Source organism: Bubalus bubalis, chromosome 3, assembly GCF_019923935.1.
Source record: "Bubalus bubalis isolate 160015118507 breed Murrah chromosome 3, NDDB_SH_1, whole genome shotgun sequence".
In the NCBI taxonomy this organism is placed as follows: Eukaryota; Metazoa; Chordata; class Mammalia; order Artiodactyla; family Bovidae; genus Bubalus; species Bubalus bubalis.
In genome coordinates this window covers 162,597,682-162,729,065 of record NC_059159.1, presented here as the reverse complement: position 1 = coordinate 162,729,065, position 131,384 = coordinate 162,597,682, and the positions used below count along the sequence as shown (strand labels likewise).

General features: G+C 40.3%; 1 protein-coding gene across 8 annotated transcripts; it reads left to right on the top strand.

Moving 5' to 3' along the window:
• The first annotated feature begins 19,251 nt into the window (after nt 1–19,251).
• Nucleotides 19,252–130,293, top strand: ECPAS (Ecm29 proteasome adaptor and scaffold). Of its 8 annotated transcripts, none has more exons than XM_044940441.2 (50): nt 19,257–19,598; nt 28,825–28,928; nt 44,720–44,850; nt 54,397–54,513; nt 56,052–56,170; nt 57,482–57,631; nt 60,413–60,581; nt 63,215–63,354; nt 67,768–67,849; nt 70,586–70,705; nt 76,604–76,689; nt 76,921–76,999; nt 78,800–78,849; nt 79,869–79,935; nt 80,030–80,152; nt 82,507–82,610; nt 82,994–83,117; nt 84,327–84,407; nt 85,404–85,626; nt 86,053–86,144; nt 88,888–89,022; nt 89,827–89,989; nt 90,433–90,605; nt 91,866–91,967; nt 94,925–95,048; nt 96,838–96,983; nt 97,357–97,411; nt 98,373–98,487; nt 99,050–99,118; nt 99,838–99,955; nt 100,239–100,406; nt 104,218–104,297; nt 105,017–105,122; nt 105,907–105,954; nt 107,052–107,173; nt 108,759–108,909; nt 110,644–110,709; nt 112,022–112,111; nt 112,864–112,930; nt 113,623–113,714; nt 113,794–113,860; nt 114,094–114,285; nt 115,180–115,388; nt 116,238–116,281; nt 116,380–116,572; nt 118,103–118,241; nt 120,937–121,042; nt 121,249–121,337; nt 123,639–123,710; nt 127,047–130,293. In XM_044940441.2, the coding sequence occupies exons 2-50, from the start codon at nt 28,907–28,909 to the stop codon at nt 127,184–127,186; spliced, it is 5,520 nt and encodes a 1,839-aa protein (XP_044796376.2). In that variant the 5' UTR covers nt 19,257–19,598; nt 28,825–28,906; the 3' UTR covers nt 127,187–130,293. The 8 variants fall into 8 exon arrangements, 7 of the variants coding, with proteins under 7 accessions (XP_044796378.2, XP_044796376.2, XP_044796374.2 ...); XR_006550161.2 differs by lacking the exons at nt 19,257–19,598; nt 28,825–28,928 and adding an exon at nt 19,621–20,261 and having other exon boundaries at nt 127,047–127,802; nt 129,624–130,293; XM_044940440.2 differs by lacking the exon at nt 19,257–19,598 and adding an exon at nt 20,206–20,261.
• The last annotated feature ends 1,091 nt before the right edge of the window (nt 130,294–131,384 follow it).

Here is a 131,384-nt window from a genome sequence, read left to right as displayed (position 1 = left end):
CCAGCTTCCAGGCCATATCTTATATGGAAGTGAGGAGGAAGTTTGTGTGTGTGAAGGGGTGAGTCTGTCAGATTTTTATGCTTCCTCTAAAATCACCCCACATTAAAGAAACTAAAAAGCCATGGTCCTGCCTGCTTGTCTCCACCTCTGGGTTCCCGAGGCAGCCTTCGAGGTGTCTCCTTAGGATTCTGGGAATCTCTGAGCTCCTGCAGCTGTGAGCTGCCTCAGGGATATCAAGACCTTGTTTCCAGGTGCCTATGGTCCTGGCTCAGCTGGGACTCCAAGGATTCAAGAGCCAGAAGAGGCCATGATTTCCTGTCTGGGAGTGCTGACTATTGCCTGAAAAGAAAAAAAAGAAAGCTCTCCTGCCTAACCACATGTACTCAAAAAATTAAATATAGACTTACTATCAGTTCATTCATTTCAGTCGCTCACTAGTGTCCGACTCTTTTGACCCAGCATACCGCACTCCTAGATATTTACTCACCAGAAATGAAAACATATGCCCACAAAAAGAGCTGTGTGGGAGTGCTTATGGCTGCTTTATTAATGCATATGCCCCACACTGGAAACTATTCAAATGTGTGGCAACTAGTGAACAAATTGTGAAATACTACTCAGTAACAAAAAGGAGTGAACTGCTGAAATATACAGCAGTATAGCTGAATCTCAAAAGCTATAAGTGAGAGATACCAGACAAAAACCAGTATATACAACGCATGAGTCCATTTACATGCCATTCTAGAGAGACAGAGCTATAGGGACAGAAATGAAATCAGTGGTTGCCAGATACCAGGAGTGGAAGGAAGAGACTCAGGGAACTTGTTGGAGTGATAGAAATACTCTGTAGCTTGATTATGGTGGTCATTACATAATTGTGTATGCCTGTCAAATTATATGGGCTTCCCTGGTGGCTCAGATGGCAAAAAATTTGCCTACAATGCAGGGGACCTGGGTTCAATTCCTAGATGGGGAAGATCTCCTGGAGAAGGGAATGACACCCACTCCAATATTCTTTCCTGGGAAATCCCATGGAGAGAAGATCCTGGCCATTATATAAATAGAGTTGTAACCCTTAAATACATAAATTTTATTATGAGTGAATTATACCTCAATATAAATGAAAACATAATTTTATGTGACTGTTCACAGCAGCCTTTTTTGGTAATAGTTAAACACTGGAAACATCTTAATGACCAGCAAGTGATGAATGGCTACAAAATAAACAATAATGGAACAGCCATACAATGGAATACTTCAGTTCAGTTCGGTCGCTCAGTCGTGTCCGACTCTTCCTGACCCCATGAATCTCAGCACGCCAGGCCTCCCTGTCCATCACCAACTCCCGGAGTTCACCCAGACTCACGTCCATCGAGTCAGTGATGCCATCCAGCCATCTCATCCTCTGTTGTCCCCTTCTCCTCCTGCCCCCAATCCCTCCCAGCGTCAGACTCTTTTCCAGTGAGTCAACTCTTCGCATGAGGTGGCCAAACTACTGGAGTTTCAGCTTTAGCATCATTCCTTCCAAAGAACACCCAGAGCTTATCTCCTTCAGAATGGACTGGTTAGATCTCCTTGCAGTCCAAGGGACTCTCAAGAGTCTTCTCCAACACCACAGTTCAAAAGCATCAATTCTTCGGCGCTCAGCCTTCTTCACAGTCCAACTCTCACATCCATACATGACCACAGGAAAAACCATAGCCTTGACTAGACGAACCTTTGTTGGCAAAGTAATGTCTCTGCTTTTCAATATGCTATCTAGGTTGGTCATAACTTTCCTTCCAAGGAGTAAGCATCTTTTAATTTCATGGCTGCAGTCACCATCTGCTGTGATTTTTGAGCCCCCAAAAATAAAGTCTGACACTGTTTCCACTGTTTCCCCATCTATTTCCCATGAAGTGATGGGACCGGATGCCATGATCTTCGTTTTCTGAATGTTGAGTTCTAAGCCAACTTTTTCACTCTTTTCTTTCACTTTCATCAAGAGGCTTTTGAGTTCCTCTTCACTTTCTGCCATAAGGGTGGTGTCATCTGCATATCTGAGGTTATTGATATTTCTCCCGGCAATCTTGATTCCAGCTTGTGTTTCTTCCAGCCCAGCATTTCTCATGATGTACTCTGCATAGAAGTTAAATAAAAAGGGTGACAATATACAGCCTTGACGTACTCCTTTTCCTATTTGGAACCAGTCTGTTGTTCCATGTCCAGTTCTAACTGTTGCTTCCTGACCTGAATACAGATTTCTCAAGAGGCAGGTCAGGTGGTCTGGTATTCCCATCTCTTTCAGAATTTCCCACAGTTGATTATGATCCACACAGTCAAAGGATTTGGCATAGTCAATAAAGCAGAAATAGATGTTTTTCTGGAACTCTCTTGCTTTTTCCATGATCCAGTGGATGTCGGCAATTTGATATCTGGTTCCTCTGCCTTTTCTAAAACTAGCTTGAACATCAGGAAGTTCATGGTTCACATATTGCTGAAGCCTGGCTTGGAGAATTTTGAGCATTACTTTACTAGCATGTGAGATGAGTGCAATTGTGTGGTGGTTTGAGCATTCTTTGGCATTGCCTTTCTTTGGGATTGGAATGAAAACTGACCTTTTCCAGTCCTGTGGCCACTGCTGAGTTTTCCAAATTTGCTGGCATATTGAGTGCAGCACTTTCACAGCATCATCTCTCAGGATTTGAAATAGCTCAACTGGAATTCCATCACCTCCACTAGCTTTGTTCGTAGTGATGCTTTCTAAGGTCCACTTGACTTCACATTCCAGGATGTCTGGCTCTAGGTCAGGGATCACACCATCGTGATTATCTGGGTCATGAAGATCTTTTTTGTACAGTTCTTCTGTGTTTTCTTGCCATCTCTTCTTCATATCTTCTGCTTCTGTTAGGTCCATACCATTTCTGTCCTTTATCGAGCCCATCTTTGCATGAAATGTTCCCTTGATATCTCGAATTTTCTTGAAGAGATCTCGAGTCTTTCCCATTCTGTTGTTTTCCTCTATTTCTTTGCACTGATCGCTGAAGAAGGCTTTCTTATCTCTTCTTGCTATTCTTTGGAACTCTGCATTCAGATGTTTATATCTTTCCTTTTCTCCTTTGCTTTTCACTTCTCTTCTTTTCACAGCTATTTGTAAGGCCTCCCCAGACAGCCATTTTGCTTTTTTGCATTTCTTTTCCATGGGGATGGTCTTGATCCCTGTCTCCTGTACAATGTCACGAACCTCTTTCCATAGTTCATCAGGCACTCTATCTATCAGATCTAGGCCCTTAAATCTATTTCTCACTTCCACTGTATAATCATAAGGGATTTGATTTGGGTCATACCTGAATGGTCTAGTGGTTTTCCCCACTTTCTTCAATTTAAGTCTGAATTTGGCAATAAGGAGTTCATGATCTAAGCCACAGTCAGCTCCTGGTCTTGTTTTTGCTGACTGTATAGAGCTTCTCCATCTTTGGCTGCAAAGAATATAATCAATCTGATTTCAGTGTTGACCATCTGATGATGTCCATGTATAGAGTCTTCTCTTGTGTTGTTGGAAGAGGGTGTTTGTTATGACCAGTGCATTTTCTTGGCAAAACTCTATTAGTCTTTGCCCTGCTTCATTCCGTATTCCAAGGCCAAATTTGCCTGTTACTCCAGGTGTTTTTTGACTTCCTACTTTTGCATTCTAGTCCCCTATAATGAAAAGGACATCTTTTTGGGGTGTTAGTTCTAAAAGGTCTTGTAGGTCTTCATAGAACCGTTCAACTTTGGCTTCTTCAGCATTACTGGTTGGGGCATAGACCTGGATTACTGTGATATTGAATGGTTTGCCTTGGAAAATGGAATACTTCAGAACAATTAAAAGGAGGGTTTATTAAAACATGCTACATGCAGATAAATTTGCTGGCATATTGAGTGCAGCACTTTCACAGCATCATCTTTTAGGATTTAAAATAGCTCAACTGGAATTCCATCCCTTTCACTAGCTTTATTCGTAGTGATGCTTCCTAAGGCCCACTTGACTTTGCATTCCAGACTGTCTGGCTCTAGGTGAGTGATCACACCATTGTGATTATCTGGGTCATGAAGATCTTTTTTGTACAGTTCTGTGTATTCTTGCCACCTCTCTTAATATCTTCTGCTTCTGTTAGGTCCATACCATTTCTGTCCTTTATTGAGCCCATCTTTGCATGAAATGTTCCCTTGGTATCTCTAATTTTCTTGAGGAGATCTCTAGTCTTTTCCATTCTATTATTTTCCTCTGTTTCTTTGCACCAATCACTGAGGAAGGCTTTCTTATCTCTTCCTGCTATTCTTTGGAACTCTGCATTCAAATGGATATATCTTTCCTTTTCTCCTTTACCTTTTGCTTCTCTTCTATTCACAGCTATTTGTAAGGCCTCCTCAGACAACCATTTTGCCTTTTTGCATTTCTTTTTCTTGGGGATGATCCCTGCTTCCTATACAATGTCATGAACCTCCGTCCATAGTTCTTCAGGCACTCTGTCTATCAGATTTAATGCCTTGAATCTATTTGTCAGTTCCACTGTATAATCATAAGGATTTGATTTAGGTCATACCTGAATGGTCTAGTGGTCAGTTTTCATTCCAATCCCAAAGAAAGGCAATGCCAAAGAATGCTCAAATTACCACACAATTGCACTCATCTCACATGCTAGTAAAGTAATGCTCAAAATTCTCCAAGCCAGGCTTCAACATTACGTAAACTGTATACTTGCAGATGTTCAAGTTGGATTTAGAAAAGGCAGAGGAACCAGAGATCAAATTGCCAACATCCACTGGATCATCAAAAAAGCAAGAGAGTTCCAGAAAAATATTTAATTCTGCTTTATTGACTATCCCAAAGCCTTTGACTGTGTGGACCACAACAAACTGGAAAATTCTTCAAGAGCTGGGAATACCTGACCACCTGAGCTGCCTCTTGAGAAATCTTGTATGCAGGTCAGGAAGCAACAGTTAGAATTGGACATGGAAAAATAGACTGGTTCCAAATAGGGAAAGGACTACATCAAGGCTGTATATTGTCACCCTGCTTATTTAACTTATATGCAGAGTACATCATGAGAAACGCTGGGCTGGATGGATGAAGCACAAGCTGGAATCAAGGTTGCCAGGAGAAATATCAATAACCTCAGATATGCAGATGACATCACCCTTATGGCAGAAAGCAAAGAAGAACTAAAGAGCCTCTTGATGAAAGTGAAAGAGGGGAGTGAAAAAGTTGGCTTAAAGCTCAACTTTCAGAAAACTAATATCACAGCATCTGGTCCCATCACTTCATGGCAAATAGATGGGGAAACAGTAGAAACAGTGACAGGCTTTTATTTTCTTGGGCTCCAAAATCACTGCAGGTGGTGACTGCAGCCATGAAATTAAAAGATGCTTGCTCCTTGGAAGAAAAGTTATGACCAACCTAGATAGCATATTAAAAAGCAGAGACATTACTTTGCCAACAAAGGTTCGTCGAGTCAAGGCTATGGTTTTTCCAGTGGTCATGTATGGATGTGAGAGTTAGACTATAAAGAAAGCTGAGTGCCAAAGAATTGATGCTTTTGAACTGTGGTGTTGGAGAAGACTCTTGAGAGTCCTTTGGACTGCAAGGAGATCCACCCAGTCCATCCTAAAGGAAATCAGTCCTGAGTCTTCATTGGAAGGACTGATGCTGAAGCTGAAACTCCAATACTTTGGCTACCTGATGTGAAGAACTGACTTGTTGGAAAAGACCGTGATGCTGGGAAAGATTGAAGGTGGGAGGAGAAGGGGACAACAGAGGATGAGATAGTTGGATGGAATCACCAACTCAATGGACATGAGTTTGAGTAAACTCTGAGAGTTGGCAATGCACAGGGAGGCCTGGTGTGCTGCAGTCCATGGGGTCGCAAAGAGTCAGAAACAACTGAGCTACTGAACTGAACTGAACATCTAGATAAAATCTCAAAGTGAAAGAAGTCAAACAAAAAAAATACATAGTATATTATTCCATTTATATGAAATTGTAGAAAATACAGATTTATCTATAGTGCATGTATGCTCAGTCCCTCAGTCATGTCCAACTCTTTGTGATCCTCTGTCCATGGGATTCTCCAGTCAAGAATACCAGAGTGGGTTTTCATTTCCTCCTCCAGCAGTTATCTATAGTGACCAAAGCAAAGCATTGCTTGCCTGGAAGGAGAGAGGGTGTACAGGGAGAGAAGTAGAAATAACCACGAGGGAACTTTTGGAGGTGACAGACATATTCATTTTATTGATTGTGGTGATATTTTCATTGTGTACACATATGTCAAAACTCATTGAATAGTACTCTTTAAGTATGTGTAGTTTGGGGACTTTCGTGTTGGTCCGTGCTTCCAGTGCAGGGTGCCTGGGTCAGGGAACTAGAGCCCACATGCTGCAACCAAAACCTGGTGCTGCCAAAATACTAAACCTGGATAAAGCTTACAATTTTGTAATTCATTAAACCTAACTTTCTGAAAAGAATGAATATTTGAATAAGTGAGTGAAAGGCAGAAAGACAGGCTAATGGGTGGGCTAAAAGATGGGAAGGCTTAAGCAGTAGAAGAGTTGTAAGTGGTGACCAAGTCTACAGTGTGCCCACGGGAGTGGGTCACTGCAGTGGAATGAAGGGGAAGGTGAACCAGAAGACACATTCAAGGAAAGCAAAGGCCAAGTATGGACGGCTCCATCAATGGATAGTGATATCCAAGATCCTCCAGGACTTAGAATGGAGAGGAACACCTCACCTAGGTAGAGCACTGGTCCACAGGCAGCAGTGAGGAACCAGGATGATGCTGATTGTACCACCCGACCAGTGGAATGTGAGGTGTAAGAGATTTAGCACTTTATACGGAAAAGGGTTGCATGAAGAAAGCCATTAACAGACAAGGTAGGAAGTAGAAATGGGTTCTGTGACACTGAAGTTGGAGGGGTGTTCATAGCTACTAAACAGGTTCCAGAGGGCTCAGTGGAGGGTTTGGGGGTAAGAAAGAGAGGTTGGGTCAGCCTGAGAGAATGCACAGAAGCATGGGGTTTGTAGTGCAAGAATAGAAAGATTCTCTGCATTTCCTAGCCTGGGGTAAATTCAAGGGTGTCAACAGCTATTCTTCTGTCTGACAGTGTGTATAGCATTGTTTGCCTATGAATCTTCCTTGACTCATAGATCCAGTTCCAAAGGTGAATCCGGGCAGAGTCACAGTATATTTCTCTGGGTGGGGCTTAGAATTAAACGTTCTTTGAGCCCCTGAATACAAAACTGGACTCCCATGAAACATGCTAGGCACTCATGACCCAGGAGTCAGTTCTCATCTTTGGAGCTGGCTGCTTTCTAGACACTGGATGCCAGTTTTGCTCCAAAGGCCCCACTGGCTGGCCTCTGATGCTCTTGGGGACAAGAAACAAGGACAGGCTGCAATGTGGACAGATGATTTTCTGAATATGTTGACATTACCTAGTTACAGTGGATGTCCTTACTGGTTTAGGAATGTTCACCTTTGCATTGACCTCAGCTAGCTGTGTTCCTTTTTGCGTTACAACTTGGATTTCTCATTAATGACAATCTTTGTTCTTCCATATAACCTGTACTATATTTAAAGTACCTATAGTACTTTTTGAAAGTAAGTAGATAGGAAGGGCAGAGAAGGCAATGGCAGCCCACTCCAGTACTCTTGCCTGGAAAATCCCATGGGCAGAGGATTCTAGTAGGCTGCAGTCCATGGGGTCGCGAAGAGTCGTACATGACTGATAGACTTCACTTTCACTTTTCATTTTCATGCATTGGAGAAGGAAATGGCAACCCATTCCAGTGTTATTGCCTGGAGAATCCCAGAAACGGGGGAGCCTGGTGGGCTGCCATCTATGGGGTCGCACAGAGTTGGACATGACTGAAGTGACTTAGCAGCAGCAGCAGCAGATAGGAAGGGAGTGATAATCAATAATGTTTACTTAAGACAGCTCACATATTCAAAACCTAGCTTCTTAGCTTTTTTCTCATCTCCATACCAATCCTACCTTGATTTGTTGTTGTTCAGTCGCTCAGTTGTGTTCAACTCTTTGTGATCCCATGGACTGCAGCATACTAGGCTTCCCTGTCCTTCACCATTTCTGGGAGCTTGCTCAAACTCATGTCCATTGAGTTGGTGATGCCATCCAACCATCTCGTCCTCTGTTGTCCTCGTCTCTCCTACCTTCTGTCTTTCCCAGCATCAGGGTCTTTTCCAACGAGTCAGCTCTTCACATCAGGTGGCCAAAGTATTAGGCAAGAATACTGGAGTGGGTAGCAGTTCCCTTCTCCAGGGGATCTTCCCAATCTAGGGATCAAACCCAGGTCTCCCGCATTGCAGGCAGATTCTTTACCGTCTGAGCCACCAGGGAAGCCCCTACTTTGGTTAGTGATATTAGCTACTCTGTCACTTCCTGGAAACTTTCCTAAACTGGAAAATTCATGATTCGTCTTCCTGTTCTTGAGTCTATCTCGAATTGTGTCTTGAATTTGCAGCTCAGCTTTCCATCTCTACTACTTTTCATCTGGAATACTGCAATACCTGCCAAAATAGTTGCCTCCCTTTCTCCTTTCCTTCAATTGATTTCCATTTACTAAACATCTGAGTATATAAATGAATTGATATGTTATGAGTTTAATCCAATAGGACATTAACAATCAAGTAAATCACAATGGGTTATTTAATTCTGATGGGCTCATAAAGACAGAAGTTTCTCTGAGATTCAAATTTTTCTTGGTACCAAATTATAGGAAAAGCTATTCCTTGGGTGAAGGACACTGGAAAACATAACAGTCAATTTCTTCAAATGGATTTTCTTTTTAGAAATGAAAAAAAAAAAGTTAATAATGAAACAAAGTAGCTCTGGAAGCCTAAATAAAAGCCTAAAGCAGAGTCCTACCTTGGCAGGCTAGTGGATTTAGCTGAGCTGAAGGAAATGAGGCATTTTGGAAGGTAGGAAAACATTGAGCAGTACCTCCAAAATTATGAGGGGAAGGTATTTCCAACTTAGAATTCTATTGCAGTCATTCTGGTTGTTAAAGTGTAGATACAGATGTTTTCAGACATGCAAGTCCACACTGTTCACTTGCCAGACTCTTTTTTCTCAGGAATTTCCTAGATGAGAGGCAAACTATGAGCCAGGCTGCTGCCTTTGTAAATAAAGTTTTATTGGAACACAGCCAGGTTTCATTGTTTACGGCTACTCTCAGTGTTATAGTGGAGGAGTAACTTAGAAGCTGTATGATCCACAAAACCTATTTACTAGCTAGTTCTTTACAGAAAAAGTTTGCCAATAAGGTGCACTGTATCTCAATTATAAATAAGAAATCTCTGGTAATGAGAGTAACAGTTGTGAACTTTTTCAGGCTAAAACAAAGAAGTCAGAATGCCAAAGATGAAAGAGAGGACTTCTTTTTACCAAAAGATGTCTTTAAGTAGACTAAAGCAAGGTATGGAGAGGAAGTGACAGATTAAAGCTTTTTTTGAGGGGGGTGCACACAAAACAGCTTGCAGGTTCTTAGTTTAACCTATCACCCCATCCCCTTCCTGAAGTGGAAGTCCTAGTCCTAACCACTGGGCTGCCAGGAAATTCCCAAATAGAGCTAGGGAGAATGAATTTTTGCTCTTTAGACTAGTGGGATGTGGTTATTATTGTTTGTTTTGTTGCTCAATTTTCCCATTCCCTATCACAGGGTGGATCAGTGATCTAAACTAAGTCAATCAACTCTCTCATCCCAAGCTTTTAAACTTGACACTGTCAAAGAAATGAAACTTTGTTTGGGTTTGAATCAACTGAGGTGATTTTAATTTCTAAAGCTATGAGAAAGAGGAATTCAGAATAGCCTTGGGCTGATAAAAAGTAGCCACAGAGTATATTCAGTGCCTCGAAGGCTTGTGAATTCATTTGTGATGTGAATGAGAAAATTCAATTGCTTAAGACAGGAGTCTCTTACTAGGTATTAAAGAAACTATATCATAATAAGAAGAAATAGAGCTGACATATGTTGGAAATTTAAACATGATCTTTGTCCATTTAAGAGTTAATCTCTTATTCATTGTGCTCCTCTAGTCATCAGAATGTAAATTTTTCTAATCATCTCTTCTGTTATTGAGAAATATTAGGCCAACAGAGTACCTTGGGTTTTTGTTGTTATTGTTGTTTTTGTTTTTTTGACTGCACCTTGTGACATGCAAGATCTTAGTTCCCCGACTGGGGATTGAACCCATGCCCCCTGCAGTGGATGCATGGAGTCTTAACCACTGAACTACCAGGGAATTCCTCAACAGGGTACTTTGGATTCTGAGAGAATTTATGTCAACAATACATAAGTCTCACCTATTATCATTTCAACCTATGGTCTGTTTTAATTTCAACAAAGGTTGAATCAAAGCTTGGGATTTATGATTCTTATTCTGCAACATCTGGAAGTGAAAGGCTGTGTTGTTGCTGAATCATCTGGGGGCAGATCCTTGAGGGATGATCTTCAAGTTTCTGTTATGGAGATCCTGAGAACTGCCCAGTTTCTATCCTTCATGATGCTTAGTTTTTCTTTGTTTCTATAAACTACGTCAGTGCCGAGTGTGCTGTGCTTAGTCACTCAGTCGTGTCTGACTCTTTGCTGCCCCATGGACTGTACCCCGCCAGTCTCTTCTGTCCATGGGATTTTCCAGGCAAGAATACTGGAGCAGGTTGACATTTACTCCTCCAGCGGACCTTCCCGGCCCAGGGATCAAACCCATGTCTTTTCATCTGCATTGGCAGGTGGGTTCTTCACCACTAGAGCCATCTAGGAAGCCCAGACTACTTCGGTACTCTTCTTCACATATTGTTGTACATACATGAGCTTTTCTCTGTAGCAGGAACCAGAGAAACCCCAACTGATACTACTTAGCAACAATTTGTAGATAGTAAATAAAAGTGAGAGAGGAGATAAGATTATAGGCTACTCCCAGGTCTCTGGTTTGACCAACTGGATGCTGGATACACACAGTCTAAGGAATACCAGAAGAAGGTTTGAGAAAGGAGATGAAAATCCACCTTTTAATACTGACAAACATGTAGGACATCTAGGTAGAGATGACTTAACTGGAGAAGGAAATCAAGGATATTTAGTAATTGAAGAGGAGGGAGTAGGGATTGCAAAGAAGAGCAGGTGGCATGAGAAGAGGTCTGTGTTTAAAATCCAAAGAAATGATGATTTTGAGAGGGTGGCAGAGAAAGAAGACAACGAAGGTAACTGATAAGTAGAAAACAATCAGGAGAAAATGGTGAAGGAAAATCAACAGAGGAGAGTTTCGAAAGGGATGATGGAGTCAATACTACTTATTGAGCTTGGAATGAAAAGTAACCACTGGAGTTTGCAGTTGGCTGGTCTTCAAGAGATCAGTTTCAGGGAAGTCCAGGTGGTTGAGGAAAGAATAAGGTGCAGCCTGGATATGAGAATGGAAAGAAAAGTATTGGGGTAGGTTATTTTTTTAAGGAGACAGACTAGGATAAGAAGGAAGAACACTGAAGGCGCATTGTTCTGGAACAAGGGTCCTCTGGGAGAACATGATTTTCTTAGGATATAGAAACATGGATAGTTTTAAGAGACTCAATCTCTAGATGATATATATTCTTCCTTCAAATTGCTTTGCCTAAGAATTCCTCTAAAATCAAGGTTTCTATTTCACAATAGCCCTTCTCTCACTTTACAAAAGCAAGCCATGCCTCTTAGCCATCTCCCAGCTAACTAGGGTGGTTTGCATTCAGAGGGGAACAGTTCCATTACTGTCATCAAAGGGATAATTGGATATATCAAATTAGGTAATAAGGAAGTGAATGAAGGCAATTGGGTACCTTTTTTTTTCCTGTCAAAAGCTCCTGTTTTTTTCATTGAGATACATTTTCAATAATATTTTACTTTTTATGTTTAATAACTCAAAAGTTGTAACATTAAAAAATATGTTAATCAGTAATAGTTGAAGCCTTAAAAATGTTTGTAATGTATTCGTGTTGTTTTCATAAATTGTGTACTATTAATTATGATTACTTGGTCATAATAATTTTTTAAAAAACATAGAAAAAACTTTAAATATTCAAATTTATATACATATTTTTGTTGAAGAAAAGGATGACTAAGTAAAACAATAAGATTTTCAAGAGTAAAACTATATTGCATTAGTATAAATTATAAATTGCTTCCAATGCAGGGGATGTGGGTTCGATCTTGGTCAGGGATCTAAGATCCCATGTGCCATGAGGCCAAAAAAATTGCTAAGAATAACAAAGTTATTCATGAGTACAGTGAGTTCCATGAGGAAATGCAATTATGTAAAATTTTCTCATTACTAGGAATATAATCATATATTTTTTAAACAGATGATGGTAAACATCAAATCAATATCTTATTTAGAAAAAGATCTTGTTTAGAATCTATATTTTTTTAAGTGATAGAAGAGTACTCTTGCCTGGAGAATCCCATGGACAGAGGAGCCTGGTAGGCTGCAGTCCATGGGGTCTCGAAGCATCCGACAGGATTAAGTGATTTCACTTTCATTTTTCACTTTCATACATTGGAGCAGGAAATGGCAACCCACTCCAGTGTTCTTGCCTGGAGAATCCCAGGGACGTGGGAGCCTGGAGGGCTGCCGTCTATGGGGTTGCACAGAGTCTACATGACTAAAGCAACTTAGCAGCAGCAGAGCTTTTATTTTAAAATGCAATTATTTACAATAGAGTCCATTGTTACAATTCTTTCTTTTCAATTCTTTAAGTTATGAGAGAAAATTTTAGATGCCAATCAAAAAATATGTAAATGGGTTACACTGTTTTCCAAAATTTTAGGGGGAGTGGAGGAATGTGAACAAAAAACTATGAAGTCACTCTTTTAAGGAAATGAGAAGATAGAATCATCTGATATAGGGATAAATCCTATCCCTAGAAAATAGGTTGCCTCATTCTCTAGAAGGCAAAGTATGGTATTCTCCTGGACCAGGTAAACTTTTTGCCTTTTCCCAGTGATATCTGGGAGGGAAAAATAAAGTGGATGGTGGGGCTTGCCCAAGGTTGGGATTGATTGTCATCTTCTGTAAGATAGAAATCAAGGAAAGAAAGACTTAAAGGTTCTAATAAGAATTCATTGCCATAAACAGAAAGTGGTGAAAACGTCTGAGGTGAGAATGAGGATCTAAAACATACTCTATGTCCCTAAAAGTAAAGGCTTAAACTAATTAGGATTTTCTCTTCCTCATTCAATAACAAAATTGGAATCAGGCTGACCATAGGTTATATGGCAGCTCCCACAGTATTCAGGGACCTGGCCTCCTGCTATGGTTTGGCTTCAGTGGCCTTCAATGTCACGTTCACAACGTGGTGGCTGGAGCTCCATCGTGTCTAAATAAACTGAAAAGGCAGGAATTAACAGAAAGGACAGGAAGCAAAAATGACATATCTGCTGATTCAGATCTTTCTAAACAAATTATGGCTACTGCATTAGTTTCTAGATGAATTTGCTGCTGCTGCTAAGTCGTTTCAGTCGTGTCCAACTCTGTGCGACCCCATAGATGGCAGCCCACCAGGCTCCCCCCTCCCTGGGATTCTCCAGGCAAGAACACTGGAGTGGGTTGCCATTTCCTTCTCCAATGCATGAAAGTGAAAAGTGAAAGTGAGGTCGCTCAGTCGTGTCCGACCCTCAGTGACCCCATGGACTGCAGCCTACCAGGCTCCTCCGTCCATGGGATTTTCCAGGCAAGAGTACTGGAGTGGGGTGCCATCGCCTTCTCTGTTTAGATGCATTTAGCCATTCCACAATTGGAATTGCTTCAAAAATTCCTTTCCCACAATTTTCTATGTTCTTTCCACCTAGTCTTCTAATAAAGAAGTTTGAGGCTTCTGTATTTTCAAATTCATCTTTTTTGTGTGTTTTTTCCTCCTCTCAATCCTTCTGAAAGACATACTTTTAGCATTCCTCTATCTCTTAATTTGCTACTTCTCTAGTTTGCTGTGTCAAGCCTACTGTTTTCTTGGTTATTAAATTAAAAATAAAATGTTCAATGACTAAAAAAATGTACTCCAAATCTACAGGAATTAGTAAAACAGAAGAAAGATTCTATATGGTGGTTAGAGATCGATGTTTCTGAGCTTGAGTTTTAGAAAGTAGAATGTTTTGAATCATGACATGGTTTTATGTGCAGTGAAATATGTCTTCAATCAATAACTGGCTGAAAAGAGCAAAGATGAAGATCATTAATGTTGGGCCTCTGTTGGCAGATTGGATCCAGTCCCTGACTTTTTCAGTAACCAAAACAAATACCAGATGAGTCTTATTTATTTACACAGAATTTTGGTTTGTCTTGGACTTTGGGAATGGATAACTGAATCTTTTAGGGTAGTTGGATTTTCTAGATAGTTTAGAATTAAATCTTTAAGGCACCAAAATTGCTTACTTATTATAATCATTTTAGATGAAATTGTTTTGTAAACTATTCTAATTCCTTGATTTTTGATGCATGAAATTAGACATCATTTCATCTTTTTTTTTTTTTCGGCCGTGCCATGAGGCATGTGAGATCTTAAGTTTCCTGACCAGAGATTGAATCTAAGCCCTCAGCAGTGAAAGCACGGAGTCCTAACCACTGGTGTGTGCGTGCAAAGTCATTTCAATTGTGTCGACTCTTTGCGACCCTATGGACCATAGCCTGCTGGGTTCCTCTGTGAATGGGATTCTCCAAGCACGAATACTGAAGTGGGTTGCCATGGGGTCCGTCCTCTAGGGGATATTCCCAAGTCAGAGAAGGAGCCTGTGTCTTTTACGTCTCCTGCATTGGTGGGAAGATTCTTTACCACTAGCGCCACCTGGGAAACTCCTCTAACCACTGGCTGCTGCTGCTAAGTCGCTTCAGTCGTGTCCGACTCTGTGCGACCCCATAGACGGCAGCCCACCAGGCTCCCCTGTCCCTGGGATTCTCCAGGCAAGAACACTGGAGTGGGTTGCCATTTCCTTCTCCAATGCATGAAAGTGAAAAGTGAAAGTGAAGTCGCTCAGTCGTGTCCGACTCTTGGAGACCCCATGGAGTGCAGCCTACCAGGCTCCTCCATCCATGGGATTTTCCAGGCAAGAGTGGGGTGCCATCGCCTTCTCCACTGGACCACCAGGGAATTCCCTATTTCACTATTTCTTGATGTCAGGATTAGCACCATGAGCATCACTTATTCAAGTGAAATGATTTCAGGCTTATGGGGTGGGTAGTGCTTTGGTGCTTTATAAATAACCCCAGTAAGCTTTGCTTTTCAAGTTCTTACAGCTTCTTTTCATAGTTTTCCTGTATCTTCCCTTGTTTTTAGGGTGTATGTTAGAAGTTTTGTCATCCATGTACCTGCCCAGAAGAGTGCCCTCTAATATTCTGCTTCTAATCTACTTTGACTGACTATGGAAGCAAGATTGTTTATGTTCACTGTTTCATAACTGTGCATACATTTAGTGTGAATAGGACCTAGCAGAGGGGAGAATGACTTCTAAGGTATAAAACACATACATTTTTAGTTCTTGGATTTAGTGATGTATTATTATTTTTTTTAGTGGCCTTTTCCTGGCCCCCTTCTTAATCTCCCCGAATTACTTATCTGGTTTTTAAATATAGTTGATGTGTAATATTATGTTAGTTTCAAGTGTTAGTTAGTTAAGTCGCTCAGTTGTGTCCGACTCTTTGCGACCTCGTGGACTGTAGCCCACCAGGCTCCTCCATCCATGGGATTCTCCAGGCAAGAATACTGGAGTGGGTTGCCATTTCCTTCTCCAGGGGATCTTCCTGACCCAGGGATCAAACCCAGGTCTCCTGCATTGCAGGCAGACGCTTTAATCTCTGAGCCACCAAATGTACTACATAGAGATTTGACACGTACATACATTATGAAGTAAATGATCACCAAAATAGGTTTAGCAACTATCTGTCCTAATGCAAAATTATTATATTATTGACCATATTCCTTGTGCTGTATATTATATCCCTGTGCTTATTTATTTTATAACTGGAGGTTTGTACCTCTTAATCCCCTTCACCCATTTTACTGTCTGTTCTCTCCCCTCTGGCATTATGTGCTTGTTCTATGAGTCAGCTTTCATTTTTTCTTTGTTTTGCCTTTTAGATGACACATGTAAGTGAAGTCATACAGTATTTGTCTTTCTCTGTCTTCTTTCACTTAGCTTAATAGTTCAGTTCAGTCACTCAATTGTGTCTGACTCTTTGTGACCCCTGGACTGCAGCGTACCAGGCTTCCCTGTCCATCACCAACTACCGGAGCTTGCTCAACACATGTTCATCCAGTTGGTGATGCCATTTAACCATCTCATCCTCTCTTGTCCCCCTCTCCTCCTGCCTTCAATCTTTCCCAGCATCAGGGTCTTTGCCAATGAGTCAGTTCTTTGCATCAGGTGGCTAAGTATGGGAGTTTCAGCTTCAGCATCAGTCCTTCCAATGAATATTCAGGACCGATCTCCTTTAGGATGGACTGGTTGGATCTCCTTCAGTCTCAAGACTGAAGAGCCTTCTCAAGAGCCTTCTCCAACATCACAGTTCAAAAGCATCAATTCTTCAGCACTCAGTTTTCTTTATAGTCTCTCACATACATATATGACTACTGGAGAAAACATAGCTTTGACTAGATGGACCTTTAGCATAAAGCCACCTATATTCATCCATGTTGTTGCCAATGGCAAAAAATTTTTAATGGCTGAATACTATTCCTATATACATATACCCATTTCTTTACACATTCATCTATTGATGGACACTTAGATTGCTTCCATATCTTGGCTATTGTAAATAATGCTTCTATGAACACTGGGGTGCATGTATCTTTTTGAATTAGTGTTTTTGTTTTTTTCAGGTAAATATCCAGAAGTCAAATTGCTGGATTGTATGGTAGTTCTACTTAAAAAAAATTTTTTTTTGGCTGCACTGTGCCACTTGTAGGATTTTAATTCTGCGACCACGGATTGAACCCTAGCCGTGACAACATGGAGTGCTAACCACTGGACCTCAAGAGAATTCCCCAATTTTCAATTTTTTGAGGAACCTCCACACTATTTTCCATAGTGCCTGCACCAATTTCCATTCCCACCAACAGTCCATGAGGGTCTTTCTTGTCTGTTTTTTAAAATTGAAGTAAATTCTAGACAGGAAGTATCCCAAGGCTACTATTCAAAACCAAAGTGCCTAGTAAGATGATGATACTATTTAGTGGGGAAAATGTACTATTAATAGTTTGAAGGGAGAAGCAACTATTAAAAAAAAGCTTAGAAGCAGCATTATAAACTGCTATAAAGTACTGTATATAATGAAATGTTAAAGCCATTTTCCCCCTAACAATTCCAAGTCTACATACAGAAATATGTGACTTCATAAATATATAGGAATGTTTTACAGTAGCAATTTTGCAGAAACCTAAATGCTCATCAATAGCGGAATCATTAAATTTTGTCATGTACTTATCATGAAGGTTTTCTTTTTTTTGCAAGTCTTTGTAAAGAAGACTATCATGCAGTCATTTAAAAGAATAAGGTAGTTCTCCACATACAGGTCAGAGTGGTTAAGAATGCAAATTCTAGAGCCATGCTATTTGCGTTCAAATTCCTCCTTAACCAATTACTAGATTCTGGCACTTCAGAGTTGTTCCTCAATCACCCTATCTCATAAAAATTCCTACTTCATAAAATCATTGTAAGGGTTAAACGAATTCATCCAAGTAAAGCACTTTAAGTAGTGTTTGGCACAATTAGTATTAGCTATTGTTACTGATAAAGAAGGATACCTGTGATATGTTGTTTGAAAGGTAAAGTTACAGAACACATATCGTAGGATTCTATTTTTGTGAGAATGAACGTACCTATATGTGATTTGCACACATGTGGGAATCTGGAATTTATACATAGGAGGAATTTATAAGTTGCTAACTGGCCTTGTTTGGAAGTCAAAATTACAAACGACTTTTTTTTCTTTTTAAACTTAGATTTTATACTTTGGAGGTCACAAAGAGTCAGATACACTGAAGTGATTGAGCACACACACATATAGTTTGGAGGAGGGGTAGCTTTAAAAAGATCTATTGGAGGTTTTGGGAAATGAAAATTTCCCCATACTAGTCCTTAGTAGTCATGCTATACATTCATAGAAATGATCAGGAAAGGTTGTATACGCCAAGCTGTTAACAGGAATTATCTCCAGTAGGTAAGACGAGGGGATGGCCAGCAGGGAGGTGGGGGACAAACTACATTTTCGATATTGTGTTGTTTGCAAATAGTTCATCGAATTTCGTGTCACCATCAAACAAAAGAAGCAAAACGTCCTCAAAAAAAAGGGATTGGTTAACTTTAACATGCTATGAAGTCATCAACAAAAACAGTGGTGGTGGTGTAGAGCTTTTTGAGTTAACGTGGCACAATATTTACGGGGGGAAAACAGTGATACAGAACTTTTATCACTGAACCCCCTCCCCACTTATTTACTTTGGGGGCTTTATACATGTGTACACAGAGACAAGGCCTTGGAGGATGCACACTCAAGTGTACCCGTTAACCTGTAGTTTTCTCTGGCAAGTGGGATGGTAGGAGGGCGCAAGGGCTTTCTTTTACTTTCAATTTTAAATTCTGAATATTTAAAATTTTTGCAAAGATCGCGTATAATTTCTATAATAAAAGCAATAAAGGACATAAACGTCTTTACTGTTGTGTATCTTGTAACTTTCATAAGTTACATCTGGAATGATACGTATTCATTTTTCAAGACATTAACTAGGTTTTTATAGGTTTCTTTTAAGGATAAACACAATTTCGACTCACTTAGGATCTTAATTTCTTCTTATACACACAAAAAAATGTACCTGATCTTGTACCTAATTTGTTATACCAGTACTATCACTTGAAGCAAAGCAATTATGCAAACGCCTTAGCTAAGTGACGTCACGGACAAACAAGGCGTAAAGTTTAAATCACTATATTCAAACCCAATCACTCGGGTTACCAAAAAGAACGTAGGGATTACAACAAAAATGTAAGAAAACAGCTCCTGTGAGTATACAAACTTGCATTTGAACTTTAAAAAAATCCTAGTTTATTGAACTTTTAGTTGGAGTGGTGATCTTCCCTCACTTGGTAGTCCTAGTTCCTAAGAGCATCAGAAACCTACTCTATGACTGCCTTTAAGTATAAAGGAAGCCCAGCGAGCAGGGTCGGGGGCCGATCGCCGCGCCGGGGCTCGCCCGGGACTGAGTCAGCGGCAGGACTGAGAAGTTCGGCGGGAGGCGCAGGGCGGGGCTTCCTCCCGCCGACTCCGAACCCAGCTTTACTTTTCCGAGTCCACGTCTCTTCCTTTGGACGGGCGTGTTTCTCCAGGTCGGGACCAGCAAACGTGACAGCCACAGACCTTTACAGAAAGAGCTCCGGCCCGGCCTCGAGGATTTCCCCCGGCCGGGGCAGCCCGGGCCAGCTCGGCCAAGCCCCTCACGGACGGCGGCGCCCGGCTCCCCGGGGGCCGAGCTCGTCGCTCGCTTCACTTCTGGGCGCCCGCGTCGCGGCGCCGAGCGCAGCATCCCAGACATGGAGACCGGCTCGGACTCAGGTCAGAGGCCCGCGCGCTTGTTCCGCTCCGGGGCCGCCACAGGCTGCGCGGGCGCGGAGGGGCGGGTGAGGAAGCGGCTAGGCCGGGCCGCCCGCGCAGGCCGCCGCGTGCGGGGTCCGCGCGGGGAGCGCACGCGGGGCCGGCTCCCGCGCGCGGGGCGGGCGGCGGCAGGTGGGCAGGACGAGCCGCGAGCGAGCGAGCGAGCGAGCGAGGGCGGGCAGGCGGGCGCGCGAGGGGCCCGGCGGGGGGGCCGCTGGGAGGATGGCTCAGCTCTTTCTAAATATAAAACCGGCGTGAGTCGGGCGAGCGCGGCGCGGAGCCGCAGAGCCGCCGCGCGGGCCGGGCGCACGGGGGACTCGGCCGACGGACGGCGGCTGCTCCGCAGAGGCGCGGGGCTGCGGGAGCGCCCCAGCTGCGAGCTCGCGGGGTACTGCGAGAGCGACGCGTGCAGCGAGGAGGACGCAGGCGGCGGCGGCGGGCGGGCGGGCCTCGCGGGCGCAGCGCGGCCCACGCCGAGCGACCGGAGGCGGCTCCCGGCCCCCGCCGCACCGCGAGCGGCGAGCCCCCCGCGCCGCCCGTCCGCGCCCTCCCCCTCCGGCCCCTCCCTCCCTCCCCGGCGCAACATGGCTGCGGCCGCCGCCTCCGCCTCCCAGGACGAGCTGAGTAAGTGCCACGGCAAGCCTGCGGCCGCGAGCCGGAGCCGGCGCCGCGCCGGGCCGGGGGAGGGGGCGGCGGCCGGGGCCGGACGGGAGGGTCGGGTGGCGCCGGGCGGGACGGGCTGGACGGACGCACGGGCGGGCGGCGGCTGCGGCGTGTGGGGGGCTGGGGCGCTCGGGCCTGGTGGGCGGGCGGGCCGCCGCCGCCACCGCTGGCGTTTGTAGGCCTCAGCTTTGCACCGTCACGTTGCGAAATTGAAACCGGAGCCCCGGGAGGAGCCCTCTGTGTGCGATCCGCCTCGGCTTGGTGTGTATGGGGGTGAAGCCTAGCCCCCCTGCCCGCGGAGGCTGGGCTGGCGGAGCGGCCGGAGCCCCAGGGTGGCGGGCTGTGCCCACCGTCCCGTCTGACCCCTCCGTAGATTCCTCCGGTCTTGACTGTGGGGCGAGTTCTGGAAATAGCGCTTTCGGGGAGGGGGAGAAGGTGCCGTGTTGTGACACTATGGAAATCAGCGGAAAGGTCAAGAATAGGCGGTGACCCTCAGGTGGAGCAGGAAGGACAGGAGGGCAGAGAGGGTCGCGGCGCTAGCTGCAGGGGAAGCCTCGGGGTGACAGCGCTCTGGGAAAGGAGAGCCAGTGCACACTTGACCTTAAACGTTGCAGTTTTCCGGGGGACGGCGATCCACGTTCGGGGAGAGCGGTGGTCACCCTGAATCGCAGGCCGCTCCGCCCGCCGCCCGGGTTCGCCTCGGTGCTTTGTGGGAAGTGTAGTTCCCGGGCGCCGCAGGCCCACGCTGGGGGTCAAAAAAATCGAATCTTCCTAGGACCTGTAAGATAATTTCTGATTGCGTTTGGTGGTGTTTGGATGTAAAGCTTTAAGTTGAAGTGTTGGGTTTCTCCGTGCTGCCCTTCAGTTTATAATCAAAAACAAGAAAGGTATTATTTAGGGATGCTGTGAGTTTTAAATGGAATGAAACCTGGAACAGGTGTCGCAAGCCTTGGGAAGTTTCTGTTGTTACAGCCCCCTCTCTCAATTTCCATATGAAAGTAGTTGTACACATAATAATAATTTCTGTTTCTTTGGTCTTTGGCTGTTTAAAGCTACTTTAATATGCATGATCTCACTTTTCCCCTCGTAACAGCCTACTAAAGCAGGTAGGTAGAAATTATCCTTGTTTTAAAGAGGAGGCGCGTTTAGAGAGTTAAATTTCCTTCCTGCTTTGACACAAAACTGGTGTAGCAGCAGTGGTGTTTGGTCATTTTGAAGCTGAAATAAAGAATTGATGTGACCCTGGGTAGGATGCAGAGCCTGGGTAGATTGGGTCTCTTGCGGTGGTTAGAGATAGACAGGGGCTGATAGTCACAGAGTTGTTGCTTGCCTGTTATTGCCAAACTGGAGCACCACCAGGCCTTCTGGGGAGGTCAGCTCCCTGATCTTTTTTCTTCCATTTTTTGTTATTGTGATAAACGTACCATGAAATTTACCATCATAACCATTTTTAACTGTACAGGCCAGTGGTCTTAAGGACATTCATATTGTTATGCAACCATTACCACCATTTACCTTGAGAATACTTTTCATCTTGCACAACTGAAGTTCACTGCTCACTAAATCCCTCCCCCTCCTCCTCCCAGCCCCTGACAGCCTCCATTCTGCTTTCTGTCTCTATGATTTTGATGTCTGTAGATATCTCATGTAAGTGGACTCATACAAGATTTGTCTTTTTGTGACTGGCTTATTTCATCTGGCATAATATCCTTAGGGTTCATCCATGCTGTGCCATGTGACGGGATTTTCTTCCTTTTTAAGGCTAATATTCCATTGTATGTATATATCATATTTTCTCATCCACTCATCTGTCTGTCGATGGACACACTGGTATGTTTTATCTGTTGTGACTATTGCTGCTATGAATATGAATGTGCATGTATCTCTTTGAGATTGTGCTTCCAGTTCTTTTGTATGTATACCCCAAAGTGGGATTGTTGTATGATATGATAATTCTATTTTTAATTTTTTTAGGAACTGCCATCCTGTTTTCCACAGTGGCTATATCATTTTATGTTCCCACCAGCAGTAAACAAAGGGGTCCAGTTTTTTTCTAGAACCTTGCCAACCTTGTTATTTTCTGTACTTTTGATAGCAGCCATCCCAAGGAGTGTGAGGTGGTCTGACTTTTTAAATGGTTCCACTGCAAGATACCTGAATTCGTGTTATACCACTAAACACATTAAACTGTTAATTACTAGTTGGAATGGGGAATAAAACTTGAGGAAGAATTGGATCTCATTCTTAAGTGGCTGATGTATTTGTATACGTGCAGTGTACTCCTGTACATCAGGTACCTGTTAACATGTTTGTAGTTCTTCTGGTTAAGAAATTTATTGGCTTTAGCAGCTACTGGAAAAGTTAGGAGGAAGTTATTCCAGTCCTTGCCTTTTCATTGTTCTGTTTGGTCAAATCCCCAGTCATTGACTACAGATGTCTGTTGACTTGGTTTCTATGTTTAAGGAGAGATTAAATACTTGGTAGTTTATACCTTAGAATAATTTAACTTGAAATTACAGTCATAATATACTGCACATATATATAAGGAACGTAAATCACTTTCAGTTTCAGAAAGGCTGTAATAAAAGGAGAGATGGCTGTAAAAAAAAAAGAAAGAGCTAAGTATCTGAGTATTTGCTGGTTGTTATTTATGACTAGTAGATGATGTGTGTGCTGGATGCTTAGTCGCTCAGTCGTGTCTGACTCTGTATGACTCTATCGACTGTAGTCCACCAGGGTCTTCTGTCCATGGGATTTCCCAGGCAGAAATACTGGAGTGGGTTGCTGTTTTCTTCTTCAGGGGGTCTTTCGGACCTGGGGATTGAACGGCACATCTGCATCGGCACACGGATTCTTTACTATCTGAGCCACCAGGGAAGCCCCAGTAGATGATAATAAAAGCAAACTACTATATGCCAGCACTGTTCCCTCCCCCCGATATTTTATAATAAAAATCTTCACAAACATATAGAAAAGTTGAAAATAAACCTTCATATCCCACTACCTAGATTCTACATATGATGTTTCACATCACATATCTGTCCGTTTTCAAGCCACACTTTAAAATGTTATTTTAATTATTTTGTTATTTTTGTTTAAAAAAGAATTGTGGTAAGATGCACATACGTAACAAAATTTACCATCTTAACCGTTTTTAAGTGTACAATTCAGTGGCATTAGGTACTCAATGCATCTTATTTTGATGGGTTTCAAAGTGAATTGGAGACAGCAGTGCCCTTCAGTATTTCAGCACTAGCGTTGTTTTAAGTGCTTTGTATATATTGTTTTATTCGTCAGTATAATCCTAAGAGGTAGGTAAAGTTATTACTGCTGTTTTATGGCATGGAAAACAGGCATTTTAGACTCCCAAGATCCCACAGCTAGTAGGTGGTAGAGTTAGAGTTGGATCGCAGATGGCTCACGGGCATTGGTAGCCAGGCTTTAGGCTGTACCTCGGTGTACCATAGAGCAGCAAGCCTCCACCTTTTGGGCACCAGGGACCGGTTTTGTGAAGACAGTTTTTCCATGGACTGGAGGTGGGGAGTGGTTTTGGGATGATTCTCATAAGGAAGGAGCAAACTAGATCCCTTGCATGCACAGCTCACAGTAGGATTTGCACTTCTTTGAGAATCATATGCTGATCTGACAGAAGGCGGAGCTCAGGTGGTAATGTGAGCGATGGGCAGTGGCTGTCAATACAGATGAAGCCTGCTTGCCTGCAGCTCACCTCCTGCTGTGTGGCTGGCTTCCTAATAGGAAACTGGAGGCTGGGGACCCCTGTCGTAGAATGTTCATGTTGATGAAGAGATGAAGTCAGATGCATTCCTAAATTCTCAGCTACATGTTACTTTAATCCAGTTATCTGACTGCTTTTTAACACTGCTGTGGGTGACAAAAGAAGTCTGCTGATGGAATTAAAATACTATTGAGAAGAAAGAGGAAGACTACATGTAAAGAGATATGTCAGGACCAAACTGTATGAGTTGTTATAGATTATACTAGAAGGCAATGGCAACCCACTCCAGTACTCTTGCCTGGAAAATCCCATGGACGGAGGAGCCTGGTAGGCTGCAGTCCATGGGGTCACTAGGAGTCGGACACAACTGAGCGACTTCACTTTGACTTTTCACTTTCATGCATTGGAGAAGGAAATGGCAACCCACTCCAGTGTTCTTGCCTGGAGAATCCCAGGGACAGGGGAGCCTGGTGGGCTGCCGTCTTTGGGGTCGTACAGAGTCGGACACGACTGAAGTGACTTAGCAGCAGCAGAGTAATATGAACAGTTTTGGTCCTCAGGTGTGTTATTTTGAGATGTGAGGCTGGTAACACTGCTTTTCTATAGATTTTAAATCTTTGCGTTTTACCATTGCACTTGGAGTGATATGCATGTTAAAAATTTAAATGGCATCTGTAGCTCTCAGTCGTATCTGCTACCACACTCTAGGAGCTCCTGAGGAGGAGAACTGATGGGTAGGCTTGTCTTTTACTCTTCTCTTTCTCTTCTCTTTTCTTTTCTCCCTCTCCCTCTCTCTCTTTTTTTTCCGAGTAGTGTCATGGAACGGTATCATGTATGAAGGTTGCCAAAAGGTAAGCAGGATAATCTTGGGTTGGAATTTGTTAAAATGTTTTATCCTTGCATAAACATCCTGCCATTGTCAGTTTGAATCAGGTGATTGTAATAGAACAATGGTAAAGCTAATGTTTATTGAGAGCTTACTGTTGTGTTCTGATCACTTTGTATATATTAATTGATTGAATCCTTACAACCCTGTGACTTTGGTACTGTTATTGTCTGGTGGAGCTGTCCTCATATTACAGAGCTGGGGCTTGAACTCAGATTCTTTGATTCCAGAGTTTATGTTAATCCCGTGCTACCGCTGTACTGCTGTCTCTGAAAGGGAAACTACAGTTTATAAGAAGATCAGCATGGCTTTTTCCCCAATGTCTTGCTAGCCTCCAGAAGAAACCTCTTATAGTGTATAAAATGTTATAAGATTCTGATGTTCATTGAATAGGACATAATAGATTTTTGGGGAAGATGCTGAAATAGAGAACGATTATTTCTGACTGTTAAAGGCAGTTCTGAAATCTAGTTTGTAAATTACTTAAGATCACAGTCTGTAGTTTTCTTTCTTTATATTTAGGGTAATGTAATTGTTTGGAATGGGATGAAATTCAGTGCAAGGCATGTGGACTAGTTTTTCCTCTAATATTATCCTCTGCCAGTGCATGGAAATGTTGACATTGTAGTTATATTTTAGCAGTGGGTAGGGAGATTTCTGACTGAGGGGAGGAGGCATTTGAGACTTTTCACCTGGTCAGCTGTTCATTGGTTTCATATTTTGGGCTGTATAATTCTAAGGCATCCTTAGAACCTGATCTTCACTGGGGTAAAGGCAACTCCGGAAGGAGCAACAGCCTGGACTCTCAAACACATTGATGCTACTCAACTTGACCACTTGACACAGCCACTTTAGTTTTCAAATGTTGGCTAGATAGTCATCATGTCATATGTCTTCTGAGCGAGTCTGTGCCAGTGCCAGGCATCTTAGTGGCTCTTTTAGGGAATGAGACGGGGAGGCTGTAAGTGTAGCTGTGTGGGTGAACATGAGTCTGAGCACACTGAAACAGCGCCCGAGAGATGGCTGTTTTAACGGCAGCCATGCATGCAGCTGAGCTGAACTGTGTAAACAGGCTAAATCAAGCCAGTATCATCTCTGTTTTGGTTACTTAGCCAAAAAGGAAGGTTAGAATGGAAAATAGCAATGGTATTTCTGCTTTTTATAACTTGTTGTTTTTCACTTCTACCTCATCTTGTTTTAAATTCTGCTTGCACTAACTTGTAATATTTCATAAGGGCCAATGTAGGCGAGAATAATCGGCACTGGGGCATTCGACTTTGTTCAGAAGGTAGATGTTAAAATTGTAGGCACTGCCAGTGTGCTCAAATGGTCTGATCCAAGTTGCTGGTCTCGGGTTTCAGTCCTGGCCAGTCTCTGCTGTGATGCTTGCTGTCTTACAGGCCTTGTTTTCCCCACACATTTTCGGGTTCAATAAGCAGACTTTAAAAATGGAGTGACTAGCTTATGGTCCTGGCCTCATAGAGCTTATCATTCAGTGTCATTTTTTTTGTTAGTTGCTCACTCATGTCTGACTCTTTGCAACACCATGGATTGTAGCCCGTTAGGTTCCTCTGTCCATGGAATTCTCCAGGCAAATATACTGGAGTGGGTAGCCATTCCCTTCAGGGGATCTTCCCGACCCAGGGATCAAACCCTGGACTCCTGCATTGCAGGCAGAGTCTATACCGTCTGAGCCACCAGGGAAGCCCCGGTGTAGAGGCAGGTTTATATATAAATATAAATAACTGATTGAAGTATGATATGAAAAATGTCTAACATAATTCTTTAGAAATGTCAAGGAGTGAGAAATTGTAGTCCAGGTTAACGGAACATTACTTGAGCTCAGACATAGAGATTGAAAAATATGTATTTTTAGAGAAAGTTCAAGTGAGTCTGATATGTGATGGCTGCATGAAATTCTGGGAAAGGAGTTAAAGATTGGAGTTAAGATACTTGGCCCTTTCTGCCTTTTACAGTTTGAGATCTTGAGCAAATTATATTACCTTACTAAGTGTCTGTTTCTTTCCCATAAGAAATGCAGTGTTGTTAGGCTTAATATACATGTTAATGCACTGTACAGACAGCTAAATTCTATATAAATTATTATTCTTGGTGAGGGATGGTGGTAGGAAGTAAAGCTGGGAAGATAGGTTGGGACTGGCTTGCATAGGAACGCCAACACAACTAGTCTGAACTTTGTTCTGTAGACAGTAGAGGACCATTAAAGGCTTTTAAGCAGGGAATGTAACAAGAGTAGATCCTTTTATAAGTTTAACATGTGGCTGTGATGTTAACATTGATTGCAAGGGTCCAGAGACCAAGAGCAGCAAGGCTAAAAGGAAGGTAAATATTACAGTAGCCAAGTTAGCAGAAGCTTAAGGTCTGAACTGGGATAGTGGAAGTGGATTCGACAGGTAATATAATCTAAAATCCTGAAAATAGGCAGAAACTATTGGCTGAATAGTAGGGAGTTATTCATTGGAGGAGTTAGAGATGATTCTAAGAATCTACCTGAGAGATTACAAGGAGAGAGAATGTGGCCTCTAGACAGATTTTGGGAGTTAAGAATAGAGATAAGAGAGAACAGGTTTGTGTTCAAGAAATAGTAAATCATTTGTTGAATGAATGGGTTAAATTATTGAGGCACCCATGTTGAGTTGTCTAGGGAGACTGTTTCGAATAGTGACTAAAACCTCTGGCCTTGAAGTCAGAACTAGTTTTGAATCCTGACCTTGCCACATTTTATTTTTTGTAGGTATTTATTTGGTTGCGTCAGGTCTTAGTTGCGACTTGCAAGCTTCTCTCTGATAGCATTGCACCTGGAGCAGGTGGGATCTCAGTTCCCAGACCAGGGAACCAACCTGCATACCCTTCATTGAAAGATAGATTCTTAACCACTGGACCACTGGGGAAATCCCTGCCGTTTTTAAGTTTTAATGTCAAAGGACCTAACCTTTGGGCCTGGATTTCTCATTTGTAAAGTGGGATAACAGAGCTATTTTACAGGGTTGTTCTAAGAGTGGAAAGAGATGATATACGCTAAGGACTTTGGTATAGTGCTGGGCACATGGGTTGCAGATGTGTGGGAACTTTGATTCAGAGGCTTGGGAGAATGTGGGGTGATGTGGACAGATTGTCCAGAAGACAGCTGTCTGGGGCTATGCATAGATAAGGTTGAGAGGAAGTCAGAAAGAACCAGGGAAGGGGATCAAAAGTGTCAAAAGAGGGCAAAGGTTTCCCAGGGTAATGACTGTCAACCATTTACATTCTCAATTGTTGTAATGTGTTAATAACATGTGTGCCCACCCACTAATGCTCTTATAAAAATATGGTATAAATCAGACACTTTGTTCTAATTGTAATATAAAGTTTTGTATGTTTATGATATATATGTACACGCACAATATGTATGTTTATTGGAGTTTTTTAGCCTTAACTACCAGTATGTGTGTGTGTATATACATATATATGTATGTATATATATATATAAAATATATAAAGTATTAGCGTATTACTTCTACACACTCAATTTTTCTTTAACTTAGCATACTTGATTTACAATGTTGTGTCTGGCGTACAGCAAAGTGCTTGTTATACATATTCCTTTTCATGTTATTTTACATTATGGTTTATTACAGGATATTGAATATAGTTCCCTGTCCCATACAGTAGGACCTTATTTCTACACACCAAATTTTATTTATGGACATGTTCCTTACTATTTCTCCAGTTTGGTAATGACTGTAATTTCCCCCCTTATTCTGAATTTGCAAAAGCAGGGCATGCATCAAAGTAGGAGATCTTAGCATAAAAATGAAAATTGCTTATTTTGTTCTTTTAAATGGTAGCTATAAATATAAATCTTTTAATTGTTTTTTTTTTCCTGGTGTTCTAAATAATAGATTCTTTATACAATTGCATATGTACGAGTGGATGAACATACCATTGGTGATCCAGAGGATTTTTGTCAAGACTGGATAAACCATGTATCACATTGATTGTAGAGGTTAGTAGATTTAGTTCCTTAGGATGTGTGCATTTTTTGTAGTAGCATTTAAAAATGCATAAATTTATCAAGTAGCTTTCCCCCACAAGATCTTCATGGGTTTTTCTCCTCTGACTGTCCTGAGAGAACCAGTGAACTTCCTATTAGTTTTTATTTATGTGAAGCTTCTAGTCTCTCGTCATCACATAAACATTAACATTTAAAAAATTATCAAGAAAAAGATAAAACTTAAAGGTGTTGCTTAGCAGTGTGTGCAAGGAAAAGGGTATGGGTGTTAGTTCACAAGTAGTATTGTATACCACAACCAAAAAAGCATGACTTTATGTGCTCCAGGAGGGTCATCATGGGTTTGTTTTATTTGTGAAAAGAGGTATTGAGAAAGGCATCATCATGGTAATTGGGTATTCCTAATTCTGCCAATTTGACATGCACTGTGATGGAAAAGCCGTTAATTCTGCTTCATTCTGAGGCTGAGCAAGAATATGGTGTCAGGTTCACTCTTGGGTGACACTGGATAGTCCTGTGATTGAAGCTCTAAATTCAGATTGTAATTCTCTGATATTATGAGTTCAATATCCATGAGTACCTGAGATTTTGTAGCTTCAGTCCAAAGGTACATTTTGTTGCTATCTTTCAATTTAACTACTGGATTCCTCTTCGCCCAGGTCATTCTACTGTTTCTTGGTGTGTACTTTGCTGCTAATGGTGTATGATGCCTTAATTCATTTAGGTGGAATTTTGAGTGATGGAATGAATGGAATATTTTATAAACCAAAGTTCAACTTTAGAATAAACTTGAGTTTATTTTTGCTATTTCACATATTTTGTTCCATAACAGAAAAGTGGAAAATTGAAAGGTTGGGTAAAGGGTTTAGGAGAGAAATGAGGACATTATTTGCGCCTAGATTCTTCGAGCTTTTGGGCCTACATGGATAGATGTGTTAATTTACAATAGACTGAAGGCAAGCAGGTCAAACCACAAATGCTGGGATTTAAATAATGACTTAAATAAAAAGCTTTCCAGAGTTTACAGATCCAAGTGAGGGTTGTTGTAAGTAATTAACTGCTTTGGGTGGATCTTAACCAGCACACATTTGACTTTTATGCAGTCTGACCTCTTGCATAGTATGTATCATCTCCTTTAAGCCGACTTTCATAAGCTGAACTAATCTTTCTGCTCATCAGTTTACTAACACTGATTTCTGACTGGGCCTCTGCCAGCGACTATCTCTGGGGAAAAGGGCCTCTTTGGGGGTTGGGAGTGTTTGTGGGCCTCAGTGCATCTGGAGTCTGGCGCACGTTCATTAAATCCAGGGTACAGGTGAGCACTGCTGTTTCTTCACTTGACCCAGCCCTGCCAAGCCAAGTGTGATTTCTTCCACCCCACCCTCTGTGTGTGTGCTGTTGCAGGGGTTGGTCAGCGGGGGAGTGAGGGGCTGTGTGTGTGTGAGCAGGGATGGGAGAGCATTGCTCTGGGCTATTATGGGTTGGTAGTGGGCTTAAAGTAGCCTGACATATGCAGATGGCTAGGACTTTTGAAGTAGCTGAAGAAGGCTGGCCACTTTCTGCTTCCCTGGAAAGAGTCTAGTCACTAGTGCATCCTGATGCAGGGGTTTCCACAGGGGAGTGTCTGCTTGGGCCCTGGGGGTATCTAAGGCTGGTGGGTTGGGGAACAGGAAGATGGCTTGTCTGATTGCCTTGGTTCTGGGGTGAAGGAGTCTCAGCAGGGACTTTGTCAGCTGGAACCTCTTGCTCAGGACATCATTGCCTGAGAAGGTTCTTATCTACTGCCTGCTGGGTTCTCAGGCTGCCCTGGCTGGGGGAAGGCAACTGCCGCAGGCACCATGGTGGATTATCTTCCACTGGGAATGGATTCCGCACCTCCCCCTCCCCCCATCGCCCCCCTGACCCCGCCCGTCTTACTATATTTGTATTTACTGCTGGACTCCTCGACATTTTCAATACATTTGTGTTTAATGAGTTCCTTTAAAAAAAAAAAAGTGGGAAATAGGGGCAAGCTTGTCTTTAAAACACTGAATGACATCACAGTTGTAAGCATTAATTCCCAAAGAAGTATCCTACTGATCTCATTTAGATTTTGCCAAGTATTAGAGTGACATTTGGTGACCCAAAATGGTAAATAGAAATCAGTAGATGTGAAGTTGTTCAATCGTGTCCGACTCTTTGCAATCCCATGGACTGCAGCCCACTGCAGGCTCCTCTGTCCATGGACTTTTCCAGGCAAAAGTGCTGGAGTGGGTTGCCATTTCTTTCTCCAGAGGATCTTCCTGACCCAGGGATCCAACACAGGTCTCCCACATTGCAGGCAGACGATTTACTATCTGAGCCACCTGGGAATTTCAATAGATGATGTGGACTGTCCCTACCAGTTAGTATGTGGTTAGATTTTTTAATTCTGGCAGATTGATCTGCCAGAAGAGATTGAGTGTTACATATAAAATCTAGATTCCAGCTAGGGCGTCCTTCTTCGTAGTTTTAGCCTTTATCTCCTAATTGCAGAGATTGTCAAAGTCCAGAGGGACTCACTGCACTATGCCTGCACTCTATCACATTCAATTTTTGTGAATTTTTTACTTTAAGTTAATGCTTTTCTTAGCTTCTGGGCCCCATTTCTGAAAAAAAGTGTTTTGGTTCCACCCTTGTCAGTTTGGACATGAAACCCATGCGTTTTGCTGGTGATACACACACACACAGACAGACACATACACATACACACCCTTGTTAATTTGGACATGAAACTTACATGTTTCACTGGTGACACCCACATACACACAGATACACACAGACACATAGACACACCCCTCTTTCCCTAAGCATTTCAGGAATTCACTTAGCTCTAAAGCAGCTCTTAACTTTTAGATGTAGTGAGTCATGGGGAAAGGCCTTGACTTTCTGCCCTTTCCTGGTCTGTCCTCCCCTTCCATCTTTCTTTTTTTCTCCTATCCTTCTCTTTGCGATAACTTCTGTACCCCTCCTTATTTGTAGCAGAACAGGTCTGTCACCTTCAAACCTTCTGGATTTCTCTCCACCTCTTCTTTTTTTAAAAAAGCCTTAAGCACTTACGATATTAAAAACATACAGTCCCTTTCCGAAGAGATTCTGATGTCATGTGTAATGAACTGCTACCAATCCCCTCCTTTCCTTTGCTGCAGAGTTATCAACCGAAATAGCTTTTCCAGTGCATGAGGAATTAATTTTGCATACACCCAACAGGTATTTGAGCAGCTTCTTTCTGTGAGGCGCTGCGTTAAATGCTGGGATACTAAGAGACGAAGTCACAGTGTCTCAACCTGCAGAGTTCTGGAGATGGATGAACAAATGGGTACCATTATGTGGAAGTGCATCTCACAGAGCTGTACGGTCTTGGGAAGGAAGATTGGCCAGTGGCAAAATGCACAGCGAAAGATAACAAGTGCCAGGGGAGATAGAGAAAAGGGCTTTGAGAGTTTGTTGAGCCAGAATGGGATGTGTAAGTGTGAAGCATGTAGTATTTGAGCTGGACCTCAAATGGAGAAGAGTTGGGTAGGTGGAGACAGAGAGATGGTCAGGAGAGGTTGGGAGAGTATTCCTGGATGAGGGACTAGGTCGAAAAAAAGAGCTGGGCAGAAAGAACACAGGGTGCACTTAAGCAGCTCTTGCAGTGTGGACGGCTGGTGGGGAGTAGCGTGATGCATGGTCGAGAGGGTCCTTTGTGCTGGACTGGTCCACTCTTAGGGAGGACTTCCTGTCTCCTTTGATATTCACCCCAGGCATATGCTACATGTTCTAGCTGCTACTTACTTTTTTAATGTCCTTTTTTCCCCTAAGATTTTTTTTTTTTTTTTGATGCGGACCATTTTTAAAGTCTTTTAATCTGTTACCATATTGCTTCTATTTTATGTTTTGGTTTTCTGGCTGCAAGGCCTGTGGGATCTTGGTTCCTTGACCAGGGATTGAAGCTGCATCCCCTGCCGTGGAAAGCGAGGTCTTAACCACTGTACCACTAGGGAAGTCCCTTTTAATGTACTTTAATGGACGTAGATCTGTTTTTTTTTTTCCTCTTGGCAAAGACTGTCCATTTGCATTTGGACCCAGTGGTAAGGTGAATTTCCCTGACGGCTTCCCTGGTGACTCAGACGGTAAAGAATCTGCCTGCAATGCGGGAGGCCTGGATTTGATTCCTGGTTTGGAAAGATCCCCTGGAGAAGGGAATGGCTACCCACTCCAGTAACCTGGCCTGGAGAATTCCATGGACTGTAGAGTCCATGGGGTCACAAAGAGTCAGACACAACTGAGCAACTTTCACTTACTTATCCGGTGGTAACTTGGTGTAAGCAAAAATGGGATACTTACTATAAGGAATCAGGGAGTCTTATGGATATAAGAGGGGCTCTCAGGAGGGGTTTGGAACTAAGAATTAGAGGTCCTCTAGTTCTTCCAGCTTCTCTGTGCACCTGAGGAAGAGATGGATGAGTCAGGGGCCATTCCTGTCACATTGGCTGTGGTCAGGGTACAAAGTCATGTTGTACATAGTTGTCTAGCAAGGCTTAGCGTCATCCCCGCCCGCTTTCTCCGCCTCAGCCTTGCTGTAATTTAGCATTTCAGAAGGAGCTTTGGGTTTGCAGTTGGACCAGGAGGTTGAATCCTAGCCCTGCCACTTCCTACTCAGCATTCTCAATGACTTCTAGGCTCTGTTTCCTCATCTGTAAGTTGAAGCGAATATTACCTACTTCAGTAAACAGTATTAATACTTTAGAGGGAGGTAACTGTGTTCTGTTGTGCACTTGGAGGTTAAAGACCTCTCTTGGTTCAACTTGTGACTCTGTGTCATTAGCTTTGACCTTTGGCAAGTCAGTCAGGATCCTGAGCCCATTTTTTTCATCTACAAATGCAGACAATAGCTGCTCACCTCACAGGGTTTTTCTGAGGCTAAAATGGCCATATAAAACTGCTTTTTGACTGTAATATATTCACATACATGTGAAGCAGAAGAAATTGAATACTTTTAGGGAGTCTGTTTCCTTGTGAAATTATTCTTTAATAGTCTAGTGTATTTCAGTGGTAACTTGACAGATCTTTCTCAAAATATCCTGTAGTGTTGGATTGTTAATTGATTAATGATGCTGTGAGCAGTGGTCCAAGTATTTTCAGCTTTCCCTTTCAATCTCATCTTCCACTTCAGGCTTCTCAACCTTATTTATAATTTAAAATTTGCTTTCACATTCAGAAAAAAAAATAATGTTTGTAGAGAATTTAAACAAATGTAAAGAAATCTGAAACCTGTCCCCCTGGAATAACCATTTTTCTCTTTTTAATTCACACAAGTAATTCATGCTCATGAAATACTGATAAATTAGTAATGACATAGAATTAAACCAGCAAGCCAGAAAAGAATCCTCTGAAATGCCACCACCTGGGGTAATTACTACCTTAAATATAGTCCTTGCCCCGGTCCTTTTGACAGTAATGCTTTTCTTGCATACTTTCTAAGGAATGTTTTGATGTGTAAGTTGTCATGAAGAGGTGATTCATCTAAGGAATGAGAGGTACTGCTTTTTCTTTTCAAGGAAATGGCAACCCACCAGTGTTCTTGCCTGGAAAATCCCAAGGACGGGGGAGCCTGGTGGGCTGCCGTCTATGGGGTCACACAGAGTCGGACACGACTGAAGTGACTTACAAGCAGCAGCTTTTTCTTTTCTTCTTTCTTTTTCATTTTTTAAAATATTTTTTCCTTAAGTGATAATATGAGTGAAAGCCACCTTGTCTAGTTCTGTGAGAAAATAGCATTTCTTCCCTGACTCAGAGGCCAAAGTTATATTTTTTGGAGAGCTACGAAGAATGAGTGATTTATCTGGACAGTTTTATTTCTCAAGGATAATGATATGTTTTCAGAATTATCCGTGACTAATGGTAGATAACACTGAAAGGAAGCCCTTAAACTTTTCCTGGGTTATTTCTTCCTTGAGGGTTAGGAGGAAGGAAGATCCTTTCTGTCCCTTTAGCTGGAGAAATTGAAGATAGGTGAATAATAAGAATCAGAGAATTATTTAATGAAAAGTGAATGAATATATTTATTCTTAGTAGATTTTTTTTTCCTACATGAATATAATAGCTGATATAAGCTAAACTGAAAATTGTTTATTTGGGGATTTAAGAATCTCTGTTTCTGATATGTTCCCCTCGATACTAAGTGTTTTTTAGAGGCTTTTTTAGGTTTGCAGCAAGACTGACAGGGAGGCACAGAGGTTTCCCATATGCCTCGCCCTGCCCACCAGATGGCACATCTCTCACCGGGGGTGGAGCCACACTGACACACCGTAACTGCCCCTCTTCTGAAGTGCACACCCTGGTTGCCTCTCGGTGCTGTGTCTTCAGTGGGTTTGGACAGATGTATAATGATACATATCCATCATTGTAATATCGCAGAGTATTTTCACTGCTCTACAATCCTCTGTGCTTGTCATATTCATCCCTCCTCCCCTCTTCCTCCCTGGCAACTGCTGGTCTTTTTACTGTCTCCTTTTGCAGAACATCATATAGTTAGAATCATAGCATGTGGTGTTTTCAGATCGTCTTCTTTCACATAGTAATATGCCTTTAAGGTTCTTCCATGTCTCTTCATGGTTTGACAGCTCATTTTTGTTGAGTAATAAGTAATATTTCATTGTGTGTACTAGTTTATTCATTCACTTGCTGAAGGACCTCTTGGTTGCTTCCAAGCGTTGGCAGTAAGGCTGAACGCATAAAGCTGCTGTAAACATCCGTGTGCAGGTTTCTCTGTGGACATGTGTTTTCAGCTCCTTTAGGTAAACACCAAGGAGGGCACTTGGCGGATTGTATGGTAAGAGTGTTTAGTTTCCCAGAGCGGCCGTGTCAGTTTCGTTTCTAACAGTAAATGTTCTTGTTTTTGTTTTCCCATATTCTTTTATGGCTCCTTTCAAGTTTTAAATTTCTTTATCCTTGAAACATGGATTCTTTAAAAAAAATTTTCTCTGTATGTTATTTTTCCTGAAAGAAATATATTTTTACTGAAGAATATTTGAAAAGTACATGAAAATATAAAGAAAAATTACTGATATATTTTCTTTTTATATAGTATAAAACAGTTATTATGGTATGTATGTATATTCTTTTTTAACATAATGAAATATTTCAAGTATGAAGAAAAATATATTGAATAATCTTAGAAACAGTTATGTCCCCACTCATCTTTGTCAGATCTGTACATTTTTTGCTGTTCACTTCAGGTCTTTTATTTTTTAATAAGACTAAACATTACTGATAAGATTCAGACTCCCTATGTTACCCCATACAAATTTTCCTTTTTTTTCTCTCCTCTCCCTTTCCCTTCTCTTTCACCTAGGGCTTGTCTTTCCTGTGCAGTGTATATCATAAGCAATACACACACACACACACACTCTGAAAAACTTGACATGAGTGGAATTATAATGTACATATCCTGCAACTTCGGAGAAGGCGATGGCACCCCACTCCAGTACTCTTGCCTGGAAAATCCCATGGATGGAGGAGCCTGGTAGGCTGCAGTCCATGGGGTCGGGAAGAGGCGGACACGACTGAGCGACTTTACTTTCACTTTTCACTTTCATGCACTGGAGAAGGAAATGGCAACCCACTCCAGTGTTCTTGCCTGGAGAATCCCGGGGACGCGGGAGCCTGGTGGGCTGCCATCTATGGGGTCTCACAGAGTCGGACACGACTGAAGCGACTTAGCAGCAGCAGCAGCAGCAGCATCCTGCAACTTGCTTTCTTTGTTTGACCTTAGTTTTTAAGATATTGTTATGTTGGTCCATGTGACATGTGACTCTTGAGTATTTTCATCGTTATATGAGCCTGCCACATTTGCTTTATCCATTTTCCCGGTAACTGACATTTAGATTGTTTCTGCTCTTTCTTTCATTTACTGACCCCGTGGCAATGAACAGTTTCTTTCTTTTTTTAAAGTTTTTATTTATTCACTTATTTTTGGCTGTGCTGGGTCTTTGTTGCTTTGCACAGGCTTTCTCTAGTTGTGACAGGCGGGGGATCGTCTTTTGTTGCGGTGCGCCGGCTTCTCGTTGCAGTGGCTTCTCTCGTTGCAGAACATGGGCTCCAGGCACGCAGGCTTCAGTCGTTGAGGTGCATGGGCTTAATTGCCCCGCAGCATGTGAAGTCTTCCTGCACCAGGGATCCAACCCATGTCATGTGGCCCGCATTGGCAGGTGGATTCTTATCCACTGTGACACCAGTGAAGTCCCGAAGCAGTTTCTTACAGGTGTCCTTGTGCTTGTCTCTCCCTGGGCGTTTTTCTCCAGGACAGTGATACAGAAGTTGTTTTCTGAGGACTGGGGAATTATGTCTTGCAAATAGGGCACTTGTGGCAGAATGTAAATCAACTCTCACTGTTATTTTATTTAACATTTCTTATGCTGGTAAGACTTTCCCAGTGAAGGAAGAAGGGTTACTTCTGTCTTAGAGGGCTGGTGGACTAGATTGACTAGCACTGCTCTAGAGTATATTCCCCTGGAGTAGAGTTGCCAGGTTGAACGGATGTGCCTGTTGAGCTACAGTGGAGACTGCTTAACTAGAGACTTGTTGCTTGGAGATTGTATCAGTGTACACCGCATGAACAGTAAGCCTCAGTTCCTCTTGGTTGGTTTCCAGTCCTTGCCAACATTTGAAGATTTTTTCTAACGTGAAGTGAAAGTCGCTCAGTCGTGTCCAACTCTTTGCAACCCCATGGACTGTACAGTCCATGGAATTCTCCAGGCCAGAATCCTGGGGTGGGTAGCTTTCCCTTCTCCAGGGGATCTTCTCTACCCAGGGATCAAACCCAGGTCTCCCGCATTGAAGGCAGATTCTTTACCAGCTGAGCCACAAGGGGCCCGTTTTTCTAATGCAAAAGGTGCGAAATTGTATCTCATTATTGTGTTACGTTTGCGTATTCCTGATCAGTGTGATTGAGGATCTTTTTATGTGTTGTTAAATATATGACTCTCATCTCTGAATTGCCTGCTTATGTCCTTTGTCCATTTAAAAAGTTTGAATTAATTTGCTTTTCCTTGATTTGTAGGAGTCTTTGCTCAAGTTCTTTTCATTTAAAAACATTGTAGCTATTTATAGCTTATTCTTTTACTTTATGGTGTGTTTTATGATATTTTAAAATCTTAACCTATTAGCCTTTTGTGTTTTGTATTTGAACTTTAGTGTTCCCTTTTCAGTTTTCTCTTAAAAGCTTTACACTCTTGCTTCTTATACTTGTGTCATTTATTTACCTGCATGGATGGAATTTTTAGTTTTTTTGTTTTTAATACAGGCAAGCAAATTTTTTCCAGTTCTTCCTGACTAGTCCATTTTTTCTTTCCTTAGTTCTCATGACCTCATACTCAGTTTTCTTCCTGTTTTTGTGTGGTGCCTGTCCTTCCCTTTCTCAGACTCTCCTTCCATCCTCAAATGCTCTTGTCTTGAGCAGTCCATCTCAGGCCTTTTGCTGTTGTTTTCTCCTTCAGATACCATACATGTGTGCTAAGCATGAACACCAGCCTCACCTCTTTCTTCTCTACTCTGTACCCATGCCCACCAAGCTCTGGCACACAGTAGGGTTCCGATTCATGCTGGAATGAGTGTGAGTGAACGAGTAACCTAGATAGGGAGTCTGCTTCACAGGGTGAAAGAAGCAGGGTGCTGGGCCTGAGAGGAGGAGAGAATCTGGAGGAGCAGGCAGGAGGAGGTCCATTATAGGTTGACACGTTTGGACTTAGCTTCTTATTCATAGTAATGAGCTTTCTCTGGTGGTGTTTTCTTACCTTTGAATTTGTACATTTTCCCATTGTCACAGATACCACCTGAATCTGGCAAATTCTTATGCCCTTCTGGTGATTCTCTCAAACAGGGCTCCTTGTAGAAGGTGCAGTGTACAGGGATCCTGCCCTATAAAACGCAGGTCATCACGGTAGACAGTTGCATGGGTGGTGGTGTTCAGTTGCTCAGTTGTGTCTGACTCTGTGACCCCCATGGACTGCAGCATGCCAGGCTTCCCTGTCCTTCACTATCTCCTGGAGTTTGATCAAACTCGTGTCCATTGAGTTGGTGATGCCATCCAACCAGCTCATCCTCTGTTGCCCCCTTCTCCTCATAGGTAGGCAAAGGTTTTTAGACTGAATGTCAGAAGACCCCGTTCTAGTTCATACATGGCTGTAATTACCTTTGTGATCTTAGGTGACCTTAAAATTCACGGTGCTTTTGAGTGTTCAACAGTGTTTCAGTCCTCTCTAAGTCGAGTAGAAACCTTTCTTTGTGCAAGTTTCAAAACAAATTTTTTTTCTTGACTTGGGCAGTAGTTACATAGGTGTTTATAATAATTCATTAAATTACACTTACATCTTGCACACATTTCTAAATGTTTTATTTCACAATGAAGGAGATTTTAAAAACCCACAAAAGACAAGGCTTCTTTACATCCCTCATGAGCCAAAAAAAATTCAAGTTGGATTAAAGACTTGGATACAGAAAGGAAAATCGTAAGAGCTAGAAGAAAACACAGATAAGTGTGTGTGTGTGTGTGTGTGTGTGTGCGCGCGTGTGTGTGTGTTGGAGTTGCCAGGACCACCCCCAGGCTCCGTGACTTGCTGGGATTCACAGGACTACGCACTTACTTGTACTCATGGCTAATATTTATTACCATGAAAGGATAAAAAGCAGCAGTCTGGAGGAAACCAGGTGCATGCTTCTGAGAGTCCTCTCGCAGTTGAGGCACGTGGGACATGAGTAATTCTTCAGCAGTGAGTTAGGAACTCACACAAGTTATGACAGCACGTGTGAAGTGGTGTCTGCAGGGGAGGTTCATTAGAGACTCATTACTGAAGGCTTTTATTTGGTGCTCTTCACATTGGCACCTTCTGCCTAACACGTTGCAAAATTCCAGATTCTCAGGAGGAAAGCATGTGGGGAGCATACCGCATACTGTTTGCACCAACGGTTCGGACACAGCGAGTCGCTCTTCATCAGCCCTGGCAGTGGTGGGAGCCCTCCTGAAATCCAAGCTTTCCCGTGGCAGCCAAGGACTGGCCTTGACTGACAAAACCCCGTAAGGAAAGCAGTCTCAGGCCCGCTGTGTTAACTCTTTCCTGTAGAATATAGTATTTTTATAGTCTTAGAGTTAAAAAGGTATTTCTAAGCATGGCTAGAAACTCAGAAGCTATAAAATGAAGGAATGGTACATTGATATTTGAAAAACTTAGATACAATAAGAAAAAAGTCACTAGGCATACTGGGAAAAAAGCATTTAAATTTATGGAGGAACAGGCGGAAATTTTTCAGTTTTATATAGAAGCTTTTAGAACTTAGCAGGTCAAAAGAATAAGATAATTCACTGAAGAAGATATTTCAAATGACCAATAAATATTTAAAAAGATACTTTACCTCAGTAATAAAATATATATGAAACAATAGTGTGGTTCTTTCTCATCTATCATATTCAACTAAGATGGATTACTTACAGTCTTGGTAAGATTGATTAGATTACTCAGTGTAGACGGGAATACAGGGAAATTGGTATTTACATGTACTGCTAGTGGTATAAAGGACCATAACCTTTTGAAGGGCATTTTTCAAAAATCTCTTCAACTTGACACTCCTACACTTTGCCTTAGTAGTTCCATTTCTAGGGTTTTAGCTTACAGAAACCCATCCAAGTGCACAGATACACAGGGATAAAGATGGTCTTTGGAGCATTGCTCGTGGTACTGTAAATCTGGTAATAGCACACATAGCTGAATAAAATCATTCTTCCTCTAAAGTTGCTATTATCAATTTGATCTTTACTTAGTGTCGAGTGACTGAACTGGACTGATGGAAAGATACTTAAAATTTTATACATATCTCAAGTTTTTTTTTTTTAGTGTAACTCTTTTGATATTAAAACCTGACCTGAATGGATGTGAGGTTCTTTATAATTGACTTTCCCACATAGTAAGATATATCCCTGTGTCTTACTGCAGAAATCTGAATGTATCTAATTATAGGAACTACCCTAGAACACACAGTGTGGTTAGGGTTATTTGAAATACAAAGCATATACACTTTATTTTAATTAAAAAAATCTGAAAAGTCCTGAGACATGCATTACTCCATGTGTTTGTGTTAATTAAAAGGAAACAAAGGCAAATTGTAAAATGGTATATGTTATATTCCATATTTTTACGTTATAATATGTATATTTTATACGTTATATTTTTACGTTAAAATAGTGTATGAACAGGAAAAAATAATACTTCAGAAGATATTCCCCACATTGAACAGTGATGATCTGAGGGTATGGTGATGTCTTTAATGTACTCGTAAGTGAAATTAAGTCCGTATGAGTTTGAATAAGAGGAATAACATCACCGTTGATGAAACTTGCTCTTGACTCTAGAATAACGTCTGTCATACCCCAGATGCTTTGGTGATGACCTGGAGGATCTTAATTCCTACAACTGAACACTAAGTCCTTGCGAAGGGTGAACTTGAATGTTAGATTCCTCTTGAATTTTCAGAACGTGTGGTTACACTTCTTGTTTCTGAATAGGCGCGTCTGGGGTGAGAGGCCCGACGCGGACTGTCACTTTCACGGGGCTCAGTGTCCAGGGTTGAGGTTCAGGTTCTCCTCCTCTTGTGCCTCTGACAACAGGATTCAGCCACCATCCTGTTGCCAAATGTTTCCCCCTATTTTGTTGACTTTGTAGGCTGGAAAGGTCAGTGGCCGATTATATCTGCATTTTTATTTACATTTCTTTTCATAAAGTTGAACACGATTGATGATGGTTTGTTGAAAGTGCCGCTGTTACTCAGAATGAGGCAGCAGTGTGACACTGACCTTCCCAAAGGGTGTGGAGGCATTGCCCGTTCCCCAAGGGCGCTCGACTTCTCTGACAAGGACCCCCGTGTGGTGTCTGATGCCCTCTCTTTCCCTTCCCACATTCCCATCATCCGCAATTTTACTATGTTGGGATGTTATCTTTTCCTTTCTAGTGAGGGACAAAGTGTTCAGTGCTCTGCTGGGCATACAGGAGCAGCACTCAGATGATTGTATGAAAAATGAAAGGGACCAGGTGTCACTTGTTTTTTTTTTTTTTTTAAGCCTTTGGCACAGGTTCTGCAGATCAATTTCATATGAGGAATCTAGCCCTGTCTTCTTCCACCGAACAGTTCTAAGTTTCTGTAGCTAAAATCTGTAGTTTCCACTGCCTGAGATCTCTGAGGCGCTGAGGCAGGGCAGAGACGCCTTATCTCTAACTTCCACAGATACTGTGGATTGAATCCATTGTTCTTAAAAGCTACTTTTACAGCAGTGTTTCAACTGCTAGCAAATCGAAGCCTTTGGTCTGCTAATCTCAGAGTCAGCATGCGCGCCTCTCCTCCATTCCTTCCTTTACTATTTTAAAAGCTGAACTTGAGACTTTATTTGGATTTCACCAGTTTTTCCACTAATGTCCTCTTTCTGCTCTGGGATCCAGTCCAGGTTGCCACACTGCATTTAGCTGTCACGTCTCCCCAGACTCCTCTGGTCTGTGACAGTTTCTTAGTCTTTCTGTTCCACGATCTTGAAAATCTTGGGCAGTACTGGCCATGTATCTTGTAGGATGTATTTTGACTTGGTGTTGGTTTGTTTGTGTTACCCCATGTCTAGATGGAGGTCGTGAGTTTTCGGAAGGAATACCCCAGAGGTGAAACGCCCTTCTTGTCACATTTGGGAGCCTGATACCCGCCATGGCATCACCTGGTTAAAACAGTGTTTATCCAGTTGTACCACTGTGAAGTTAACGTCTTCCTCATTCTCTCTTCTATTCTTTGGAAGCAGGTCGCTAAATCTGGTCTACCCTACAGGGGTGATGGATAGAGGCAGGAATTAAGGTCTATCTCCTGTAGGGGAAAGTATCTACACATATATTCATTGAAATTCTGTAAGAAAGACTTGTCTCTTTTCCTCCATGCATTTAACCATTCAATCATTTATTTATATCACTGGGTCATGTAGATTTCTTTTATACTTTGGGTTAGAATCCAATACTGTGTTATTAGTTCCTCAATTTGTTCCAGCCTTGACTGTGATGGAGCTCTTTCAGGGTGGTTCTTGCATCCTTTTGACTCCTTCCAGGCCCCCTTTCCTATCTGGCCCCCTTTCTTTTCTGCAGGGTGCTTCGGGTCCACCTGGTTTTTTCCTCACCCTGGCCCTAGAGTCAGGCCTCTTTGCCTGGAGAATGTTTTTAAAAACTAAGACCTGGGTACTGGGTGTGCTTGTTGCTACTCGATTGTGCCAGATTGTCATTGCCTCTAGGCTCCCCATGGAGATACATATCTACATATCTATATTTATGTATCTATATCTTTATGTGTATGTGCGTGCATATATATATAAATCTTTCTCTGAAAATTATTATGGAAATTTCAAGTATACACTAAAGCACAAACTCTCAGTAGCTGTCCCATAGCTTATACAGTTATCAACTAATGACCAATCTTGGTGTCATTTATATGGCTTCTCCCTGTAGCTCACCCCAGCATCCCCAATTATTTATTTATTTTAAAATGAGGACTTGAATGAAGCCATGACTATTTGTATTTATTTTTACTTTTTGAAATGATTATATGTATTTAAGGTGTTCAACATGATAATTTGATATACATATACATAATGAAATGAATAGTTCAGTCAAGCCAATTAAAATATCTGTCTCACAGTCACCTTCTTTTTTTGGTGAGGTGAGCATCTGAAATTCACCCTCTGAGCAGATTTCCAGCACATCCTTGATTATTTGGTGTAAATCTAAGTTGCTTTGTTATTTCACTTGTAGATATTTCAGTCTTTATCTCTGGAAGGAAAGAACTCTTTTAAATTTTTAAAATTTTTAAATAACTCTTAAAGTTGAGGTATAGTAGATTCAGTAGAAAGTATGAAAATATAGAGCTTGTGACTTTTTATAATATATATCTTTGTAATCACCATTCAGAATGTGAGATGTAGGACATTTTCAGCCCCTTAGAAGGCTGCCTAATCACCACTGGTCATTTTTATAAGAACCTCTAAAAAAATAAACATAACCACAATACAATGATAGCATCTAAAAAGTGAACACTAATGAACAAAAGTCAAATATCCAGTCATTTGCCATTGGTAAATTCCCCTTTCCCCTCTCCCCTCCCCTGCAGTGTACTGATTGAACAGATGTAAACTTGGAGTGTGTTAGTTATTTATCCTGTAGTTTATCACAGACTGGGTTTTGCTGAAAGCATCCCTATGATGTTAAGATGTTTCTCAGTGGCTTTCTTGGTGGAAATTTATCTTTCACAGTCTGGTTGGCTAATTCTAGTAGTAGTGGGCAGTGATTCTGTCTTTGCAGAAATTTCATTAGTAAGATGGTTTCACCGAAGATCTATTATCCCTGGTATCTGATTAAAGTTCTCCTCCCTGGCTCTCTTATCTAGAAGATTTCTTAAAAACTTTTGTATCTTTTCTGGTATCCATATCCTCTAGAAACACTGAATAGTTTTGTTAAGTAGGAGAGAAATTTAGCCTTGTTTTCTTCCCTTCTAGAGTTTAAATGACCAGGACAGTTCTAAGACAGTATAATTAGCTAGTAAACTTTTTTAGTGTTGTTTCACAGCGGGGCCAAACTCATCCATGTCCAGGGCTAGCTGTGGTTAAAGTTCTGACTGAAGGATCTGCATATAGAAAAAAGGATTAAGCAAGAAAAGTGATTAGTCTCAGTCCTGTATGATTTGCTAAGTTTTCCTTTTTTCTTTTTATGTTATAGATCAGCTTGAACGAGTCTTTTTACGACTTGGACATGCTGAAACAGATGAGCAGTTACAGAATATCATATCTAAATTCCTTCCTCCTGTTTTGCTCAAGCTGTCCAGCACCCAAGAAGGCGTGCGCAAAAAGGTAAGCATGCCGGGACTATTGTGGGTAATTAAATGGGGGAGTACATGAATGTATTTTATGAAGTGGGTTTTCTGTTCCCATTATTGAAATCTAGCTTCATGAACCCAGTTAAGGCCTTTCACAAATGGACAGTAAGTCCATAACCTCCTTCCATGATTTCAGAGTACCTTTTGAATGCTTAGTACAGCTACTTGTAGCTCCAGCTGTAAACTTGGCATCAGTGCTAGATGATAATAGTTGACATACTTGTTCTGGAATGTATGGAGGCCTGATTTAAAATCCATGCTCTTGAGTCTAGTATGAAAAGTGGTGGTTGTTCAGTTGCTAAGTTGTGTCCAACTCTGTGACCACGTGAACTGCAACATGCTAGCCTCCTCTGTTCTTCACTATCTCGGGGAGTTTGTTCAAATTCATGTCCATTGAGTTGATGATGCTCTCTAACCATCTTATCCTCTGCTGCCCCCGCTTCTCCTTTTGCCTTCAATCTTTCCCAGCATCAGGGTCTTTTCCAGTGAGTCAGCTCTTTGCATCAGGGGTGCAAAAATCTTCTTTAATCATTGGCTATGAATATGAGCTTAATTTAAAGGGATTACTGAGGCACCAGGGATTTCCTGGAGAAGAGAATGGCAACCCACTCCAGTATTCTTGCCTGGAGAATCCCATGGACAGAGGATTCAGGTGGGCTACAGTCCATGGGGTCACAAAGAGTCAGACATACTGAGCAGCTAAGCATGACAATGAATATGAACTTAATTTAAGGTAAGCAAAAGAGATGTTTTTAAAAGCAAGGCAGTCTTGCATAGCTCCTGTTTTAGGATTTTTGTAAAGAACTATACTAAAAGTTGCATAACCGTGACATCAAGATGTTCTTTTTTAACCTAATGTTCTACAGGGAACATTTGGACTCTTCAGTTTAAAATAGTTCATTAGTCTTCCCGTGTATTTATACTAGACTTTTGGGTTTTTGAGCTATCATCAGATTTCATCCCTTGGAGCATTCTAATTGATTGGCAATGACCTTCCTGGAGGTCTGCCCTGAGAGGGATTTTGAGGCCTGGTTTGAGTTCAGTGGAGAAATAGTATCTTTCAGAATGTCTGTTATGTTTACGGGAAGGAATAGGACATTCTTGTCATATATTAATATTCGACATGCCTGTTGTTAATAACTGCTTTGCTGAGATAGATACGTGTTTATGTCATTTTCCTATTTAAAACTCTGCTATGGCCTTTTCTTACCCTCAGAATAGCAAGGAATAAAAGGCCTTCATGCGTTGGTTTGTTTCTTTATTTAGTCTCATCATTCATTTGGCAAATATTTGCTGAGTACCTTTTATATGCCAGATGTTAGGAATACCTTGGTGAAGGAAAGAAACGTCTAGTTAGGGAGACCATTATTAAACCATCAGGCAAATAGTATAGAGTTAAAATTGCAGTCAGCAGGGTGTAAGGGAGGCCTCTGTGATGTGTAGGAAATAGCCAGGCAGAGAAATGGGAGACCAGTAAGGGCAGAGAAGGCCCTGTGCAGAGATTTTGAGCTGGAACTGAGTGTAAGGCTGGCAGGGAGCTGAAGAGGGCCACAGGCCGACCCAGCGCCTCCGAGCAAGGGGGATGGGAGGCCAGGCGTGGGAGGCCAGTGGCAGTTTTTAGGCTGTTGGTGGCAGTGGCCCCACCGCTCTGGCTGTGGTGGAGAGGCTTGCAGCGGGGACCAGGAGGGGAAACAGGAGGGCGGTTTTGCATTAGTCCAAGTTTCTAGGCTGAGTATTTTCAGTAAGGTTTTTGTTTTTTTTTTAACTTATTTACTTAGGATTTTTGCATTTCCTTGTGTTTTTATCTTTTATAGAAAATCATTTATCTCTCACCATCTATACATTTGGTTGTATATTATTCACCTCTGTCATACTATTTCTCTTAATATTCTGTAACCATTCAAGTGGAGAAATTCCATTCTTTTTTTTTTTTTTTTTTAATAAAATTTAAACATTTTAATAAAAAGTACAACAATGATATATATTTTTAATATTTTTAAGGCTCCATTAAAGTAACATCACCTAAATAGATGGACTGAGGTTTAATAAAGGTAAAAATCATGCTTCTAAGTTAAAATCTGAAAAGAATAAAGCAACAGTTATTTATAAAATATCTCCCCTCATTACTCATTGTGTTTTATTTCATTTATGTTTAAGTGAATTTTAAACTACTGAATTAATAAATTCCATTCTTGTTTCTACTTTTTTTGTTACTACCAAACGTTTGCCTTTTTTTTTTTTTTTTTTTAAGGCTAGAGAACACCTTTTAAAAAGAATTTGCATTCTTTTAAAAAAAATGTACTTGTTTATTTATTTGACCGCATCACATCTTCGTTGGCGTCGTGCAGGATGTTTCGTTGTGGTGCACAGATTCTTTAGTTGTGGCACACAGGCTCAGCGCTGCGGGCAGGCTGTGTCTAGTTGTGGTACCTGAGCTTCGTTGCTCTGTGGGATGCGGGATCTTCATTCCCTAACCAGGAATTGAACCCTTGTCCTCTGCATTGTAGGGCAGATTTTTAACCAAGGACTACCAGGAGAGTCTCAAATTCTTCTGTTTGTATTCTAATGATTCCTTTTTTTGTTTTCCTTTAGTATATTTTTCTCACATAAGATTTCAGTTTATATAGTAATGATAAAGGTTATTATGTGCCAGGAGAAGTGCTAATAACTTAAATCCTCACAAGATTACGTGAGGTATAAATATAATTTTCATTTTATAGACGAAATTGAGACTTGGATGATTGTCATTTGTTTAAGGTCAGAGTAAAAAAAAAAAAAAAGAAACAGAACCAAAAACAGGTTCAGCTGAGGATTTCTTTTTGATTACTATTTTGGTTGTACTCCTTGGGCTTCCCTGGTAGCTAAGCTGGTAAAGAATTTGCGTGCAATGCAGGAGACCCCAGTTCGATTCCTGGGTAGAGAAGATCCCCTGGAGATGGGAATAGGCTACCCACTCCAGTTTTCTTGGGCTTCCCTGGTGGCTCAGATGATAAAGAATCCATCTGCCTGCTTTGCGGGAGACCTGGGTTCGATCCCTGGGTTGGGAAGATCCCCTGGAGAAGGGAAAGACTACTTATTCCAGTATTCTGGCCTGGAGAATTTCATGACCAGAGTAGCCTGCCTGGCTGTAGCATGGGTCGCAAAGAGTCAGACACAACTGAGCGACTTTCACTTTCACTTATACTCCATTGTTATACTGAGGGGCAGTATTAGGTTATTTTAATTTTGACTTAATAATTAGTTTATAAGAATATTGTTTTTAGTTTCAAAATTGTGTAAAATTTGCATGGTTTTATTGCATTCTGATTGGAAACCTCCACAGTGAGCAAACGCTCTAATCTTTTAAAGTATATAATTTCTGATGTTCATAAAAACTATTCATAAAATTGAGAAAAATAGTTCCTTTGTGTGGAATATGGGAGCTCAGTGTGTGGAGAGGCCACTCAGCACTGTGCTCTCATTTCTCAAGAAGCCTGTCTTCTAGTCCTGTTGTAAACTGATAGTGAATTACAGTCTCCTGCTACTGTTGTAAATATTCTGCTTTTCTTTTTAATAATTTCACCTGGATGCCTTTTGGTGCACAAATTGAAGATCTTGTCTTTCTTAGTAATTTATAATATGTTACATACTTTTCTTATCTTTTAAATCCCATTTAAGATTTTTTTTTAACCCCAATACCTCTCATCTGAGGTTAGTATTGTAACCAGTGTTTTCCTTCCATGTAGGTTTGATTGGTGAATCTTTGGCTCAGCTAACCAGTTTAACTTTATTTACTTTGGCTGCATCTCTTCATCAATATAATTGACATGTCACTTTCTTTTCTTTATTTTTTTTGAGGTTTGGATTGAGGGCATTTTACATTGGTTACTCTGGTTATTAACCTCATTCATGGCTTGATCCGTTCTCAGTCTCTCCATCTCTCCCTCTTTTCCTTCTTTACCTTCTCATCCTGCCACACATTTTCTGTGTAGGCCTTTGATCACCTGTATTCTGTTTTAATATAATGATTAATCAAGCCAATCTATCCACATTCTTAACATTTCAGTCATTAATTTGTATCTGAGTAAACAAAATGTTTTACTCAGTTACCAGCAAATACATTATTTTATCTTGATCAGATTTCTTCCCTCTCCCTCTACCCTTCTATTCCTTACTTCTGTAGAAAGCACTGAGGATCTGGTGAGCTGTTTTGTGGTTGGATTCTGTCTGAAACTTTGAATCACTTAACTATTGTTAAAATTCTAAGCAGTATCTAAGCAATATCGGCCTTTTTTCTTCGGTTTACTTTTTACATTTGTTCTCTTACTGCTTCCCCACTCCTCACTGTGTGTTCTCCAAGATATTTGTCAATAAAAATGTGTATGTTAAAGATCTTTTCCAAAGAAGGCATAGCTTCTTCTTTGTTTTTCAAGCTGTAGAATTCAGGAAAAAATATTTCATTTTTATATTTCATTGTGTAGCATGTCAGGTTTTTAGAAACTTGCTAATTTGAAAAAGGACCTTTGGAGCTTTTTCCCTAGAAGTTTGCCTTTGATTTTCTTCTTATATTCCAAATAATGCTGACTTTGATCTATTGGTGAATTTTTCTAACCTTTTTACAAAAAGCTTGAAGGAAATATGTGAACATGTATTTACTTTGAGTGATGAGTAGTACAGGTGAGTTTTTGAAAACAACTTTGAATCCTGTGGAATATTATGCAGCTATTAACAAAGAATGAGTTAGGTCGAAATTAAGAAGCTTATATATTTTTAACTGGAAACAAAGTGGACTCTATGCTGATGTTAATGATATATAGCTCATTTTTGTAAAAAGTCAAGATGTAAAATCTAAAGATGTAAATATGTTTGTAGAAGTTTATGTGACTGCAGAGAAAGATGTGAGGAAGAACACTAGACTGTTAACACTGGTGTCTTTGAGTGGCTGTGAATGGGCTAGGGAAAAGGAATGATTATGACTTTTTTCAATTTATTGTAATAAATGGGTTTTTCTATTATAATTTTAAAAAGCAGCAAAATAGAATAAAGTATTAAAGATATAATTATTGTGAACTTTGTTTTATATTATAAAATATCGATTTTATTTGCTTTTTTTTCATATCATTTCTGTTGATAAAGAGGTTTTGCTGTTAAGTAAGTGTGAAAACTTCTGGCCTAAGGGAAAAGAGATTTAAGAGCTAAGATACCTGTTTACATTCTAAGCAGTGTGCTAGACTCTGACATATCTTTTCATTTAATCCTCACAATGGCCTGTGAAGTGTTATCATTTGATTTCTGCAAATGAGGAAAAGTGTTTCTGAAAATGATAATAATGCAAAGCATTAAATGCCTATGTGATCATTGTCTCTCAGTTCATTACAACTTACTTAACAGCTCTGCAGGGTATAGATGCTCATGTTTTTCCCATTTTATTGAGGAACAAGCTGAGGCTTAGGGAAGCTAAATAATTAGCTTTGTGGCACATGGGATTTTATACCTGAGAGATGATCCCAAACTAAGTAATTTCTGCCAGGCTTTGCCTCCACTTGATGGCAAACATGTTCATTCTTTCTCTTATGTATGAAAGTGAATTCAGTACATGAAGGGTCAGTGAATGAAAGTTGGGGATAAAAGAATAACTGAGAGCAGTAACATAATTTGCCTGCATGTTGTTTTGACTCCGGGCTTCCCTAGTGGCTCAACTGGTAAAGAATCTGCCTTAAGTGCGAGAGACCTGGGTTTGATCCCTGGGTTGGGAAGATCCCCTGGAGAAGGAAAAGGCTACCCATTCCAGTATTCTGACCTGGAGAATTCCACGCACTGTATAGTCCATGGAGTTGCAAACAGTCAGAGACAACTGAGTGACTTTCACTTTATTTTAACACCGGTGGTGGAGGCTTGATGTATGTTTCCCTTTTATTTGTTTTGAAGTATTAGATACTTGGTCAGATTTTTAATTATTTTGAAATATGGCTGTTTGGTCAGACTTTCATGATTTGTACAGTCCTGTGCTTATACTAATACCTTTTGCAAATAGAACCAATATAATAATTAGACTTTTGATTATTATGTAATTGTTAATAAAGGATATAGATATTTGTCACAAATCTAGAATTCAGTTATAAACATTAGACCTTTTTTTAATCATAAAAATAAGACTCATATAAAAGCAGAGTATTTTTTAGTAAAAGCTTATGTATAAATAGTTTCAGCATGAAAAGTTTTATCATCAATAAAACTAGGAGTTAGTTCCCGACCAGGGATTGGATTTGGGCCATCTCAGTGAAAACCCCTTGTCTTAATCACTGGACCAGCAGGAAATTCACAGAGAAATAAGTTTTCGATTTCTACTGTCATATCATTAGAGTACATTTCCAGTTTTAAGGGAAATGAGATATGTTACGTAGAATTCTAGTTTACATAAAATTAAAATTAGAACTGACCACTGCTGGTGGGAGTGTCAGTTAGTATAACCACTTTGGAAAACTGCTTGGACATATTCTAAGGTTTATCGTATGTATACTTCATGACCAAGCATTTCCAGTCCTGGGTTTATATACAATAAAAATGTATATACGTGTGCACCAAAAGACATAACTAAGAATGTTGATAGTAATTATTCCTAATGGTCCAAACTGGAAATAATCTAATATATATCATGATGGAGGAGAATGGATAAATTCTGGTTTTCTTCCTAGTAGAGCAGTGAAAGTCAACCATTACTGTGAGCAACAACATGGATGAATATCAGATATAGTACAGAATGAAAACACATGAGTTCATCCTGTTTTGTGTATATAAATTTAAATCTGGTATTAGAAGTCAGGAAGAGGCATTAGTGAGTTGGGTGCAGGAACTTTGTACTTCTGGTGTTGCAAAAATGTGTTTCCTTTGTGAAAATTTATTAAGCCATACACATTCTTAACTTTGCTCTTCAGTATATGTTATATGTCCATTAAAAAGTTTACTAATGAACAAATGAATTTAAATGAATGAGTAATAAGAACTGATAGAGATAAAATATTATACACCCATGACCAATAATTCTGGAGGTTTACTGACAGAGGCTGGGGGAAGGACTGGTTCAGTGGATTTCCTGATTTTTATGAGTTTATAAAGGGTTCCAGGCGGTAGATAATCAAATTTGGAAAGTACATCAATATTTAAGGTGATAATATTGCTAGAAGAAAATTAATTGACTTAAAATTTTAAAACTGTGATAAACAAGAGAGTATGTAATTCTGGGCACTGTTGTTTATCTCCATCAGTGATGATTTTCTGTCGGGTCCTTACAGGAATCAGCCTAGCTTAGGTTGTCTGAGGAGGGCTGTTTCCTTTGGCCTGTCTCCTTCTGATTTTTTTCCGTGTCATCCAGCTGAATCACAAATCTGGATGGGCAGGAGGTTGGGTGAGGTAAGCATGGTAATGTAGAATTCTCGGTCTTTGCAAAGTACCAGGGTCCTGAGAGTGTCTCACAGTGACAGACACTTTAGATGCATTGAGCTCAGCTGTCAGTGTGTCTGATAAGGTTAAAAATACGGATCCTGGAGTCAGATCTTGACTATGCCACTTGCTGTCGCAGTCAACTTGAGCACGTTACTTCACTTCCTGAGCCTCTGCTGCTTCCTGGGTCAAATGGGAGTGAAAACAGTGCCTCTCCCAGTTGTTTTGAGAATCAGATGAGACAGGACTGCAAACTGCTGTTCTGCATGGAAACTGCTTGATAAATGTCAGCTATTTTATGATTATTATTATCACTTGTTTAACGAATATTATTAGATTTGTTATTCTTAAAATGCACTATTTCATGATTGCTGTAAATAACTGAACCTTCTCTGTGAACATCCCTATAAGCTCTCCTTAATACTTGCTTTGAAGCTAGAGCTCAAATTTCAGAAATGATGGAGAATAGTGTAAGCCGTGCCCTCTGGAGTAGTCTCACTTTAAATTCTTGAGTCTTTAGTTAAGGCTTTCTAAAAATCTTACATCTCAGTGCTCCTTTCTTAGTTAGATAAAGTGGTGTTATCCCACTTTATAGTTAAGACTGGGGTCGTTTGACATGAGCCTTTGTAGCTTCCTTTCTTCCTGTGAGAATCGTTGCTTGTTGACCTTGGTTTCTGCCGTCTTTTCCCACTTAACGGAGAGGAATCTTGGTATTACTTACTTTAAACTCTTGAATAGAATCAGATGATCTTCAGAATAAAGCAAAAACTTCTCAGCATTTTACCCAAATCCTTTTATAATCTAAGCCCCACTTTTATCTCTTACGAGTTGGACACGACTGAGCAACTGAGCTGAACTGAACTGAACTGATGCTATGTTTCAGTCAGATGCAGTGCACCATGTTCGTTTAGACCTCTTATACCTACTTATAACTGATTTTCTGCTTGGAATTTCATCTGCTCTTTAGGACTTTGTTTCCTGTCACTTTCTCCTTGAAGTCCTTCTTGATCTTGGCAGACAAGTTTTCTTCTTGAAACTCACAGTACCTTGAACGTTTCTCTTTCTGTAGTACTCTTAGTTAGTCTATAGGGGCTGCTGTAACAGTATGCTGCTGCTGCTGCTAAGTCGCTTCAGTCGTGTCCGACTCTGTGCAACCCCATAGACGGCAGCCCACCAGGCTCCCCCGTCCCTGGGATTCTCCAGGCAAGAACACTGGAGGGGGTTGCCATTTCCTTCTCCAATGCATGAAAGTGAAAAGTGAAAGTGAGGCCGCTCAGTCGTGTCCGACCCTCAGCGACCCCATGGACTGCAGCCTTCCAGGCTCCTCCATCCATGGGATTTTCCAGGCAAGAGTACTGGAGTGGGGTGCCATTGCCTTCTCTGGCTATAACAGTATACCACAGACTATATGACATCAGTTCAGTTCAGTCGCTCAGTCATCTCCGACTCTTTGCGACCCCATGAATTGCAGCACGCCAGGCCTCCCTGTCCATTACCAACTCCATAAGTAGCATTTATTTCTGAGAGTTCTGGAGGCTGGAAGTCCATGATCAGAGTGCCAGCATGGTCAGGTTCTTCATCAGGAACTTTTCATGGTTTACACAGGGCTTTCTTCTTGCTTTATCCTCAGATGACAGAGAAAGGGAGAACTCTGGTATCTTCATCCCCTTATAAGGGCATCCATCCCTTACATGTGAACTCTACCCTCATGACCTCATCCAAACCTAATTACCTCCAAATTACAGTGGGGATTAGGGCTTTGCTGTACGAATTTTGGGAGACACAGATATTCAGTCTGTAGCATGGTGTGTTGCAGTCATTTGCTCACCATCTTCTGGGGGACTGTGCCTCAGTATAGGCCTCTGTGGAATCTGAACTTTAATTAACTTGGAGGACATTGTGAAATACATTACCTAGTAAAATTCTGGTGTATGGATTCTTGGGGATAGCATTTTGGAACAAGATTCCAATATTCTGTACTCCCTTTCTGAGATGCCAAATTTACATCCTTTACAAGAAAAAAGTAAAATAGGTAACACTTGAGAAATGAATTTGTTTTTAAAATGTCAAGAATTTGAGTTCACGCCTTCCTCTATTTTAGGTGATGGAACTGTTGGTGCATCTGAATAAGCGCATAAAGAGCCGCCCCAAGATACAGCTCCCAGTAGAGACGCTCTTGGTTCAGTACCAGGACCCTGCCGCAGTCTCCTTTGTCACAGTGAGTGTTGTCTCGGACTGTTTTCTGACTTGCAGTAAGTTTTCTTTCATAATGGTTAGTAGATGTTAGCAGTTTATTGGCCAGCCTAGAATTTCATCTTAGACTGTTTCTAAATAAAACATGAGATGTTTTTCTTCAAATGGACACACTGTTTCTCCATTGAGTGTTGACCTGGAGGAAACGGTAGGAGCAGGTTAACGCATGGCCGTTTTACACAGGGTGAATGTTGGTGTAGTGATGTGTCGGGTATGTTGCTATATAAAAGAAGGATTGATTCTTAGTAAAAGATTATGAGACGTTGGTATAAATAGAAAGAGAAGGGTTATGTAGCACAGAATAAGTTAAAGGATGATAGAAGAAGAAAAAAAGGTAAAAAGACAGGAAGAGATAGGAAGGCTGAACTAAAAATAATATATTTGATATATATTATATATTTAGAAAGATACTCTTTTTAAAAGTGGAGTAAACTGGGGCTGGTAAGAAATATTCCTATTAGATGTTCTCCTCATGAAAATGAAATGTAAAAAATACTGATGCTATGTAATGGCAGATGATGTTCTTTTCCTGGCCCTTGTGGTGGTAGCATTGAGGTAGAATTCTATTGGGTCTTATCTAACATCTGGATTCTAAACCTTTGGAGCCACGCGCTGGCCCAGGCCATCTTGTCTGTTCCTGCTGTGGGCATACAGCTCCATTATACACGTGTCTTCCTGTGAGCAAATAGGAACAGTGTGTGCCAGTACAACTGCCAAATAGGATGTCTTTAAAGGAATAATTTTACGAAATCTGTTCTAAAGTCCTTCAGAAAAGCAAATTTCTATCTTATGTGTAAATCTGGATATGCATTTATGGGTTTGCTTAAAAGGAGGCATTCACATGGTTTGTAGCGATGCTCACACACTGACCACACGCAGCCTCCCCTCGCTGCCTCATCCATCGGTCAGATGTTGGAGTGAGGAACCACAGTGCCACAGTGTACTGAGGTTATTTTAGTAATTGACCAGCTGGGAAATGACAGCCTGGAACCTAACATGGGCCTCCTCTTAGCTTGAAAGGATTAATGTAACAAACTGGGAGATCTGATACTGGTGTGTAGTATGTCAGCTTAGGTAGGTCAAAGGATTACTTTTTTCTTTTTAGTGAAAAGTAACTGCACATGTGAGTACCTAATTCCCCACCCCCACACCTGCCCCCCCACCCCCCCACCCCCGCCCAGATTTATTGAAACATAGAATTGACAAATAGAATTGTATATGTTTAAGGCATATAGCAGGATGATTTGATGTATGTTTAAATGCACTAGACTAGGTCTTGCTCCTTCCTGTGAAGCCCATCTTAAAGTAAGTATTTTGAGTAAGTGGGGCTGGAGTTCTTCCTGAGACAGATTGGTTGGCCAGGCTGTAATAGGTGATAAGCATGAGGAAGGAGGATTCAGTTTCTTCATTATAAGATAACTGCCTAGGCTATCAACCATACGTTTTTGTTGAAATCCTTGAATACTTCTTTTATACTAACTTGCCTTTCTCTCATTGCATCAGAATTTTACTATAATTTATGTTAAGATGGGCTATCCTCGGCTACCGGTGGAGAAACAGTGTGAGCTGGCCCCTACGCTTCTTACTGCCATGGAAGGAAAGCCTCAGCCCCAGCAGGACAGGTATGCTGTCCCCGGTTACCTGGTTCCCCACCTCTGAGAGTCAGTGCTGCCGTTCAAAAACAGATTCACACGTCTGGTTTCACCTGGCCAAATGCAAAGGCTTAATTAAGTCGAACTCTTTCAGCCGACATTGCTGTGCTACCTCAACATGACTGTTTGGTTAATTTTGTAAATTATAAAATATTTTGTGAGCATATGGGAAACTGTGCAGAACAATTAACATTTTTTTCAATCTAAATCCATTTTCAGTTTGGTCATTTATTTTGAAGCAACTGATTTTCTTGATTGCAAAAATTAGAGCTTGTGATTGCAAAAATTAGAGTTCTAATATGCTTTTCGTCAAACCTTTCTCTCTTGGAGGATATAAAGTTTCAGAGCAGTTTTCTTAAGAAACTGATTACTTGTTTGTAGTCATGTGGGAATTGACAAGATGAAGAGGTTTAGACTATCCTCCTTAGTTTCTCAGTGTAGCCCAAAAGTTCTGTATCCTAGCCTTGTTTTGGTGAGAAACACGAAGAGCAGCTGTGGAGGAAAGAGTTAAATCATGTTTTCAGTTCGCTTTTTAGAGCATAAACATTTTAAAAAGATCTTCATGCTCACATTTACAAGTAAAAAAAATTTTTCTTTGGGGAGCATGTGGTAGGATCCCTTTAATGTCTGTGTGCACGTGTGTAACAGGATAACAAGGTGCAGAGAGCTGTGTTCTTGTGGTAGCTGGTGCAGAAAAGTCTTCCTACAAGTAAAATTAATAGACATTGTAAGCACTAGTTTGAAATTGTTTTCCTAGCAACAGGTATAGTGAAAGAAGGAATTACTGAAGTTGTGTTACTTAAATTCACACGGTGGAAATTTAATATTATATTCCAAATATTGACATGATTCATGTTTAATTTCTTTAGTTTTTGAATGACTTTATTTTTAATTAAACGTGAAAAGGGGGAAAAAAAAAGATTGACAGGACATGTTGTCAGTTGAACTTTACCTAAAGTTTCATATTAAATCTCTTGTAATAGATACTAACATTGAGCTCATATTATATACATTTTTCTCAGGTGTATTTGTGATGAGTCAGATTGGCTAAAATGTCACTTATCACTCAATATACTGAGCTTTCAATAAGAAAGAAATAAGAATGAAATCTAGGCCAGTCCCTAGACTTTGTAAATGAGTAATTTTGAAGATGAATGGTCCTTGCTACGATTGCCATTTTTTGTCAAGTGATTTTTTTGTTGTTGTTGTTTTGTCTGTTATTTGCATGTATAAAAAACCCTTATTTTTAAATAGTTGCAATAAATGTAATTGTTTTTTCAGCTTAATGCATCTTTTAATACCAACCCTTTTTCACATGAAATACCCTGTTGAATCATCAAAATCAGCTTCTCCGTTTAATCTTGCTGAGAAACCAAAGACTGTGCAGCTGCTTTTGGACTTCATGCTGGACGTCCTTTTGATGCCTTACGGGTAAGTAAACCAAAGCAAAACGAAACAAGTGACCTTGTTCTTGACTGCTTTTACTGTGTGGCGTCCAGTACTCTTTTCAGTGATTCAACTTTCAGGTGAAAATGAGTGTGTCTCAGGTTTGCTTTGGTGCAGCCGTGATCTCTCCTAAACTCCAGCCCCACTGCTTACTGATCTTAACAGCCTGGAGCTGTTTTTGTGCTTTCAGACTTGACCCATCCAAGCTGAAATCAATCTTTCCCAGTAAACGTAGTTTCTCTCCTTTAATTGCATCAGTGCTGTGATGATTCTCTTAGCCATGTAGGCATACAATTATAAGTTGCTCCAGCTTTCTCCTCCTGGTTGCCTCAATGTCAATTCCATAAAACTCCCTGCCACTGCCTCTGTGTGCCCTGGAATCATTCCCATTGCTACCTTCTAGTTCAGGCTCTTTTAACCTCTCTCCTCGTTTCTCACCAGCTTCTCTTCTTCAGTACTGTCTACTCTGCTGCAGAGCTTCCTGAGTTTTCAAACGCAGATCTTACCAGGTTACACCTTAAAATCCTTGGGCTGTTATTTCCCAGTCATTACACGCACTTGTGCATTTCATGCACTCCATGCACTCTGTATCTCCTGGCCTGTCTTTGTTTTAAGAGCATACAGTTCCCTCTGCTTAGAATGCTTCCCCATCACAAAAGAAAGGAAGAAGGAAAGAAAGAAAACAGCAAGAAACGACAGCTAAAAAAATCACTTTGAAAAAGCCTAGGAGCTTAGACGTCGGCTCTGTTGTCTCTGACGTAAACCCCCTGCCCTAGGCACAGGACACTCTCCTTGTCCGCATAACACTGAGCACCCTCTGTAGTGCCACGTGGTGTTTCAGTGCGGTGACGTGTCCCTCTCTCCTACTAGATTGGGAGCTCTTTGAAGTCAGGAGCTGTTTGCTCCGGCTCAGGCTCCTGGTGCCCACATAGTGCCCACATTGTGATTTGCTTCCAGCCTGCTCATTTTTTAGGTTGTCCTGCTGCCAGAGATATTTTTCTAAAATACTGCTTTTGTTGTGCTTCAGTAATCTGCACCATGAGCACGGCATGTGAGGCTCCCCGTTGTCTGTCCCTCCCTCAGCCACAAGAGAGTTGACGCTGTTCACTTTCTCTCCTCTCCCATTTGTTCTCCTCCTACTCTTCTGATTTGGCGGTTTTATTTTCTGGACCTTCCACTACCTCTGTAATGTGTGTGCTCAGTTGCGTATGACTCTTTGTGACCCCATGGACCGGAGCCCGCCAGGCTCTTCAGTCCTTGGAATTTTACAGGCAAGAATACTGGAGCGAGTTGCCATTTCCTCTCCAAGGAATCTTCCCGGCCCAGGGATCAAACCCACATCTCTTGTGTCTCCTGCATTGGCGGGTGTGTTCTTTACCAGCCGAGCCACCAGGGAAGCTACCGTGGAACTTGTGTCATATCATTTCTTATTTCTCTGCAGTTTCTTTGTCATCTGATAACATCCTGTGCTGTTGCGCGTGTTGTGTTGTTATTTTCTTAGCTTGCTCCAGTCGGCAGACAGTCTTACACCTCATGTTGTTCCTCTGTCTGGTGTCTGGGATGGTAGTCTGTACAATATTAGCTGTTCAGTAATTGATTGATTTACTTCCTGTGTACTATCAGTCTTGCTGTAACTTAGAAATAAATGAAAATCTCCTTTTACAGTTGTTAAATCAGGAGGCAGCCAGAATTGGCAGGTAATGATGACTTTGGTAATTTAACTTGGAAGTCCAGATTTAACTTAGGCACACAATGTACCCAAGCCAGTGGTCCCTCACGTTTTTCTTCCAAGTGAGAATTTGCATTGTTATCTACAAATATTAAAGTGGTCCTTCAACAAGTTTTAAAAAAATTAGATGAATTTAGGAATGAAATGAATATGATATATAGTAATGTGGAATAGTTTACTGTGCTGCTAGGCTCCTAGTGTTTAATTTTTACTATAACGGATATTTTAATATCAAATCTGGGAATTTGTCAGCTTAGAATTTTAGATTTCAAAGGGACTTGAATCATTATTTATATAAAAATTTTCATTTTGTAGATGAGAAATGCTTAATTGGTTTAAATGTTTAACCAGTTTAATTGGTTCAAAATGGGAATTTACCAGAAATCTTATTTTTAATCTATAGAAACTAAAAATGAAATAGGATGATAAATCAGTAAATAAGTATTTGTGAAGCTGTATGCTTTGAATGTATAATGGAAAAAGCTGGTCCTCCTCATGATTTTTCTTCTTTGGGTCCTTTTGAATTTTTTCATTTTGGGGGCAGTGTATGCTTCTGTGGTAAGTGGTTTGGAGGTTTTAGTGGGTGTTCTGATGGAGAGATACAAGAAGTTTAAGGAGAATTGAACAGAAATGGGAATGAATATAAAATTATTGTCTGCTTTGGGTATAAAACAATAGCTTTTTTTTTCTTTTAATTTCCATTACAGTCAACAAAATATAGTGGGTTCATAGTGACTTTTAGAATAATAATTTATGGATTGAGTGTGAACAGAATACTTATATTCATTATTGGTAACTGTTACGGTTCATTTGTAGTCAAATTGAGCAGATATACTCTAATGGCTAATTTGCTGAGGATGTGGATACCCTTTAAAGATACCTATCTTTAAAATTCTCCTTTATGATGAAATTTTAATTTCAAGTGTTTATTCTTCAACAGAAATTCTGTGGGAGGAAAGTATGTAATTGAATGTATTACATATACATGTGTTTGTGTGTGTTTTTATAGAGGGGTTAAATTCCCATTTCCTTTCCAGATATGTGTTAAATGAATCCCAGAGTCGCCAAAATTCATCTTCAGCACAGGGTTCTTCTTCAAATAGTGGGGGAGGTTCTGGAATACCACAGCCTCCCCCAGGAATGAGCTTTTATGCAGCTAAACGAGTTATTGGCGATAACCCATGGACGCCTGAACAGTTGGAACAGGTATCACACGCTGTGTGTTCATATGGAGCTTAACCCTGCACACTTGCCCCTGTGAAGTCAGTCCATGGAAGCATGTGTCAGAGAATTCCAGTTATTCAGGCTGTCTAATGAAATACATTTGAGAGGAGTGATTGATGTAATGTGCTCACATCATCATGTCATTTATTGGTTAAAGCCCCAGGGAGAGGGAGGAGTGGGAAAAACTCTTCAGTGTTTCAAATGTTGCTTCCATATTTCACGTATAAAATACAGCCCACTTACAGATTGAATGTTTTTAACTTCTTTCATTTTAGTTTTTAATTATAGGTTTAATGTTTAGCTGCTTTGGTGCAGTTTAAATACAATTTATCTTATGTTATTCACCTTTTTAGGGCTGTACGTTTTGTGTAAAGTGAGGAACAAGTGACCATGTGGGGGAAAAAGCATGACGCCCTTTTATATTTCTTCCTGGGAATTGAAAAATTGGCATTAAGAATTTTATTCTGGATTTAAACAGGACACAGATGTTCTCTGAGCAGCTTTTAAAAAAGACTGGTGCTCTACAGAGAAGGTGCCTCACTGTGTCTGTGTCATCAGGCACCTCAGGGAAGAACAGATGAGATCAGTATGTAATTATTTTGGAATTCAAGCAACATGGGTTAGTCTTCCAATCCTTCCTTTATCTCTCCATGGCAGTCTAAATGATTTGGTCCTTTTCTTTCTGGCAATGTAAGTGATCACTGATCAAAACAGTGTTCCCAGGAAAGGGAAGAATTCAAGTGGGCATTCTTGCCACTCACAAATTTATAGAATGATTTGTTCAGCAAGGGTTCTATGTGATTAGATTAAATCTTCATATTTTATAGATTTTTTTCTTCTTAAACTGTGATGTAAGAAAGAAAGAAAGGTAAATACTAGCAGAAGCTACAGTGTGGCCTATGTGACAGGCACTATACTGAGTACTTTGAATACATTATCTCATTTAATCCTCACAGCAGAACTGACAAGGCATAGAAATTATTGGTTCCATTTTGTAAAAAGAGCTGAGTTTGGAGATTAGCCACAGTCTCACTCCTAGTAGGAGGCTTTGCATCTAGGTCTCTCTGAGCGCTAAAGCTCTCAGTGCTGGAGAATCACTGTTAACATTAAATGGTAATCTTACATTGGTCATGATTTGCTAATTCCTAAGGGCTTCTGTATGCCTTTTGTCCATTTCATGGTTGAGCCTTGAAGAGTTTGGTTTCAAGGATGAAAGCTGTTTTCCTCTAATTTTTAAACATCCCTTTTGTTTTTTACATTTTTTCTTTCAGATGTAACAGTTTTTCTTTTTTTCAAATGATAGTGTTAGTAATAGTGTAAATATTCAAATAATACAGAATATTATAACAAGAAATTAAAAATTATTCGGAATCCCACCACCCTAGTTTGTCATTCACCTTTCACCTACTCTATATACGTGTGTGTGTGTACACAAATGTAATTTTTTACACATTACATTTTTATATAATATACTATTTGAGCTTCATTTTTTTAAACAATATGTCAAGTTTTAAAATAATGTCTTTTTAAATGTCTGTATTAAATAATGCATAAATCACATAATATGTTTTAAACTAGTCTCCTATTCCTAGACATGAGTATTGTTCTCAGTTTCCCTTGAACACTTTTTCTGTAAATCTGTATGTAGTGACTCTCATAGCTGCAGTAAACGCTTGCATCTTCTCTGTTGTAGCTCTTGTTACAAGTCAGTTGTATTGAACACACAGAGGGAAGGCAGGCATTTTTATGATCCGTTTGTCTGCTTTTTAAAATTGCATCCTTTGTCATGTAGTATTAATAATTGTAAACTTTATGAGTCCTATTTCATATACATGAGAACTATTATGTAACTGATTTTAAAGGTAAAATTTCATTTTGCAGGTATATTTATCCTAAATACAGTTATTTGTAGTGAAAGTCATAGCTTCTTCATGTTGCATGAAGTTCTTAGCAGAATCTAAGAATCTGTTCTTCAGTCTGTGTTTCATTTTAGCCAGTTAGATTGAATACTGTTTGATTAGAATTTTACTTACATTTGACAGTCTTGCGTATGTCTGAAATCATGTTGTTTTCAGTATGTAAGACTATAGAGGGCAGAGTTCGTGTGTTAGCAGTGGAATAGAACTCCATGGACTGTGAGTTTTATTTCTTTTTGAACTGTCACAAGAATCCATGGAGTACCTCACTCCCGATGTACCACACTCGACCTAGAGGCTCCAGATTTGGACTTCATTTCAAGGCTTCACCATTCTAGAGAGGCTTTTCACCCAAATAGGAAGGCTTTGTATCATAGTGGCCTTGGAGTCTGAGAGACTTGGGTTTGGATTGTGCCTTCATCATTTATTAAATGTCTTAATCTCTTCAGCCTTGCCTCAGTTTTCTTATCCGAAAAATGGGTATAATGGTACTCATTTCTAGATTGTGAGGGTTAAATGAAATGATGAATATGTATGGTTTAGTATGGTCCCTGGCACACTGTAAGGCTAAATAGGAGTGGCTACTGTTGTTCTATTAATCTTTGGTTTATGACCATAGTAATATGTTAAACAGATACTTCAGGTTAGTGGTCTTTGTCTCTCTGATCGATACTTTTCCTTGCCTTCATTTATCTACAGTGCAAGTTGGGTATAGTGAAATTCATAGAAGCTGAGCAGGTGCCTGAGCTCGAGGCCGTTCTCCACCTGGTGACGGCTTCCAGCGACACACGCCACAGTGTAGCCACCGCAGCAGACCTAGAGCTGAAAAGCAAGCAAAGGTGAGCTCCTTCCCCTCTTTAAACTTTAAAAGTTGAAAAGATGCTAGATTTCTAAAAGCTTGCTCAGCACATATTCTTTTCAGCTTTTGCGTAATGAGGCATTCAATTTATGAGATTGTGAAATATACCTAATTTGTATGAAAGACAGTTTGCTGAGGAGCAGAATTCTGTATAAGGCAAAGAGGAAAAGCTGGTTGGAGAAGCAGTTTAAAATTGGAATGGATAAGGATAATTACCACAAGAACTGAGACCTTTGTTTAGGTAAATGAACTTAAAGAACTAATGTTAAGAAAAATGTCGAAACCCAAAAGTTACTCATGTTTGATTCTTCCTCTAAAATTCTTTGAGATGGCTTTTAATAAAGGATATGTAGGTATTATGGTTAATATGAAAATCAGGTCCCATGAAAAGAGATACTGAATAGATCTTAATATACACAGGAGAAAATACGTGTAATAAATAGACTCATGGAAAAAATTGTATGTAAGAAATCAAATCATGCACAATAAAACAATAGCATGCCAACTGGTAAATAAAATTGTGTAACAGTTGATTACTCCATTTAAGTTTCTGTTGAAACTGCTGTGCTTATACCTTGTTGATTGACACTGTAAATTGAAATAATTTTTGGAAAGCAGTTTGTAGTAGGTAATGAATCATAAAAATACTTACTTTTTTTTTTTTATCTGAATCTTCTGGGACTTTATCCTGAGAATCATTCAAAAGAAGAGAAATACTATATTTAGAAAAATGTTACAGATTCATTAATTGTATTATTTCCTATAATTGTTAAAAAAGGAAACATAATCAGATTTCTACAGTGGGTAAATAGTGAAATTAAGTACATGACCTATATAGAATATTACATCTATATAGGTATTATTATCTTCCCAAATAATTATAAAAATAATACAGCAACATGTAAATTGCCCCAATATAATGGCAGATGAATAACACATAATACAAAATTATATATGTACTGATTTTTAATCAGATTTCTACAGTGGGTAAATAGTGAAATTAAGTACGTGACCTATATAGAGTATTACATTTTATATAGGTATTATTATCTTTGCAAATAATTATAAAAATAATACAGCAACATGTAAATTGCCCCAACATAATGGCAGATGAATAACACATAATACAAAATTATATATGTACTGATTTTTAATAAATGACATGTACAAAGACTGGAAAATACATGAAAAATTGAAGATACTTTGTTTAAAAAAATCAGATTATGGAATACTTCATTTTTGAATTTATTTTAATGCTTAATATAATAAAAAGACCATGGAATGTGGGTAAGATGATAAAACTTTATAAAGGTATATATCATAGGTTTCCCTCTCCAAAGAAATATAAGTAGGTGTCACAGGGTAATGAAATTAACTTCATTGTGTCTTCGTTTGCTTGTTAAAATATAAGTGAGCTGTGTCTGTGTGGTGGTGGCTGGGAATGCATGTCTGTCATGGAAATAATTCTGATCCTGCCTCTTGTTGATTATCTGAATATGGAAGACTCACTTAACCTCACTAGGCCTCGGACTCTGTAAAATGAGAAATTTGGACCAGATTGTACTTAACATTCCCCACCAAGTCTAAAATTCTTTCATGCGTCTATGACTGTGTCTTCCTGGTATCTCCTTCAAGAAATTTATTTGGTTTTGAAGTGTCAAAAAACCTTTTTAAAAAATTTTATTCAAGTATAGTTGATTTACAGTGTTGTGTTAATTTCTGCTGTACAGCAAAGTGATTAAATTATATATATATTTTTTATAGTCTTTATATAAATACAAAATATATGTATATATATACACACTTTTCTATATTCTTTCCCATTATGATTGACCACAGGATATTTAAGATAGTTCACTGTACCATACAGTAGGACCTTGTTATTTATCCTTTCTATATATAATGGTTTTATGTATTTATATTTTTAAAATTTAAGTATAGTTGATTATAGCGTTGTGTTTATTTTCTGCTGTACAGCTAGGTGACTCAGTTATACATATGCTCTTTGTCATATTCCTTACCATCATGGTTTTTCACAGGATACTGAATGTAATTCCCCGTGTTATACAGTACAACCTCGTTGTTTATCCATCCTGTGTATAATAGTTTGCATCTGCTTATCCCAAACTCCTGGTTCTTCCTCCCTCCTCCCCCTTGGCAACTGCAAGTCTGCTTTCTGTGTCTGTGACTGTTTCATAGATTAGTCCATTTGTGCTGTATTTTAGATTCCACGTACAAGTGGTAGATCATGTGGTATTTGTCTTCTCTTTCTGTCTTACTTCACTCAGTACAATAATCTGTCTAGGTCCATCCATGTTGCTGCAAATGGGATTATTTCATTCTTTTTTGTGGCTGAGTAATATTCCATTGAATATATGTGCCTCATCTTTATCCATTCATCTGTTGATGGACATTTAGATTGTTGTCCATGTCTTCATGTCTTGTCTATTATGAATAATGCTGCTTTGAACACAGGCATGCGTGTATCTTTTTGTATTATTGTTTCGTCAGGATGTATACCCAGGAGTGGGATTGCCAGGTCCCACTGGCAACTTGTTTTTTTTTGTTTTTTTTTTTTTGAGGACCCTCCAGTTTTCCAAAAAAACTTCCTTTAAAACTTCATTGTGTTTGGACTGGCTCCATTCTTTACAGCATGCAATAGATTGGATTGTTGGATATATAAATGTGGTGCTGAAGTATTCTAATTAGTTTTGGTTTTGTTCATTAAAACAAGTGTATTTTCCAAAAAAAAAAAAAAAAAAATAGTGTAACATTGTAAGAGGTAAAAAGTGAGTTGAGAACAATACGTAGTTAGCCCATTTTGTTAAATAGAAATCCCAGAGTATCTCTTCAAGCGATCCTTGTCTGTATTGATCTGTTTCAATCTACCTGCCATACCCATCTAGCTCTTTTCTGTGCATAGGAAAGAAGTCTAGAAAAAGATCCACCAAGGTTAGTGGTTATTGAAAAGAAATAGGGTTAGGGTGCAGAGTATAAGGGATTGTATTCTCTATATTAATAATTTTTGAATTTTCATAAGCGTGTAATCAGAAAACTAAAGCTAGAAAGGTGACAAGAGAAAAGTAGAAGAAACAGTGAAAGTTATCCTTATTAGTTAACCATTGTTAGGTTTTCTGTTTATTTTACTAAAGTGTGTGTGTTTTGTCAAAAATCTGTAAACTTGAAGTATTTATAGAAGAGAAGCAGAGGTGGAACTCAAGGATTAGTTAGTAGAAATCAGCTGAGGAAAGATACAGGTAAATGTAAGTAGGATTGTAGACTGTCTTTGAGGATAGTGGAATTGTGGATATCCAAATGAGGTAGCTTGATAGATGAAAGAAGAGATGGATTAGGAAAACAGTCCAAGCACCGTGGTAACTTACATTTGCACAGATACAACATAGTTTGAAAGCAGAATCAAGGTCAAAAGAGAGAAGATAGTGTGGTTAAATCTTACTATTTCAAGTGAAATACAGAATTGCATTATTCCTTGGTTTATAGAATGGCTGGCTGGCGGCTGCTGCGGAGGGTGGGTGCATCACCAGTCACATTGTATTTCTAGGTCGGGAGTCCCCAACCTCCGCACCATGGACCAGTACCTGCTCTCAGATGAGCAATGGCATTAGATTAGAAATAAACTGCACAATAAATGCATTGCACTTGAATCAGTCCCAAACCACCCTCCCCTCCACCAGCCCGTGGTCTGTGGGAACACTGTCTTCCACAAAATCAGTCCCTGGTGCCCAGAAGGTTGGGGAGTAATGTTCTAAGTCATCTTACTGTGGGGCCCAATTAGGAATAAGTCTTAATGACTAAATGGCAGCAAGACAGCTCTGTAGAATTAGGTGTTAAGACTGCAGGTGTGTGCTGGGAGGTAAGAGGGGGATGATGGAGGTCACCGTGACACAGAATTTGAGAAATGCCATGGGCTGCAAGCTTCCTAAGGTTGTGGCTTTAATGGGTAAAATGTATTTTTTGGTCACTTTCCATATCACTTTTGAATTTCCAAGTGGCTAAACAGAAGAACCGTGCCTCAGGGCTCTTTGAACAAGTGTAGTATGGCTCTGCTCTGTTGGACCTGCTCTGTGTCATTGACCCTGAGAGTGGAATACAGTCCAGATTTCTTGAGTGGCACCAAATCGGGCCACTGGCTGCAATGGTCTGTGTTACATTGAATCATGGTGGGATAAGGAACTTTTTTTTTCTGTTTGAAAACTAACTTTGATAGAAATTAATCCCTTTCCTTCTCTTCTGCAGTGTCAACTGCCTTCTCTTCATTTGTGTATTTATAAGATTTTTCTTTAGTAATGTATTGAGGTTACGATATTTTGAAATTATTGAAGTGGGAGAGAAAAATAATAATTTTAACAAGCTTTGTTGAAACTTTCTGTAGCTTGATTGACTGGAATAATCCTGCCATCATTAATAAGATGTACAAGGTATACCTTGGAGATATACCACTGAAAACAAAAGAGGTAGGTTGTTTTGGTTTATTCTTACATTGTCATAAAAGCATTTTATTGACATGGTGATCCTTGCACATTTTCTCCAGGTTATTTTGATTTAGGCTGAGTGTACGCTGTAGGAAGTACTACTCTGAGACCATACTAGTGTAGGTAGGGTAAAGTCTCCTGAAGTACCTTAGTTTACCTGACGTGGTGTTTTTTATTCAGCTCCCTAGATTAGGCCTCAGTAAACATTTTCTGTAGATATTTTAGACTTTAATGGCTTTATAGTTCTGAGGCTGCAGCTACTCAATTCTGCCATAACGTGAAACCAGCCATAGAACATAACTGAATGAGCATGGCCATGTTCCAGTAAGACTTTATTGATACTGAAATTTGAATTTCTTATTATTTTGTGAAATACAATTTTACAGAATATTGCTTTGATTTAAAACAAAATTGTTTGAAAATGTGAAAACTTCTTTTAACTCACAGACCTTACCAAGAGAGATAGTAGGCTGGATTTGGCTCATGGGCTGTAGTTTCTTGACTCCTGGTCTAGAATCTAGGACAGTAGGTGGGTTCTTCTGAATTTTCAAAGTAAGATGTTGCTTAATAACATAAGTTCTTTTTGTTCACTGTGTTTAGAAGTATTCCAAGTCTAAACCTAGACATACGAAATTATTTGTTTGCTTTCTAAACCATAAATAGTTGTTTTAAAAATTGTATTAACTCCTGTTAGATTAAATTGAGTGTAATAGAGACTTCCCTGGCTGTCCAGTGGTTAAGACTCCCTGCTTCCACTGCAGGGGGCAGGGGTGTGATCCCTGATTGGTGAACTGAGATCCCGCATGCTGTGACACAGGCCTCCCCCACCCCCACAAGAAGAAAAAGTTGTGTGCAATGTGGCAGAAAGAACAATGAGTTGGGAATTCTCACCCCACCCTGATTCTCCTCCTGAATGGATGCACATAAATGTTTTGGAGAGGAGCGATCTGGCTAATTGCACGACTTTTCTGGGCATCATGTTCTTCATGTAGAAGAACCACTAGGTCAGTGGTTCTCAGAGTGTGGTCCATAGGTCACAGAGGGTCTTAGAGGTTCACAAAGCCAAGACAGTTTTTGCCTTTTTTTTCCTGTGTTGAATTTTGCACTGATGGTGCAGGAGCAGTGATGTCAGTGCTGGGCCCTTAGCATGAGTCAGGGCTGTGTCACTAAATGATTCTTAGGGATCATTCTGCTCCTCACTGTCAGCACTCTTGGTTAAAAAGGAGAGAGGAAATAAAACTCAGCTTATGAATATCCTTGATGAAGCAGAAAAAATTATTTTATATTAAGAGTAGAGAGACAAACTCGGGTTATTAAGATGGGTATTTGGCATGAATTTTCTCTTTTAAAATGAAAAAAATGAGGTTTCAAGAAAAACAGTTAACATGCTCTGTTGGCAATGGTGAAAGTTGAGCTTTTTAAGCAAAAATGAGAATTTTGGGAAATTTGTATTCATTGTGTTGAGCATGACAGCTTGTCAGTATTTACAGAGTTTTCTGATAAGATTGGTCATGATATTGACGTGTGATTTGTGTGTGTGTGGATGTTTTATAATGAAATATTTGCGTAACTCGGTGAGCCAATATTTTCCAAATGACCAGTGTTGTTACAGAAGCATACAAGGGTAAGGGAGCCATTTAATATAATTTAATAGAGTGGTGGAATTTAGTATACTGTAACAGAGTATGCAGAGGTTCCATTGATACATTTTCAAATCCACATGACAACCTTTAAGAAACTATTTTATATCAAGTTTGTGGAAGTTTGTGGATGGTAGCTGTATTTAGAATATCTGTAATTAAGAATACCTGTAATTCCCTGAAAAACCTAATAAAATCATCACCATTTTTCCAGTCACATATCTGTGTACAGCTGGTTTTATTTTTTTTTAATATACTTAAACCAAAATAACATATCACAACAGATTAAATGCTGAAAAAGATATAGGAATCCAGCTTTCTTCTATGAAAGTGGATAGTGAAGAGACTCACAGAAAAAACAGTACCACTCTCTCAGTGCAGTTTTTTATTTTGAAAAATGTAGTTTGTTCTTTTTTTTCCAGGATTTTTTTTTTCAACATATTTTCATTATAGAAAATTTGGCAAACACAGAAAAGCAATAAGAAAATTAAATTTTATCTGTAATCCCACCACCCAGGGCTAATAATTTTAACATGGTGTGTATCTCATTCTACTTTTTTCTGTACATAAATATCACTGTGTTGTATTTCTTTTTTTAAACATAATTGGGTTCTTGTAGTTCCACAAAGTTCTTTTATTATTTAAACAATGTTGCACACACTTTTCCATGTCATTGTGTTCTATAACATTTAATAGCTACATTGTATTACATTTATTTTTTTTAAGTTGGTTGGTTGCTTTTATTTTTTTTAAGTTTTCTTTTTTTTTTAATTTATTTTATGAAAAATGTAGTTTTTAATTTGTCTTAAAAGTATGTTATTTATGAAAATATATCATGGCTTTAATACTATTTTTAAGTGAATAAGTACTTAAAATTTTTTCAGTTTTAATTTCTAATATAGTAAATATTCATAGATATTCTAGTATAAAAGAAGGATCTTAGGAAGCTTCAGTAGTTTTTAAGAGTATAAAGGGATCTTGAAACAGAAGTTTTAGAGACCATTGATTTAGATGATCTCTCATGATTTCTTTCAATTGATAATAATTTCAAAGTGCTGAATTATAATGTTTTCAACAGGGAGCAGTTCTGAAGCCAGAGCTGAAAAGGGACCCAGTCAGCACAAGGGTCAAGTTAAAGATTGTCCCCCACCTTCTTCGTTCTAGACAAGCTGCCGAAACGTTCCCAGCTAACATTCAGGTAACTGATTTTTTTTCAAGAAAAATACCACCTGTTTACAACTTTTATGTCTATGTAACTAGAGAAAGAACTGCAGTAATGAATATTCAGGAGGTAGATTAATATGTATAACAAGAATAATGAGATACTTTTTTCTCTTTCAAGTTTAGCTGTAGAAAATACTTAAAAATTTTTATTATAGAGACTTTCCTGGTGGTCCAGTGGTTAAGACTTTGTTTTCCAGTACAGGGGGTGCAGGTTCCATCCCTGGTCGGGGAGCTGAGATCCCAACATGTCTTGGAGCCAAAAAACCAAAACATAAAACAGAAGCAGTATTGTAACAAAATCTGTAAAGATTTTTTTAAAATGGTCCACATAAATATTAAAATTTTTTGATTATAGAAAATATACTCTATATGGTTACCATTTATTCTAAATGTATGGTGATAATCCCTTTCAAACTAGTGCTTTTCTGAGTGGTGGTTTTCCAAAAATGGTAGCAGCAGAAACTTGTTCACTAAAGTGGAATAATGAGTCATCCTTGCTCGGAGCCCTACATGTAGGCAGCGGCCACAGCCTCTGAGCTCTGCCGCCTCAGTATCTTCATCTCCCTAGGGCAGGTGCTGACGCTAATGGAGATCGTCTCTTCTCGTTTTGCTTGTCACAGTTGTCTTCCTTGTTGCCCCGTCTTGCCCGCAGCCAGTCTGTTCTCTGTGTTGCCACCAGAGTTATTTTTGCACTTGGAAATCTTTGTACTCTTTGGGTATGGGATATAAGCCCCTCCGCAAAAGCCCTTGCCTTTCATCCAAGTGATGACCAGTCCAGCTCTAGAGACAATTTATTTGAGCATGGTTTTGTCATTAGTTACTCGCTTTTGATCTTAAATAGGGCTTCCCTGGTGGCTCAGTGGTAAAGAACCCACCTACCAATGTAGGAGAGGTGGGTTCGATGCCTCGGTTGGGAAGATCCCTTGGAGAAGGAAACGGCAACCCACTCCAGTGTTCTTGCCTGGGAAATCCCATGGACAGAGGAGCCTGGCTGGCTACAGTCCATGGGGTTGCAAAGAGTCAGACATGACTTAGTGACTGTAAACAACAACAAATACAACTTTTCATCTTAAATAAACCTTAAGGTTTTTCCCCTGTTGTTCTTTAAACATTTAAAAAAAATCTGTAGAATGGGTGTAATGATAGAAGTGTTGTAAAGACTTGAGTGGGATAGCTGATAGAAGATTTAGAGCATGCTGCTAGTACTCATTCAGTGAGAAAGTTCTCAGTAGATGGTGGAAAGGCAGCAGTTATTTCCCACCTGGTCTCGTATCTCAGCACCCCTCGCCCTGTACCTTATGTACCAGCAAAGATCGTTGCTCTTAAGTGTGCCGTTGTCATGGCTCTGTTTCATGACTCCTGGTGTAGTGCCCGTCCCCCTGTAGCCTGGTAAACATCTACTCCGGTTTTAGGATTTTTTCTAGTGTGCTCCCTCCTATCTAGAATGTTCTTATTTCCTGCCTCTCCTCCCTTTCAGTACCAAAGTAAGAACACACTCGTCTTGCTCACTGTATGTGTATGGTGGACATCGACTTCTGTCTTCACGTCTCTCCCTCTTAAGACTTATTTAAGTGGCAGCTTCCTCTTCCTAACTTCTGTCTTCATCTCTCTCCTTCTTAAGGCTTATTTGTTCTACTTCCTCCTTCTAGGTGATACAACTTTTATTCCCAGTATCTGCTCTCCAATATTTAGTAGTAGTAGTGTTAGTCACTCAGTTGTGTCTGACTCTTTGCGACCCCATGAACTGTAGCTCACCAGGCTCCTCTGTCCATGGTATTCTCCAAGCAAGAATACTGGAGTGGGTTGCCGTTTCCTTCTCCAGGGGATCTTCCTGACCCAGGGATCTAACCTGGGTCTCCTGCACTGCAGGCAGATTCTTTACCATCTGAGCTATAGGAAGTGCTTGACTGATTTCAAATACTGTATTCTGTGTTTCCATAAACATAAAATAATCACAGAGCTTCTTCCATTTTGCTTACTAGGCACTGTTTTCCCTCATAGTGGCTTAATAATTTTGGTTCAGAAATGGTGGTGGTAGTAATGCTACATTATATAATAAGCAGCTAAAATTATGTGGCAGAATATTCATAGATCTTTTGTAGGTGTACACTTTGTCAGTCAGTTCAGCTCAGTTGTGTCCAACTCTTTGTGAGCCCATGGACTGCAGCACGCCAGGCTTCCCTGTTCATCACCAGCTCCCGGGGCTTGCTCAAACTCGAGTCAGTGATGCCATCCAACCATTGCATCCTCTGTCATCCCCTTCTCCTCCCACCTTCAATCTTTCCCAGCATCAGGGTCTCTTCAGAAGAGTCAGTTCTTCCCATCAGGTGGCCAAAGGATTGTAGTTTCAGCTTCAGCATCAGTTCTTCCAATGAATATTCAGGACTGATTTGCTTTAGGATGGACTGGTTGGATCTCCTTGCAGCACAAGGGACTCTCAAGAGTTTTCTCCAACATCACAGTTCAAAAGCATCAGTTCTTTGGTGCTCAGTTTCTTCATAGTCCAACTCTCACATCCATACATGACCACTGGAAAAACCATAGCTTTTACTAGATGGACCTTTGTTGGCAAAGTAATGTCACTGCTTTTTAATATGCTGTCTACGTTGGTCATAACTTTTCTTCCAAGGAGCAAGTGTCTTTTAATTTTCTGGCTGCAGTCACTATCTGCAGTGATTTTGGAGCCCAAGAAAATAAAAGCCTGTCACTGTTTCCACTGTTTCCCCATCTATTTGCCATGAAGTGATGGGACCGGATGCCATAATTTTAGTTTTCTGAATATTGAGTTTTAAGCCAAAATTTTCACTCTCCTCTTTCACTTTCATTAAGAGGCTCTTTAGTTCTTCGCTTTCTACCATAAGGGTGGTGTCATCTGCATATCTGAGGTTAGTGATATTTCTTCCAAAAATCTTGAACCAGCTTGTGCTTCATCCAGCCCAGCATTTCACATGATGTACTATGCATAGAAGGTAAATAAGCAGGGTGAGAATATACAGCCTTGATGTACTCCTTTTCCTATTTGGAACCAGTCTGTTGTTCCATGTCCAGTTCTAACTGTTGCTTCCTGACCTGCATACAAATTTCTCAAGAGGCAGATCAGGTAGTCTGGTATTCCCATCTCTTTCAGAATTATCCACAGTTTATTGTGATCCACACAGTCAAAGGCTTTGGCATAGTCAATAAAGCAGAAGTAGATGTTTTTCTGGAACTCTCTTGCTTTTTTGATGATCCAGTGGATGTTAGCAGTTGGATCTCTGGTTCCTCTGCCTTTTGTAATTCCAGCTTGAACATCTGGAAGTTCATGGTTCATTTACTGTTGGAAGCCTGGCTTGGAAAATTTTGAGCATTACTTTGCTAGTGTGTAAGATGAGTACAGTTGTGCAGTAGTTTGAACATTCTTTGGCATTGCCTTTCTTTGGGATTGGAATGAAAACTGACCTTTTCCAGGCCTGTGGCCACTGCTGAGGTTTCCAAGTTTGCTGGCATATTGAGTGCAGCACTTTCACAGCATCATCTTTCAGGATTTGGAATAGCTCAACTGGAATTCCATCACCTCCACTAGCTTTGTTCGTAGTGATGCTTTCTAAGGCCCACTTGACTTCACATTCCAGGATGTCTGGCTCTAGGTGAGTGATCACACCATTGTGATTATCTGGGTTGTGAAGATCTTTTTTGTACAGTTCTTCTGTGTATTCTTGCCACCTCTTTTTAAAATCTGCTTCTGTTAGGTCCATACAACTTCTGTCCTTTATTGTGCCCATCTTTGCATGGAATGTTCCCTTGGTATCTCTAATTTTCTTGAAGAGATCTCTAGTGTTTCCCATTCTATTGTTTTCCTCTGTTTCTTTGCATTGATGGCTGAGGAAGGCTTTCTTATCTCTCCTTGCTATTTGGAACTCTGCATTCAAATGGGTATATCTTTCTTTTTCTCCGGTGCCTTCTTTGTCTTTTCTTTTCTCAGCTGTTTGTAAGGCCTCCTCAAACAGCCATTTAGCCTTTTTGCATTTCTTTCTTGGGGGTGGTCTTGATCACTGCCTCCTGTACAGTGTCACAAACCTCCATCCATAGTTCTTCAGGCACTCTGTCTATCAGATCTAATCCCTTGAATCTATTTCTCACTTCCACTATATAATCATAAGGGATTTGATTTAGGTCATACCTGAATGGTCTACTGATTTTCCCTACTCTTCAATGTAAGTCTGAATTTGGCAAAAAGGAGTTCATGATCTGAGTCACAGTCAGCTCCCAGTCTTGTTTTTGCTGACTGTGTAGAGCTTCTCCATCTTTCACTGCAAAGAATATAATCAATCTGATTTCGGTGTTGACCGTCTGGTGATGTCCATGTGTAGAGTCTTCTCTTGTGTTGTTGGAAGAGGGTGTTTGCTATGACCAGTGCGTTCTCTTGGCAAAACTCTATTGGCCTTTGCCCTGCTTCGTTTTGTACTCCAAGGCCAAATTTGCCTGTTACTTCAGGTATCTCTTGACTTTCTACTTTTGCATTCTAGTCCCCTATAATGAAAAGAACATTTTTTTGTGTGTGTTAGTTCTAAAAGGTCTTGTAGGTCTTCATAGAACCGTTCAACTTCAGCTTCTTCAGCATTATTGGTTGGGGCATAGACTTGAATTATTGTGATTTTGAATGATTTGCCTTGGAAATGAACGGAGTTCATTCTCTCGTTTTTGAGATTGCATCCAAGTACTGCATTTCGGACTCTATTGTTGACTATGATGGCTACTCCATTTCTTCTAAGGAATTCTTGCCCACGGTAGTATTTATAATGGTCATCTGAGTTAAATTCGCCCATTCCAGTCCATCTTAGCTCACTCATTCCTATAATGTTGATGCTCATTCTTACCATCTCCTGTTCGACCACTTCCAGTTTGCCTTGATTCATGGACCTAACAACATAACAGGTTCCTATGCAATATTGTTCTTTATAGCATCAAGCTTTACTTCCGTCACCAGTCACATCCACAACTGGGTGGTGTTTTTGCTTTGGCTCTATCTTCATTCTTTCTGGAGTTATTTCTCCACTGATCTCCAGTAGCATATTGGGCACCTACCAACCTGGGGAGTTCATCTTCCAGTGTCTTGTCTTTTTGCCTTTTCATACTGTTTGAGGTTCTCAAGGCGAGAATACTGAAGTGGCTTGTCATTCCCTTCTCCAGTGGACCACGTTTTGTCAGAACTCTCCACCATGACCCATCTGTCTTGGGTGGCCCTACACAGCATGGCTCATAGTTTCATTGAGTTAGACAAGGCTGTGGTCCATGCGATCAGTTTGTGATCTTTTGTACTACACTTTGTTCTTCAAAATTAATGCAGTCTCTTTCACACAAGTATTCTAGCTGACGGCTGTAGGAAGCCAACAAGTAGCTTCAGTAAACCGTCTGGATAACAAACACAGTGGTTGGTGGTTCAAGCCTGCGCTATTTGTGGGGCTACCGCTAGGAAGCAGCACAGAGTGCATGCTGCGGCGCGCCACCACTCTCACGCAGAGGACATCAGCAGATTAAATGATTTGGGAGGTATTAGGTTTCTTAATTACATGTGAACTTGTTTTGAAAACATGTCCTCTGCGTGAGAGTGGTGGCGCGCTGCAGCATGCGCTCTGTGCTGCTTCCTAGCGGTAGCCCCACAAATAGCGCAGGCTTCAACCACCAGCTACTGTGTTTGTTATCCAGACTGTTAATTGAAGCTACTTGTTGGCTTCCTACAGCCGTCAGCTAGAATACTTGTGTGAAAGAGACTGCATTAATTTTGAAGAACAAAGTGTAGTACAAAAGACCTACTGTTGAATCCTCAGTCATATTTGAAAATAATAAATTGCTGTTCTTCTTAATTGGTATTCTTGATGTTCTGTTTTCATAGGTGGTGTATGATGGACTCTTTGGTACAAATACAAATTCAAAATTAAGAACATTATCCCTGCAATTTGTGCATCACATTTGTGTAACGTAAGTTTTTTGCACTGTTTATAAAGTTTTCAAGCCAGTCGGAGCGATGAAGGGATGTAAGAGCATCTTACCTAGAAAGCAAATGTGTTTGCTTACCTTAAAATATGTCACATTTTGATAGATGATTTAAATTTATATCAGTTATGTCTCTGTTTTAAGTAATAATCTGAAACAATACTTAATTACGAGATTCTTACATCTTGCTTTGTGTATGTGTTGTTTTTTAACAAGCTGTCCAGAAATCAAGATTAAGCCATTAGGTCCAATGCTTTTGAATGGTCTCACCAAGCTAATCAATGAATATAAAGAAGTAAGTGACTTGGTTTTTTTTTAATTTTTGCTAATATTTTAGTTTTAAATTCTGTTATGAACTTCCCTGGTCTGCACGTGGATACAGTTAGAGTTTGCTGTTGTTCCATCATTTCGTAACATTTTGAGGTGGTGCGAATTTCAGAAATTACCACCATCTTTTGCCCCTTTTTGGGAAATAAGCATTAAAAATTGATATGGACCTTGAGGTGGTCTTATCATTTCTTTATGTAACATTTTAAAAAGCTGATAACATTTTATTTTAGAAACTGCGCAAAAATGGAATGAAAAAAATTAGATTTTATTTTATGATTTATTTCCATATAGGTCTATTTGGATTAGCTTGTATTGAGAAACAGTGTTAATTCTTAGAGACTGAGATTTTATTGATTCAAAACTGTCAAAACATGCATTCAGTAAATTTTTGATTCCTTAAGCTAAGTGGGATGAGGATTCCTTGGATTGTAGTTTTTAAAATCCTGTTTTTTCTTGCTGTATCACTCTTACCATTTCTAGTGTTTCAAGGGAATTGGCTAAAAAGAAAAAAGGTAAAGTTTTAAGAACTCTAGTTAATGTTCTTTTCCCAAGTCTCAGCTAAATATGAATGCATGTTTGCAGTAGTATAGTGGCCAGTATTTTGCCATTTGGAGTTAGAATTGAGTTTGAATCCTAGCTTTGTTCCTTTGTGAGTAACTTAAATTCTTCAGACCTCTGTTCTTTATTGGAAGAATGAGGCTAATAGTATCATTTAATTGGATTATGGTGAAGATTAAATGAGTATAGATGATTGTGAAGATTAAATGCGCTAATTTGGCACAGTGAAGGCGTGTTAGTGGCTATTTTATTATTGAAAACTGTTCACTTGTTGTACAGCTGTGCTTTGGGGCAGTCCTAGGCCTGACTCTCCTGTCTTCTTCTGTTGAGTGAGCAGAGCTTGCATGGTGCCTAAGGCCTTGGGAACCTTTCAGATTATTTTTATGGCATAGATACACGCTTTGGATGGCTGGTAGAAATAAAAATGCTTTGGGGCTTTTGGGGGAGAAACTATATATTTGAGACTAGAGTGGCCAAATAATCTACAGGGCTGTAATTATCTTAACCTCCAGATGACACCTGCATGTCTTCCCAACAGATGAGCCCATAAGAGTGGCCATGTAGGTGTGTGAATCCTTTGTGAAGTGTATAAACTTCAGCTCACAGAAGTGCTGCTGTGTTCCGAGTAATGTCAGACTCCTGATTTTCATAAAGCAATGTAAAATTCTCTCTGTATCTTGAGTGGAACCCTCACTAACTCACCCAAGTACTATGATCCCTTTAACTTTTTAAGGTGAAAGATATGAGAAGAAGCAATTTACTATAGTGCAGATTTTTAGACAGTTGCTCTCCTGCATGAGAGAGGGTGGATCCTAGTCTGTTGGGCAGTGATTAATTTTCTAATAAGTTAAGCTGTCTTCCTAGTATGTTGGTGGTGATTTTTGATATTTGCAGGTTACATAGTATTGAAAGGATCCTGAAGTTAGCATCAGTGGAGAGAACTTTTCTATGACCTCTGCATTTTCCTTTTGGAGTGGGGGATGGAAAGTTTTGTTTTGTTTTTTCTTTTAGTAGTCTGACGCATCCTGGGTTTGGACATTTTTATTTGTTTTGTTCAGATTCTGGTATCATGTAGTTAGGCACAGTGAGACCTAGGTTTAACGAGGAGTAAAATAATGCATTTCACTGCAGCAAAAAGGTTTTGCCGTTTACTGTGTTTTTGTTCTGTCTGCTTTTTTGTTCTTTTTTTTTTTTTATTAATTTCAAGGACCCTAAGCTACTGTCTATGGCATATTCAGCTGTTGGAAAACTCTCCAGGTGAGTAAACTCCTTTTCAGTGAGAGATACCTTGTTGGTAAACTAAGAAGAATTGTGGCATTTAATAATGGATGGACAGTAAATTTGTTATGATTCTGAAAGGAAATTATTTAATGGCCATAGGTTGTTTAGAAATGTCTTCCTTGTAGAAGGATAATGATGTGAGATGTCTTAATTTATATTTGAAGATATGTTACTGTATTAAATGGTAGTATTGAAATGAGATTTTGAGCTGGATTGTGTCCTAACGTGTTAGTTTTCTTGTACCTAACATAGAGACATTTGATTGATCTTAAGTGTTCTTGTTACAACTTACTACTAGCATTTTTAATATCAATAATCAAGGGGTTTTCTAGTGATCCTCTTTTCTGATAGTGTTAGGATTCTTGAGTTTCCAAAGGTGGATTTTTTTTTTCTCCGTTGTTTAGTATGGTTTCCTGCACCCACTTCTTCCTGGTTTCCTCTTTCTTCACATATTTCAGAGCAGGGGTGAGAGGAGCAGCATCTTCAGTGGCCCAACCGCTGCCTGCACCCCTGCACAGGTTCTGCATTGGCCTGTGGAGACTAGGTCAGGCTCTTCTGCACTGTGTAGGGAAGGAGTTTGGGGGCTCAGAAGACAGTCATTTCAGATCAACTGATACAGCACAGCATTGTTAACAGACCTTGTCCCTTGGGTGCTGGCATGCAGTTGACAGAGCTTCTTGTCACCGTAGCCTTAAATAGCATTTAGTCTCATCTCTTTTCTTTATTTCAAAATCAGAAATGTTAACTGAATGCATGGAATATTCTAGTGAGACTATCTGGATAACGCTAGATAACAATCTAGAGTTACTTGGATTAGACAGTAGAATTAAATGTTGACTTTAAAACAATGTTTGGGTCTTTGGGGAGGTAAGCCAGTGATGCTCACGTGGCGCCCAGAGGTGAAAGTGCAAGTTTAGGAACAGTGTGTTTAGTTTCGTTCTTTTCTGCCTTATGGAAATGTTTGATAGTAATGATGGTCTCACGTTCTCTTGCAGTCGAATGCCACATTTATTCACTAAGGATATAGCTCTCGTGCAGCAGCTTTTTGAAGCCCTGTGTAAGGTAGGGAAACACCTGGCAAGTGTGTGCTTTCTGTTTGGATGCTCAGCCGGAAGCTCAACCGTGAAGGGACCGCTGTTTTTATCATCTTTCACAGGAAGAGCCCGAGACGCGACTCGCTATTCAAGAAGCGTTATCCATGATGGTTGGAGCTTACAGTACTTTGGAAGGCGCACAGCGGACTCTCATGGAGGCACTTGTGGCCTCGTATTTAATAAAGGTAGGTCCAACTGTGTGAACCACGGTGGCTGGTAGTGTACACATTTTATATTTTTATGATCAAAATTTGAATTGCTTTTCTTCTTAATAATGAAGAGGAGTATTTGCTTTCCCTTGGACTGTGATTTATGATTTGTTTTTTTTTTTTGCCCCGTAAAGTCTTTTATTGTCAGTCTTGCCTTTCAAACCAAGGTTTCTAGGCACAAACTAGGCATAGAAAATAGCTGTTTGAATGGAAAACTCTAATGTGATGTGTTTTTTATTCTTTGTTATGGGAACATGATTTTAGAGAAGGAGTAGTGATATGCACAGAGGCCTTATGTTTAAAGCCTTCCTTGTTGGAGAACTGTTCTTAATGTCACGTTCTCCTGGTTGGAAGTGTTTTAACTGGTAGCTGAGCCCTACAGTCCCGTGGAGTGGAGTTCTGTAGGTAACACTGGGGGAGAAGAGCAGAAGGAAAGCACATTTTATGTATCAAAATGAGTCTTAGGAAATAAGCCAGTACCGTCATACATACTCTTCTTTCTTTTAGTCCTCTTCATCTGCCTGTTGTGGAAGTTTGTAAGAGAATTTTTAGTATCTATGCTTATATACACATAGTGTTAGTCACTTAGTCATGTCCAACTCTTTGTGACCCCATGGACTGTAGCCCACCAGGCTCCTCAGTCCATGGGGTTCTCTAAGTAAGAATACTGGAGTGGGTTGCCATATCCTTCTTCAGAGGATCTTCCCAACCCAGGGATCAAACCCAGATCTCCCACATCGCAGGCAGACTTTTTACCATCTGAGCCACCAGGGAAGCCCAATATACATACACGTGTGTATATGTGATATATAATATACAGTATAAAATTATATATTATGTATTGCTTTAGTCAGTTTTTTGACCTCTATTTGTAGGAATAGAAAGAGAGGGAGATTAAAGAGGGGAAAATGTCAAATATTGGTGAGATTAATATGATTTGTGTCTCACTGAATTTGGCTTCCATATTTATATTGAGGGAATTACTAAAGGTTCAGAAACGTGTCTGGCTTCTGTTGAAACAGAACAGGATAATTACGAACGTTCAGGAATCATATTATATGTAGAATCCCATTGTCAAATGCTCTTGGTGTCCAATGTACCTGGTTCATGGTCATATAACATGAGCAAAGTAGTATAGGCTTATTTGGAAGCTCGTTAGAATCAAATACTTAAAACTCTTCATCGGTAACCTCATAAGAAAATGGAATGCTTGTATAGTGCACATGGGTACTGGTTATACTTATGCAGATCAAGTCACGTAACAATATTACCAAGTCATAGGTGATTTGGTTTGTTTTCCCAGACTACATGTCAGGCAGCCAGACTGAGGGCTAAATCATACAGACTAGTCCTTAGTATATTGCCCTGTAAAGGGAATGCTGCAGAGGAAGAACACCTGGATGAATGAGGGAGCACATGTTTCTAAGCACCTCTCATCTCACTTATGTTGTGACTGGAGGATTCACCCAGGGGGAAGGTACATGAGAATAAAGCTTCAGCATCGTTAGACTCTACAGCTGCTTTTTCTGGTCAAACTTTGTATTTATAGATTGCAGTCTCAGTCTATATAAGTTAATTGGATATAGGTGAAAGTGAAAGTTGCTCAGTCATGTCCGACTATTTGCAACCCCATGGACTATACAGTTCATGAAATTCTTCAGGCCAGAATACTGGAGTGGGTAGCCTTTCCCTTCTCCAGGGGATCTTCCCAACCCAGGGATTGAACTGGATTTCCCTGCATTGCAGGCGGATTCTTTACCAACGGAGCTATCAGGGAAGCCCCAATTGGATATATGAGCTGAGATTTTGCTTTGAAGTCATTTTTAATTTTAGAGCTAACCTGAAAGTGTTGGCGATATTTTACTTTAAATTTGTAGGGACTCCAAGTAGGCTCTGTTTGTGCTCCCTGCAAACTATGTGAATTTCACTCATGTGACTGAGAGCTTGAGAGTAGAGGAAACAAGTGGTGGCCGGAAACTGCCCCCGTGACCTTGGTCCCATGGTCGGGCTGAGTATGGGCATCTACAGAGAGATTCTCTGATAGCGGTCTTGGTGGGGTTTCCTGCTTTACTTGGAAGATCCCCTTAGGTCATAAAAGCACTTTTTAAATAATGCCTTTGTCCAGAGACTTTTAAACAACATGGTTAAGGATCTCGACTAAAAAGATTTTTATTTATTCAGATATATTTATTGAAATATCAACTTAAATTTTGATTGTTTACAGTTAAAACGACTTACCTTGACTGGAATGAGTTGTTACTTGAATTTTTTTTTTTTTTTAAATCTCTGTGTTATGTGTCTGTGTGTGTATGTGTTTATGTGTCAAATAGCCTGAAGTTCAAGTTCGACAAGTGGCTGTGAAATTTGCCAGCACGGTGTTTCCCTCAGACCATATTCCTTCCAGATACTTGCTCTTGTTAGCTGCAGGAGACCCGTAAGTTTCAAAGGTGTTGATATGAACTTGGGTTTATTTCAAATTAAGTTGAAAATCGAATAAAATTTATGTTGTTTGTAGCATTAGTCTGTGGAATTTAGAAGCAGTGTATTAGAGTTAAAAATATGGCCCCCTTGACACAGCATGCAGACCTGTAGTCATACCCTGTCGTGTTATTTCCTGTGGGTAAAATTCGAAGATGCAAGCCACGTGACTAATGAAAGTTCGAAAAAGAAGTGATTGCTTCTCATGTATTTTATGATTCTTTGCATGTAGCCAAGAATATACTTAAGACAGATGCCAGATAAAATTGTTGCTCTTCGTCTTCATATGATCATTCTCCGGTTGGTGAAATTTATTTATCTTTCTTATCTTTTCGGAAGGCGGGAAGAAGTTCACGGAGAGGCACAACGAGTTTTAAGGTGTCTTCCTGGTAGAAACAGGAAAGACAGTGCTTCTAAGCAGATGCCATCTTTCCCAGAAATGGTATACTATATCCAAGAAAAGGTATGGTATTTACTTTCATATTATTAGTTTGAGTCATACAGTGAATGATGAAAATAAACATACTGTTTTTTTTGGTGACACTTTGTAAAATGCTAATCACTAAATGCTGAATAGTAGTAAAAGTTTCTAACAATGTTAATATTTACAATAAGAGGGAGGTACAAGATGAGAAAAATAGAAATCTCAAGTGTAATTAATCTGCCCAAATCTAAATTATTTAGTTTCTTTTATGCTTTTTTTAAAATTTTAAAATTTTTAAAATGTTTAAAATTTTTCCCCTTGGCAAGACATGCTTAAAAATATTAACTCTTATTATTTTTGTGTTTATTTTTTAAGTCATGCCATGCAGCCTATGGGATGTGGGATCTTAGTTCCCCTACCAGGGATTGATCCTGGGCCCTCAGCAGTGAGAGCATGGAATCCTAACCACTGGATTGCCAGGGAATTCCCCCAAATATATCTTTTTATTTTTAAGGGCATTATTTAAGGCAGTTTAAATTTAAGAGCACTTTAGGGAGCACTTCAGATTTTTGCCCCCTGTGTCCATGAGAAAACTTCATACTTGCTTTTTGCAAATCTCCTATTTTACTGGTAGATCAGACAGGATTGGCAGTCACAGCCCAGACCTGCCCGACTGTTTACATGAATGTTTCTGTAGGTGTGCTGGGGGAGAGCTTACTGCCTTCATCTCTGCTGGTTGTCTTAGCTTTTTGCGTAGACAGACATTTTACAGGTGTTGGAGGGCAGTTTGTGGCAACCATGGTTCTCTTCCCCATAGCACTGCCACAATTGGGGGCAAAAGGTGCTTTCATGCTAATATTTTTCTTCTGCCTTCATTATTAATGAAAATAGCCGGCATTCAGTGCCCTGGTGCGACTGTGTCAGTAGATGCCCGGAGTAGGTTTATTCTTTTAATTTTTACCTCTTACTGTGTCATCTTTGGAGTTTTTTCTTTTTTTCCTTTCTTTTAATTAAAGTGTAGTTAATTTGTAGGTTTCTTCTTTTTGAAGAAGCCAGTCAAAAGGCAACACATCTGTCACTTAGGGTTTGAGGTCTGTGCACAATCAAGCATGAATAATGTAGAAATATTTGACTAGGAAAAACAGTAGCAGACAATAACATAGCTAGAAATACAGTTATTTTTGAGTCAAGCAAAGGTACATGTGCTTTATTTTTCAGTAACTGATTTGGGGGGTTTCTTTTTATTAGGCTTCCCATCGAATGAAAACACCAGCCAAGTACATGACTGGGACCACTGTCCTTCCATTTAACCCAGCAGCCTTTGGAGAGGTAGGACCGGGGTATATTTCTCTTTCGCTTTTACAGAACGTTCCTAAAGATAATGTCACAGCCAAAGAGATGTCCGTGACTTTTTTGTGTTCTAGGTAAAAACCCATACAGTGATGTCATTGTTTTATATCAGATTGTTTATTAGGAAAAACAGTGCTTGATCATTGGTATTGTTTTAGTTCACAGCAGAGTCAAGAAATATATTTATCTCAGTGAGATTCTCTTCATGAGAGACCTAGATACTTTACATTGAATGCTATTGGGAATTCACAGCAAATTAGATTTGAATTTAAAGCCAACGATATATTGAGGTTATTTGGAGTATCTAGCTTTGGAGGTTGGAAGGTTAGATTAATTTACCTCATTTACTAAGGAAAATTCTATTGTTTCAGTCATTGGCTTGAGATAAATGGCAAGAGATAATCTTGTTCACAGTGAGTGAGAATACTCACGATGGAATTGCTGCCAGTCCTGTTCTAGCTGTCAAGGAAAAGAGCTTCCAGAGGACTCCTGAGTAGCTAATTTGTATCAGAGGTTTTTAATGACGTCGTAGCTACTCTTCTGTAGATGATTTGAACCCATTTTCTCAAATTCTTATGCCGGTGGAGATTAAATTCAACTGGAGTTCCACAGGAATAGATCATCGGCCCTGGGTTTCTGCCTAGTGTCTGTCTGTCTCTCTCTCATGAACACACACACATCTCAAAAAAATGATTTTCGTTATACCTGTTTTAGACTTTAAAAGTTGAGTGAGCATTTTAACTCCATTAAACTCTATTAAAAAGTACTCTTTGGATTATAAAAGCTGGTTATGTAAAATTATAGTTTTTTCAGTTCACATATTGAGTCATGTTTTCCAGCTACTGTGAGGATTATTGAATAGCTTTGTGAAGGATGGTGGGGGCATCAAAGCTGGGAACTGTCACTTTGAAGAACATCTCCCACCTTGATTTTTTTGAGAAGCTTATCTGGTGTCCTGCTTCCTTCCACCCGTAGATCGTCCTGTACTTGCGCATGTGCCTGGCTCACAGCGCGGGGGTGGTGCCTACCTCTCAGAGTTTAGCTGATATGCAAGACCACGCCCCAGCCATTGGACACTACATACGGACTTTAATGTCAGGCAGCCAGGCGACACCCTCCTCATCTTCCAAGAGTGGGGAAACCAACCCTGTGCAGATCTACATTGGCCTGCTTCAGCAGCTGTTAGCAGGTGTTGGAGGTAGGAGGTCATGACACCGAGGACGGATACTAAAGCACTTAAGCAAAAATCTTATTAAACTCAGCTGACAATTTTCACCAAAATTATTTTCTCTCCTCTCTCCTATAACCGAATGTGAATCTTTCTTTTCTAAACTTGTCTAATTTCGGCTTTGATACACTATTTCTCTTTGCAGAAAGAAATGCTAACAATAGATAATACATTTTTACTTTGGAAGTGGGAGTGAAGAACAGGGCATCTTTTTATAGACAATAAGGCTGTAAATTTGCTGTATTGAGTCACATACTGTGTTCAGGTTAACGTTTGTTTTGTAAAACTGGGAAATGCCTCCTGAAGATGTAACCTTATGCTTTGAAGGAATTTAGTGATCCCTGTATGTATCACTTTTCTTGAAATTAAAATGCTTCTGAATTCCTTCTTATTTAGGTTTGCCAGTCATGTACTGTCTATTGGAAGCTGTCTCAGTGTATCCAGAAAAGTTGGCCACCAAATTTGTAGACAAAACTGAATGGATAAAGGTATATCCTTTGCCTGTGTGTTTCTTTTTGATTCTCTGTGTTTTAAACTTTAGTGTCATGATTTCGCCTTCCTACCAGGGTTCCTGTGACCTTTTTTGCCTTTAGGTCACTTTGAAAACTCTGATCATCAGACATTTCCTAGGAAGCTTGTAGGTCAGGTGATCTATTGCCTGTGGCAGTGATCTATTTAGGTGAGAGGGGGAGATGAATTGAGAGTCATATAAGTGAAAAAGAATTATTTTTCTGCTTTAAAAATAAAGAAGTAATCATTTTGTATAGTTTAAATAAAACATTATGTAAAACATCTTTCTCTGTCTCTCGACTGCCCAGATTCCTTCCACTTCCTGCCTCTTCCTCTCTCACCTGACAGACATATAGGTTATCACTTATTTGTATACAGTGTCCCTTCTAGAGTTTAGTTACACGTATAGACGCAGATGAGATCAGCATTTTAAATTTTTCTTCCTTTTTTCACATACAGGTGTTACACCTTTTCCGCACTGTTTTGTACCTTCTTTCACTTAGCTTTAGAACATGGACTTATTCCTGCATGACTGTAGAGAGAACATCCTCTTTGTTTTAACAACTTCTTTATTTTCCACACTATGGCTGTGGAATTATTCTTGGTGTTCAGTCGGTCAGTTGTGTCCAACTCTTTGCGACCCCAAGGACTGCAGCACGCTAGGCTTCCCTGTCCATCATCTTCTGGAGCTTGCTCAAACTCATGTCCATTGAGTTGGAATTATTCTAGATCCTTATTGATGGTCATTTAGGGTACTTCCAGACTGCTGCAATGAACAGTCTGTCATTTTGAATACGAGTGGGTGTATTTTTAGTTGGATTCTGCAGAAATGGAATTGAGGACACATGGATGCAATTTTACTAGACAGCGCACATCCTCCATGTGAGAAAGTGAAAGCGAAAGTGAAGTCTTGCTCAGTCACATCTGACTCTTTGTGACACCATGGACTGTAGCCTGCCGTCCATGGGTTACAGACTCCTCTGTCCATGCGATTTTCCAGGCAAGGGTACTGGAGTGGGGTGCCATTTCCTTCTCCAGGAGATCTTCCCAACCCAAGGACTGAACCCGGGTCTCCTGCATTGCAGGCAGACGCTTTACCATTTGAGCCATGAGTAGTTCCAATTCAGACTCCCACCATCCCTGTTGGAGACCATTTTGTTCCCATGGTCACACCAAAAGAGTTGCCAGGTTTAGCAAATAAAAATGTGGGATACTCAGTTAAATTTGAATTTCAGATGAGTAGAATGAATAATCTGTCTTAGTACAGGTCTGGCTTATGTAGTTCTGTGTTCTTCTTGTGCTACATAATGCAGTTCTTTTTGGAAGGTACAGTGTGAATTATGGTAACATGTACAGATTCTTTTAAGTGTGAATGCATGAATGTAATTTACCAAGAGGAGTGAGTTTTGCCCTTTTCTAAAACATCTAGTCTCATGAAATTGCATCTAGTTCAAAAAGATTTTTTACTCTGTGGAGATTTGCTGATTTTAACATGATTTTAGGCCTGTGGCCTTGTAGACCAGGGCTCATTAGTCTGCGGCCTGTGCGCCGCGTCCGCCCTGCCTCCCGTTAGTGTGGCCTGCCAGCTGACACTGGTGTTTACATTTCTTAAGGGTTGAAGGAAGAATCAAAAGATAAGTAAAATTTCCTGACATGGGGAAATTATAGCGTCAATAAAATTGTGCTGGAATCCAGCCACACCCATGTGTTGTGCCTGCTTTTATTAACACAGCGGCAGAGTAGAACTGCTGCATCATTTGGCTCTCTGTAGAAAACATGTCAACCTCTGTTTTAGATCAGCTGTATATTAATTCCACCTGTTTTATATTTTATATCTTTGATGAAAATGTGCATGATATTTTGGTCTACCCTGTGTGTGGTCAGTCATGTCCAACTCTTTGTGACCCTATGGACTGTAGCCCACCAGGCTTCTCTGCTCATAGGGTTCTCCAGGCAAGAACTCTGGAGTGGGCTGTCATACCCTACTCCAGGAGATCTTCATGACTCGGGGATCGAACCCACATCCCTTATGTCTCCTGCTTAGGCAGGTTCTTTAGCATTAGCACCTTCCAATCAAAAAAAGAAAAAAAGCATTTAATCCTGGGAAGGAAATCCTGGCACTTCCTGCCCCCTCCTGGCCCATGCACAGGTTCTCCAAAGATGAAGGTGCATTTTGAGACAAGGAACTCCTCTCAGGACAGGACGTGCCTGGCTCAGGCCTGCAGTGACTCACTGTTATTCAGAAATGGTAACATCAGAAGTCTGCAGTGACATTCGGGCACATGCAGGTCCCTTTCTTTCTTGAAGAGGAAGAAGTTCCCAAAGAATAGATTGGGGTTGGGGGTTTGGGGGTGGTCCTCTGTGCTAAGGACCCAGGGAAGTGCAGGAACTTGCCAGAAGGGAGAATGAATGCCCTTGTGGTCCAGAGGGCAGGGATGGTGCAAGGGCGCCACCACGTGACCAGAGGTGCCACCTGCAACCATGTGTTCTTTCCCATGGGCCACGTCCATCAGATGCCTCAAAGCTAAAATGCTCATTTTCAGAAAGGGAGGGTAGCTAGACTTTATTTTGTTTTGAAATAATAGGTTGTGTCCTTTTCTCAAAAATACCAGTAACTTGAACATTGTAATGTATCATGTATTCTTTTAACTTTAAACGTTAGAAGTTGTCAGCAGGGAGATGATCCTTTATCATGTACATATTTCTTTCTACATTGCTCAGAGTCTGATGAATAGCAGTAAAGAAGAGATGCGTGAACTGGCAGCCTTGTTTTATTCCGTGGTGGTATCTACAGTGTCGGGAAATGAGCTGAAGTCAATGATAGAACAGCTGATAAAGACTACAAAGGACAATCATGTATGTGATCAGTTTTGCCTTTATCTTTGTGTGTGTGTGTGTGTGAAATAGAGGTTTTACAAAAGCATCTAATATATTTTTTCTATGTTCTCATTTGTAAAATGAACGCATAAATTGCTTGCTTTTGTGATGGTAAAGATGAAATGAGATAGATAGCACATGGATTCAGTCAGTCCAGTCAACAAGTTTGAGTGCCGTGTGTCTCACAGGCACGGTTTTAGGTGCTACGACGACAATGGGGAGTAGATGCACGAGAAGCTCTCGTAGTGCTTGGTGCTCAGAAATGTTGGTTCCTTTTTTCTTCCCCATCTCCTGCCACCTCTCTTTGTACCTGTCCCATCAGGAAGCACCGTTGAAGTCATGTGCTTTCAAGTATTCTATTGCCTGCCATGTTTGGAGGTTTTTGCAATTATAAATAGGCTCTAGTTCGTTGTATTTTGTTGGCAGAAGGGGAAAAATCATGCTTGGAAATTATGATGGCATAGTTATGTAAGTGTTATAAGGGAGAAGAAAGCGTATGTGCTTATCAGAGAGCATTGAGGGAGTCACCTCACCAGAATTGAAGTATGGGATTAGGGAATCCAAATATAAACTCAACTTCTCAGAATTCTCTGTGTTTGAAACTCTAGGTTTCTCTTGTTCGCTAGCTGATTTATTAACATCCCGTGGAGCCTCCCATGATCACTTTATTCTTTGGCCTTGTGTTTTATGGGGGAGATGACTGTGATAAACACAGTTATTGCAGTGCATTCACACACGTGTGAGAGGGAGACAAGACATACGCTGTTGTGTTGTTAAATCCAGAGCCCTGAGATACAGCACGGATCCTTGCTTGCACTGGGATTCACAGTAGGAAGATATTTGGCTAAGAAGAAAATGAAAATGGCAGAGCAGCCAAACGTGGAGACACATGCTGATTTCCTGCCGGAACAAGAGGAGCTCATTCAGAGTGCCACCGAAACTATTGGTAATTAACGTGTTTATGTTGATGTGGATGTCAGCATAAACAGGTTACAAGATTTTGAATGAGGTTAAAATTTATTGTAACATTTTAATTTATTTTTATAGCATTGCACTCTAAACACACGAGCTTTTTCACAAAATCTTAATGCTAAATAAATTCTGTTTTTAATAACACTGAAGGTATTCCCATTTTTCTATATATTTTTTCTATTTGTTGCTGTTTAACAGAGGTGATTCCATTATGGAAAAAAATTTAAATGTCAAAAAAGGACCCCACTCTGTGGTGTTTTATTACTAAAGAAATGATAACAAATTATCAACTAGAAAATATATTGTAGACTTTGATTTTTATTTGCTGTCTTTAAGAAAATCTCAATTACGTCTCTGGTTGCTTTGTATTCCAAGGGTGATAAAGTATAATTCTCTTTTGTGTAAATGTGTTCACAGGCTCATTTTTGGATAGTACCTCCCCTCTCTTGGCGATTGCTGCCTGTACAGCCCTGGGGGAAATTGGCAGAAATGGTCCCCTCCCAATCCCCAGTGAGGGATCGGGCTTTACCAAGCTGCATCTTGTGGAAAGCCTGCTAAACAGAATACCCTCCAGTAAAGAAACAAATAAGGCATGTCTCATCCTTTTACCCTTCTCTTCTAAAAACTGTTTAATTTTGAGTTGTGGGTGATTTGTATATAGCCTTGGTATGTGTGCCTTTTTGACTCAGTTACTCCAATTAAGGCCCATAACTTGTTAAGATTTGGGTAAAGATTAAATGCATCAAGTTTATTCTTCTGTCATGCAAAAGGTAGGTAATAAAGTGTTAAATAGTTACATGATTTTTATAATTTCAGACCAGATCTAAATCTTAGTCTCCTATAATCAGGTGGGTTTTAATAAGTTTGGGCATTAGTAAGCAGTGTGAGTCATCTCTGAGGAAAAGGACCTTTGAATGTGAATGTGAAAGTCACTCAGTCATGTCTGACTCTGCGACCCCATGGACTGTAGCCCACCAGGCTCCTCTGTCCATGGGATTCTCCAGGCCAGAATATGGGAATGGGTTGCCATTTCCTTCTCCAGGGAATCTTCCCAACTAAGGGATCAAACCCAGGTCTCCTACATTTTGGGCAGTTTCTTCACTGTCTGAGCTACCAGGGAAGCCCAGAGGATCTTTATAGTATTTTAATTTTAGATAAAAACTTTCATAGACTTTAAAATTTTTCTTTGGGATTAAGAGTACCTCAGTGTTGAAATGTAAGATGATTGAATGAACAGAAAAACTCAGTTTACTACAAGTTTAATAAATATGTAATCTTATTCTCAATCTAGCTATTTTTAAAATTTACCGAGAAGATCAAAATGTAATTTTTATTGGCTGCTATTAGCTAGTCATTACCATCCAAGCATATGCTGAGTGCTTCACATGCTTTTGTTAACTGAATCCTCAGAAGGTCTAGTGGAGTAGGTATGCTTGTCATCTCTGTTTTCCCAGAGGAGGAAAATTCAGAAAAGTGAAGTAACTTGCCTGAGGTCACACAGCCTCAAAGGCTACTAAAAATGGTCTAGCTGTGACCCGATCTTAGGTTCTTCTGGGCCTAGAGTCTACATTTATAACTGTTATGGTTTGTAGGGTACTGAGCTAGTTAAAGACTGTGCTTCCTTCTTTTGTAGTGGTGGACCCTTAATAAACTTAAGTTTCGTGTCTTTCAACCTCCAGTGTCTTATAGACATAATTCTGTGAAATTGAATGCTTAAAAAAAAAAAAACTTACACTGATGCATTTAGTGAGACTCCTCCACCCTACCTTCTCATTTTTCTCCCAGAAGACATTTTTCTGGGGCCAAGCTGTTATATAGTTCATTAAAAAAAAAATTCTCTGTTCTTCCAGATGAAAGAAAGAGCTATCCAAACACTGGGGTATTTTCCAGTTGGGGATGGAGATTTTCCTCACCAGAAGCTCCTCTTGCAAGGTCTGATGGATTCTGTGGAGGTATTTATATTGCTATCCGATTGTTAAGTCATTTAGACAAAAGGCATTTTTTTATTGTTGGAATTTTGCATGTTGTGAGGTTTTAAAATGAGACCTTTATTCATTCATTCACCAAGTGCTTACTGAGTACCAGCTGTGGGCTGTGCTAGACATAGCATTGATTGAGTCACCTGTGCGGGGAAGTCCTTATCTCATGATTTGTTCTGTAAAGTGTGGTGCAGGGTGAGTAGAAGGGGAAATACACCCAGTCAGCTGGCTGTGGGGAGTAGGTGCTGGTGTTCTGGTTGCTCTTGAGTCTGATGTCTTCTAGATAAACGTCCAATGTGGTGGAGAAGACCTCCAAGTAGACAGCTGCTAGCCAGTGTGATCGGTGACTCAGCAAAATTGGCCCCAATTGGGCTTCGGTTCTTTTCACTTACTCACATTTTTCTTCACCAGCCTCTTTGTCTGTCTTTGTTCTGAGCTTCTGAAAGACCCTTATTTACTTCTTCTTTCTCAGGTTGTTGCTGTACCTCTTTGGAAAACTCCCCTGGCCCTTCACACGAGGGTAGATTCTCTAGTTCTCTGTGCTTTCATGCCTCTCCATATTTTTCTTCACATTTATCACAGTTTCTAATTACCCACTAGACTGAAGGCAGAGTTTGTTTTGTAACCCTGCAGCCCATAAAACTGGGGCCAGGCGGTGTGATTGGTAGAGTCTCGATGAAGTATTTTTGAGGTGAAATTTTTTGACAAGAAATTAAACTCATGTCAGATTGTCCCTGGATATCACTGACATTGTAACCTCTTGGGGAAAAGTTTGTGATGTCTGGTTTCTCATCCTTTTTCTTTTTTTAAATCTGTGATATAGATGGGTTTCTTCCAGTTTTATATAAATAAATGAAGGTTTGTCTCGATTCTTAACTTGCTACTGAGGACATTATAAGAGTTTAGAAATTTAGAAATATGAACAGCTTGAAACATGCTGGAGAGAGTAAAGGATTTAAAAAAAAAGAGCAAGAACCAGAAGCAAAATATCTTCACAGTCAGCTAGGACAGAGTCCTAAAAGTTTTTTGTGGTTGTTTTTTCTTTTGACTTTTTATTATGGAAAATTTCAGACATGCACCGAAGTAGAATAATAATGTAATGATCTCTATTCAGCCACTCTTTATTTCTAGAATAGTTAAAAGTTTAGATATCATCTTCACAGATGGAGTTAGGGAGTTTTGTTTTTGTTTGTAATGCCAACTACATTGTATTAACATGTGAACGTGTAAAAACAGGCACATAAAATGAACCCCTATTATGAGATCCTCTGTGTTGAGATAGCTTTTCTCAGCTTAGAGTTGCCAAGAGAAGCTTTTGACCAGGAAGGCTGTAAGACCAAAGCCCTTGGGTCATTCTTCCTCAGAGAAGGAGGCGTGAGGTGTCAGCACCTGATGCCTTACAAGCCTAAAGCCCTTGGCTGGTAGAGCGTGTGTCTGTGAGTCTCAGTCGTTTCTGACTCTCCACGGCCGTGTGTGTGTGTGTGTGTGTGTGTGTGTGTGTGTGAGTCTCTTAGTTGTTTCCGACTCTTCGCAGCCTCGAGGTGTGTATGTGTGTGTTTGTGTGTTAGTCTCTCAGTCGTTCTGACTTTGTGGCCCCGAGAACTGTAGCCCACCAGGCTCCTCTGTCCATGGCAGGCAAAAGTACTGAAGTGGGTTGCCGTTCCCTTCTCCAGGGGATCTTCCTGACCCAGGGATCGAACCCAGGTCTCCTGCATTGCAGGCAGATTCTTTACCATCTGAGCCACCAGAGATTGAGCTTGGATTAGCTAAACTGTCATCTGTCTCCACAGTATTCCCATAGCCCTCATGCCTCTGTTCTTCATTCTCTTCTTATTCTCCTATCCTTAAGTCTCTTCTGGTTCCTAGCAAACATGAGAGAGAAATGCCAAAGACTGGCCCAATTCCATATTAGTTGTGATTCACAATTGTGAGATGTGTCAGTTTCCAAATTTGATTTTAAAAATTGGGGTATATGTATAAAATATACATAGTTTTGATTTTTGAAATAATTTCACATTTAAAGTGAAGTTGTATGAATAATTTAAAGGACTCCTCTGTATCCTTCATCCAAATTCACCAAATTACATTTTACCACATTTGCTTTTTGGTTCTTTGGGTTTTTTTCCTGAACCATTTGAGGTGGTGATTTAGTCACTAAGTTGTTGTGTCTGACTCTTGCAATCCCGTGGACTATAGTCCACTAGGCTACTCTGTCCATGGGATTTTCCAGGCAAGAATACTGGAATGGTTTGCCATTTCCTTCTCCAGTGGATCTTCCCGATCCAGGGATCTAACCCGGGTCCCCTGCACTGCAGGCAGATTCTTTACCGACTGAGCTACCAGGGAAGCCCTGACCACCATTTGAGAGGATCTTGCAGATGGCATGTAATTTAAGTGTACAGAGAGATGTCTGTCAGTGATAAAGGCCAATGTTATTGTGCAATTACTACCAATCAGGTGTCTACTAGTCACCGTTTGTACATTAATCTTGTTTAATCCCTATGGCCTGAACGAGGTGGGTGATGGTATTATTTATGCTCATGTTACAAATGACGTTGAGGCTCAGAGTTTAATGCTGTTAAACTCAACTGGTGAGAGACAGAATTTCCCTTGAGATGTGTATGGCTTCGCAGTCTGTGCCCTTCTCCCCAAGTGAATGATTCCAGTCTTCCAAAGATTAAAAATCGCTTATTGCTTCTCTGCTTAGGTGAAAAGTGCAACGTGGACTTGGGAAAAGATCTTCAAGTCATTCTTGGGCGCCCTGTTCCCTCACCCTGCCCCACTTTCCAACCATCCTGTTAGAGCGTTCCAGGCAAGAGTGGAAACAAACAAAGCACGCTGAGAAACAAGACCAGTAAGCGGCCTTTTTATGGAAATGGATGTTTTTGAAATGTTCCCTCTGACCCTGGCTTCTGTCCCCTTCATTGCAGGCCAAGCAGACAGAACTGCAGTTCACCATCGGTGAAGCCCTCACCAGCGCTGCGGTAGGGACGAGTTCTGTGGCCGCCCGGGACGCCTGGCTGGTAACCGAGGAGGAGTATACGCCCCCCGCCGGTACCTTGTAGTCAATTAATCCGTTTATTCCCACCATGTAACTCTCTTCTGTTCTTGTTACCACCTCTGAAGCCAGAGGAAAAAATATATACATTCCATTTTTTTTTTTTGACTCTTTTTCCCATAATTGTATATGTCTTCTGAGTTCGGCTCAGTCAAGAAAGATAGCTGGTTAAAGGAGACTGAGCACAAAATGAGCAAGAACCATTTCTTTAGCCCTCTGGCAAGGAGGCCGAGGAGTTAGCTGTCCATTCCCTTCAAACCTGTGCTCTGTCCATGAGGATTCCTTGGGGTGTTTAGCCAGTGTCAGAGGTCAGGGCCTAGCATTCTCCCAAGTTTTGTGTTCCCCAATTCTTTTTTTTTTTTTTTAATTTATTTTTTAATTGGATGAAAACTGCTTTATAATGTTGTGTTGGTTTCTGCCGTACAGCAATGCAAATCAGCCATAATTAGACATACCTCCCTCCCTCTGGAACCTTACTGCCCTCCCGCATCCTACCCCCTGCATCAGTAATTTTATTTATTTATTCTTGGCTGTGCTGGGTCTTTGTTGCTGCGTGTAGACTTTTCTCTAGTTGGTGGCAAGCAGGGGCTCTTCTCTAGTTGCGGTGTTGGGCTTCTCAGTGTGGTGGCTTCTCTTGTTGTGGAGCACAGTCTCTAGGGTACTTGGGCTTCAGGAGTCGGGGCATGTGGGCTCTAGAGCACAGGCTCTATAAGGCTCCTGGGCTTAGTTGCTCCTTGACAAGTGGAATCTTCTCAGACCAGGGGGTTGAACCTGTGTCTCTTGCATTGGCAGGCAGATTGTTTACCACCAGGGAAGCCCACCCTGATTCTTTATCACGCAGTGCCAATCATGCTGCAGGTACATCTCTCCACTGAGTTGCTCTGGCTTTTAGTGACTGTATAGGTGAAGGAATGTGTACTTTCTGACTGCATGTTACAGATAGAGTGACTTCACATCTCTTGTATGCTGTGAACATCCTCCAGGGCACAGGATGGCTCTCCATAGCAAGGTGTCCTGCTGAGGCTAATCCTGCCAGCCTCAGTAGTGCTGAGCTTGGGGAACTCTGAAGGGACAAAGGAAGGAGAACAGTGGTGTAGTAGCTGGAGGAGGAAAGCGAGGTTAACAGAGGTTGGTTTACGTGTTAGTTTTTAGATGGGAGATGGGAAAGATACAGCAGAGAAAGAAAAATTGCTGACACCAGAGAAAATGGGGATAATGAAAATTAAGGCAAAATTAACACAACATTGTAAATTAACTATACCCCAATAAAAATGTAAAAACAAAGAAAACCATTTATTTTAAAAACTTAATGTGCAGTTAAGGTTCAAGAGGGAATATGAAGGAAGGGAAATAACTTTTTCCCCCTGCAGTCATGATTTAAATGAGTAAAATTACATTAATCATACAGATATTAAAAAAATTAAGATAGTGTCTTAGAGAAGTTTTTTTCGGTTCAGAGCATAATGAAGAGGAAGGTGCAGAGCTCTGTTTTCCACACCCTCTACCACTGCACATGCCTAACCTCCCCCATGTTGGTGATAATTGTTCATTCTAGGAAACTAGAGGTGTCTGAGTACCTTTGAAAGGCTATTTAGTTTCTGCTGGGTTCTGAAGTGAATGATTATCAGTTCCTTCAGCAATTTATTTAAGCACCTTATCTGTTTAGATATTAATATGTTGTAGGATTGTTCTGTTTAATAAATGTTGATTAAATTTTAATATTTTTTTAGGAAGCTCTGTTCAGTTATTTTAATTTGCTTCTTGTCATTCTTTTCTTTTCCCTAGGAGCCAAAGTTAATGATGTGGTCCCCTGGGTGCTGGATGTGATTTTAAATAAACACATCGTCAGTCCCAACCCACATATGAGGCAAGCAGCATGCATCTGGCTCCTTTCCCTTGTGCGGAAGCTCAATACCCACAGTGAAGTGAAGGTAGGCCGTCTCCAGGCGCGATGCGGCCCTGCTCAGGCTGTTTGTGAAATATTTATAATAGGTGTCGGAGGGAAATGTATGGGGTAAGGGCCGTTAACCAGTAACAGATACTGTGAGATAAGCTACACGTGAAGGAATGAAGGCTGATCCCTGGTGTATATGCACTGGAGGGTGATGCTTAACGTGACGGCGTAAAGTCAGAGGAAGTGGGGAGGGCGGGGAGGTTTGGACTGTGTGAATGGACTGCTGTCAGGGGTGCAGCCTTCAGGGAACTTGGCCACGTTCACAGGTGGTGTGTACCCCGAGAGCAAGATTCTCAGTCTCCCAAGGGGGTAGAGTTTCAGTGTTCTGAATGTCTCTTTTCTCATTTCAGTCTCATCTTAAAGAAATCCAGAGTGCATTTGTTTCTGTTCTGTCAGAAAATGATGGTAAGTTATTGGTAAATATTTGATTTCCAAACTTCTTTAAACTTGTATCGTAAATTTTGAAAAATCTAGATTATGACCATAAAAGAAGGCTACAGGAAACTTGATTCTTACGTACTTATTCATTGTGTGTGTTAATTGCTCCGCTGTGTCCAACTGTTTGCAACCCCATGTACTGTAGCCTGCCAAGCTCCCCTGCTCATGGTATTCTCCAGGCGAGAATACTAGAGTGGGTTGCCATGCCCTCCTCCAAGGTATTTTCCTGACCCAGGGATCAAACCCACATCCCTTGCATCTCTTATGTCTCCTGCATTGGCAGGCAGGTTCTTTACTATAGCGCCACCTGAGAAGCCCATTAATTTTATTCATTAATGAATCATTTATTCATTAATGAATCATTTATTCATTAGATCAGTTTTGCATTTGAAAGTGGAGCCGAGGCTATCTTTAACATTCGTAGCTTCTACTAAATAATAGCTTTCTTCTACTTAGGATTCATTTTTTCCCTTTGTGATTTAAGCTAGGAGAGGGTGCAAATATATGTGTTAGATATTTAAATAGTAGCTTTGTTTTATAAATTGTTTTAAACATGTGATACAATATTGAGCTTTCATTTATAAATTACCCGTGGGTTCTCCTGATATGGATTGTGTCTCGTGTGTGCACCTTGCATCCGCTGACTGTTGGTCACTGTGCTCTGCCCACTGAGGCCCAGCAGGGTTGGCTTGATTGGTGAGTTGGATATTGTGTGAATGCAGTTCTCGTTTACAGGGACTTGGCTGGTGTCCTGTCCACTCAGATGATTTAATACATTTTTTTAACAAAATAGGTTGATGGTATTTTCGTATCTTTGCTTTGATATCATTTTTGGTTAATGTTACAGGTTTATTAAAGTTTTTTTCACTTGATGGCTAGAGAACAAATTTTTCTTAAAAGAATATTGTTTTGTCTGACTTTTGTGTAGAACTGAGCCAGGATGTTGCCTCAAAAGGCCTTGGGTTGGTGTATGAATTGGGCAATGAACAAGATCAACAGGAATTGGTTTCCACTCTTGTAGAAACACTGATGACTGGCAAAAGGTACAGTGAACTTGAAAACTTCAGATTTGAACACGCAGGGCAAGTTTTGTACATACCAAGAATATGCAGTGAAAGAAGGAAAGTTCAGCTTTTGATTTTCCTGTTTATTAAGCCTTTTCGAAATTGCAGGTCATTAGCTACTATGCTGTGGACAGCAGTTTAATTATCCAGTGTATACTGTTTAGAAAGTAAGCTAAATTACTGTTTACAAACATGCCAATAACTCAGGCTTTGAAAACTGAATGATCTTGGGACAGGTAAAGCATTGGATTACAGAAGTACCATAATTATGATTGGCTAAACGGAAATGAAGACAGGAAAGAGGACTTGCATATCCTGCACAGTCTGATCTGTGAAGATAATCTGTTTGTTCTTCCTAGACTTTATTTTACAGAATTCTCAGGCTAATGGGAAGGGCAAGTTGGCTTTTACATCTTGCTCACTGTAGATACTTAATAGGGAATTTGATTTTATCAGTTTACAGTTGAAATGTTTACATTAGTTGAATGGCAGTATGAAAATTTTGAGGCTTATGTAAATTCTTGCTGTTGTTTTCGTTTAGAGCTAAACATGAAGTTTCCGGAGAGACAGTGGTGTTTCAGGGAGGAAGCCTTGGCAAAACCCCCGACGGGTAAGTGTGCCAGATCCACCCATCGTTGGAGACGCCTTCCGTCCAGTGGAGAGGACACTCACCAAGTTGATTTCCAGCCTCGTGGGAAGTGTTGTGTGTTAGCGGAAGAAGACCCTTCAAAGAAAAGTTACCGCATAGTTTTTTAGATTCAGTTTCCTGGAAACCAGACTGAGATGGAACTCTGTGTGCTGGAATTGATTGAAGGGGACCCCGGGGTCCTCACCTGGGGAGTGAGGGGTCAGGACGCGGCCAGGAGCCAAGAAGGAGCTGAAGTGCTGCCCATATTTACGAGGTCCTGACCCATCAAGGAGCCCGGGACTGGACTGGGAGGGCGATTCAAAAAAGTTCGTATCACTCTAGCTTAGAAAAGATGGCGGGAAGACAGAAGTTGTCTTCAGACGGCTTTGTCAGGATCCACAGACTTTGGTGCACAGTGTACTGAAGGATTATCGCTGCCTCGGAGGTGATGAGGGCTCCACCCGCACGGGCATTGTACGTGCCTTAGGTCATTCACCAGCTGTTGCTGAGAACTGAATTAGGCGACTTCTTAGTTTCTCTTCACCCTGGTTCTCTGCCTGTGTGGTAAAGAGATAACTCAATATTGGAAATTTAGTGAAACTGTAATTTTAAAATGTCCTAGTAATATTGGTAGTGTAGTTTTTGTTAGACAGGAGGTTGAGAAATACATTACTGTGTACTTTTTGGTTCTTGTTTTCAAGCCAGGGCCTCTCTACTTATAAGGAGCTCTGTTCTCTGGCAAGTGATCTTAGTCAGCCGGATCTGGTGTATAAATTTATGAATCTAGCCAACCATCATGCGATGTGGAACTCGAGGAAGGTAAGTGGCTGTTGCCCAACAGTTTTATTTTTTTTCTTCCCTTCAAATCAAACCCACCTCACTGGCAGACGGTGACAGTTGATAACACAGGGTGTTTTGTACAAGTCTGGTGAGAGAGCTCTGTCCCACCCCAGCGCTGGTACCGTATTGATACTGGACACTCAGCAAATCAGGATGTCTTCAGCGACAAGGCTAGGAGGGAAAATTTTGTGGTATTTAATGTGTTAATATTTTATTGCAATAGGTGTGTCTGAGCCACTTCATCTTGCTACTGTCTTTTTAGGGTGCTGCTTTTGGTTTTAATGTAATTGCTACCAGAGCTGGAGAACAGCTGGCTCCTTTCCTGCCTCAGCTAGTTCCGCGTCTTTATCGTTACCAGTTTGATCCCAACCTTGGCATTCGACAGGCCATGACAAGTATTTGGAATGCACTGGTCACTGACAAGTCAATGGTAAGTATCTGTGAACCCTTGTCCCAGATTACAGGCGGGATGTAAACCCAGGCTTACCTTCCTTTCTTCTCTGTATACCTGTTTGTTTAAACAAATAGACTTTGTTTCATCTTTTTGCTTTCTTCCTCCTTTCAAGGTACCAAAGATGCTCATGGCAACATTTACTGAAACCTCAAAAATAAAAGTAATGAAATGTCTAGTGGGAGGATGGCTAAGGAACTGGCAGTGTATCCACACCAGTGAAAGCTGTGTCAATAGCACTGATGAGGTGGAGATCAGGAGGTGGATGAGGAAGCAGCAGTTACCCTGTTTGGCTGCTTCTCGTATTCTCTCGCATTGTTAGATACTAGGATTTCTCAGGACTTGCCTCTGAGTACCTTTTTCTCTCTCCACTTTCTCCTTTGAGATGAGCTCTCAGGTCCAGGGCTTGTAAATGTCACCTTGATTGTGATGGTTCCCAGTCTTATTCTTCTGACCCAGGCACGACTTATGTTCCTGACTTGTATTGCTATATCTCACTGCCTGCTTGACATTGTCACTTGGATGTCATTTCAAGATATGTTAGACATAACACGTTCAGAACAGGACTTAAGAAAAACGGCCTTCCCTTGGGACTTCCCCAGAGGTCCAGTGGTTAAGACACTGTGCTTCCACTGCAGGGGATGCGGGTTTGATCCCTGTTCTGGGAACCAAGATCCCACATGCCACGTGGCCAAAAACAAAAACCATCACAGCCTTCCCGCTCTCTTCTTCTATGTTCATTTCCCCAAGCTGCAAAACTGGGCGGCATCTTGGTTGTTGTCTGTCTCATCCGACCCTCAGTTGAATCTAGTAGCAAATTCTGTTCATTCTTCTTCCAAGGTATTTCTTTCTTTCTTTTTTTTATTTTGACTTCACAGTGTGGTTTGCAGGCTCTTAGCTCCCTGACCGGGAATCGAACCCGAGCCCGTGGCAGTGAAAGCACTGAGTCTTAACCACTGGACTGCCATGGAATTCCCTGCAAAATGTTTCTTGAATCTACTCTCTTTTTTTCCTAGTTCTTCCCTAATGAATACGTTGTCATCTTTTCTATTTGCCCTCCTTCATTGACTTACCAGCAGTAAAAGTGATTTTTAAAAATGCAAATTGGATTGTGTTTTGGGTTGAGATCCTTTGGTGGCTTCCTAGATCACTTTATTTTTTATTGATTTATCTTTTCAAGCAGATAACATTTTATTTTAGCTGCTGTTTTTCCAAGGATGGGAGTAGGTCAGAGAGCGTTCCATGTGAAAAACATGAAAATATCATGGGTTGAAGGATATAGTTTCCTTCTGTTATTGATTATTAATGTATTATTATTTATTATTATTCCATTATGATCAAACACATTTTGTATGATTTCAGTCCTTTTAAATGTTTTGAAACACTTCATGACCTTGCAAGTAGTGACCCTGGAGAATGTTCCATGTATACTTTGGAAGAATTTGCAGTCTGCTGTTATTGAAAAGAAAATGTTCCATAAACGTCTGTTGGATTTAGGTAGTTTATCATGCTGTTGATCTCCTGTCTAGTTGTTCTTTTTTTCTGTTTTGTATTTCTTTAAAAAATTTTTTAAATTTATTTTCAGTTGGAGGGTAATTAGTTTACAAGATTGTGCTGGTTTCTCCTGTCAGCAGCATAGATCAGCCATAGGTATACGTATGTCCCCTCCCTCTTGAAACGTCCTCCTACCTCCCATCCCTTCCCACCTCTCTAGGTTGTCAGGGAGCACCGAGTTGAGCTCCCTGTGTCATACAGCAAATCCTAGTTCAGTTAAACAAACCCCACGACCCTTACCATGTCTTTCCATCCCTAAGCACGATGTTGCCCGTTCCTCTCTCTCGTGTCTGGTGCTGGAAGGCACTGGAGGGTTTCCCTCTGAGGGTTCGACGAGTTCTGTATGCTCTAGGAGAGTACTTGGTACAGATGAGTCAGCCGAGATCGCGTAGGCTGAGTTCAGGGCCCAGGCCAAGGCTCTTGAGATGTGAGTGTCATCTCTGTGCATGGAAGGTAAAGCCACAGGTGTGGATGAGATCACTGGAGGCTGTCTAGATCCATGGGCTTAGAAAGGCATTAGTTTCTTTACTCTTAGATGAATTATTCCCTTCCTCTCTTGGTTTTCTTGCATATCAGTGAGGATAACAAAACCTCTCTTACCTATGAGAGTAAAAGTGGAAAAGCCATAAGTTTTGAAGTTCTGTTATTGTTGTTTACTTGCTAAGTCCTGTCCAACTCTGTGACCCCACGGACTGCAGCATGCCAGGCTCCTCTCTCCTCTACTTTCTTCCAGAGTTTGCTCAGATTTGTGTCCGTTGAGTCAGTGATGCTATCTAATCATCTCATCCTCTGCTGCCTCCTTCTCTTTCTGCCTTCCCCGCATCAGGGTCTTTTTCAGTGAATCGGCTCTTTATATCAGGTGGCCAAAGTTTTGGAGCTTCAGCTTTAGCACCAGTCGTTCCAATGAATATTCAGGGTTGATATTCTTTAGGATTGACTGGTTTGGTCTCCTTGCTGTCCAAGGGACTCAAGAATCTTCTCCTGCAGCACAATTTGAAAGCATCAGTTCTTGGGTGGTTTGCCTTCTATATGGTCCAACTCTCACATCTGTACATGACTACTGGAAAAACCATAGCTTTGAGTATACTGACTGATGTTTGCAAAGTGATAATCTCTGCCTTTTAGTATGCTGTCTAGATTTGTCATAGCTTTCCTTCCAAGGAGCAAGTGTCTTTTAATTTCATGGCTGTGGTCACCATCCACAGTGACTTTGGAGCTCAAGGAAATAAAATCTGTCATTGCTTCTGCTTTTTCCCTCTTCTTTTTTGCCATGAAGTGAGGGGACTGGTTGCCATGATCTTAGTTTTTTGAATGTTGAGTTTCAAGCCAGCTTTTTCACTCACCTCTTTTACCTTCATCAAGAGGCTCTTTGGTTCCTCTTCACTTTCTGCCATTAGGGTGGTGTCATCTGCATATCTGAGGTTACTGATATTTCTCCCAGCAGTCTTGATTCCAGCTCGTGATTCATCCAGCCTGGCATTTCACATGATGTACTCTGCATATAAGTTGAATAAGCAGGGTAACGATATACAGCCTTGTCGTATTCCATTCCCAGTTTTGAATCAGTCAGTCAAAGTCAATCTGCTATCAGTGTGTTGTTATTATCAAATGGAGAAGTGTATAGCAAAGCTAAAAGGTTAAATTCATCTTCATTCCGAACAATCAGATCCTTCTTCATGTGCCAGACACTGTGCGAGGTGCCAGGGAGGCAAACACAAGTGAGATGCTGTCCCTGCTCTTGAGGTCTCAGTGTGAAGGGGCAGGACCGTGACCGTGCCGGCTGATATGATGCACCTAAGCAGGTGCCGTGGGCATATGGGGCAGATAGATGATTCTTGTCTGTGAAGGTGATGCCTGATTTGAATCTTGGAGAAATAGAAGTTAGCCAGGCGAGTAGGTGATAGAAGAGCTCGAGGTGATATGTGCCAGGAAGTGGAGGTGAATGGAAGTGAGATAGGACCTGAGACCGTGGGAGCCAGAGAGTCGCAGGAGGTCTTCATATGCGTACTTGGGTGATTGGACTTTATTATCACACACTGAGGAAAATAAGAGATCGTGCTTGCATTTTAAGATGATCGGTTGGGCAGCTTTTAGCAACCAAAGTGGGGAGAGAGTTGTGGACTGAAAGGCCTAGAGAGACACTTAGGCTGTTACATATAGAAACAGAGTGTGGTAGAGATGCATCATTTGATTATTGATGGATTTTGAATTTTTAATTTTATCCTACTATCATTAGGTGGATAAGTATTTGAAGGAAATTCTTCAAGATTTGGTTAAGAATCTAACCAGCAACATGTGGCGAGTTCGAGAATCCAGGTATCATTTTTGGAAATAAAACTAGTCAAAACTGCATTTTTTTCCCCTTCAAATTTCCAGGTTTTATACCTTGTGCAAAAAGAATGCGTTAAAACCACTAAAAAGCATATTTCTGGTTGGGTTAGATCATTAATAACATTTAAGCTATATGGTTTTTAAGTATTTAAGCTATATGGTATTTAAGCCAGTGGTTTTCCTAAGTTGTCTTAGTTTTTCTAAGTATGATTTATTGGTTTGGCCAAAGTTTGTTCAGATTTTTCCATGCCACCATACTGAAAAACCTGAACGAACTTTTTGGCCAGCCTGATTAAAGTAGAAGATCACTTGTTAAATTAGACATCAGGGTATGTTTATATAGTCTCATAACTTTGTAGGGTAGCATTTATTTATCCATAAATAATTTAGGTCTACTCAGTGTCTGCCACGTGCTTGGTAGTGTGTGCTAGGCTCTGGAAGTGTATTGCTAAGTGAAAAATGATGATGTGTCATCTGAAAGAGATTATATTAGAGTTGTGGGACACAGACATTTGATGGTTGTAAATGCCTTATGCCTGTGGTATATCAGGCATCACAGGGAGAGTACGCATACCTATCTTGGAGTAAAGAGGTTAAGAGTGCAGGTATAGGCAGAAACCATATTCTTATCTGATATGAATATTTTGTAGTAAAAGACTGAGCTTTTTTGATCATATATTTGAAACCAAATTGTTTATTTTCAGCTGCTTAGCTCTGAATGATTTATTAAGAGGAAGACCCCTAGATGACATCATTGATAAACTTCCAGAAATTTGGGAAACCCTCTTTAGAGTACAAGATGATATAAAGGTACTGTATAAATAAACCTGCATTTATTTGTAGACTAGCAGAAATTGGAATTGTTAAGATATGTGTGTTACATATTTCAAAATTCAGTATCCATACAATTTTTTAGAAGACCAGAATTTTTTGAATTTTCCTCCAAAGTTTCAGTCTTGATCTGTCTGTGAAGTGGTAAGGTTAGGTATCTTTAGGTCTAAATTTAATTACCTTTTTTTTAAAAATAAAGGGTAGCTACTGCTTGATTTTCTTTCAGTAGAGATCTTGTGATGCTATTGATGAAGGACAAATAATAGTTTAGAAATAATCCAATATAACTCTACTTTGATCAGTTTCACAAGTTGGATCAGTCATTCCCAAATAATGTGTCCAGTTTTTCTCTGAATTTTGCCTTCGCAATCTAAATTTTAGATTTTTCAATCTTACAGTTAAAATTAGATGCTTCTTTTTTTTTCTTTATTCATCAGAGATTTTTTAGGTTTTTGAGAATCTTCACATACATCTTCACACAGTTGCTTTTATAATCAATTAAGTTTCTAAACTGTTATATTTAATATCCATATTTTTGTATGATCAAAATAGGTTGTATCTAATTTAAAAAATAATAGTCCCTCATGGTAATATTCTCCTTGATGGGCACAGAGCCTAGAGAAAGACTGTTTTTACTTGTTAATGAAAGTAGGGTTTTTCATCAGTTTGTGTAGATTTGAAGGCAGTTTAAATGCACGTTTGGGGGTAGATGAGATAGAAACTCTGACTTGTATGATATCAGACTTCTCTTTTTTTTTTTTAGGAATCTGTACGAAAAGCAGCAGAACTAGCTCTGAAAACTCTGAGCAAGGTGAAAACTCTTAATCTTTTACTGGGGGTGAAGTGGGGCAGGATTCTATGTGACAATGAAAATAATAACAATTTTTTGTCATATAAAGTGACATTTAGTTGCATTGTAATTGACTTCATGTTACAGTCTACTGTTCTTAACAATGAATGGAAAAGTGAAAGAAAGTGAAAGTCACTCAGTCGTGTGCCAACTCTTTGCAAACCCGTGGGCTGTAGTCCATGGAATTCTCTAGGCCAGAATACTGGAGTGGGTAGCCTTTCCCTTCTCCAGGGGATCTTCCCAGCCTCGGGATTGAACCCAGGTCTCCTGCATTGCAGGCGAATTCGAATTCGTTACCAGCTGAGCCACGAGGGAGGCCCAGTGAATGGGAAACTGGGTGCTATGACATTAGAATACGAGTATTTTTAACAAAGTTATCTCTGGGCTCTTTAAATGGTCGGCTCCTCTGGGCCTTTATATAAGATATGACTTTCTCTTGACTCTGAAGCACACATGACATTTAGATCAAGCATCTGTTCTCTTCATTATTGCTCTGTTTATGTGTTAACCTGCCTTTCATAGTTAAGAGGTTGGCAGCCTTTTTGAAACTAGTTTCCCATTTGCATTTTGTTTTGTGGTGTATCAGGGCTTCTAATGTGTTCTAGCTGTATATGCCTTGCTGTAAGTCACATTATTAGTACGTAGTAAAACTGGGTTTTAAACCCAGGTGTTTCTCCTTCCACATTTGTGTTCTTGACTTCTGTGCTATGCTGCCGCCCAAGGTTATTGATGATCATCATAGTGACAGTACCTTAAGCCTCTTCAGAGTGCTTTCTTAAATGGTTTCTCATTTCATCTTCAGCTGTTGCCTGTTTGACAAATTACAAGACCAAAGCTTAGAAAGTAAAATGTGTTACCAGATTTTCTGTTTAGTTATTGGCAGCCCTAGGATTCAACCCCAGATCACGAGGTCTTCGTTTTCTCTCTGTGGAATGGTAGAAAGTGCAGCATCACTTACTCTTTTCTGTGGCTGTAGGAAGTAGGAAGTGTTTTGTCAGATGAGTGCTTTATCAGATGAGGGTTCAGGTTCACTAATTTCTGTGCTCTTTGTCTGTGAGGTCTGTGTGAAAATGTGTGACCCTGCCAAGGGAGCAGCTGGCCAGAGAACCATTGCTGTCCTCCTGCCCTGCCTTCTGGACAAAGGAATGATGAGTCCTGTGACGGAAGTTCGAGCCCTCAGGTTTGAATCAGCTGATGAGATGAATATACTGGACTTACTGAGTTCTTAGCCATCCAGTAGAAATTGGATTTCTTCAAAGGTTAAGATTCTGAAACATGTGGAGAAGGGAGTTGAGGAGAATCCATTGGGGTGACCCAAGAGTGTGTGTGAGAAGTGGCGAGTCAGAACATTTTTGCAGAGACATTCTCTTGGGAGCCTTGCTTCCGCCCAGCGTTCTGCACCCTGCCTCAGCCTTGAGGGCGGTGTGCTCTTTTCTCGTCACTGGCCTCTGCCCCCAGCAGGCACATCTTGTTATGCCTCTGTTAAGCAAGGTCTTGGGAAGCTTGCTTGTTGATTATATTACTTAGTAACATTTCACCGATTATTAGATTTAAAATAAGCTGTTTACTACCTGTGAAATATTCAAGAAACAAGTATTTAGATCTATACGGCTCTTCTAAGTTAAAGTCAGTAGTGAAAGATTCTAGTTTCGTTTTTTTTTTTAAGCTAGAATACTATCTAGAAACTTCATGAATTCCATTTTTATTTCACTCTTTATATTAGATCAAATTAATAGTATCAACACTCTTTTGTGGTAATCAAGTAGTTGGTTTGGGAAAGTTCTTTTTAGAAGGATTCAGCTAAGAGATGCAGAGGAATGATAAAATTAGGATACCACCATTTTGCCGTCATCAGTAAGATGACCCAGCTAATGATCGTAAGTGGCTCTGATTCCACTGGTGAAAGGCTGATGGGGAGAATTACAATGGATGGTTGGTTTGTGCTGACCAAACTTCAACCCTCTGATCACTCTTTAAGAGCACAGAAAAAGATAAGCATCCTAATGTGATGGGATAGGACATGACAGACCATCTGTGAAAGATTCTTATTTTAAAAAAAATTTGAATTAAACTTGATTTAGCCTACAGATCTGTATAAGCTACAGAGGAACATGTTAAGTGATACCATCAGAATACGATCAGTGAGGACAAATAAGTTATAAGAAAAAAAGAGGAAGGAGGGCACTGTGAAAAAAGATTCAGGAAATGCAGTAAATTGCAGTGTGTGGATGGACTCTGGATTCAATTCCGTCAAACCAGCTCTTAAGGACATTTGTGAAACCATCAGGGAAATTTGGATATTAGATGATATGAAAAGAATTCTTAATATTTTTGGGGTGTGAAATGGTATTTTGATGATGATAAAGAGTCCCTCTCTCTTGGTGACACGTAGTGAAGTTAAGTTAGGGATTATGCTTCAAAATACTACGACGGCAGGGGTAAAAAATATATGTGTGATCTGTATGTATGGTGGATGGATGTATAAGTGAGACGGGATTGGCCAAAGGTTATTAATTGTTGAACTGAGTGGAGAATATAATAGAATTTCATTTATGATCCTCTCTGCTTTCATACATGCGTGAAATTTTCTTTAATCAAAAGTAGAAATAAAACCCAGAAAAACAACACAGAGCTAAGACCAGGCTCTGAACCCAAGGGAGTATGTTCCTTAACGCAGGTAACTGCAGGATATCCTCATGATTAGACTTGTAGGGCTTCTTCCTTTTGTTAAAAGAACTCAAGAGTTGTGTTTTGTGTGTCTGTAGTATCAACACCCTGGTGAAGATCAGCAAAAGTGCAGGAGCCATGTTGAAGCCACATGCGCCAAAACTCATCCCAGCTCTGCTGGAGTCCCTAAGTGTATTGGAGCCCCAAGTTCTCAATTATTTGAGCCTCCGGGCTACAGACCAAGAAAAGGTGAGTTGACAGTACAAGTGTATTGATAATTATTGTGAAGGGAGAGCCCTGTTAAGATACTGAATAGGTCCTCCAGGGTCCTTGGTCAAACTTCACAACTCAAATGATACTTTCAACACTCTTGAAACAACTTGACTCCTATAACCACATGCAGTGTTTTTTTAGTAATGGGGTGGGCAGGGAGAGGACTCATATACTATTATGTGAAGTGAGTGAAAAATGACACTTCTATCCAAAAAAACACATCAGTGCATTTATTTAACAGAGTTTTTGGTACATGTTTGTTTATTTTTTAGGGGTTAAGTCTACACCCTCTGAGTCTTTTTCTATGAACCATTCTTGCTCTACAAGTCAAGAGGATGTCTAGCTAGACTTTGGCATGGTTCAAAAGTATTTTGCTTTTTTAGGTATACTATAGTTCCCTAGTCTCTTAATCAGAGTTGTGGGTTTTTTTTTTTTCTTTAAATTACAGATGAAATATATTTAATGTGAAAAATGAAAGCAACACAGAAGTGTAGAAAGTATTCCCCTAGGAGTCCCCTCTTCTCTGGCAGCACAGTGTCGTTCCTGAGGACACGCTGTCAGCAGTTCCCTGTGTCTTCTTTCAAGTTCTTTTGTAGTCACGGGCTACAAAATCAACAAACACAGTAATTTAGAAATAGAATCAAGCTACAAACGTTGTTCTGCAACTTGATTTGTGTTTTTAACAAAATACCATGTGTGTGTGTCGATCCGTTTCATTCTTTTTAGTGCGTGTGTAGTGTTCTATAGTGAGGTTGTTTTGAACTTTTGTGTGGGAGATTTTATAATATCAAAAGTTACAAATGTTCTGTTTTCTCCACGTCTGTGCCAGCACTGAATAATATCAGTCTGATAAGAATCTCATTCTAATTTGCAGTTTCCTGTTATTAGTGTTGTCCATTGTCTTTTCATATTTTGTTAGCCATCTGTATTTATTTTGTGAGTTGTATTGTTTCTTTTCCGTGTTTATTTTTCACTTGTTTATATTTTTGCATTTGTCTTTGTTAGAACTATCAAGCTCCTGTCATATGATTGTAAAAGCTTTCTCTCAGTTCAGTGTTTGGTTTTTAACTCACCTAAACTGTTCTCTTCTCATTCCCTTTGCCTCTGATACTGCTCTTTCTTCTTCGGTCATTCTTCCCTCTTTCAGCAGTAATCTTGCCCTTTCCTGTGTTCCCACCTAATAAGTGTTGAGAATGAAAAAACGTGAATTATAGTTCAGACTTTGCAGCCGTAGGCAAGTCACTTCTGTGTGCCCAATTTTTCTTGTTTATTATGTCTGGATAGTGTCAGCCTCTCCTGCTCCCTAGTTCTTGGACTAAAATACCACATGAGGGCCCTTTCCATAGTTAAAGGAAAACATGTATAAAAATTAAAAATCATGTCTTAGATGGAAAATTATTTAATCTACTTACTTACTGGATGGAAAACCTGAGGCTCCAGAAGGCTGGATAACTTGCTCAGAGCCATACTGGGGTGTGTTCTAGCTGTGGTTAATACTGAACTGTCGTCTGCATGTCTAACCTGTGATGAGATGCTGCCTTTACATATCTATGATTGAATGCAGGACCGAAGATGTTATTTAGACTTGTGTTTTAATTTGTTGTATCTGTATATTCTTTAAAAATATTTCTTAATTTGGCAGTCTCACCCAGTGGGAGTCTGCGGAGGTTCTTCTTAATTGATCGAATGCCCTTGTATTTGTGTTCTCAGGCTGCAATGGATAGTGCCCGACTCAGTGCTGCCAAATCCTCTCCCATGATGGAAACAATCAACATGGTCAGTGCCTCCTATAATGAGAACATTTGTTGGCTTACTTTAGAGGGTAGTGTTCAAAGTCTTCAGGTTCCAGTGCACTGAATGAACTAGAGATTTAAGGGACGAATCAAGCAGCTGTTGTGACTCTAGTTGTTTCTTAAGAATTCTTTTTTCTTCTCCTGTATTGCTAAAGGAACACATACTTTCCCCAATACTAGACTCCCATTAGCCCAGATTTGTCTTATGCAGGGAAACAATATATTAAAATATTTCCCTGTAAATCTGTATCTGTATATCTTTTGTCCTGCCTGTCTAAAGAAAGGTTCAGGTATTCCTCTCTGCCTGAGCACCGTCTTGGGGACCTAGGAAGTTGTAAGCTGGAAGTGTTCAGAGAAGTAGACAGCAGAAAAGGTAGGGAGAGAGAACTGAGCACCTTTGATAGGTTGTTCAGTTAAAGGAAGGGGATTTGCAGAAAAGAGCTGCTTGGCACCAAGTTTCAAAGTTCCAGTGTTCGTGGAGTCGTAGATTAAGAGTCCCTAAGGTCACAAAAGCCGACTCTCCTGTGCCTGCCCTGGAGTGGTTAACTGAGAACTCAGGAGCTACTGGAAATTGTGGTGCTAGGCAGATCGCAAGATTAGACAAGAGAAGAAATTCTTCTAGCGCTTACTGGGGAATTATTATCAAAATTTGGTGTAAAGATGTTATATTTTAGTTGGATGATGGGGGAAGAAAGCTTAAAGAAATAGAAATAGTTAGCAAACTTCTTATAGATGTGTTCATCAGTAATAGAATGTAGTGGTTACACTTTCAAAAGAACAGTATCACAAATTCAGCCTAAGAAGTCAACTTTAATAAGATGGCTTGGTAGGGCAGGCCTCCTGAAGAAGGTCGGTTTTTATCTGGATTGATAAAGAGGAAGTAGACCCAGAGAGATCCTTTCTTCTTGGGTGCTCATTATTTATTTTCTCCTTTATAAATTGGTGCTTTTTATTATTTTTTGTTTCTAATGTTGAACCACTGATAAATGGCTTTCTTGTGTGTAGTATAATGGTGGTTTTAACACTGAAATTAGAGCAAAATCAAACCAGTAGTTTTTCAGCTTCATGTCAAAACCAGTCGGGTGCATAGTTGACGTGGGCAGTTTTCTTGGGGGAAGGGGTGTGGCTAGTTCCCTGACCAGGGATCAAACCTGCTCCCTCTGCAGTGGAAGCTCAGAGTCTTCACCACTGGACCACCAGGGAAGTCCCGGGCAGTTTTTAATTGAAGATGTGATACTGACTGACTGACTGACTTATTTCCTTAAGTTAACTTTATATTTATTCTCTTCCCAAAGTGCCTGCAATATCTTGATGTGTCAGTGCTGGGTGAGCTAGTTCCTAGATTATGTGAACTGATCAGAAGCGGTGTAGGTCTTGGAACCAAGGTAAGCAAGTGTATTTTTTACCAGAGAAATTTGCATCTTCTTTAGTTTGGGCCACAAACATAGAATAGACGTCATGTGTGAAATACATTTTTTTTTCCCTTAAAACCTAATACTATTTTACATTAACTATTTTGTTTCTGTGACTGCATTAGTAACTTAAAACATGTAACTCACTCAGAATATAAAACATGTGACTTACTCAGTAAATATCGTCTCCTCTGTCCACGGGAATTCTCCAGGCAAGGATACTGGGGTGGGTTGCCTTCTGGTCTCTCTATGTGCTTACACAGTGCCCTCTCTAATGGCCACATTATTCTCTTGTGTGGCTGGAACAGCATTTATTTTAACCCATCAAGGAACATCTGATTGGTTTTCAGTTCTTTTGATTCTCCACAAAGCACTGTGATGAATGTCCTTGGACACATCTGAAGCTACTTCCTTTGGTTAAATTCCTAGAACTGGAAATGTTAAAACAAGAATGGATGGGGTGGCAGGTTGCTCTCCCCAGAGATCATGTGAGTCTGCTCCTCACTTGCAGTGTATGAGAGCAGTGTGCATTTGTGCAGCAAAGGTTCCTGCTGGAAGTCTTGAAGAAAATCTTCATGTTAGTAATTTAAAGTAAGAGTTTTTCCTAGATGGTCTCTTGGAGGGGCTGTTAGGCTTTGCATATTTCTTTAAATCCCTGACTCCTAAAACAGAGTTTGATAGAACACTGACATCAGACTTAGACGTGTGCCTCTGTGACCCTGCAGGGAGGCTGCGCCAGTGTCGTTGTGTCACTGACCACTCAGTGTCCCCAGGACCTAACGCCGCACTCGGGTGAGTTTGTCCAAACCATGTGGGCGATGCGTCCGTATGGCCATGTCTAGTGTGACAAGGTTTTAAATGGAAAAAGAACGGTCATTGAGCCACGCTTGAGATACTGTGTACTTATTCCCTCAAGCTCCCCTGCCTCTGCCTTTATCTCTCTTTGCAAGAGGTACAAGATGATCAAGTTTAGCACATTTTCACGGGTTTACAGATTTTATTTCTTGCTGGTATAAGGAGGTGAAAGTATCTCCTCTTCTGTAGGATTTGTAATTTTACATCAACACTTTTATCTTCTTGGATTGATTTCCAGGTGGGCTGATGGACTTGTACAAAAGTACCTCAGTCTCATTTTTGCAGCTTTCCCCCCAGTATTCTAGACACAGATTATTATTTGTTTACTTTTATTTCTTGGGCACAGTGTGCCATCTGCAGGATCCTAGTTCCCCCTGGTACCTCCTGCATTGGAAGCACAGATTCTTAACCGCTGGACTGCCAGGGAAGTCCTGATGCAGTTTAATTTTTAATTTTACACCAAGCAAAGAGAAGCAAATGGATAGTACAGATGTAATGTGCAAGGGCTCTAGGCTACCATGGAATAAATCAGATACTAACTACAGGTTTAAGTTTTGTTTGGGTCCTGGGAACAGAGCAGAGCGTTCGGTCAACCAGGTGTCAAGATTTTCCTCCTTTGTTTGTGCCAGGTAAACTCATGAGTGCTTTGCTTAGTGGCCTGACTGATCGGAACAGTGTAATTCAGAAATCCTGTGCATTTGCCATGGGCCATTTAGTTCGGGTGAGTTGAATTTCTTACTTAGTTAAATAAGTATAGTGGCATAATTATAGAGAAATGACTGGGATCGTTTCTCTTCCAGACCTCACGGGATAGCAGCACTGAGAAACTCCTGCAGAAGCTCAACGGCTGGTATATGGAGAAAGAAGGTGCCTTTCTTTTCCTACTTCAGTTACTGTTAATTTAGATGTAAACAGCCTGATGAAACAGGACAAATCAGGTCTTACCCTTTCTCATTTTATGTGCTCTGCGAGGAACACTGCTGGTTGATTTTACTGGTTTGGTTTGTTGTGGTACAAGTCCTGCAGTGGTCTGTTTCAGCCAGTTACTCTTAAAGACAGTACGTGTCATGAAGATTGTGGGCTTTTCTGCTTCTTTTTAGAACCCATCTACAAGACCTCTTGTGCTCTGACTATTCATGCTATTGGACGATACAGCCCCGATGTACTGAAGAACCATGCCAAAGAAGTTCTGCCTTTGGCATTCCTAGGCATGCATGAAATTGCTGATGAGGAGAAAGCAGAAAAAGAAGAATGTAACTTATGGACTGAAGTGTGGCAGGAGAATGTCCCTGGTTAGTAAACAGTGCCTATGAATTAAACTTGTTCCTTAAGAACCACAGTTGAAATTTATTTTTCTCTTTTTTTAAAAAAAACTTGTACTGGAGTATAGTTGAAATAAAATATTGTGTTAATTTCTGCTATACAGTGAAGTGAATCAGTTATACATACACCCCCTCTATTTTATATTCTTTTTCCATATAGGTCATTACAGAGTATTGAGTAGACTTCTCTGAGCTATACAGTAGGTTCTCATTAGTTATCTGTTTATATATAGTAGTATATATATATGTCAGTCCCAATCTCCCAATTACCCCTCCTGCCATACCCCTCCAGTAACCATAAGTTGATTTTCTGCATCCCATTGTTGGGATTTCTAGCTCACTTTTTATTTGCAAACTTCTGTAGTTACTTTTCCTGGCACCTTAACAGCGTGTGTCCCGTTGGGTTCTCAGCCTGTCCAAATCGCTGAGTTCTCAGGTTGGCGCTCAGAGCTCTTTTCTTTCCTCTCTCATTGCTGGCCATGTGAGAGAACAGAAACCGCCCTAACACAGCAGAACTTTGCTTATTTCAGTTGAGAGTGAACAGTGATTTTTCTGTTGCTCTGAGTAATGTTTTAGAGTAGTGCTTCTCCACTCTGCTTTTCACCTGGACCCACATTCATGGGTGACAGCCCACCTGTGGGTGCACCCAAGTCCATAAAGTCCTGCTGCTGTGAAGACTCCTCACACCCCTCGTCCCTTTCTCTTCCTTTGAGAGAGGGATGTGATGCAGTGTCACTGTTGAGTCACTGCTTTAAACTGATGTTCACGACTTTTATTCCAGACTTAGGGGAAAAAAAATCCATTAGTTTTGGGGGTTGTTTTGGTCACTTAAAAGTTGCTTTAATTTCGCTTTTCATAATCTAGGTTCCTTTGGCGGCATTCGGTTATACCTGCAGGAGTTGATTACCATTACCCAGAAGGCTTTACAGTCTCAGTCCTGGAAAATGAAAGCGCAGGGTGCAATTGCCATGGCGTCAATTGCAAAGCAAACCAGCTCCCTGGTACCTCCGTATCTGGGAATGATACTGACCGCATTACTACAAGGCCTAGCTGGAAGAACGTGGGCAGGAAAGGTAAAGGAACCATTCATGCCCAATTAACCTAAGGTATCCTTAAAGGATTATGACTTCATCCTTCACTTTTCATTTTCTATAAAAATTAAAATGCTGTTTTGTGGGACAAAAGATGGATGGTGTTTGTGAACCAGACAGATTTCCTAGGCAGTGGGAAGCCCTGGGTAAACTTTGATTAAATGTGGTATTTCATCAGAGTATAACCCACATGTCCTTGAATAGTGCACAGTAATGCTGGGGGTTGATTTTTATTTATCCTGTTCAACTTTCCAAGGTAAGGCTTAACCCAGGTGTTCATCCTTTTGTCCCTGTTGACCTCATGAGCAGACCATCAGGATTGGGCATATGTGAAATTGAGTGGCCAGGCCAGTGTGTCTAAACCCCCGAGTTCAGGATGCACGTCTCTGGGGCCTGTGAATTGGTCATTTTTTATAGACGTTGGTGGTAGGTTAACACAGTGACTGTATCGTGGTGAGCATGAGACTGTGGCATCATATATAGTCTGCTTGGCATGGTGGAAGCCCTGGTGGCCCATGCAGAGCTGTAAATGAAGTGGGGGCCTCAGAGTCAGAACCAGTTCTGATTCCATTGTTAATGCTTCTGCCTCTATGCCCTTGGGCAAGTCGGTTCTCTAGGCTTCACGCGGTGGAGATGAGGACAGTTATCCTGCTTCCATGGTCTGGAGAAAAACTCTGTGGTGTGCTCGTTAAACGAAAAGTGTGTTATCGATGTGGTGACTGGTTAATTTTTGTTGCCATAATTTTTAGATACTTCTGAGGTAGTTGTAGTCATGTGCAGAGAATGTAAATGACACATGGGTGCTTATCTTTTCCTCTTTCAACCCTTTAGGAAGAACTTTTGAAGGCCATTGCCTGTGTGGTGACAGCTTGCAGGTAAATGTTCCTTCAGTGAATCAGACGCCATTTCTTAAACTGAGCCAGAAAGCTGCAGCCTTTATTAATTGTTTGATGCTTTTGTGTGGGTCGTACAGTGCAGAGCTGGAGAAGCCTGTGCCCGGTCAGCCCAGCACAAATGAAATCCTGCAGGCTGTTCTGAAGGAGTGTGGCAGAGAGAACCCCAAGTACAAGATTGTAGCAATCAGTTGTGCAGGGGATGTCTTAAAGGCCACCAAAGAAGACAGATTCCAGGAGTTTGCCGACATCGTCATACCTCTCATCAAGAAGGTAATGCCTGCCCTCTTCTTTCAGGTCTCGTTTATAGTTTAAAAGATTTTTTTAAAAAAGGAAAAGATTTTCCTGTGTCCTCTTTGCACGTTTTATTAGGATTCATGTAGCTGCAAATTGCAGGAGATCCCAAAACATCATGGCTTTAAGCAAGACAGACGTTTGTCTCTCACATACTAGTTTTGGGAGTCTGGCTCTTTACAGCTCCCAGCTCTGCTATCCCTGGGCGGTGGCCACTGTCTTCACAGTCCACCGTGTGTCTGCGTTCCAAGCGGGTGATGGCAGAGGAGATGGAGAAAGAATGAAAGGTCAGAGTAGGCACATCAGATCTCTTTTAAGGGCAGCTCCTGGAAACTGTGGCAGGGCCTTTTCACTTCTCCCGTCGGTCAGTGCTTAGCCAGATGGCCATACCTGGCTGCAGATGAGGTTGCAAACAGTAATCTTCATTTTAGGTATCCATTTCCCCTCCATGGGATAATGGTGGAATTTTTTTTTTTTTTCAACAAAGCAGAGGGCTTCCCTGGAAGTCCAGTGGTTTAAGACTCTGCACTTCAGTGCAGTGGGTATGGATTTGATCCCTGGTCAGGGAACTAAGATCCCACATGACATGTGGCATGGCCAAAAAAAAATAAAAAACAAAGCAGAAAGATGAGTTTATTGCAGAGATTTCATCCTGAGAGGCAAGACTTAGGGCTGCGGGACCAGTGAGTTCCTGAGTCTGGTGTTGGAATGGACAAATAGTCTCTCTCCTGGTGGGAATGAGCTTTGCGTTGCAAGTCTGGGCAGCAGCCAGCCCAGGCATCCCAGAGTGAAGACAGGGAGCTCAGTGTGCCGCTGTTGACTGCCTTTGCTACAGATTGGGTGACTTTGATCAAAAATGGACCTTGATTTCTTTTGGATAATGAAGTTCTTGTTTTTAAAGGTTGGACACTGATTCAGAGAAAGAAGGGTATGGTTTACCAATTTTTTTTTTTTTTTTTTTTTTTTTTTTTGAAACACAAAATATTTTAAATAACATTTTTATTTGGTTTCTTGTGTTGCTGCTATTTTGCAGTTGTAAAAAAGTTGTTTAAATAATTTCTGTTACATACATAATGGTAGTGTATGGATTTGGGAGCCCTGTATTTTAAATGCATTATTTCACCAGCCAGCTGGACAAGTGACCTCCCAGCTTGTTTCCTTATCTTATAAAGACAGAGTTTGGATTTAGATCATTACCGAGTTCTTTCTCCTTTAATTCCATGACTGTAATGCCACCCTTTGTGTGTTGTGCTCAAAATACTATATATACAATAGGTTTTTTCACCTTTTCCCACAGAGTCCTTTACAGGATCACCCAAATTTATTGGAGAGATGTAGTCTTCCTGTTCAAAATTCTTTTAATGAATAGGGCGACCCATGGTAGAGAATTTAGCATTTAATTCCTGGTTAATATCTCATACTCTGGTACCCTGAATGTTTTAATAGTATACTTGTAACTTCAAAGAAAAAACAATTTTTAATTTGCTTTCTTTTTCTTTTGCCTTCCAGAACTCACCTGAAAGCACTGGAGTCCGGACTACCAAAAATGAAGATGAGGATGAGAAGGAGAAGGAGCTCCAGCTGGAATCTCTGCTGGGCGCCTTTGAGAGCCTGGGCAAAGCCTGGCCCCGCAGTGCGGAGACGCAGCGTAAGCAGCGGAGCCTGCGTTCCGAGGGGTGCTGCTGCAGTCAGGGGTCACCTCGTGAGAGCGGGGCGTCCTGTGTGACGCTTGAGAGCGGGGCGTCCTGTGTGACGCTTGAGAGCGGGGCGTCCTGTGTGACGCTTGAGAGCGGGGCGTCCTGTGTGACGCTTGAGAGCGGGGCGTCCTGTGTGACGCTTACAGCTGCCGTTTCCTGTGGGGCCTGACTGAGGAATAGAGAGGGCTGTCCAATATAAATGTTACTTCTGTGTTGACAAATAATCTCCTTGACTATTAATTTGGTATGGCTGCTGTAACATAGTCCTGCAGGCTGGGTGGCTTCCTTCCTCAAAGTCTGGAGACTAGAAGTCTGAGATCAAGATATCAACAGTGTTGAGGTTTCTTTTGGGCTCTTTCTCCTTGGCTTGTAAATGGCCCTCCATGTCTCTGTGTCCTAATGTTCTTATATCTTATATACCAGTCGTCTTGGATTAGGGCCCTAATGATCTCTTTGAAAACCGTCTCCCAGCACAGTCACATTCTGAGATACTTGGGGTTATTAGGACTTCAACATGTGAATTTGTGGGAAATGGCAACCCACTCCAGTATTCTTGCCTGGAGAATCCCAAGGACAGAGGAGCCTGTCAGACATGACTTAGCAACTAAACCACCATAACAACTGTGATACATTCTATGTAGATAATTTGACTATAAAAAGAATTCTGTTGGTCTTGTTTATGGCACTGTATTCTGAGAGATCCATGGAACTTATTAGTGGGGTCTCTCTGTCTCAAAATGAATGGCCTTGTTGCTCAACCTTCAATAAGCAAATGAAATCTGTCTGCCTGAGAAACTCGTAATTTTCTGAGAGATTTGCAGAATTGAGCATAATCTTTCCAAGTGAAAAGTGAAAGTTGCTCAGTTGTGTCTGACTCTTTGTGACCCCATGGACTATACAGTCCATGGAATTCTGCAGGCCAGAATACTGGAGTGGGTAGCCTTTCCCTTCTCCAGGGGATCTTCCCAACCCAGGGATCGAACCCAGGTCTCCTGCAATGCAGGCGGATTCTTTACTAGCTGAGCCACAAGGGGAACCCAAGAATACTGGAGTGGGTAGCCTATCCCTTCTCCAGCGGATCTTCCCACCCAGAAATTGAACCAGGGTCTCGCCTGTATTGCAGGTGGATTCTTTACCAACTGAGCTATCAGCGAAGGTTTAAATAAATAATAAACCTTTACTCGCGGGTTAGGTTGTAGTTAGTAGGAGTTTGCCTTGTATTGGTTCTTGCAGTGCATCCTACATCTGAATATTCCTGAATCTTATGAAAAGCATCGTTGACTCTGATTCAGTTCAGTTCAGTCGCTCAGTTGTGACTCTTTGCGACCCCATGGACTACAGCACACCAGGCTACCCTGTCTATCCCCAACTCCAAGGGACTCTCAAGAGTCTTCTCCAACACCACAGTTCAAAAGCATCAATTCTTTGGTGCTCAGCCTTCTTTATGGTCCAGCTCTCACATACATACATGACTACTGGAAAATCCAGAGCTTTGACTAGATGGACCTTTGTCGGCAAAGTAATGTCTCTCTGTTTTTTTAATGTTTTGGATGTATCTAAAATCACACTCAAAAGTGTCATTGAGCCTTGCCATCCTTTGTGTGAACTTCAAAAAGTATATTTGCTATGTATAGGATGGGTTTTCCCAGAGATACAGATTTGTAAGAGGTTTTATTTCTTGGTGTTATGTTTGGATTGCAGTGGAAGCCCACTTATTTGATTTCATTAGGACTATTAACTTTTGCTTGATAGGTGGAAAAAATTCAAATAGGGAGTTATATAAAAAGATGACACATATACAAGGCAGTCTTAGTGTAAGGAATAGAGATGTACATTCACATACAGGGGAAGGGCAAAGGGCTTTGAGAATTTCTTCCACACTGGCTTCTCATATACATCTTACTCATCATCTTCAATTCCTGGTTTTATTTCCTTTTTTTGTTGTTGTTTTTATTTCTTTATAGTAGAGAGAGAAAGCACAGTTTCTTAGGAAGCGGTTCAAATGCAGAATCTAGATTCTTAACCCCTATCTATCTTTACATTTGTGAATCTTACTAAATTCTGTAGCATTTAAAAAATAACTACTTTGTTGAGTTTTATGCTCCTCTTTCATCACTTAGCAAAATATTAATTACATAATTATAATAAGAGTGCAGTTGGCATAACAGATTTGGAATAAAGCACCATTGATTCTAGTTAAGTCTGCAATATGCATAAGCTTGTGAGTGTCCAGCAAGGACCCCTGGCCTCCAGAGTCCTGCTTTCTTTGGCCGTCATTTAGGGTATTTTACAGGGAAAACACAGTGTGGTTGACTGTCAGTTCTGTAGAGAAGGATATTGCCTTGACAGTGAATAGTTATAACTTTTGAATAGTTATATACGATTTGAGGGTAGGGGGAGCATATTTCTGATCAAGGAAGTTTGTGGGAATTGAACAGTCATGCTGAAGTGTTTTTGAAATTTCATGACTTTAATTAAAGGCATTTGTTTTTGTTTTTTCACTTTTTCCTCTCTCCCTCTCTCTTCCACTTACCCCCCTCTCTGTTTGTCCCTCTCTTCCTCTCTCTTCTTTGTTTCTCTCACTTGCTCTGTCTCTTGCTTCTTCATACTCTGTCCTGCTCTGTCCCAATCTGTCTTTTTTCCCAGGTTGTTATCGTCAGGAGTTGTGCAAACTGATGTGTGAACGGCTGAAACTCAGCACATGGAAAGTGCAGCTGGGAGTCCTACAGGCGATGAATGCCTTTTTTCAGGGGTAATTCGCTTCATAGTTCACTCATTTATTTTACTTTCCCCTTCCCCTTAGCATCTTATGTATAATCAGTGGAATTCTTTTAAATTTCAAAAAGCTAAAATGACATCATAAAGTAATACATACAGATAGGAGTTGTTTGTGCCAGAAAGGCTTTAGAATGTTTCTGAAATAACTAGTATTTGGATCTTGCTTTCTGATTTGTACAGATTAATGCTTTTAGAAGAAGAACATGCAGATCCTGAGGCTCTGGCTGAAATTCTCCTTGAAACTTGTAAATCAATCACATATTCTTTAGGTGAGTGGTAAACTGATATGGTAAAGAGTCCGCCTGCAGTGCAGATGACCCCGGTTGGATTCTTGGGTCAGGAAAATCTGCTGGAGAAGGGATAGGCTACCTACTCCAGTACTCTTGGGCTTCCCCTGTGGCTCAGCTAGTAAAGAATCCGCCTGCAATGCTGGAGACCTGGGTTCGATCCTTGGGTTGGGAAAATCCCCTGGAGAAGGGAAAGGCTACCCACTCCAGTATTCTTGGCCTGGAAAATGCCATGGACTGTACAGTCATTGGGGTCCCAAAGAGTCGGACATGACTGAGCGGCTTTTGCTTTCACTTTCAAACTGACATGGATAAGGGGGTTTTCATTTTTGTCCTACCTTGTGCTGGGAACTAAATTCATGGAACCAACTACTGAACTCATCTATTTAGTAGACTCAGTATGTGCCCCCAAACTGGAATGTATTAACCTGAAACTAATTAGAATTTCAACATCTAGATTAGAAAAACCTTTGTGATCAGTATTTTTTAAAACCTTGTATTTGGAAATAATTTCAAACTTAGAGAAAAGTACAGTAATAGTGCATATGATACTTGTATACGCTTTACCCAAAGTCACCTGTTAACATTTTGTGCCAGTTACTTTGATTTGCCTTCTGTACACATGTAATACTTTTCCCTGAACATTTGAAAGTATGTTGCTTACGTCCTGCCCCTTTTTTCCTAAGTTCTTCAGTGTGCCTGCTTTTACATAATTATAGTATAGTTACCAACTTCAGATAGTGTAATGATGTAGTATTTTTAACCATTCATATTCTAGGTTTTCAGTTGACTCAGTAATGTTTTTTATATAATTTTTTCCTCCTCTCCTTAAGGAATCTGGTTCAGTCATTTGGTGCATTTATTGATAGTTGTCATATCTTTTTAGTCTCCTTTAATCTGGAATGCTTCCTTGGCCTTTTTCCATCTTATATGACATTGACAATTTTGAAGAAAAGCCTCAGCTTGCCCCGCTTTAAAACTAGCGTGTTTGTCATTTGCTGCTTTTCTGGTGTTTCCCTGTGATCAGATCCAGGTTATGAGCTCCCAGTTGTGCTTCTCTGTAAGTGGTGTGTCCTCTCCCATCAAGAGGCACACTGTCCATCTGCCCTCATTGGCGAGGTTAATTGTGATGATCCAGTCAAGGTATCACTCAGTTTTCTCTGCTGTATGGTTACTGTTTTTTCCCATTCTGTCTGGTAAGCAGCCTGCGGGAGAACATATTTTAAGACCATTCGAATAACCTGCTCCTCTTCAGAACTGTGTCTTCTAAGCAGTCTGGGAGAAGACACTTTAAGACCATGTACATGGACTGCTGGTTTTCAAAATATCTCCTCTAGGTTCAGCATGCATTGATAGGTTTTCCTGAGCCAGCTTTTACTAAGAGGATTTTCCAACTCTAGCACTTCCTCTACATTTACCCTTTGACAACTGATATCTTCTCATAAGCCAGGTCCCTCTCCTGAACTCTTTATTAATCTGTTATCCACATTGTTTCATGCATCCCTTTATTTCCCTATTGGTTTATAATTACTTTCCTGAATTAATTTGTTGCTCAAATTATCCCAAATTTGGCCAGTGGAAGCCCCTTTGAGCTGACTCCTGTGTCCGGTTGTCAGCTCACCACCATTTTTTAAGCATTTGTGTACTTCGTAGCATAACAACCTGTCATAACCTCATTTTGTTCTTTCTTTGACTCAGGTCTGGTTATGTGTCAGTTTCTTCTCTAGACAGTTTCACTGTGAGCTAGATGCTCCGTGTAGAGTAGACACCAAGGAAGCATATTTCACTGGTGATCCTTGGAGGTAGCCACATGGTTTTGGATAAAGAACTGGCAGCTAAGAAACGTGCTTGTGGGGTCGGGTCCCAGCCAGGTGTCCCTGAGTTGGCTCTTTACCCCTGGGTTGTATCGTGTTCTTTGCTAAAATGAAGAGGTCATGAAAGCCTTAAGACTTTCTTAGGTATCCTATGAGGTCAATATGTGTTTGAGATACTGTCTTTTGATTTCTGACTTCTAAAATGGGTCCTTTAAATATTGCCATTTATTGTGGAGATTGGTATATTTCACTGATGGCTTTTTTTTTGAAGTAAGGAATATGGACTTATAGCATATTTCTAATATTTGGTGATAATTGGCAAAGGGATAATTACTTAAGAATAGGTATATCTTTTTCTGAATTTATAATTTCTGAATGTCTTTTTTTCAGTAACATTAACTTAATCTTAAAAGTACTGTTTGTAAGGCATATAAAATGAATAATGTGAACTATATGATTTCCTTCTTAGAAAATAAGACCTACTCATCTGTGAGAACAGAAGCTTTATCTGTGATAGAATTGCTGCTTAAAAAACTTGAAGGTGAGTTCTTGATACTTCTGATTGGAGGATTGGAAAGCCAAGGAGACTTTATGGCAGATGTTTTAGGAATTTTTTTATTTTCTATTTTTATTTTTAATGAAGCATATATTCCAAAATGTAAATTAGTATATTTGTACATGAAAGTTTAATATACATAGCTAAAACCTTCAAACTTTATGAAGTGTTAAATTTGGTACACTTCTATTTTATATACTTTTAATGCACTATGAACTGTGATTATCTCAATAAAGTTTAGTTTCCAACACAAAAAACCTCAAATAGCCAAAGCAATCTTGAGAAAGAAGAATGGAACTGGAGAAATCAACCTGCCTGACTTCAGAATATACTACAAAGATACAATCATCAAGACAGTATGGTATTGGCACAAAGACAGAGGTATAGATCAATGGAACAAAATAGAAAACCCAGAGATAAATCCATGTACCTATGGACACCTTATCTTTGACAACAGAGGCAAAATTATACAATGGAGAAAAGACAATCTCTTTTACAAATGGTGCTGGGAAAACTGGTCAACCACCTATAAAAGAATGAAACTGGAACACTTTCTAACACCATACACAAAAATAAACTCAAAATGGATTAGAGATCTAAATGTAAGACCAGAAACTATAAAACTCCTAGAGGAAAACATAGGCAGAACACTCTTTGACATAAATCACAGCAAGATCCTCTATGACCCACCTCCCAGAGTAATGGAAATAAAAAAAATAAATGGGACCTAAGTAAACCTAAAAGCTTATGCACAACAGAGGAAACTATAAACAAGATGAAAAGGCAGCCTTCGGAATGGGAGAAAATAATAGCAAATGAAATAACTGACAAAGAATTAATCTCAAAAATATGCAAGCAGCTCATGCAGCTTAATACCGGAAAAATAAATGACCCAATCAAAAAATGGGCCAAAGAACTAAACAGACATCTCTCTTAAGAAGACATAGAGATGGCCAACAAACACGTGAAAAGATGCTCAACATCACTCATTGTCAGAGAAATGTAAGTCAAAACCACAATGAGGAACCACCTCACACCAGTCAGAATGACTGCCAACAAAAAGTCTACAAGCAATAAATGCTGGAGAGGGTGTGGAGAAAGGAAACCCTCTTACGCTGTTGGTGGGAATGCAAACTAATATAGCCACTATGGAGAACAGTGTGGAGATTCCTTAAAAAAACTGAAACTAGAACTGCCATACGACCCAGCAATCCCACTGCCGGGCATCCACACCAAGGAAACCAGAATTGAAAGAGACATATGTAACTCAGTGTTCATTGCAGCACTGTTTACAATAGCTAGGACATGAAAGCAACCTAGATGTCCATCAGCAGACGAATGGATAAGAAAGCTGTGGTATATATACACAATGGAATCTTACTCAGCTATTTAAAAAAAAAAAAAAAAAGGCACATTTGAGTCAGTTCTAATGAGGTGGATAAAACTGAAGCCCATTATACAGAGTGAGGTAAGTCAGAAAGAAATACCAGTACAGTATATTAATACATATATATGGAATTTAGAAAGATGGTAATGATGACCCTATATGCAAGACAGCAAAAGAGACACAGATACAAAGAACAGACTTTTGGACTCTGTGGGAGAAGGCAAGGGTGGGATGATTTGAGAGAATAGCATTGAAACATGTATATTACCACATGTAAAGTAGATGACCAGTCCAAGTTCAATGCATGAAGCAGGGCACTCAAAGCCAGTGCCCTGGGACAACCCAGAGAGATGGAGTGGGGAGAGGTTTCAGGATGGGGGGACACATGTACACTACACCCGTGGCTGATTCATGTCAATATATGGCAAAAACCACCACGATATTGTAAAGTAATTAGCCTCCTCCTGAATATTCATTGGGAGGACTGATGCTGAAGCTGAAACTCCAATAATTTGGCTACCTGTGTGAAGAACTGACTCATTTGAAAAGACTGTGATGCTGGGAAAGATGAAGGCGGGAGGAGAAGGGGACGACAGAGGATGAGATGGTTGGATGGCATCACCGACTCAATGCACATGAGTTTGAGTGAACTCCAGGACTTGGTGATGGACAGGGAGTCCTGGTGTGCTGCAGTCTATGGGGTCACAAAGAGTCGGACACAACTGAGCTGCTGAACTGAACTGAACTAAAATTAATTAGTTAAAAAAAAAAAAGATGTAGTTTCTGTAGTGAATCTTGAGTTAGTCTGGGTTAATTACAGCAGGCGGCTGACAGTGGCAGGGCAGAGCTCACTGCACTCGTGTCAGTAAACAATGGCACACTGAAAAGTGAAGTTAGGAAAACACGTAACAGTTAACTTCCCGAATCATCAAATTTGATTGCAGTTTTCTTAGTTGATTTTTTTTTTCTGTTTTCCTTTTTAAAAGCTGTCTTATACAGAAGCGATTTTATCTAATGGTCTGTTCTATCACTGGTAACAGGAGACTGGTAGCATTTCTCCAGTAGTGTATCTGCCACTGACTTCAGAAGGAGGCCTCTTTTCTTTTTTTTTCTGTTTCCTGTTTTTTATCATTTTAGCCATATGAATAAAGAATGAGGAAGATGGAACAGTTTTCTGTAGAGCCTTATGTATTTGCTGTTTCTCATTCTGTCTCTGTCCTTGCCTAGCAATTAAAGCATCTCTCAAGGCTCCGTCAAATAGGCCGTTTGTTTCAGTAGCATTGCACATCTCATAATCCCATTTTCCTTGTTGAAATGAAAGCTAGGAACTTAGATATATCCCTGGATTCTCATGTTTGCCACATATGTATGCGTACATTCTAGATGAGGAAAAGGAGGCTAAACAGTGAAATATCTAGCTTGAAACTCCATCATCAGAACATATCAGAACCTCATAAACAAGATTTAGTATCTGACATACTTTCTGAATTTCTGAAATTTTGAGCATGCATGTAGTTCTTCTATGCTTCTCTTAAAGGTGTAATAAAGTTATCATCTGTTCAAACTGTCTCTACAGTTTTCAGATGTATTGATTTTTTTTTTTACTGAGCTTATCTTACAAAGATATATTCAGCTCAGTTGCTGCAATGGCTTTTTGTCACTGTGTGCCCTGTCTCCTGAGTGGCTTCAGTGACCCTTCATTCTCGTTGTCCCAGCAGCTCTGGAGGCAGAGGATGAAACCCCCGATAGGCCCTCAGGTTATTGTCAATAATTAGATTCTGAGACAACTATTAAACCTGTGATCATTATATGCAGAACAGTTATTGCATTTACTTCAGGGATAGGATGTGTGGCATAAAAGCAGAAAGAATAGTTTGGGGTTTTCTGCTTGCTTCTTCTATAAGGATTCTTTTGTGTTTCTTCTTTCCGTTCAGAATCGAAACAGTGGGCAAGTCTGACCCCTGAGTGCAGAGTGGTCCTGATTGAGTCTTTAGGAGCCATGGAGACAGACAGCAGACCTGAGCTGCAGGAGAAAGCATCGTTACTGAAGAAAACACTTGAAAGTCTGGAGTGAATTAGAAGGGGAAGAAACAAAACAAGTGCCATGTTCATTGGGGTTTGAAACGGTGGTATTCTTTGAAAAACCAAGTGGGGAAAAGTAAAGATTAATCTGTAGCATGCATCATTCCTTGGCTGAAATAAAAAAAAAAAAAATGCCTTAAATTTTGTTCCTTATTAGCTTTATTTTACTCGATGTTTTAAAAGTATCTGGACTGGATAAGCTAAATGGAACCTTGGATGATATTTGAGAGGTGGTTGTAGGTGAAACTGACAGAAATAGCTGTTGAAAGAGTTAGAGCTGTTACTAAAGGAATAGACAAAGTTACAGCGGGAACCTGCATAAAAATCTTAGAACTGCATCCAAATTTTATAAAGTCCTTTCAGGAAGAGGGGCTGTGTAAATCACTTAGTTTAACCCTCTTCTGTAACCTGAAGAAACAGGCTATGAGATGATGTAGCTTCCGTTCGGAGGCCTGTGCCGAGGCTGGAACCTGCATGTTTGATGACCTACCCAGGACACTTTTCTTTTACACCCTGCTGCCAATCAGTGCTAACCTTGACCTGCCTGAGAAATTCCCAAGATGAGAAGGTACAGCCGTCCTGGCACCAGAACTGAACTGACCCATTATGTAAGCACTCTTGGATTCTTGAAGTTCAGAAGCTGAACATTTGTCTTATCATTTGTTTAGATGGTTGGCTTTTTGAATGGTTATCTACCAACCTTACAGATTGAGAGGGAGGGGAAATTCAGTTTCTATGTGATAATTCTAATTGTCCTCCTTTTAAAAGCAGATGAAGGTAGGTTAGGACAGAAGTGTTCATTCTGTGGTGTGTATTTTGCAAAACTCCAACCAACAATGATATCGTAAGTGCTTTGGTTTATATCATTTATAATCTCAAAACTGTAAAGGCAAATTAAAATTTTCTACCCACTTTTATGCTAACAATATGACTGTGAGACAGAAAGAGAAGCATTTTAATTAGCCATCTGGGAATAACATGATATCATTCAAAGTAAGTAATTGCAGCTAGGGATTCTTTCTTTCCTTGTACTGCTCATACTCCTGCCCAGGGATGTCAGGTAAGGGGGAAAGAAGTTTAAATAAGTGTTTATCAAGGTGAATGGAGAACCCTCTAGCTCACCTTGGATTCCAAGCACAAAATTGACTTTCACTCAATTCTGACCCCTTACTGATGTTAACAGCAGGGTGGAAATTCCATGTTGTTATTTTTGGGGGCCTCTGTTAACCAAAGTGGAGCTTCCCAGGTGGCGCTTATGGTAAAGAATCCATCTGCCGATGCAGGTGATGCTAGGGACATGCGTTCGATCCCTGGGCTGGGAAGATCCCCTGGAGTAGGAAATGAATTTTCTTGACTGTGACCCATAGTCAAAGTAACTTTTTACATCATGACCCAGAACTCTGTGTGTTTGTATGTGTGTGTGTGTGTGAGACAGAGACAGAGGATGAATAGAAAATCTTTAACTTAAATAAAATGTTTTGTGAAATGATATACTCTTAAGTGTGATCTGCTTTGATCCCTCCCCACTAGCTCCCCACCCCATTCTGAATGCCCTTCAGACCCACTAAATTCATTTTCTGACTCATAAGTGGGTTGTTATAGTTTGAAAAACACTGCCCTAGATAGTACCTAAGCCTAGCTGTATATGCTATGTTTTGGGGTTGCTTCTGATTGGAAAAGGAGTTTACAAATGAAAATTTAAGTGTTTATTACCAGAATATCCTCCTAGCTGATACTAAATATAATTGTGAGTTTTGGCAGCATCATGAATTTTAAGTAAACTATCATGGATTTCCACTTGAGAGTGGTGTGTGTTTGGGGAAGAAAAAATCAACCCCATTTTTTAGAAAGCGTATGTCCTCATGGAACTTGGTGTTTTTCAGATCAGTATTTCCCCTTCCACTAAGTGCCCTCTGACTTTAATTTTCACTACCTGGGATACTCTTCCTAGGCAAGAATGCGGTGTAGATCAGGTATTATCAGAAAGTAAGAGTGTAAGGGCAAGAATTGTGCTCTTGGCTCGTATCAAGTTTAAAACCTCATCAGATTTTATGCTTTTTAAACTTTTTGTTACTCAATAATGGGAATTTCCCATGGTGCTGAGAGAGGTGCTAAGATACTTGAAGCTTAGTGCTAGTGAATTAATTTGTTTTAGTTTTCTAAGCACATTTCTAAGTTTTACACTTACTGCCTTCATCTTGACCAGCCAAGTCATTCGCACAGCTGGTAATGTTATTCATGGTCTCCCGATGCAGCTTGTGTTGGTGTGCATATGCGCACGTACATTTATTTAGAAGAGTTAATGAGAGTTTGTAATTGTGGAATGGTGATACTGGTGAACAAATGGCAAAAGGACCTGTGAACGTCTGTATCTTTGGCCTTCACTTTCCAAAGCTATCTGAAACAGATCTTTATTATTTTTTCCCTAGGAACATTCAGTGCTACTCATCACATAAGCAACTGATTTAGAGGGTCTACTGAATTCCTTATTCCTGGAATACATATCGTCACAAATTTAACTGATAATGTGAAAAGAAGGTACCTGAAATTTGGCAATTGGAAATCAAAACAAAGTATAAAACTTGTCTTTTTGGTGATAAAGAGCAGCCACTTCTGTAATGTCTGTGTCAAATTTACAATTGCCAGTGTGTCTGCCTGTAATACAGCGTACCCGCACGACAACAACCGAGCGCCACAAATCCCCATTGCTTTGCCCTCCCATCTCTTCACTTGTGTATTCACTGATGAGAACAGCAAAGGAAACAAGATGTGACTCTGTTGGTCTGTGCTCTAGGAGCAGTCGCACTGTGTGAACACTGTCTGCCCCCCGGGGGATGTTCCTATCTGCTGCTGCCACAATATAGTCATGCTGCTTGTGAAGTGCAGGGAGTTGTTTTGACACTGGCACCCACTGTAATGTACAAACTGTTGTTAATGGATGTATATGTAACAGATTTTTGTATTTTATATGCAAAGTCTTCATAGAATCCTCTGCAATATGTACTGAGCTAGCAAAGCATGTGATAGTCTTGAAAGGAAAATCCTTCTGATGCCCAAGGAGATACTAAGTGGTGAATAAAAGCTGCATGATCAGTTCTTTGAAGTGGTCCATTAATTTTTACTGGTTCTTTTGGAAAAGAGTTCAACTTCCAAGACATTGCTTAGTTATTCTTTAAAGACCAAAAAAGGTCCTACTGCCTGCCATATTGTGAGCTACTTCTAACCAAGCAGAAATTGTTGGCTTAGGTGTCTGGGAATTTCAAGGCAAAATAGGAACAGGCAAGACACCTGAATAATTGCTGTCAAATACCTGGAGAAATGCAATCATTGAAAGATTGGATTTTTTGATAAAAGTAATCCCAGATGCGGTTCTGCTTTTGATCAAGATTAACATACCTGGCTATATACATAAAATATCAGAGATTTGGTTTCATCCTATGTTGTAAATGGACACCAAAGTTTTAGGCTGTGGAAGATAGGCTTGAAGGTGAGAGATAACTTGCTCTTTCTCTCATAGCAGATAACAAGCCTTAGATGCTCCCTTTTCTGTTATGCTTTTCTTTTTCCCGTCAAACTAGTTTCAGATGAACTGATTAGAATAACGGTTGAGTTTTTTTTTTAAGTGGAACGTTCACAACTAGAGATACGAAAATCACTAAAGGAAAAATCTCATTGATAAAGGCAAATATACAGCGAAGGTAGTAAAGCAACCCTATGAAAAGCTAGTAGGAAGGTTAAAAAAGTAGTCAAATCATACACAAAACAAAAATGTAAATATGTAAATAGTAAATGTGGAACAGGTAAAAATGCAGAGTTGTTAAAATGCATTCAAACTTAAGGGATCTGCAGTTTAATCATGTATTTGTATAGAGTGCTGTATATAAACATAACCACAAACCAAAAAGTATATAATAGACACCCATACGGAAAGAAGAAATCCAAACAGTACTAAAGATAGTCATCAAATCACAACCAAGCAGAGCTAAAAAAGGAAACAAGAAAGAGCTACAAAACAACAAAATATCAGGTGTTCTTTTGTATATGTAACTCCCAATATAATACTTTAAATCCTTTGACAAAATAACAATCTTTAAATCCCTGGAGAATATGGATTCACAAAATGTATCCTATTTTAATTAGTTTTACCAAAGGTTTTAATTTTGAGATCAGCCCACCAGTTCTGCCCCCAG

Excerpts from the sequence above, each read along its gene's own strand:
- ECPAS (XM_044940439.2), top strand. The coding sequence starts at position 20,222 with ATGGCTGCGGCCGCCGCCTCCGCCTCCCAGGACGAGCTGA. Across the intron at positions 77,000-78,799 it reads TAATCAATGAATATAAAGAA|GACCCTAAGCTACTGTCTAT; the intron begins GTAAGTGACTTG and ends ATTAATTTCAAG. Across the intron at positions 85,627-86,052 it reads GCTGTTAGCAGGTGTTGGAG|GTTTGCCAGTCATGTACTGT; the intron begins GTAGGAGGTCAT and ends CTTCTTATTTAG.